This window comes from Stegastes partitus, unplaced genomic scaffold, assembly GCF_000690725.1.
Source record: "Stegastes partitus isolate 25-593 unplaced genomic scaffold, Stegastes_partitus-1.0.2 Scaffold192, whole genome shotgun sequence".
NCBI classification, from domain to species: Eukaryota; Metazoa; Chordata; class Actinopteri; family Pomacentridae; genus Stegastes; species Stegastes partitus.
The window spans coordinates 407,013-517,933 of NW_007577923.1; the positions used below are offsets into that span (position 1 = coordinate 407,013).

At 42.5% G+C, this 110,921-nt stretch overlaps 5 protein-coding genes across 8 annotated transcripts in view; 1 reads left to right on the forward strand and 4 right to left on the reverse strand.

Annotated features, from left to right (window-relative positions):
• The first annotated feature begins 3,140 nt into the window (after positions 1 to 3,140).
• On the forward strand, positions 3,141 to 19,903 carry LOC103356315 (phytanoyl-CoA hydroxylase-interacting protein-like). The gene is made up of 5 exons (XM_008280418.1): positions 3,141 to 3,416; positions 11,091 to 11,287; positions 12,881 to 13,055; positions 15,298 to 15,415; positions 17,679 to 19,903. Exons 1-5 carry the CDS (start codon positions 3,311 to 3,313, stop codon positions 18,220 to 18,222), a joined length of 1,140 nt encoding a protein of 379 aa, XP_008278640.1. The 5' UTR covers positions 3,141 to 3,310; the 3' UTR covers positions 18,223 to 19,903.
• On the reverse strand, positions 19,233 to 42,086 carry LOC103356314 (protein FAM13A-like). Of its 2 annotated transcripts, none has more exons than XM_008280417.1 (21): positions 41,939 to 42,086; positions 41,237 to 41,438; positions 40,869 to 41,078; positions 38,908 to 39,088; positions 36,934 to 37,108; positions 35,818 to 35,939; positions 30,856 to 31,077; positions 30,539 to 30,656; positions 29,102 to 29,193; positions 28,164 to 28,227; positions 27,108 to 27,188; positions 25,493 to 25,700; positions 24,248 to 24,491; positions 23,899 to 24,031; positions 23,440 to 23,521; positions 22,136 to 22,371; positions 21,873 to 21,956; positions 21,595 to 21,696; positions 20,948 to 21,162; positions 20,688 to 20,789; positions 19,233 to 20,222 (listed from the first exon to the last, which is right to left on the reverse strand). In XM_008280417.1, exons 1-21 carry the CDS (start codon positions 41,966 to 41,968, stop codon positions 20,096 to 20,098), a joined length of 3,030 nt encoding a protein of 1,009 aa, XP_008278639.1. In that variant the 5' UTR covers positions 41,969 to 42,086; the 3' UTR covers positions 19,233 to 20,095. The 2 variants fall into 2 exon arrangements, with proteins under 2 accessions (XP_008278639.1, XP_008278638.1); XM_008280416.1 differs by having other exon boundaries at positions 30,539 to 30,662.
• Positions 42,087 to 42,564: 478 nt separating this feature from the next.
• Positions 42,565 to 50,316, reverse strand: LOC103356316 (monocarboxylate transporter 9). Of its 3 annotated transcripts, none has more exons than XM_008280422.1 (6): positions 50,262 to 50,316; positions 48,712 to 48,969; positions 46,874 to 47,017; positions 45,784 to 45,879; positions 44,479 to 45,357; positions 42,565 to 44,232 (listed from the first exon to the last, which is right to left on the reverse strand). In XM_008280422.1, the coding sequence occupies exons 2-6, from the start codon at positions 48,908 to 48,910 to the stop codon at positions 44,048 to 44,050; spliced, it is 1,503 nt and encodes a 500-aa protein (XP_008278644.1). In that variant the 5' UTR covers positions 48,911 to 48,969; positions 50,262 to 50,316; the 3' UTR covers positions 42,565 to 44,047. The 3 variants fall into 3 exon arrangements, with proteins under 3 accessions (XP_008278644.1, XP_008278643.1, XP_008278641.1); XM_008280421.1 differs by lacking the exon at positions 50,262 to 50,316 and adding an exon at positions 49,745 to 49,950; XM_008280419.1 differs by lacking the exon at positions 50,262 to 50,316 and adding an exon at positions 49,107 to 49,193.
• A 4,273-nt stretch (positions 50,317 to 54,589) lies between these two features.
• On the reverse strand, positions 54,590 to 71,515 carry LOC103356317 (coiled-coil domain-containing protein 6). Its single transcript, XM_008280423.1, has 9 exons — positions 71,182 to 71,515; positions 69,881 to 70,030; positions 67,769 to 67,897; positions 67,184 to 67,287; positions 65,952 to 66,112; positions 63,513 to 63,669; positions 61,211 to 61,311; positions 59,776 to 59,897; positions 54,590 to 56,209 (listed from the first exon to the last, which is right to left on the reverse strand). Exons 1-9 carry the CDS (start codon positions 71,434 to 71,436, stop codon positions 55,997 to 55,999), a joined length of 1,392 nt encoding a protein of 463 aa, XP_008278645.1. The 5' UTR covers positions 71,437 to 71,515; the 3' UTR covers positions 54,590 to 55,996.
• Positions 71,516 to 84,479: 12,964 nt separating this feature from the next.
• ank3a (ankyrin 3a) overlaps positions 84,480 to 110,921 on the reverse strand; it is a 118,791-nt gene continuing 92,349 nt past the window's right edge. Inside the window, exons 24-40 of the mRNA XM_008280424.1 lie at positions 108,894 to 109,017; positions 105,213 to 105,315; positions 103,557 to 103,666; positions 102,579 to 102,611; positions 101,453 to 101,677; positions 101,206 to 101,360; positions 100,662 to 100,873; positions 100,206 to 100,413; positions 99,754 to 99,850; positions 97,896 to 98,124; positions 97,631 to 97,756; positions 97,076 to 97,198; positions 96,519 to 96,545; positions 95,065 to 95,146; positions 85,541 to 85,615; positions 85,046 to 85,177; positions 84,480 to 84,634 (exon numbers count right to left, since the gene is read on the reverse strand). Coding sequence (XP_008278646.1) covers positions 84,480 to 84,634; positions 85,046 to 85,177; positions 85,541 to 85,615; positions 95,065 to 95,146; positions 96,519 to 96,545; positions 97,076 to 97,198; positions 97,631 to 97,756; positions 97,896 to 98,124; positions 99,754 to 99,850; positions 100,206 to 100,413; positions 100,662 to 100,873; positions 101,206 to 101,360; positions 101,453 to 101,677; positions 102,579 to 102,611; positions 103,557 to 103,666; positions 105,213 to 105,315; positions 108,894 to 109,017 — 2,216 coding nt within the window. The remainder of the gene's footprint in view (positions 84,635 to 85,045; positions 85,178 to 85,540; positions 85,616 to 95,064; positions 95,147 to 96,518; positions 96,546 to 97,075; positions 97,199 to 97,630; positions 97,757 to 97,895; positions 98,125 to 99,753; positions 99,851 to 100,205; positions 100,414 to 100,661; positions 100,874 to 101,205; positions 101,361 to 101,452; positions 101,678 to 102,578; positions 102,612 to 103,556; positions 103,667 to 105,212; positions 105,316 to 108,893; positions 109,018 to 110,921) is intronic.

A 110,921-nucleotide genomic window follows, 5' to 3' on the forward strand; every position in this document is an offset into this window, starting at 1 on the left:
GACAATTTAGAAGGTGGCGCTGTGGAGCAATTTTTCTATTGAGGTGTGTATTGTTCTTCCAAATTATAAAATTTTCCCCGGGTCTGATGTACATGGCAATTTTGGTGAGTTTTCGAGTATGTTTAGGGCCTCAAAAACGCGTGTCTTTGGCACGAATGATAATAATAATCCGAGCAGTTCCAATAGGGTCTTCGCACCCTTTTGGTGCTCGGACCCTAATAATAATAATAATAATCCGAGCAGTTCCAATAGGGTCTTCGCACCCTTTTGGGTGCTCGGACCCTAATAATAATCACAAGGCTTTCAATAGGGTCCTTGCATCGTTAGTGCTCGGACCTTAATAAGCTTATTTCCAAAAATGTCAAACTGTTCCTTTAAGCTTTTTTTTTTTCCTGCATTGTGTGCCCAATTAAATTCATTTTATTAACAACCTTTTCAGACCTGCTTTTAATTGGTCTCTCCTGATTAAAAATGTGTGGGGAAAAAAAAAATCATTTGACTTGCGTATAAGCTCAGAGACCTAAAAGACACATTTCTGTTATCAATCACGCTGCAGCTATAAAGCCGAGGCTGGACCTGACACTGCAAATCAATGACACGCTTCATTTGCTGCCCTCAAATGCCAGACAAAAGTGTTTGTGGTATGAAGTGACACACACACACATGCACTGACCCCTGGGGACGCGGGATTGTTTCCTGCTAATTCAAAATATTGAGGCCTGTGTTCTATATAACACAACTGACCTCTTGTATGAGAAGTGATGCGCAGCGACAGCCGAGTGTGTGTGTGTGTGCAACGTAGAAAAAGCAAAGGAGTAAATATATAAAGAGATATATGACATTCGGATATGAGTCACTCCTCTTTCTTCATCCTATTATTTTCACACCTATTTGGCCTGTTTTCTTACTACACCTTTCTTCCTCCTGTTCCTCCATCTGTCCCCTGTGCACCCGTGTGGCCTCGAAGCACAGCGGAGCGAGCAAATCGGAGTGGACTGCCAATACGGAGCACACCACGACCTATAGGGTGCACACACAAACACGCCAACGTTGCACGGTGATATGAGATTTAAAGCGAGTAAAAGAGTAGAAGAAGGAGGACGAGGGGATAAGAGGGAGTGGGATGAACTTGGCTGGGTGTCGCTCTCCCTCATCCTTCCTGCAGCTCTACTTGAAACACTGATGCTAACACAGAACGACTCTGGCTGGAGGGGATGCGGGTGGAGAGAGAGGGATGGCAAAGAGGATGGATGGATGGATGAATGAGAAAGGAATCCTCAAGAATCGGTCAGGCTCATCCTCCACCTCCTCCTCCTCCTCCTCCTCTACCGTGATGAGCACAGCAGGGAGAAAAAGGGGAAGGGGGAGGGAGACGAGGCGACAAATGGAAATAGATGGTGACACAGGCCTATGAAGCAATGAGCCTTTTGGAAATTTGCTGTACTTAGTGGCATTAGCTGCGCTCTAGTTCTTTTTTGTTTATGTTCGGGACTCTTGATTTTTGAAACAGATGTGAGGATATTGGTGCAATCTTAGAGACACATAAACATATGAAAAAAACCAAAAAGCTAACTTTCCTGCATGCCCTAAAATAACTTTGGTTGCATATTAGCTATCATTTCATCTGTTGATACTGACACCAGCAGCATCTTCTCCTCAGACACAGATGGCCGTGTGTTCGCAGGGAGCGATCAGCATGCTGACCTTCACTTTTAATGAGTTTCATTTCCCAGGCAGGAAATTTGAGCCAGATGCAGCGATGCCCTCGTGAAGTCTGGAAATATATGCAGGCCTTCGGTGGTGTGCCTAATATGTTTCCCTCTGAATCTGAATGCCACAGTGATTATAAGCTTACCAGGAGTTTAATTCGCCTGCCCGGCATAGCCCCGTTTTTTTTAATCCTGCAATCTGCATGAAAACGCTCACCAGTTTACTGTAACTATCTGACAGAAAATGAGAATGATGAAGGAGGATATGAGCATAGTCAGACTCATCTTCCTTTCTGCCCCCTTTTTTTTATTTTTATTTTTAGAGCTGCTGTGTCAGAGTGCATCACCAGATGAGTTGGGGTGGCTTCCCTCTTACAGTGCAGCCTATGCAGCAGTTCCCACCTCTTGACCAGCATGACTCAGGAGTCCTATAGGCGCAGCTGCAGAATATGTATAGATAAGCACTCTGTGACCTGTCCTCGGGGCCACTTGTGTAACACTGAGACGGACCAAAACAAATAGGAAGTGACATTGCCTTACGCTAAACACAAAGGAATGAAATAACACCATGATCATCAGCACTGACTTACTCAAACGCTCATTAAAGACCCCTGCAGCCTTACTTGGCCGCAATTTTGGCGCACTTGACCTTTTGTGGCTCCCTGGCTGCTCCTGCAGGCCGCTGATAAAGAGGGGTGTGGAATCTCATGGAGATAATTATGAAAACACACCCACACCCTAAGCGTAAAGTATGGCTTCCCTGGCAGTTGTTTTTGCATTTTATTACGTGCCATTATGTCTGGGACGCAAGAATGATGGTGCATGAGATGAAGAGGTGGCAGGGGCTGTTCATTCATTATGCCGTGCAATATGTCAGCCTCTTCCCCCCTTTTTCTCCCCAGCTCATTACCGTGTGGTCCACTTGCACCTGCGCTCCTGCAGGAGAGGGCTACACCTCACCAAATAAGGACATGTGAGAGCCTCGTTGGGATGACGTTGACCGTGAAATGGGGGGAAAAGAATAAAGACGGTTCGGATGGATGGAGAGACCTGAACCGGAGGGGGGGAAACACCGGGCTAATCTGGTTACATAAGAAGCCATTGAATTTGCAGAACGTCTCTGCGCTAATCCGCTGAACTATTCATGTTCAAGTGTCCCGCAGGCGGCACAACGCGCGCACACACAAACATACACACGAGGGCACAACATTGCGCGCAACACTTGTGGCTCCGAAGTGCTACAGACGCGCCGCAGAGGACACCGGAGCGCACGATATGAGATAAAAAAAAAAAAAAAAAAACGCGCGTATCTTTCTACGCTGAAGCTGCAGGAGCTCGCTGTGCCCTCATGTCGCGACTGGCGGCTTGTGCTGTTCGAGCCCGTGACGATTCCGCTGACGCGCCACTCGCCGCACCACCCAGGAGACAGAGAGGAGAGCTGTGAGCGACGGAACGAGCAGTGGACTGACTGGACACCGGGCTTCTCCTTTCTCTTTTTCTTTTTCCTCACTCCTCCCCTGCTGTTGTGCAAGTCCCCTTTTCTTGGACGACATTTAACGCGCAATTTAACCAGTAGCATCACCCAGAGCTGTTCTGCAGAGATGGAGGTACCAGGCTTGGCGCACAACATCACCAGTCCATTAAGTCCCTGCGAGGGGATGATCAAGGACCTGAGCTTGGACGCCATACAGTTATGCGAGCGCGATGGTAAGGGGAGGTTTGTCTTGCTTTTCACTGGCGGGGAAACATTTGCGCATAATACCGGCGCATTAGGCCCTATTGTTAATGCCAGAGTCGCTGCAGCGCATGCTGTCTGTTTGTCATTGGTTTTTTTAGCTGCATGCTCTACCCTTATTGTGCGTTTGAAGGGAAATAGGGGGCCGGTGGCTCCGCTGGTTCCTTGGATGGATGGAGAGGGATGGTGCGCTTGTGCGTGTGTGGAATAGCTGAGTGTCTCTACAGCGGGCATTCACAAGAAAAGGTGTCTGAGTTCAGAATAAATGTCGCTTATATCCATGTAAACTGAACTATTCTGGCAAGGTTAAGTCATGAGTGTCTTTATTTCAGCACCACAGACGTGGACAGAGGCCGGCAGACACCCCGCCTATAGTCTTATCAATGCTTCTTGTCTTTTCTCCCTAAGGTGCTGCCTTGTTCCGTTTATTTGCGTATTATCCAAGTTATCCTAAAGGCTGCAGTTTTATTTTTTCATTTTATCAACAGCTCACAAGAAAAACTCTTTCCCTGCTTGTGCATTTATAATTCATCAAGTCCTTTTCCGTGGCTGACTTCCCCCAAAGTTTTCTGAATATTTACCACAAAATGAGCAGCTGAAATGATTCTGATCATACATAAGGAGGCACCTATGAACCAGGTGTCTGATGTCAAATTCTAGGAGCAGTTTTCACATGAGCAGGCTTCACCCTGATGCGAATTTAATGGTGGGGATGGAGAAGAAAAAGCAAGTCATCATCAGGAGAGAATGAGAGGCTAAAACATGGCTGCACCCACATGTGTGTGTATGTGTGTGTGTGTGTGTGTGCACAGGCGGAGCAGCCCTACACACCCATCAGCACAATTACACACCACTGATTCCACGGAGTCAAGAGGCATGGTCACAGAGATGCTTTTTAATTAAGACTGCAGATTAATCCACATCCATGGATTGCTGTGGCATTTCATAGCATTTCCTTGATCTGGATTTGAATTGGCTGGTTGGAGCAGGCAGGAAAGTCAATGGTGTGTCTTCATGAAGATCCCCCTCAGCATCTGATCACAGTGCAGTCATTGTACCACGCTCCCTCGTTTTCCTCATCTTCCAGCGCCGCTCCTCACAAAGCAATACAACAGGGTGCAGCTTATATCCTCTTAGTGCTTTCCTGGCCTCGTTCTAAAGCTTTAATTTCAATAATGGTGCATACAGGCTGGGGGCTGCACTTCTCTGAAGGTCTCTGTGCCAGGTTTGGGCTTCCAATGCAGCGAGCTTTTTTGATTAGTCTGGTCTTTGCAGCACAACAGCCAGTTGCCTTTCTGTGAAGTAGATTATCCAGTGTAAATACTATCTCTGTGTCCTTGAGACACCCACATACTCACTGTTTATGGAGCAACACAGTCACAATGTCTACCTTTTGTGCAAATGATTCAGTGGTTGGGGCTGTTACTAATGTTCTGTGGATGGCTTACTTTAATAATCCATATTAGCATTTATTTGGAATCAATAACCACAACACAATGCATTCCAATGTCATTCCAATTTGCTCACATGGTTCATTATATATATATACGCACAAATTCATTGAGGTCTGTGGGGAAAACTTGAGCAGTTAATGTATCGCTCGTTGTGCACGTCTGATCTCAGATTTGACAGGTTGAGTTTCAGTGTTTGGATTACATGAGTGTTCCTGTTGTTTTGACCCTGAATCTGTCACTTGAAATGACCTCCAGAGATCCTGTATAGTTTTCCCTCTCCCTGCCACACCCGCCGTAGACGTCTGCACCACCCTCTTTCACCTTCCTTGGAAATGGAGTGTTGTCTTACCTGGTCGATACGTACATTTTTCCAAGGACCGCAATCACTTTGGTTTTACGTAGCTTTCTATATTTATCTCCTAAATCCATTAATATTTAATTGCTGGTATGAGAGGCTTATATTGCAAAGCTGAGCCAGCAAATGGATGCATGCAGCTTCAGTAGGCCTACTGTCTGTGGGAAAGAGTCCTCTCTCTCTCTCTCTCTCTCTCTCTCTCTCACGCACACAGTGAAGAGTGTTTGAGCATTTCAATGCACAAAAGAAACAGTGGGATACAAGTTGTTTCTGTGTGTCCCCCCTGTGTTACGGAGGGTGTTAATGGTTCAGTCTAGTGATGGGGCTGTGACATGAGTTTTGTGGGGTGGGGGAAGTTTTGATGAGGGTGAGGCGTGGTGGGGGGGAAATGACAGGCTCATGTGAATAAGATGTTTCTCTTGTGTGTAGTCTATTGAGACAGAACTGTTTACATGGCATAAATTTGTCAGCAACCCCTGCAAGGCTGACTTGGACCACCATTTTGATTTTATATCCGCGGTTAATGTGCATTTGCAAGGCGTAATGAAATACACACGAGGCGTCTCGCAAGGCCTTTGTGCCGTGCCCGCTGACATAATGAAGTTGCCATGACGGATGAGTGCCATTTATGCAGCCAAGTGGTGTGTCTGCGCTGTTTGAAATCTCTCCGCCTGAAATACCTGTGACACTCTGTCTGGCATAGATGGATAGATAGATAGATAGATAGATAGATAGATAGATAGATAGATAGATAGATAAGAAACCATCTGCTTAAAGTACCTTATCAGTAAGTGTGTCAAGTTGTTGGAAAGCTCCATCCGTGCAGAGCCTGTCAATTACGAGTTGATGAAAGTATTGTTTCCTCAGCTCTTGAACAGCCGTGCTTTTTCATCCCCGGAGATCCTCAGAGGAGCTGAGAAACACAGTGGAAAGTTTTGTGAGATTAAGTTGGCAGTGAGAAAAATGATTGTTTGGTCTGTGATTTTTCTTTTTTTTTCTTTTTTCTGTCCCCAATGTGCTGCATTTCAGACATATTGATTTTCATTCACTACGCCGGCAATATGCAGCTCAACTGATGACAATGTGGGTCTGTCAGTCAGCCCATCAGACGGAAATCTCTCAACAACAAGTTGATGGATCTCAAAGGATATAATGGCGTCTACCACTTTCCTGACTTTTCTTTCCACTTCTACATTAACTCTATTGTCTGGTCTTTTTTTTTTGTCTTGTTCCAACAAAGATGATGAACATAGCCAACACCCGCTACGCATCATCATCATGTTCATGTCCGTTGTGAACATGTTAGCATTTAGCCCAAAGCCCCGCTGTGGCACAACACAGTGTCTCAGATTTTCTATAGACTCCTGTGGTGCTGCTGCCCAGAGCTCATCCAACACGGTACAACAGCAGGCGTGCCTTATGACATACAGCATCATCAGCTGCCATTTTAGTTTGGCCAGTGTTCAGTGCGAGCGGTTATGTCCCATGACTGTGCTGGCAAGAGTTCCAGATACATCTTATGCAGCCACTTACTGGCTGCAGAGCTTATTCACTTGCGACTGTATGAAATACTTGAGAAGATTCTTTGAGCTTGATTGCTGCACAGTCTGACACCGAAAGTCCGCTTTAAACATTCATGCTAATTTTCCTTTTGAATCTTTCCTTCAGTGCTGTTATATAAGATTCTTCTATACCGAAACTCCAGAGCTGAAGTGCAAGAAGAACATAAAAGTCGGTTGTTTTGGGATTCAGATTCTATGCAGATGAGAAATGATGACTCACTGTGGTGTTCGACGATTTTAGATAAACATTTCTGTCCTCCCTAAAGGTCTTACGTATTGAATTAATTTGTCGATTTGAACCTAAGAGTCCTCTTCTCCACTAAAAGCTGTTATTAAAGTGTCTCCACCAGGTCTTTGTTTGCTGTTTGGGGGCTTATTGATGTGTAAAAAGGTGGACCACAGACAGTGTAACCCTGATGAACAGGGCATTGTTTAACTCGCTGAGAGAAACATGTTTTTCTGTTGGCAGTTTCTCTCACTCCCAGCATGGCCTCGGTCTCAGTCTAGCCTGTGCATTGAGAGGAACAAAGGCGTGATTTTTTTTCAAAGGCCTGCGAGCCTCGATGCCTACTGAGTGTGTGTTGCGCTCCACACGTCTGCAGTTCAATTTTAGACCTAACACCGCAACTTAAAATGTAGGTGGTTTGTCTGTCTGAGCTGAGTGCCCACTTGTGCAGTCAGAAACTATCAGCGCTACTATCATCTGCCAGCTCTTTTTTTTTTTCTCTTTTCCACATAATGCACCCGCCACCGGAGCTCAGGAAATTGATTCTCCAGCATTAACCTCCATTGAAAGTTTTGAATTCACAGATCCTGGACCTTCAAACGGAGCGCTATGATCTCACACGGCGGACCGCCGGATAGTGCATTTACATTGTTTAAACGACCTGAATGAAAATCAAATTACTTTCCTCTTGCTGGTAAAGAGAGCTAACAAGTAATTCACGATATGAAGCCAGGTGTGACTGGAACAAATCCGACCACAGAGAGCCATTAGGATGGCCCTGTGTATGCATGTTAACAAGATTTTTATTGATCCTTCTGCATCTATTGCTATCGCACACTGTGGCATTTGACTGCACGCTGAGTAAAAGGGCAATACCCAATAAGGCCCATTTGTTAGGGTTTAGTAGACTAGTTTAATGGCTTTTATCTATAGGGCTGATATTTCTGTATCCTGCATTTTGCCGCTCGGCTCAACCATCTACGGTTCTACGTCACCCTGAACCCCATGTGCTTGTGTGCACGGCATGACTAATCTGTGCTCCTCAGCTTTACGCAAGGACCGAAAAACTGACTCTCATTTTGCTCGATCACGATGAGGCAAAAAAAAATCCCCCGCTTTCCCTTCTCCTGTGCAGCATTGTAACGCAGTGCAGGAGGACAAAGTAACAGAAGCGCATGATAATACAACAGCTTTACGGTGAAAGTGTGACTCAGCAAGAGCCACAAGTGCAAAACCGACACGAGTGCGAGGTACAATACCAGCACATAAATTTAAGTCAGAGTGAGGGTTTAGGCCTCCTGCGAGAGACTGTAAAAGGTTTTAGTCTCTCCCTTACCGCCTGACCTTCATCCTGCTTGGCTTTCGCTCCTTCATCTTTCATCCTGTGCTCTCCGAGTCCCGGAGGATTCGGAGCAGAGCTTAGCACTGGATCTCACGGAGCTGCTACCTGCAGGCAAGGCTAGCCGCTACGCATTATATTCAGATTTGAAATTCATATTCATATTAGAATTCATGTTTTTGTTCATTTTTAGAATGAATTTGTATTTGTATATATTGGGGTTATTAATGAGTTGAGCACTCATAGTTGCAGATGTTTTGTGTTTCCTGAGCATTTTCTTCCATTCTTGCCCACTAAACTCAGCTTGCTTTTCCAACTAGCATCGCTTTAAGCTTGACTGCCTTAAAAGTGTTAAGTAGGCAATATCTGAGTGCATTTGGAAAGCTCCACTGTGTTGGTGTAATGCCTCTATTTGCGGGTTAATTAGGAGAGCATTAGAGTAAACAGGAGGTAAATCAGCAGTGTGGAGTCGCGGGGGAGGTGGGAGGGCAAAGACCTGCATGGGGTCTAGTTTTTAAGGGAAACATCAGTGTTGACATTAACATTTTAAGGAGCAGAGGGCAACGGATTTACTCTGCTCCAGGCACAAAATAGCAAGTGAGTTAGCAGGTTTTTCATCCCCGGTGTTTGTTTTAGGTTGATGCCAGAAACTGCAGGTAGAAAGACTGACTAACTTGAAAGCTTAATGATGAATTTTTAAAAAGTCTTGCAAGAAATCCTTGGCAATGATTCATCTTTCCTTGATGTCAGAGAATGACAACAAGCCCCGTCTTCTTCTAGTTTTTTATTAAAGGTCAGCTGCATAAAGTCTCAAGTGGGACGTCACTGTGCTGACTCGGTGGAGCGTTTTCTGTCGGATCAGCCCCGCCGTGTCTCATGTTGACCCTTTCAGTCTGAGCCAAACTTATCAGCTCAGTGGGGTTTAAGTATATTGAGACGGGCTTTAAATGCAGACAAGCAATAGGATGAGATGTTTTCACAAATCAGAGAAGGGAGGAGTAGGAATGCCCGCATGAGGTCTGAGAGCCAAGCATAGTGCAGCCAGGCCGAGGATTTAACTGCTGGCCTGTGTACATTTTTTACATCCTCAGGAATGCATTCCCCCAGTGCAGCTAGAATCTAGTTCAAACCGGGTCCAGTAGGTACAGTATGTTTAATCACAAAGACTTTCTGTCATGTAATTACTGAAAAGTCATCACAGTACAGTTTCATTTATAACGAGCAGCAGTTTGGTCTGAGCGTGTAACAATAGGAGGTCTTTGTTTTTAAGTTAAAGATGATTATTTTTTATAATCAGCTAGTCGTGATTAGGAAGTAGTGATTAGGACGAAAGCAAGCGGGGGGTCTGGTCTGGTCTGATGGTCAAGAACATACATTTGTCTCCTGTGTATGCTCTTTTAAACATAAGTCATGACTTGACAAACCAACACAGGATGAAACTGCAAGGCTCCTTTTGGGTGTTTCCAACATTATGCATATTGGATCCGGAAATTACCTTCATTCTCTAAATGCTCCACCGTTTGAGCGGAGGTGAGACAGAAGAGTCCACGCACCCAATTATGGTTTACTCCTTTATGTCATCCTCTCTCAGCTGATGAACGGAGATGGATTTTTAATGCTCCGCTGCTTCCGCCATTGTTAACTCTCCAGCCATGTTGAGCGGTACCACCCAAATACGGCATTCTTGCATTTTACTCACTCTTGTGTTTAGACCCCAGAGCGTGCACAGAAAACACATTGTTGCTTTGCCAAGTGGGCGGATCATCGAGTGACGCAAAGTCTATATTCATCCTAATTCGACAAAGCTCTCATTGAAGCTGTGTTTTGACATTTTCATTGGCCTCAGTGTGCCCCTTTGGGTTGTGGGCTTCTCGCTACGTGTTCTACTCTACGGGGACTTATAATGCATGAAATCTGCTCAGCTCAGAGAAATGTAAGATTTACCCACGTCTTTGATGGAAAGCAGTGGAGCAGTGGGCTTTTTGTCTTGACTGGGATTGATGTCGAGGAGGGGGGGCGGACTGTGAAATTGAAATTATCCTAAAGTTTAGCCGGCTTGAATGAACAGCTGAAGTTCTGTGACATTCACTGGCATTTTAAGTGTTGGTGTTGCAGGCTCGTGTGCAGGGTGGTAGCTCAAATCTTTTATTATTACTATTTTTTTCCCCCATAAAACCAATTATAAATGGATCAAACTCCACCAAGAAGAAAGGGTAGTCAAGTATTTGAAATATTTAATGCCGCGTATGTTCCGGAGAGCAGATAGGTGTATGGGAGTCGAGGGACTGATGTGTTTCCATGGCAACATATATGGTAGTCGGCAACGCAGGCAGTTGTGTGTGTGTGTGTGTGTGTGTGTGTGTGTGTGTGTGTTGCATGGTGGCTCTACTACAGTGGATGCTGTTTGTGGAATAATTGCTGCAGTGGCGTGGAAGGTTTATAGCCGATAAGAAAGAAAAGAGGGAAAAGAAGGTTGACTTTAAGTCTAGATAAAGAATTTACTACAGATTTGATTGAGATTTAAGATTGCTGGTCAGTGTCTCATTATCCTGAAATCACTAACTGATATTTACTCGAATATAAATATTGATTTAAATACAAATTTAAATCCCTGTGAAAGCATTGCCACACTAAATATGAACCATGTCATTTCATTTAGATATATAACATTATTCTATGTGAGACTGATGAGATTGCTTTCTGTTTTCAGGTAGTAAATCCCAGGACGGCAGCATCTCTGAGATGGAGGAGCTCCCTGTTCCTCAGAACATCAAGATCAGCAACATCACCTGCGACTCCTTCAAGATCTGCTGGGACATGGAGGCCCGCAGCAAGGAGCGCATCACGCACTACTTCATTGACCTGAACAAGAAGGAGAACAAAAACTCAAACAAGTTCAAACACAAGGTAACGCTGCAGGCAGATAGACGGATAAACACCTTGTTAAAAGGTGACAGCATGGCGAGATGACTCACCAAATGGCCTCTCGTTGTAGAGTCGATGAATGGAGGTTGCAGCATGTGTCAACAATAAGAGGTTTTCCATTGAAAAATGAGAAATCACAATGTGCCTTTTGAAACTAGGCAACGTGCCAGTAATAATTAAAACGCATCTTGAAGCACTCTTCACAAAATTACAAAGCAAAAATTATGAGTAATGCTCTCAAAAGCTTTGAACCATTTCATTATTTAACAAAGTAAAAGTCCTCTTTAGTTTAAAGCCTCTTTTCAAACAGGTGTGCAGCCAAGTGAGCGGGAACAATAAATGACATAATCAAGCTAAAAATAATTGTCACGTGTTGCAAAAGAGATGTTGTTGAGATGCAAGATGCACAAACATGTGAGTTTCCAAGTAAACAAAACATTTAGTATGGTCTTCCATTCACCAAAAGTAGAACAATATGTGAATACAGGCCATATTGGATTGATTTCTATAAATAAACATGCATACAGGTAAACAATTAAACCCTAATAGTTGCTTAAAATGGAACATATGTCCCACTTAGTAGTAAATTACAAATATAAGAAATTCAAAATCTCAGGAGATGAGGTATCTCTCTAAAATAAAATAATCTGATGTTCTTACACTTTTTCCATTTCTGTTATTTCTCTCTTCCTGCAGTGCTCTAGATTGCTTTGTCTGTCTGGCAGTGAGTGAGATTTGTTCCCCTCATGACCACAAGCCTCATCATATTAGCGATATAGACAGATACTGCGATGCTGTGAACATCTGGAGTTATGATAATCCTTGATCTTCGAAAAGTGAAACGACTGTTTTGAAGCTGCGACACCGTGTTTTACCTCAAGACGACCTTTCTTTTCGTGCCTGACGCAAAAAAAAAAAAAAGAAAAAGACTCATTTCAAGGCGGTTGTGTTCAAAGACTCGGCAGCGAGCTGTTGCTTTGAGCTCTGATAAGCTAATACCACTCGCACAGCCCCTTTCTGCCTCCGAGTAATTGCACCGGCAACACAGCGGCTCCTCCAGCGGATAGTCAGTGATCTGGTTTTGGTAATCTTACGGATGTGCTTCATCAGCCCTCCGTCCTCTAGTCTTGCTGTCACTTCCTAGGTGCTGCTGTCGCCGAGTGTTTCTCCTCTCTCTGCTCTGTTGTAGCGGGTAGACCTCATACTAGTATTTTGATTTCGGTGCAGAGACGGTGTTGGTGGATTAATGGACTGACTCTGTTGCTAGGCAGGGGCTCTCGGTCCAATCAATGAGCTGCTAAGGCCCGCTGATGCTTGGGTAGTGGGGGGTTGTTGGTGGGGGGAGAACACAATAGGTTACACGAAAATGAAGCCACAAGTATCACCTGCAGCCAGCAACACGAGTGAAATACATGGATACTGTGGGTACTGCAAATCCCTGCATGCGCCTGAAAGACAGCCATAAATGGAGTATCTCTCCCTGACTCACTCCTTCTCATCACCTCTCACCTCCTCTTTTTTTTTTTTTTTTTTTTCCATCCACCCTCTCCTCCCGCACTCCTTCCCTCCCTGCAGGATGTTCCTACCAAGCTCGTGGCCAAGGCAGTGCCGCTGCCCATGACGGTCCGAGGCCACTGGTTCCTGAGCCCACGCACAGAGTACACCGTGGCCGTCCAAACTGCATCAAAACAGACCGACGGGGACTACGCCGTCTCCGAGTGGAGTGAGATCATCGAGTTCTGCACTGCCGGTGAGTAACGCGCAGCTCACGGTGTAATGAATACATACATGTTCAGCATCACGAGCGCAGCCTTTGATTTCGACAGCGACCGACCGAATTACAGAGGACAATAACGGAAGAGAGAGGAGCACAGCAGAGTGAAGGATGGAGCACAATATTGGGGGATGAATATCAAAGAGAGGCTAATGTAACTGAGTGGAGGGAAAGATGGATGGAAAAATGGAGGAGGGGCTGATGAGGGGAAGAGGAGGATTAGAGGAACGAGGGGAGCTGTGCTGTATATCTTCTGATGCAGAGGTCACAGGGTTCAGCATCACTGGCGAGAGGCTTAGAGCAGGGGGGGGAGGGGAGGCGAGGGGAAGGAGATGATGGCATGGAGACTGGAGGGTAGGATTCATCAGAGAGGGTGGGGAGGATCATTCCTGTGGCCTGGAGATGTAAGACGGCATCCTTGGTTCAATTCCACTGTAGGATCTTTTGTTGCACGTTGCCCTCCGTCTGTCTTCACTTTGAAATGTCAAACAGCACTAAAGTCGACATGCTATGTGAGAAGCTAACTGCTAACGTCAGCATGCTGATAAACCATCCATCTGTCCATTAGCTTATAGCTGCTTTAGCATGTATTGGGTCACAAGGGCTGGAGCCTAAATCGATGCACTGCAGGGCTTACACAAAGAAACCAACAACAATGCAAACTCACAATCACTAATTAAGCTACCATACATGTCTCTGGACTGTGGGAGGAAACCACAGAAAACCCATCCAGGCACAGGGAGAACATGCAAACTCCACACCCACAAAAAAAAAAGATCTAAAACCTTCTTGCTGTAAAGCGACAGCGCCAACTTGAGGCAACTAACATTCACTAACTAGCACCTGAAAAATGTGCAGCTGAGGCTGATAGCAACGTCATTAGTGTAGCATTAATCGAAATATTGAACAAACACAAATTCTGACCTGATAAAGGTGGTAGAACTAGTTTATCAAAGTCCTCACAGTCCATCCAGAAGGGATCATGAATGTTTGCATCAAGCTTAAAGACAAACCATCCAATTATTGTTGAGAAGGTAATTGGATGGTTTGTTGAGACAGGCGGGGGGCGTGGCCAATCTGACAGAACTGACAGATCTGTCAGATTGGCCACGCCCATAAGGAACACCAAATAAATGACGCGTCACGGCGATCAGCTGACGCCTCTGAGGAAGACTGAAGTTCTAGTCGAAACATGTAAAGTAAAGAACCATCTCCTAAATTCTATTGTCTGAAAAGAAGGAACCTATAATTCAGAGTAGACAAAATGAACTTGCTAGACGTACTGTTGAGACATTTGACTCAAAACCGCAAATTTTGTGAACCTGCTACTGTCAGGAAATCGCCAAAGTTAGTCGACTACATCCCCTGGAGAGCGTGGATATTCATGCAAACTTTCCGTCTAGGAGTTGTTGGGAAATTTCAGTCCGGACCAAAGTGGTGGTGAACACAAATCTAAAAAAATCAAGTATCGCAGAGGGGAAGGGCCGGAGAAGCAGTTTAGATGGGAGGAAGGAGAACAGGCCGGGGAGAAGCGCATATGATGAAGACGTAGGAAGAGACAGCGATGAAGGAGAATGCCTAATGCTCCTCTACATCCCGGGTGGGCAAAAAAAACGTCCACCTTCCATTCCTGTAAAAGACCCGTCTTCAAAACAAGCACACCACATATTTTGACAGGTGCAATGTCAAATGCATTTTTCCCTCCTTATAGGCAGCCCTTGCTTCCCCTTCATGTTTGCAGCCTTCTGTATAAAAAAACAACCTGTCTGACATTAAAAATTTAAAGCATCAGAATACTGCATGTCTATTCAGAGTGCTGGGAATTTTACTGAGTCATCTGTGTTGATGTGTTTGGTGGTTGTGGGATGGAGAAAATACCTTCATCAGGATTTAAAAAAAAAACAAACATTCTGGACAAAATCCACACCCATTTGGCAGAGACGCTTCAGAAAATAGAATATATTACAGGCCTTGAAATGTTTTTGGTCTGAATGCTGAGTCACATCAACCTATGAATATGGAGAAATTAAGGAGGAAAGAATCTCAGAGTCCTTGATGCACTGTTCATATTACATCCTTCTTAGTGCATACAGTCACTCCCGCTTTTTACGTTTTAATAATTTAATGCCCACTAATGGCATTCGTACATTAGTTTCTAATCCTCCTCATAACGGCATATTGATTTTATACAGTGCTATGTGTTTGTATCCGTCTCCAGATTACTCCACAGTGCATCTAAACCAGCTGCTGGAAAAGGCAGAGGTCATCGCTGGGCGGATGCTGCGTTTCTCCGTCTTCTACAGAAACCAGAATAAGGAGTACTTTGACCACGCCAGGTAGGCGCACATTCACCCAGAAGAATAAATCATGGGAAGAACTGAGCAGTTAATCACTAAAGCTGCCTGATCTTTTTATATTATCACATATAAATAGCTGCATTCTTCTATTTAGCTATTGTGGGTTGTTTACACTCTTTCTTTCCAGTTTCTTTGCTTATTAAAATGTCACTGGCTGGATGATGTTACAAGTAGAATTTTGGTAATATGACAAGTAGTTTCATTGATTCGCGCGTGTACTCTGCTAATTTTACGACTGAGTCTCTCTTTTGCTTTGGGGATACAGCATCAGTCTCGTTTAGCAATTTAGTTTAGTGCTTTCTCGTTTTTTTTTCTATTTATCCTTGGATCATAACATTTCTTACTTTCTAGGATTGACTTTTTCTTAAATTCGGATTCTGGTTCCAGCTTGCTGGTCATTGGTGTTATTTGTACAGTCGTATTTTAAGACATATTTGACCAAATGACAGTTTGGGCCAGCGTTTCTGTATCTTTACCAGAATAAACAGGCTGGAGCACAGACTCCCAGTGTCTGTCTCACCCGTTTATCATCAGCAGCATTATGATAATATCATGTTTGGCACAATATTTAACATTTAGACTTATTATGTTGTTATTGTCATTCTAAAGAAATGTTTTTTTTTGTTAACGAGGCACCTTCTCAACACTCCACCTCATATATGGTTGTGCTCTTACTGACCTTAGAGCCACGTGATGCTACTTGATACTAACGTGACCTTTAAAGCTAAGACTGAGCCGCTGTTCGTATTAATATACTGCTGTGATAACAATGCAGCGATGCGGGCAGCATATTGATAATGAAAACATTGTGCAGAAACGCATCCACCGCAGCACCTTTCGGGCTACAAACGGCATGCCGGCCACGTAACTTTGGGGTTAATGTCTTTCCCTCCAGCTGCTGGAAGCCGAGCAAGAAAAAGATTCAGCTGGAGGGAGCAGCTGTACAAAGCATGCTGATTAGTTCCATAAATCCACACAAATACAACACACAACCACCACAGCAGCCAGACAATTCTTCCGATAACCACCTCTACACACACACACACATACAGCAGAAAATACTGTCAGTTTTCTTTTCCCTCAGCCTTACGATTTGTTTGAAACAAGCCAGAGCCTGGTGTAACTCTCCCCGACAATCGCTGACAGTTGTTAGGTGATGTGGGCAAAAAAAAAGGAAGAAAACAGGAGGAGAGAGCGATATTCTTGCAGTAGCTTACTACTGTTTACTGAAGCTGTAAACTATTTACTGTGCTGTTATGGTGTATACTGGTTTTTGTCCTGGTTTCGCGCTCGTACAAATTCTCCAGCCTCCTGTCTTCTTCTCCCCTTTTAACGCTGGTGGTGTTTTTGTTGACCTCACATGTCCTCTCCATCCTGTCCCTCAGAGGAAATGCACACCGCTTTACACAAAGCACATTTTCTGAACTCGAGCCACAGCTTGTGAGCACTCTTTTGTTGGCGCTGTATGGCATGACGTCACCTGGATAGTCTTTTTTTTTTCCCTGAGTTGCAGCCGTTACAGAAAGTGCTCCTGTTAAACTGCACCATCATGTGGGGAGCAACAGTACTGACTTTAGCACTTAATGAGGCCTCAGCTCCTGTGACCTGTGGTGGCAGCTGAATAGCTCCACAATGGCCACAACAAAGCACGAATTATGGATATAAAACCAACCCCTGCAGTGATAGCTGTATAATTACAGTTCATAATTAGAGATTTGGAGCTCAGATGCCGTCTGCGGTGAAAATACGCAGCTGCCAGAGTTTCATTCATCGCTTTGAATGTTCATCTCTTAATCTGAAAGCTGCTTTTGTTTCGCAGCAGTTTCTCATAATCTGAAAGAAATATTTTGTTTTTCAGCGGAGCAATTTTCTCTCAAAAGATTTCTGTGAGACAAACTGGTCTCGGCTAATATGATTACTGCAGAGCTCCAGAAATAGTGAAACTAGATACAGCACGTATTCCAGGCAGAGTTCACTTAGCTTATTGTGTTATGAGACTCAGGACTCGGGCTGCATCTTGCACATTTAATCAGCTTGTTTCCCAAGTGTCGCGCTGTCTCAAACACTCTGATGGTATTACACTGAAGCTCAGTGTCACTGCCACCTTGCATTTAGAAAATTACTTTGAATACAAAAAGATAAAATGCTATATTGGCCACAAATCGGCCCAAAAGGAAAACTGATGACACATTTGCTAACAGCCATGTTCATCCCTTTTTTTTTTTCTTTTTCCAAACTCTAGGGAGGTTCAAGAAAACCGGATGCTGCCGTCAGTGAAGGACAACAGCGGCAGCCACGGCTCACCAATCAGCGGCAAGCTGGAGGGAATTTTCTTCAGCTGCAACACAGAGTTCAACACAGGCAAACCCCCGCAGGACTCCCCGTACGGTCGCCATCGCTTCGAGGTCCGCGCCGACACGCTCTTCAACCCCGACACCAACCTGTACTTTGGAGACTTCTACTGCATGTACACGGCCTACCACTACGTCATTCTGGTCCTGGCACCGAAGGGCTCCAGGGGCGATGAGTTCTGCAAGCAGAGGCTTCCCGCACTCGACATCGGCAACAACCGTTTCCTTACCTGCAAGCAGGACGAAGAGGGGGAAGGCGGCCTGGTGTTTCACCACGCCCAGGACGTCATCCTGGAGGTGATCTACACGGAGCCCGTAGACCTGGCGTTGGGCACGGTGGCTGAGATCAGTGGGCACCAACTGATGAGTCTGTCCACGGTAAACGCCAAGAAGGACCCCAGCTGCAAGACCTGCAACATCAGTGTGGGACGCTAAGAAACAGCAGGATGTAAGCGAGGGAGAGAAGGACTAGAGGTGACTGACCTCTGCACACACAAAGGAAGTCCACATGTACTGATGAAGCAGACCAACACATGCATGAAGCAGCAGATTTCGTAGGCTCCCAGACATGCACACCGACATATCTCTGACACTGCTCTGTACTCTCAAGAGACCATCATTCCCAAAGAAGAGTGGAGGAAAAAAAAGAGGGAGGTACACACTCTAACACCTGCACCATTGTCTCCTCATCTGAAAAAGGTTACCCTACTGTTGAAAACATACCGAAAAATATCCCATTTAAGGGGCCACCAACTAAGAAATGTAACCCTGGGACACCAACAACAACAACACAGAGCCATCCATCCATCCATCCATCCGGCAAATCACACTGGCATACTGACCAAACCCTTTAACTGTACTAACAAACACGGGCTGCTTCAATTTCCTGTTTATTTTAATCAGTTGTCCCATAATTTATTAATGACCTTTGCCTTGTTATTATTGATATGCTGTTAACTGAGTGTCCACCGTCTGGCGGACAAGAACTTTGTTGTTCCTGATTACATTGACTATTTGTCTTTTTAGAAATGTTTTGTTCTCATTCCACAGTCGACGAATTCAGACTTCTTTTTACCTCCTACTAGTGGCATGGACTGGTACTACAATTTTCTAGGGCTGCAGCACCGATAGTCATCTTCGTTTATACCAAAGGTATTAAAAAAACCAGACAGTGAACTGCTGTGGAATCCTAACAGTACTAATGCAACAGCCTCTAAAATGTGTATTCACCAAGTCTTTGATGACCAAGCGTGAACTACTTGTTAACTTGTTATCCTTTTAAAAGACAAAAAAAAAAAAAAAAGAAGCATGATGCAGTTCTGTGCAGCATGAGTATGAAAGCTGTCAGTACCTCTACCATAGCAACCTTTTTACAACAGTCACTCTTATTTTATCGTAGTCAGTGGAAAGAAAGAAAGTAGAACCATAAACTGTGTTTAGCAGAATAAATGTGAAAAAATATTTATTTTTATTGATACATTCATATATATATATAGATATATATAGATAGAAAACTATATAAACCAGAAGTGCACAATGTCAAAAGCTCTGATCATTGTCAACAACGGCATTTAGGGGGGATTAACTTCATACAGGCAAAAAGGGGGCGGGGATAAACACAAATTTGACAGCAGATCATCATTTGCACTACGATGCCTAAGTTCACCGACATTCACATATTTTCCAAGGTGAACATGTTAAGGGTCACAATTTAGATCACTTATGAAATTCTTAATGCATATCATAGCACAATGTAGGACTAAAAATATCTGACATGCACAAACACTGCAGGATTGTCTCACTGATTGCATTTAAGCTTACACATTTTTTTTTTTTTGCCAAGATAGCACTTTTTAAAAAAATGCAGTTTCCACATTAACGCTGGACAAAGTTGTCCAAAAACAGTATTTTGGCAAGGGAAAAAAAAAGTGAGTAACAAAGTGCCATATTATACATAAAGTAAATCCTAAAATGACTCAAATGTAACTAACACTAAGTCGTTACAGCGCTTCATCTTTGACATAGATTTGTGCTACATAACGTACACTTGCTACATCAGGTTTATAATATTCAGACGTGTCATGAATGATAAAGGAAGTGTTTTTGGGACTTAAAAAAAAAAAAAAAAAAAAAAAAAACAGCATTTTATTCCAACTGTCACCAATTTCCATCAGTTTTCTTCATGTAAAGTGCATCTCCATATTGAGCATGGCATGAAACGAGACCAGACTCACCGGCTTCATGACCTAATTTTTTTCAAAAACGATCGAGTCCTGTTAAGTTAAAGAAAAGTCCCACTGTGAGCAACTCAACTTGTCTTGGTTGAGTCCTGTTGTTTACTGAGCAGGACCTCCAGTAGCCGGAGCTTCGCTTTGAGGTTCTTGTACTGGCAGTACTCCTCCGCCATTGGTCCACGGTCCTCTTTCTGACAAGCCCTGTTAACAACGCACGGAGGAGAGAAGATGCAAACAAAAAGGCAAAACTTTTCTTTTTGTAGTTACCAAAACAACCTGCAGCAGCTTCCATAACTGGTTGATAGTCCCTATGTTGCCTTACTCAGATAGCTTTGTACAGTGTGTATTGTAATCAAAAACTTACTGTATTTACTTTGGAGGACTAACATGTACAGTGCAAAGGATGTGTACAGTTCAGAGCAAACGTCTATCTCTTCGTCTCTTTCCTGAGCTCTCTGTGCTGGATTAACGTTACATGAGTGTGCATTACACTGTCGTACCATTACGATGGAATTTCTTTTGTGGATGTTTTTTTCTTTGTTTTTCACAAGGCATTGTTGAAAACCAAATGTTCCAAGTTTATTAAAAGACAAAATAAAATGCAAAAGCCAAGTACTTTGGATGCGCTGTGGGTGTGGTTTGTGTGTGTGTGTGTGTGACCAGTACCTGCCAGTCTGTGTGTAGAAATTGTCTTCAAAGTCTCGGAGTGCTTGGTGAAGTCTCCGCTTCTCTGCTCGAGCCATCCTGAGATGATCCAGTAATTCTGATCTGCATGAAGAAGGAATCCAACAATTTGTTAGATCTTTTATACCGTCTGCTAATGTCTGCATTAAGTACATTAATTAAGAAAAGATTAAAGCAAAAGAAACGTCATCTTCCAGCTACAGTTTAGCTCCTCAGTCTGACGGAAAAAATACAGTCTGTACCTTGAAGCTTCGTGCAGGGTTGCCATGGTGATGATCTGCGAATGGAGACCTTTCACCTCTTCCAGTGGAGACACCAGAGGCATTTCAGACGTTTCTAGAGAAGGCCGACACTTGGACTCCTCTGGGGACATACACCGGGAAGAGTTTATCCAAAGCGGCTGGTGCCTGGGGCTTCGTTGTTTGGGACGCTCTTCATCAGAGCCCTCCTCTTCCTCCTGTGTAGACACACAAACAGAGGGATCACTGTAGTAAATAAAAAATATGATGCAAGAGCAGAAGCCACATATCAAGCCACCATTAAAGTGAATATAGCAGTCCTGTTTATCCTGTTAGGAGTCAGCCACGATATGATTTATATTTCAGTTAATCAGCTCCCAATTTCAGTTTAAGCAATGCTTATCTACCTTTTTTCTATTTTTTTTGCTGAATGAACTGATGCATTTTACAACAGTTTGATTTTACATTCAGCCACTAGAGGGCAGAGAGACACTTGGTCACAGAGGCCATGTGCAGTTTTATCAGTGTTAATGAGTGAAATACACTGTGGTGTTTGCAGTTGTGGAGAATTTCCGCTAAAAGACTACCCACTCATCTTGACATTTAGAATCTAGGAAATGTTGCTCTTCCTAGCCTGAATGTTTACTCACGATGGTCGTAATGACTGCTGTGGCTGCAGACGACAGCAGCTGCTTGAGAAGACGGTACTGATCGTAGAAAGGTTTCATCAGGGTTCGCTCCTGCCTCGTACTCTGAAGACACACAGACACAAAGACGGGAACTGATTGGTTATTTATAGGAAAAAAAATTAATTCAGCAGACTAGAAATGAATGTTAAAGGAGAGGGAGAAGGAGAGGAGTACGAAATCGCTTCTGGCAATCAGGAAACAAATCAGAGAAAAAGAGTAATCATCCAATCCCAGCTTACTGGTCGTCCATGCAGACCCTCAAAGTACAGCAGACACTTCTGCATGATGGTCTTCTCCATGCTCATCTGGAAATGGGACATCTCCTGTACGTACAGGCACAATGAAGATTAATAACAGCTAGTTTCATAGTTGACTGCAACCTATAACATAGTGTACATTACATAAAATTGTTCACTACTTTTTCCCTACACAGATTTTTAGACCCAACAATCTGACCTCTAAACTCACTGCAATGTCTGTGCAGCATTTCTGCAACACCAACCTTGATGCTGTCAGGCAGGCCCAGCTCTCGCCGCCTCTCCTTCAACCTGTTGGTTATAATGTTGACTGTTTCTTCCACATTTGGTTTGGTGTTGCTGTTGTTGTTAAGTTGCTGCAGCTCCGTCCCTGTCGGTACTGCCTCCCTCTGGTCCATATTGGTCCTGCATGTTTCAGCTACGGGGTTGAAACCTCCCTGTCCTCTCAGTCCTGATTCTTCTGACTGTCTCAGCTTCATCTCTACGTAAAAGAACAGAAAATGAAAAATATGGTGACATGTAGAACAGGGATTATATAAATACAAACACTGATTTTGGTTTTGTTTACATTATTTATACTGGAAACATAAAGTGGTGGAAAGAAACTAAGTACATTTACCCATGCACAGTACTTAAGTAAAGTTACTTGTACTTTACTTAAATTGTCCTATTTTGCACTACTTTATACTTCTATTCCATTACATTTATGTGTGTAGCAGATGTTTCTTTTGTTTTTGTTTCCAATTAATAATCTCACAAACCTCAGAAATCTCTTGTTCCTCTTTGGAGGGGACTCAACATAAACAGTATTATGTGCATATAAAGCAGTTCAACTAGCTGGGCCATGAAGTTCTTCTGTTCAACAGTAAAATTAATTAGTAGAGGCAACTTTTTAGTACAGGTACTTTTATTTATGTTGGATCTTTATTGAGAAATTTTACTCATAACAGACTTTTTTTTTAGTGTCCTGATGGCACTTTTACTTTAAGATCCCCACTACTATTACATAAAAAAATATAATTTTCTTTGAACATAATATTTTGTATCTGACATGGTTTCTTCATAAATAAGTTAAATTAGCATTAGAAATTCTTAAAATGACATCTATGCTTTCTCCATTATTGAAATATCTTAAAATTTTAAACACAATTTCATTTCAGCAGCTAAACCATTAAATATAAGAGGCCTTTTATGGCACTGAAAGTTGAAAGTGTCATTTTAGTTTTTATATCACACTTGTATAGAGCTCCTATTGAACCAAGACCGGCTTTCAAATTGTTTGTGATGTTACAAATTCTGCTTGCAGGTACACACCTTCACCTCAGATTTTAATTGAGCTCAGAAAAACTTTTACTTATTGCGGATGAATTTAAACAAATTTTAATTTAGTGTCAAACTGAACCTACATCATTTAGTACAGTGAAGCTCAAATATCCAAGAGATGTCACCCTGACTGGCCGAGGGGAACTTTAAGCAAACGTCTTGATCCTTCTTAGACCACTGCAATCATCAATTCATGGGCGTGTGCGCCTCTGGTTGTATAACTGACCTTTCAGCTGCTTGCGACTCTTGATGAGCTCCTTCATCAGTCTGGCCACTTCTGGATGTGCTGTCTTGTCATTGTGGGCCGGCTGAAAAAAAACACACTCTCATCACCAACAGAACAGGGCCCATCTCTTGTATCGAGTACCTGGAACGGGTCTTTTTATTTTGTCTCTTGTTCCAGGTGTGTGTTGGTTACCAGCATCTTTTCGTGCTGCACCCCGTCAACCAACGGACTGGAAAGCCGTTGTGTAACAAACTGCCATGTCTCCAAAGTACCAGCAGAGGGGGTAACTCATCCTAGTCAGATGTTTCTGGTTCCTTCAGCAGCATTAGTAAACAACTTAAATAACACTAACACATCCAGCCAGCGTGTACTCAGACACACACAGAAGTACTGGCTTTTAAACTTCTGCTAAGTTCAAAAGCATTGGTGGCTCAGGAGACGTCTGACTTCTTCACTTACTTTATAGTGCTTCTCCTGTTCAAAGCGTTCCTCAAACCGCCTGATCTTCTTCCTCAGTGTGTGGATGTGTCTGTTGAGCATTGAGACGGACACAGAGCCCTCGTCTAGCTCCGTATGGACACCGCAGCGGGCCCTGGAATCAAAAAGTAGTCATTTACACACGAGAACTCTTGAAAATTTGTAATTTACTCCATAAAATAAGGACTCAAAATGTACATTACTTTAACCTAATATGGCAGCAGTATGGCAAGAACTTAAAATGTGAGAACATCTCTATTTGTCTATTTGGCTTAGGCTATTTTCAAGCCACTATTCCTGAATAAAGCTGATGACTAAACAGCTGTCTTACATGCGTATGTGCTGTGAGCACGGTGGGGACGGAGCTGTATCGGGGTCCAGGTTGTAGCGTAGGCTGTGGCTGAGGTTGGGGCAACGCGGTGAGGGAACGGGGCAATCGTTCGTCGTAAAACGAGAGAGAAGCGGGCTGGCGTTGGAGCCTGGTGGGCTCGGAAGGGTGTCCTCTCCTGAAAGGCCCTCAGAATAAGTGGCAGTAGAGGGGACAGGACTGGACAAATGTGGGGATGGGATGTGCACTGTAAGAGAGAACAAAGACAAAATAGTAACTGAACTCTATAGTAGTTATGACTATATTATACTTGTCCATTAGTGTTTGTTATATTTACAAAAAGGAGGACAGATGGGAGAAATTCAGCAATAGGAGAGAGAAACAGGGTTGTGGCAGGAAGAGAAAAAGACAAGCTAAGGTGGGAGGGACAAAAAAGAAAAACACAAGAAAAATAAATTGCTCTTTTCAATTACAGCTACGACTAAGTAATACATAACAATTATTTTTTTTATTTTAGCAGTGATGTCTATGGTTCAAAAACCACTATTTTCTTGAAATGTTAAGCCAGAACAAAATAAAGAACAGCAGGATTCTTCCTTAATAAAAAAAAATCTATATTAGTATCTAGAAATATATTTTTTTTAAAGTATCACTTAGACTAGACCAGAATATCTTCATTGTCTTGTGATGTGCAACAAAATTGGTCACTGGTCATCAATATATGTGCCTGTACTAACACCGGTGGCTATGAAGTGATGCAACAGTCGCTGCATTTTACCATGACGTGCTGTTACTCAACTTATCTTATAACGACGCACCCATCTCTGGGAACTGACAAAGCTAGCTCGTTTCCAAGATCTACTGACTGTAACGTGCACAAAAGGAATTACAGCAGCGAGAAAGCAGCTCTAAAAACAGACAGTAAATTAAATGCTAGAGAAAAAGCCACTGATACAGCACACTTTATATGAAGTGTGCCTCTTGTACTGATAAGGTTATGGTCTTGATTCTCAATGACATTCCCCTAAGCTGAAAACACTGTAAGGTGCTCTGAATAATATCTCCTAAATAATAACAATAATGTCCTAAATAATAAAAATGAATTTAAAAGTAATCATTGGGTATATGACTTGCAACCTCTACATCATTTTCCCCGTTGCCCTGCAGAGTAAGTGGAAAACGTTTAATACTGGAACCTAATTATTACCGTGTTATTGTATCGGTATCGTTTCATTGCAACTGTCTTACCAGGCTGCGATGAGTTTACTGTGTGCTGATCCTGAACAGGTGGTGACGGTGGCGAGTGAAGGAGCTGCTTTTGGGTCAAATAAAAGCTCTCTGCTTCAGTAGGAAAGGGTTGCTGCTGAGCGGGTAGGTTATCCTGAGCTTGGGGGTCTCCTGGTGCTGGAGGGGGGCCCGGGTCAGCCTCCAGGGCTTGTAGCTTGAGGGAGGGGCTCTGGAAACAGAAGCAGAACATGGCTTCAGGGATGCAGATGGGAAGGACAAGAGAAGTCAGAAAGAAGCGTCGTGGCTTGGCTGGAGGGAGTCTTTAGCGTTTCACAAGCCGCTCAACAAATCTTCAAGAAGTCCTGTAAAAACATTTCACTCTCTTCTTGTCCGCAGCGTGGTGGAGTAGAGATGAGTAGTTGCCTCGTCTCCCTGAGTAACGTAGGAGTCAAAAGGCAGAAAACAGCTCAATACAGGCTACAGTAGTAGTCCCAGAAAACAGAAAACAAATCTGTGATCTTGAAAAGTTCCTCATCAGTTACAAAAAGAGACGCAAAAGATCCTTCCAAACAGCACATGTGAGCACAAAAACAGACTTTCCTCTGCTGTGGCTCCACTCAGGTCTCTGTGCAACAGCAGCTAGTCAACCGACCGAGCACTCGACCAGCTAGAAATAAATCCTGTTTTCAGTCGTTAAGTCAGACTCCTAATATGCACCAGCATCCAACACGGGATCCCTGTAATTCCAAAACTGTGTCACTGTGATTTCCAGATCACCTGATGCGCGCGTTTACGTGTGTGTGTGCGTGAGTGAGTGTATGAGAATACGGCAAGCCCTCGACGAGAATCCCTACATCCACATGGTTTTCCTTCTGACCGGCATTCCCGACAATTCTGCTGCCGAAGCGCCTCCACATGGATTATTCATCAAGCACGCAAGCAGGGGGGCGGCAGGAATACCTCTCACGTCCTTGCGTGGGGTGGGGGTGTGTGTGCGCACTGGAGGACAGAGGTACTGTATATGACGAGGCGTTTCCACAGCAACGTTGTCAGGCCGAGGCAAGGAGTCTATTTGATGGAGCTGCGGGGAGTCACGTAGCTGTTTGCCTCTGTGAGCGTGTTTCTGTGCAAGTGGGTGTATGTGCAGTAAATTCAGATGCAGTTGGGCAGAGGGAAGGAAAAAAAAATGCCCCTGAGCCGCAGCAAAAAATATTCTAAGATGAGTGAGGAGGTTTGAATATAAAGTAGATGTCGGTTTAATTTAGGTGATCTGACACCACTCTCACCATCATCAACAGCAACAGCAGCAGCAGCTTAGGATTCAGGCTTCGCGTTTTCTTTCTCACCCTTCTTGGCTGTTCATTCACAAAAAAAAAAAAACACTGCCTTGTGCGTCACACAGAGGAGGTGGAAGGATGTAAGGGAGGGGAAGAAGTGAGGCTATTATTACTGAAGCAAAACACCCACAGGCAAAGAGACTAACACCTAGAAAGGCACATACTTGACAGGTGTGCACATAAACACACACACACACATGCTTACACACACTCCTAATTGGAGGTATTGGCCTACCCTGGTGTCATGGATACCCTGTGTTACTTTGTGTGTCTACAGGCTGTGCGGAGGGAGAACTTACGTCAGAGCAGTTGTTCCTGCCTCTGCAATCACAGTGTCTGTCAGGAGAAACACCACATCCTCCTCCTGCTCCTTTCCTTCCCTGGAGGAACAGAAATGATCACTGACGAAGTCTCAAAGCCCACGAACTGACACACAACATGTGGGAACACACACCCGTGCGCACGGATCAGTGTAGTGAAGGTGACAACGACATATGTAGATATAAATGTAAATTTACAATATAGATGTAAATTTAGTCACAGTCAAAGTTACTTTATCATCAGTTCTGCCACACGTGTACACATCCAGAGAACTGAAATTGAATTTCTTTCAAACCCTCATTTAAAAAAAAACACACAGTTAAAAAACATATATACTAAAAAATACTGAAGCTAAACATATAATAGGCCAAAAAAATATACAGTCTAGACCTATAATCAGCTACAAAATATACAATTTAAACATATAATAGGCTAAAAATATAAGTAAACACAAAAGAGAACAGAAGAATTGAAGTCATTGCCTCAGATTGGATAGAAATTACCACCATTGTTATCATCATCCAGCTTTGTAACACTCAACACTGTGAGTCTTTAACAACAGCTAAATAAAGTCTGTACTTTATTGTCTATGATCTGCCAACCTCTGTAGATGCCAGTGCTAATGAATATCTGTTTAGCAACAGCTTCTCTATTTGTATCAGTTCAGTAATTAACTGAAGATTAACATCACTTTGAAACTTTCATTTTTGATAGAAAATCTTACAAACCCTCACTAAACTTTAAGGCTCTCTCTGTCTCAGTCAGTGGTGGATTTTTTTGTGCATTTTTGTGATACACTTTGCTGGCCTGCAGCCTGGGGCTTTCTTTTTTCTTCTGTCTCTGTAAAGCACTTCGTTCAGCATTTGTTGTCCTTAAATGTGCCCTATAAATAAACTCACCTGACACAGATTTACAGATGCACAGACCTGGCTACAACAGAATTTTTATGTGGTGGTATAAGGACAGAATTTAAACAGGAGGCTGTGAAAATGATTTGGAGAGAGGAGCTACATTGTTCAGAAAGACATGTTTACCTTCCACTCAGACACTGTGGATTTGTCCTCCGTCTGGTCCTGCTGCTTCATACAGCACAGCCGGCTGAAAAACAAAATTCAGTCAACAGCGAAACAAATTGAAATAAGAAAATAACTATAAATAAAAGCACCATTAAGTATTAATTAAAAATATCATGATTTCTGTAACAACTCTCTTTCTAGATTAATCAGCTGTGTCTGTGTGACTTTAATAAAGTACACAATGTGCACTGGCTGTCTTAATAATCAGTACTATATCAGATGTGCTCACAGACAGGACTATCCACTGCTCTACGTAGCTCTTGTGGCCAGAGGGTCATCTGGCACTGCCATTAAGGTTATGGCTTAGTCATGTGTGACTTCAATGAGGCATAACTGAGATGGTCTGTCCTGTGGCTCTGTGGAGACAACGCAAACAAAAAGTCACCATGCCAACATGCTAGGTCGATCGAATCGAGCTGGTTGCTCCGCTCGCTCCACGTGAGCCCCTGTGGCAAGTCGATGCTATTTGGACTGGAATCATATCAAAACCATGACTGTGAGCAGCACACTGATCCCATAACCTACTTCTCTGCTAACTGCGGGGCTTAGAGATGAACTGAACTGAGCAGAAGCAGAGGGACACAAAAAAAACAACAGTAGCATTCAAAGGAATCAGATAAAATGAAATCTGATAGACTTTAACTGATGCAAAGCCACTAACACGACCCATTTAACAACAACACTTCTCTCTAATTATTGGCTGTGGTTGAATTTTTAAATTTCAAATAGTTAATACAGAGGAATTAGTCATTTCATTTTTACTTGGATGTTTTGGTATTTGACAAGCCTTGTGAGCAAATAGTTAAAAAGGAGAACAAAGCAGAAACGAAAGAGGAAAAACACAGCTGCAACAAAATGTCATCTTCTGTATCTTCATGGAGAAGCTTTCCTCTCACCTCTCTGTGTGCTGAGTGTCTGTTTGGGTTTTGAGCTGTGATTCATTCACTTTGCAGCAGTCTGAAATAGATGAATTCTGCCCCGTGGAAGCCTGAAAAACAGTTTAGACATGTCATACAACCTTCTAGACACCCACTGAGCTAAATGATTTTCCACTTTAAACATTGAAAGTGAACATATACTACATTACCTTGTTTAGCACCATAGGAGTATACCATGAAGCAAGACTAATAGGTTAGCGAGGTATGGTGAGTCTGAAGTCACAGCTGTCGATATCACAAAGGTTGCTCTATTGTAACCTGCTAGATGGTAACTAATGCTGCAGAGCAAACATGCTACAGCAGGAGCTTATGTTCAGAGTTTGGGATTGTAAGCTGCTGAAGGAAGCTCCAATGTTTCACCAATTCTTTTCCTGACCATCGTCTTTATAAGCAACAGATTTTTAGTTGAGGAAATACATTACATCTGCAAACCTGTTGAGTTGTACAATGCCACTAAAAGAACTGTGCAGTAGGCAACCTGCATGCATTCAGACGGTAATGCAGAAAATGCAAAAATATGTTTTTATGTTTGGTCCTGATTTACTATCAAGTCCATTTCACACTACTGATATTACAGCAAACAGAACAAAAGTCTGAAAACTGTTTAGTCTATTTGTATTTATCACAATAAATGTTCAGTCAGTAACATGAAATTCATTTTGATCTGGCAAAAACCTCAACATGTCCTTTATTATGGGACAGTGCTAGACCTAAATGAACTCCTTGATTGTCACGTTTACCAGTATGAAGTTTAAATTTCAAGAGCTCTGATGTGCATCGTTCACGTTCGAAAAAAGCAACAGCACTGAGAGTACACTGAGTGCTAAAGCAATATTAACTTACACTTTTACATTATTCCTTTCTTGCATAATTTGCAGGAACACCGCAACACTGTGTGGTTCCATAAATATTTATATTCCTAATTGCTCTCTGTTCTAACAGCCTAACTGAAGTAGGCAGCACACAATCGGTCCATTTAGTGTGGAAGAGGAGTTAAATGAGGCATCAAACGCCACCTTTTATCTGAGTTGACAGAGTCTGCTGAAGAAAAGTTAACCAGTAACCTAAAGTTAAGAAAGTTAATTATCACTGCTGTGATGCCCATTATCTCTGTTCAGGGTTCTTGGTTTTTGTCAAGCCAGCTAACACAAAGAAAGCCTGGCTGTGATGAACTTGCTTCATAGTATACACCTCAGCTGTCTGTAGATTTCCAAAAAGAAATCTACAGCACTGCATAAACACTTGCTGATTACTTAATTTTTACAACTAGAGATAGTGAGAAACTGTAGCATATTGGGTGCAAAAAAAGGAGAGAGACAAGAATAAGAAAGAAAAAAAAGCGTGAAAAAAACAAGAAATAAATAGCATGAGAGCTAAAGCATCAGCAATGCACACCGTAGAGCAGTTGTCTTTGATAGATGGATATGCTGTCCTTCTATCCTCTGTTTTGTTCACTTCTTCCTCCTCTTTCTTCTTTGACATGGAGGTGAGTTGTGACATCTGTGAGAAGGTCCTGGTGCTAAAAACAAAAATAATTAAACTGTACATGATTTGAAAGTGTGAATATTGATTGCATATATATAACAAATTCCTGTACTAAATGGGAAAATCCTTCTTATCCTCTTAAAATTACATGATCAGATACAAGAGCGTTTTTAAGAATATCATCTGTGTGAGGTGAAAAAGGGAAGACAAACAGGAAGGACACTCACCCTTGCGTGGTACACTCCATCTTCGGCGGCTCCCCCTGGAAGCTTTGAAATGGGCTGCTCTGTGGATCTTGGTCTGTTCCTGGGTCAGTGGGGCAGGAAAGCACACCGCCTGCCTCCACACTTTCACTGCTCTCCTCCAGAGCCTCCTGGTCTGCAATCAGCTTCTGAATGTCAGCGCTGACGTCAGAGCTGGTTTCACAACCCTGCACCAGTGTGTCAGGTCTGTGAAGAGACACAAAGAGAGAGGATGAGATAAACTGGCAAGTGCACCAACAGTGGGAGGTGAGGAGAAAGGAAAGCCACTATCGAATGAGGCATCCCTCATAAGAACACAGGAAGTCACGAATAGGAACTGCTATTCTGCAGCTACAAATGCTGTTGAGGTCATTCCTGATTCTAAGGACAATTTATCGAGCTGTCACCAACTACTTCCACATGAATGCATTTTGGTTCAAATGCTCAGTGTGCCTTTTATCCAGAAAGGTGGTGGTCAAACAAGCCACTCTAAAAGAACAAGAAAGCTAGCTAAAAAGACAAATCAGTTGGCTGGGAAAACATACCAGGGATTTCAACAAAATGGCAATTCAAAATTATTTTTTACTCATCATTTATTTCTTATGTATAAAGCAAATTTATAAACCATCAAGAAAATGTTCAATTCAACACATTGCAATGAGCAGTTTAGAAAGAAGGTCTCACAATCAAAAAGGTAAAAATGGCAAAAAAAAGACAGAGCGAAGACCACAACAGCAATGAAAAGAAAACGAGTTAAAAAGAAAAAAAGAATAGGTGATATCTCAGATAAAAGAGGACTTTTCTTATGACAGAAAGATACCGATAGATTGACTTGAAGGCAGTAAATAAATATGAACAATTCTAACCAAACCTGTGGGGTGATAAAGAAAGATACTAAAAGTGACACAGTATAAACAACGATAGATCTCTGTCAGGTTAGCAGGAATACAATACATGACAAACATCAGTTTATCCCAGAGAAAGCAGCTAACCACTGCACAAAAACAAACATCCAGGTAGTTATGAATCAGCGGCGTTTGATCTCAAGCTACACTATGACACATCTCATGAAACTCTAATGAGCAGCTCCCAGCAAAAACAAGCAGAACTGATTTGCCAAATTAATTATGATTCAACTTCAATATTCCCTTTTGTCGACATTCGTCATCTAAATTGAGGCTATTCAAAAGTGACAACAACACACATGAATGAACAAATGGACAAAAGCTGCCGACAAGCCCAAGTGTAACTGCTGTTCTCAAACCACAGATTCCCTTGTTGGTAGATACTAGCACACTGAGAACAGCTGTAGGTTTTTGACCCCTGCACATCCATCTCTCCGAGCATAATCATAACTTGCATTAGCTCACTCACATGTGGAGCACTGCAGATCCATGACTGTTGTCACTGACGCTGAAGCAGATCATACACGAAAACATCCTTTGACAGAATTCCTACACTGACAGCAGCCTAGCGTACAGATTACATGTGACAGTAAACAGCTTGTTGCTCTGAAGGGACAGAGAAAGCCAGAGAAGAAAAGAGAGCACAAATGATTAGTACTTAATGGTCAGGAGTGACGGCCGCAGGCAGAGAACTGACCCACCCACTTCAATTACCCGTGCCCACACACACACACACACACACACACGTCTGTACAAGCGCGCAGACAGACTGACACAAATATGAACGCGCAGTCACAGGCACTTAGTCATATTTAAGGTCAACAGCGGCAGTTCTAGCACTGCAATAAAGACAGAAGTAGGACAGGAAGGCCAAGACAAGAGAGCACAAACGTAATCACACTCAAACACATTTAGTTTAAATTATGATTGATGTGTGCAATCACACGGAGTTCAAAACTGAATTTTAAAAGAGTGACCTAAAAGAGAAGATTTTAAGTGAATGTGACATTAAACTCTATTACACAACATGTGTTTCTTGACCTATATATCAAGACTTGACCTGGAAATGGAGAGTTTTCTGAATACAAGAAATGACTGACGTAACAGGGTCATTTATTGAAAATATAATTGAAGCTGACTGAATACATGGTATTCTTTTTCTTGGAAATTTTATCTTAACAGTAAAAGACAGAAAAGAGAGGCTTGTTTTGAAATCATACCCAATGCAGGAATAATTAGACTAGAATCGATATAGACCATGACATCAGAGGGAGGCATAGAGGTCGACACATGGCCAAACAGAAACAGCATGCAAATGCCAGCACGACTGTAAGCACAACAGCCCAGTGACAGGATCCAGGATGACAAGGGCACACGCAAATAACCAAAACCTTCAAATAGACCTAAGTCAAGGGTTTTTATTACAGAAACCACGAGAAATACTCGGTCTGAATTGTGTGCTGCTGCTGCTCCTAACAGGAGGGTAATAAATAAATAGACCAACAAATCACATTGTCACTCCCTGACATTTACTGTAGTTATTTAATCTGGACTCCTTCATGCAGTTGAGGAAACAGGAGCAGTTAAGAAAGACAAAAATCTATGTACTTTTTATTTCCTACATTTTATTGGATCTAGAAAGCGGGCAGTTGGAATGATGCAGCACTTTATGCTTGCAGCACAGATGACAGTGGGAAGCTGTTGATGAAAAATTATTGATATTTGTTTGCTTTGTGAGGACTAAAAAAGACAAACAGAAGCAGTGAGAACACATAAAACCTGCTTGGTATAGCTTCTACTTGAAGCTTGTTACTCTTCCTCAGCGGGCGTGACAGATTTTACAGCTTAGAATCCAATATATGGAGGTGGAGTGTCCCCATGTGTCCTTGTTGTATGAAATGATCATGAGATGATGCATCTACAGAGCGTGCCAAATCCCTGGGTAAGAAGTCCACATTGTAAACAGGTTTTGCTCTGGGTTAAATGAAGACATTGCTTTGGTGCCTGGTGTTAATGAGCTGACGAACAAAAACAGTCATTTGGAAGGTAGGCAGCTAGAGGGAACATCAACATGAGCTGTGGAGAGAAACAGAGGACTGCGTATACGAGTATGCTTCTATTCAAATACCTAGACTGCCACCCACCCTTTCCTGTGTCAGCTAGGAAATACACAAAAAGCACATTTCATGCCACCTATTCCTCTTCAGCTTTATCCACTGATGACTCCTCTCTGAAGTGACACAAGTGGGTCATTTAACAATCGGCTGGGCAGCCATGCTGCTGCCTTTGAATATTTTTCTGACTTTCATTGCATTTTTGGCTTTAGTCCACAAGGACTCTATGAGCAATACCTCATGCTTGTTTTCAAATATAATCCTAATTAACCTGACTTAGACTGAGGACATCCTTTCATCATCATAAAATAAACAGAACCACAACCATAACTGCTTAAAATGACAACAAGAAATAGTTTTTTTTTTCTCTATTAGCTTTAAGCAGAGCTCAACATACAGAGTGAACACAAACACACAACTGTAATCATACATAAACAACAGTCACAACATTCATCAGCCAGTGCATGTGAATGCAATGTTGCTTGCTGAATATGGATGACCAAATACAGAAGAAGGATAAATGTATTTTTTCGGCTGTACTGCGACCTCACAGCAACCCACATTCACAGTTTAAAAATAGAAAATAAGAGTAGCCTCCAAGTTCTGCGGTGGAAAAGTTACCCGCAAGCAGACAACTGTCAGCACATATAGATTCTGTCTGGAAGACTGATTTGCCATTATTCCACCTCTCCGCTGCTTCTAGCAGCTCTATTTTACTGGTCATTAGACTGAAAGGCCACTTAGCTGCACAAGCAACAGCTGGTTTTCTGGTTGACTGCAGAAACTGGGTGACAGAGTTTCAGTACTGAAGAGTTGCGCTGTACCCGACAGTGTGCTGCTACTTGCCCTAAAAGTAACTGAACTGAATGATTCTTTTTTTTCCAGCAAATGTTGTCTACTGCCACTTCTGGCTTCATCATCAGTGAAAAGAAACTAGTCGGATATTGAATGAAAAAATAATTTAACTATAGTCTGATAGAATTTAGTATTGTCATGAGATTTTTCTTTAGTAACATATACGTGTGTGTGTCGCACTAAACAGACGATTCAAAAACAGCAGTGGTGTTATTTGAATCCATTTCATAATTAAATGTGTAACACACTAATGAAAAGCTCTATTTTCCAGAAAAGAAGCAGGACTGCTTGACAACGACAAAACTAGGGGACACAATTTGACCCCTTTTAAACTTCCATGAGAACACAATGGAAAGGCCCCCAGAGATTGGCCTTAATTCCCTATGAAAGATGTCTCAGCCTTCACTTCACCAATGGTACAACCATCAACCCGACAAATGGCTAAACAATGCCGCATATAGGGTGAAAATGCCACAGGCCAAAAGGTCGGGTTCTAATTATTCCCTCGGGGACAAGATATTTAGTGAGGGTTTGTGACAGTCCAGGCAGAAAAAAGCATGTTTACACAGCTACAGGACATAATTATAATTAATAACGGATCTTTGCAGTCGGTCAGTCAGGGGCAGAGTCAGTTATAGTCACAGGCACCTATGTTTGTAATTGTTCATGACTTAACTCTGTCCCATCCATTTACTGCACCTGAGGCAGCGTTCACTTAATCTGTTGCTCTGTGTTCGTCACATAGCTCCCAGATTGACCTACTGTGGATCTGCATCTTATCTTCCCCACCTCCTGAGCCTGCTTCTGCATCAGCAAAAGACAGTTTTCTTTGTTCATATTGTGTTCACTCATTCCAATGTTGTTAATGTCATGCTCCGCCGGGAGGGTTGTGATCTGAGGAATTCTCTGTGTCACGCTTGCTCAGATTGTTTCACAGCTTCACTCGAGCAGAGTCACAGTCAAACACAAATGTGCATCATTCTGAACTAAATGGTTATATCTGATGCACCCCACATATCTATCTATCTTTATTGTGTGCTACAAACATACTAATGCTACGGTGATGGCAGTACCTGTTGAGATGAGACAGCTTCCCTATGGTTTGGTTAAAAGCTCTGGTTGTTGAGAATGAGGCAGCCTCTCCCTCCGACCTCCCCACACTGCTCAGCTCTGAGTGACAGCTGCTGGGTCGGACCTACCAAGGACAACAGAAGTGAACGCGCATTACTAGAGGGAGATAAGAAAGACACATTTTTTGTACAATCCTACTTTTAGTTTAAATGTATTTAATATACCGAACAATAGGAGACCAGGGTACCCAGGTATTTCTGTACATCTGGGTTACCCAGTCCCTTGAAAACACACCGCAGACGTTGGACAAAAATGTAGGAAATGTAATGTTTTTGTACTCTTGCCATCGTCAAACCTAAAAGCTGTGAATAACATGGGAAATGTAGGAAATGATTTCTTTTTACAAGTTTTTACAAGTGGAACACCTCGTTTTGTGTGGAAAACATTTTGTGACAGGTATGGTGCTGTTTTTTTTTTCCAAGCCTACCATAAAGCTTTACAAGTTGTCCTCAGATCTAACTTCATTTTACCTATATATGCATATCGTGTTGTCAGTCACTGTGCCACATTCTATCATAGTCTATGCAGGTCGACTGAGTCATGTTTGCAATAGACCTTGGACTTAACAGTGTGCTATCTATAACATTTTAAACAACAATATTTTGCGTTTGGACTTGTCAAATGGCAATTCAATAGTCACTAAACATTTAAATTGATTGTATGTGCAGTTACAAGCAGACCAGGTTGGACAGATTAACAGCCTGTTCATGTGGTTTGTTTGTGTGTTATCTGTAACTTTTGAACCACTTTTTGCTTCAAGCCTTGTCAAATGGCAATTTGATTTAAATTGGTTTTAAATATAGTATAAGCAGACCAAGTTCAAAGAATGAACAGAGGACAGTTTGACAGCTACCACAGACCACAGACATGTGGTTTTGTTTTCACCTAGATGGCTCAGATGACATTGTCTACCGGACCCTAATGTCTTACAAACATTTGTAAATAATGTTGCTGCCTATGTTCTGTGATTATATCATTTATTGCAAAGTTAACATAATACATATACTTAAATATGAAATTTCAACAATAATGTAACTATTTCTGTGAAAGGGATTCACCTCAAAGTGTGAAAGAGCAGAGAGGGTAGGAGGAGGAGGTGAGGAGGAGGCCATAGAAGAAACTACTGAGTCTTCAGTTGTTGCTTGAAAGAGAACCTTGTGATGCCTGAGAAGTTGTAGCAACAGGGCATTACACACGCTCTGCTCCTCCAGCATCCTGGGTCCTGCTGGAACACTGCATGGTGAGGAGATAAGGAAACAACAATACAATGTCATACATAATATGTACTGGGTACTCAAAATGGTCTCTTTTTAAGAGTGGTTAGAAATATAAGAGAAAATGTTGCCATCTAGTGGAAGGAGGCATATACAGCAGTAAACTGAAATGAACACCTACGAAGATAAAATTCCCAGTTACAAAAATAAACTGCCATGCAGTAAAAGACAGTTTCTGTATGGCTTCTATAAGGCTTCGCTTTCATATTGGCATGCTACTTTAAACTTCAGACATATGTAGGGAGGTAATCACCCCCTCAGACCAAAATAGAAGGTCTTCACGTGTTCACGTGGAAGCTGCGATTTGTTTTCGATATGCCATGCTGTCGTTGGCATCACCCATTCTGTCTTTAATTAGGCCTTATCCAGTCTATATATGGAAAGCAACGGTTAACATATCATACACACAGTGAAGAGAATAAGAAAAATTATTAATATTATTAATAGATGTGATGCTTATATGGCAGGCAGGTCAGTTGGAATGACAGGACAGAAGAAGTCTGTCACATGGATTACATAACAGACACATATGAGGGGAACAGGCTGTTTATAAAGAGGCTTGGATGACAAATATGCATGAGTTATGGGGAGCAGACGCTGGCAAAGAAGCTGTCATACTTGCTGCATAGCAAGAACATGTGTTACAATGTCTGTCATTGCCTATAAATAACCTCGAAATGGTAGCAATATTATTGAAATACTGGGGCAAGCATGTGAGTATATATATATATATATATGTATATATATATATGTATATGCTTAAATGTAGTTTGAAAACTAAAAGCTATTATTCTGGACTGATTTTTTGTTTTGCGGTATGTACCTCTCTTTCATTTTCAAAACATCTTTCATTTAAACCATTACACCATTCCTAAAATCCCCTGTTGCTTTTCTAATTCCTGTGGCACAAGAAACAAAAAGCACAGAATATTTTCCAGCTCTCTAAAGCTACCACAACTGAAACCACCCCCATTTCTTCCCAAACTTATGTTACCACACCCCCTAACCAACTCCTAATTCTCTGGTTATAATCATCTGACATTTCCCCCTCAAATGCATAATTTTATGCCGTGACTAACACCACATTCCACTGACATGCCGTTAACTCTCAGAGAAAACAGGGGTGACACAGGCGAGACCGGGAGATCAAGGGCTGGCGGAGCGATTTAAAGGGTGTCGACTGCATATAATAATTCCTTTCGAGAGTGACAGAAACTCAAAGTCGAACTCCACGCAAGCCTCCCCAGAGAATGTGTTTGTTTATAGTGATGGCTGAGTTCTGTAAACAGGAAGGGAGAAGCAACCAGCAAAATCCTGATGACCTCTGTTATATCTGTCTGCCTTTCTGTGTGCCATGCTTTGCGTTATTAGCCACAATCCACACCCATTTCCTGGAAGGGACTAACCCAACTCCACACAACAGACACAATGCGGACTATGATCTAGGCTAGACACTTGGTGGGTTAACCTTCTGACAAACAAAGTGTCTTTTGTTCTACATTTGGATCTGACAAATAAAGATTGTAGAGAAACCATAACGACCTCTTTCTCTTCAGAACTAAGTGTGAAACCAGCATTTCAAAATGTACATAGAGGAACAATCTGTCCTAAAGTTATATCAAGACAAATCCCAAATCAACTGTCTGCTCAAGGGTCATTTCAGGACATACCCAACTGTGCTGATTTGATTTGAGGAAACCCGTGTCCTCCTGCAGCTCTGGAGAGAATGTGAATGTGGCATTAACAACAGCAACTTACTGGAATATACAAGGTCCAAAGATGGTTGCCAGATTTTCCACGGGCATGTGGTTTGATTGGCTGTGAGCCGCTACTCTGGACAGAAAGTGGATGAGGTAAGACAAAATAATGAGGTTGTCATCTGGGAGGCAGCAAAGGTTTTCCCTCAGACTTTGGTTCACCTCCGTCTCATCTGTATATCCTAAAAATAAGCAAACACATCAAAACAGAATTTCTTAACATGCTCCTTAATCGCTAGTCTGTGATATCAAAGGATTATACAATATATGACCTATTGCATTCATGTAGTTGATGTGCAAACAAAATTTGCTAATATGAGACATCCAATAAAAGATAACCAGCCCACTGTTAAACTATATATAATTATTATGCACATATTATATAAAATTGTAAAGGAAGTCACGCTGAATTATGTATTTTCTCTTATAGATGGTTTTACTTTGAGATGTATCTTGGCAGTAGCATGTTACTGAGTAAATAATCAATCAGCTAATCAGAGCATAATCATTAGGTTAAGCCAGGGGTGTCGAACTCTGGTCCTCGAGGGCCACAATCCTGCATGTTTTAGATGTTTCCAACACACCTGATTCAAATGATCAGCTCATCATCAAGCAGAAGCCTGATAACGATCCTGATCATTTGAATCAGGTGTGTTGGAAGAGGGAAACGTCTAAAACTTGCAGGAACCGGAGTTCGACACTCCTGGGTTAAGCAATACCTGATGAAGCTGTTTCTATTGTTACTGTATATAACAGGAACACTTGAAGCACAGAAACCAACTAAGACTAATTCATATGTATCTATAAGCCACTGTACACTCAGTTTTGTTTCCACTTCTCCTTCCTTGTTCTCTAAGCACAGACTTGTTCCCCATTGTAGTGGCAGACACGTTGAAGAGATGGAAACATGTTAAAAAATGACAGGCACTGCCAACACAACTGTAAACAATTGCATGAGCTCTCGTACTGGCTTCATTCACTTGAAACATAATCCATAGATTACTTTAATACTTTAATCGCCTAAGTTTATACGACCTTGGCACATGAAGCGGATGACAATATGGCATGTTTTTAAGAGCAGCAAATGAAAACACTTGTATTACTAATAAATACTTAAATCTGTGTAAAAGTCAAATAATTTGCATCTAGCAGTTAATCTAACACAGTCAAGTAAAAAAAAATAATTAAATCAATATTTGATGTAACCAGGTTTTGCCATCCAACCAGCATAAATTATCCCATGTCCACCTGCACACAGTTTTTAAAGGTACTTGGCACTTAGGTTATTTTAAGCATATTTGAAAACTTGCCACATTTCTTCTGTGGATTTAGAGCTGTCTCAGCTGCTTCTGTGTCTTTATGTAATCCCAGACTGACAGTGGGGGGCCATACCATCTGTTGCAGGACTTGGTGTTCTCCGTCTGGTAACTGATAAGGGCTCTTTACGACTCTGACTGTATGTTTGCAGTTGTTGTCGTGCTGGACAACTGGCTGGGATCAATCAGATGCCTCTCTGATGGTGATATGTAATGGGTAAACATTTACCATTTGCATTATATGGTATACTCAACATTATAATGATCTGTTTAATCTCCTGAGGAGTCCGTAGGCTTCTGAACCACAAAGGCAGATACTGTCCAAAAAATCTGCAGTTTTAACAATAAAAATTACCTGATGACTCACTTTTAGCTTGTACGACATTCTCACTTCCCTCAACTGTCTCACACACATGCAGAATGCTAGACTGGCAAAACAAATATTGTTAAATATAAAAAAAATACAGTTTCTGTCAGGAATTAGGCCACTTCATATTATTAAATACTTGAATCAGGCCTACACTGACTGTTTCTCTGCACTACCACTGTCCTGTCTTTGGGGTTTAAACATTTGTACAGTAGTTTTCATGTGGGACCTCTGACTCTAAACAAGTAAATGAAATTCATCCAGGTAATTCCAAACTACCTGTTAGGCTCAAAATCAGCTGTTTGCGCTGAGGTTCGGGAACTACGGGGACAGGCAGCTCCCGAAGGAAGAGTTTGAGGAGGGAGGCCACAGTGGGGACGTCACCGTCATGCTCCAGGTCCAATCTCTCTCCACAGTCCCACCGCTGCCTCAGCTGCCTGGTCCGAACCACAGACCCACACAGGCGAAACAGACCTCTGTGGTGCATTCCTGTCAAAAAGGAACAAATTCAATCAGTATGCATGAAGGTGATGTTTTGTTGCATCGAAAAAAACAAGAAAAAGGAAAACAAGGAAGCTGGGAAGAGAGATTTGCGGAATGGAAAGTGGTAAAATAATGGCAGAGGGGTGAGAAAACAGAGTAATTACCATTATTATGGAGGAACACCACCATGTCTCTTAACACGAGGGGTATCCCACAGACCATCTGTCCATTCTCTCTTAGGGTTTCCAAGGCAACACCAAACACACATCTGGGCGCCAGTTCAGGCTCTGAAGCCGAGGTGGGAGCGATGGGCTCTGGGCTGACCTTAGCGACGGGCCTCAGGATTCTCACTGAAGAAGGGTCGCTCTGCATGGAAACAGAGCATGATGCAGCTGATTAAGAAATCAATCTAGTTTGTTACAGTCACATTCCTGAATGGCCACAGGTGGTTTAAAAACAAGTTAGTGTTTGCTGTCATCCTGAACTCTGCACCATTTAGATTACTGCTGACCAAAAAGTGTCCACTTCATTACTTCAGGATGCTTCACTTAAACCCCAGTGACCCCTGTTATCATGTGAAAATGCTGCAGCTGCAATAAAATCACATACCTGTTAGGATAAAACGGCACATTCTCTCAGGTATCTGTACACATTTGACAACCTAAACTGAAATGGCTATTAAGTTATGCACCCCACAAACTGCACATTTCCTTCTTTTAACAACCGTTACCTGTCGCTTTTGTGTGAAGTCTCTTGAAATTAAAAGTGCGAGAGAGGTTTTCACCCCCTCATGCCTAATGTTAGTAAAACCGTCTTACACAATCACTTGGAGTAGGATGCTAATTGCTACCAGCTGCTAAACTTACACAGAGCGACATTGACGCGCTTGCTCCCATGTTTTCGGCTCAGCGGACCGGGACAGCTCTCCGTTTTTGAACTGCAGACGGATTTTTCCCTCCTCGACATGATGCTCCGCTCTCTGAAACTAACGGAAAGTCCGACGCACGACGAGTAATTACTGCCATCGCCCACGCATCCCAGCAACAGGCTAAAAACAAGCGGAAAAAAAAGTCGGTTTTTAAAATGGAGTAGTTAGCTTACTTCACGGCGCAACATTAGCTCCCCGGAAAATTGTTTATGTTGCCAGTCACGTGACGCGAGTGTAGCCATGGCGACCTGTGGTTGGTTGCCAGGGGAAGGAGAAGCAGAGCAGCTCAGGATGCTAAAGAGGCTGAGCTCAGGAAATGTTGGTAGAAGGTATCGAAATTATTCATTTTATATATATATATATATATTAGCTGAAATAAATTACATTAAAGAATATATATTTACTAGTTTTTTTTTCCTTTTTAATTTAGACTTTATATTCACTGGAGCTTTACCAACACTGTGCCTGGTTACTATTGATAAATATGAGTCAAGTCTACACTCATCTTTACTTTGGATTCAAGATGTTCAAGGTGCATAATAAATGACAAACTTAGATACTTGATGCCATTAAATCCAAACATCTTTTATTGGCACTTTTTAAATAAAATAATAAAACAGAAACTCAGACATAAATATTATAGTACTTGAATATAAAATGCGAGTGCCTAAAACATACATCTCTACAAACTGCACCTCATCTGCACCCTGTAAATACCCTCTACAAATATAAAAAGCAAACACTAATGTCCCAGATTTTTGTCTCTTACGCCTGAAACTGGAACAGTCAAAGACATTGGCTGTGGCCTATTCAACAACATTCAAGTGATTCTAAATGCCTATTGCAATGTATTCATTACAATTATGATCACGATAATCAAATGAAACAAACAAAAACAAAACAGTTTTTTACAGCTCTATGGCCGGTTTTGTGCATATAAAAGTCACTAGCACATAGGACTTTACGAACTAGTGCCGATACAAAAGTTTATCAAATAATCCACACACACACACACACACACACACACACAAGTCTTGTGCACGTATGCCAACATGCGTGTGCAGATACATACACGCACAACATACACATAAACATATACACACACAACATGATGGAAAAGGACCAGCCTGCTCAAACTGAATGCCAGCAGAGGTCATGAGAATCATGCCACAAAGAGAATCAACATGCTGTTTTAGGTTGGGAATACAGTCGGATCTCATAAGTGTTTTTACATGTTTTTGAATCAGCATAACTCACTTCTGACTGATTCAGAAACAGGAGGTATGTGGAGCTCAAGTCATTCTAAAAAAAGTATAAATTGACTCAATGCACTTGAAAGTAAAAACTATCTTAAAAGCAAGGCTTTTGTATTGTTCCAACAGGCATTGTGTGTTGACAGGCATTGACTACCATGAATGCTTTGGTAAGATACATAGTGGTGTGATTAAAGTATATAATAAAACCACAATACAAAATAATAAAACAAAAAAAAGTAATGCTTAAGTTATGATTATCAAAAAAAGGCTCCCTCCTTCACTCCAATCTTGTGTTCTGTCAGAGTAAAATTCAAGGGTAATCATTTGTGCAGAGTGATTTCATATGTTGTTATTGTGTTACATTGACACCCAACAATTTTACAGATGTTTGTCTCCCAGTGTTGTGGACGGCACCATGTCTTTTTTCAGAGCTACAATGAAGTGAGAACCAGTGTTTACATGAACACAAAGTAGAATTTGGGATTTGAACAACATTGTTCAGTCGACCTCGTAAAATGAGGCAATAATAAAGAAATCAACACAGGCGTCAGAGTCAAACCTTGACACATATCTGTAGTAGTAGGGTTTGAACCTGAGAAATGCAGACAAAGTACAGAGGAAAGGCCTGTATTTCAAAATTTTGGTATATTAAAACCTGGCAGCAGAAATAAAGGGGAAACCCCTGTATAGTCATAAAAGAAAATTCCTCCTAGAGGTGGTTCAGGTACAGTTCAGGGACGGTTGCTGGGCAGTAGGTGTGAGATTTGAGTTCTTATGAAAGGTGCTCATATTTAGGCTACTGAGGCAACTTTGTCACAGTTGCTGGTATAATGGACGTCTGGTCTGTCCTTCTCGGAGTTCTTCCTGTTCCAGCAGGGAAGGGTCAGCAGAAAGAGAATGAATGCTCCCAGCTCAACACAGGTCCCACTAAAGTAGAACGCCAAGTCATATGACTGTGTCCAGTCGAAGAACCACCCTGGAAAGTGATGAGAAGAACAGACATTGTGAGCAGTCAGCAGGGATTCCTGGCAGATGCAGCAGTCAGCTAAATCATGACAAGCAGGCTCCTTTGCCTTGGCCAGTCTGCCTGCTTGATTTAACATGAGGATTTCTGAAATGTTTCTGATAACATGACCTGACAACAAGGTTTATCTCTACTCAAATGAAAACAATTGCCATTGTTGCAGTGCTTACAAACTCAGATAAAGACAGGTTCTCTTACCCACAACCGGGGGTCCAAGCATGATCCCAAATCCCCCAAAGAACATGAGGATGCCGTGGGCTTGTGTCAGTCTGTCCAAGCCAACGATCTTAGTGGTGATGTAGGAGGTGAGAGACCAGTTTCCAGAAAAGAAACCCAGAATGGCAGACAGGATCTGCAGTCCCAAATAACTCTTAGTGATTGGGATAAGAAGCAGCGACACGCCTCCTGCAAACATGGTGAAGCCGTACAGATAGATGCCGTTGATCCACCTGATGTCCACCAGCATGCCCAGCACTAGTTTACCCACACAAGTGGCAATGGCCCCTATCGAGACCAGCGGAATGACGCTAACTTCTTCAATGAGTCCTTCACTCTGTGCTACATCCTCTATAAAGAGGACAGGAGGGAACGCTCCCAGACTGAACAGGAAGACAGCAATGCAGAAGGCCACCATGGCTTGGTCCTGCAGGATCTCATACATGGAGTGCATGTACTTGGAGTAAGCCTGCTGCTTTTTCTTGATGACTTTCATGATAGCTAACCCAGCCATGGAGCTGCCTTTCTTCTTCTCTGTCTGAAATGCTAAGTCCTTGCCATCAATGGTGATGAGCAGCTCTTTCACCATCAGAGTTTTCTCTGGAGTAGTTGCGCTGGAACCTGTTGTGATCTTTAGGTCATCCAGCTGGGGCTTCTCAAAAAGCTGCTCTTCCGTGTTGCGTTCCAGGGCGGCCTTCTGTTTGAGGTAGTACCCCGGCATGTTTAGGGGCCTCATGAAGCCGGCGCAGGCCATGAGATTTAGTGCTACAGCTCCGATGATGAGCAAACAGCCATCTAAGCCAAACAGCACGATCAGTTCATTCTGAGCTGTGGCATAGATGAACGCTCCAACACTTGTGCCTGCGGGAACAGAGAAAACAGATCAGTCACTACAGATTAAAGCCACGATGCGCCATATCATTTACATAACTTTAAAGAATAACTTCACACCCGATAGAACAATTTAGACAGTAAGATGGCTCAGTAGTTCTAAATTAATAATAGACTGACAATAACTTTAAAAATAAACTTTAGGTGCTACCAATAATGCTTCTAATGAAAGGCAGCTCTGTCTAATATAGTTCCCAAACCATAACCATCGAAGTCTTAATTCTCAGCCAAACCAGATCTGGCCACTGGTCACAAGTCCCTACCTAAGAGACCACCCTGCCTTTGCTACACACCAGATGTTTACCTCGACTTCCTAAGGCTCCCAGCAGCTCATACATGAAAGATGTGAGCATGGAGAACACCCAGAGATCTCAGGGCAGAAGGAGGCGGCAGTACCTGTGGTGACAATGCCGAGGGCGAGGCCGCGTCTCTTGTCAAAATACTGACAGGTGATTGTCAACGTGGCTGCGTAGACCAGACCGCAACCCAGGCCTGAGGTAGGAGAAAGCAGAGAGGACACGGACAGACAAGGAAAGAATTTCCATTAACTCAGGTGAAATAGGTAAAAGCTTTTCACTTGTAAAAACACACAAAAACAAGAATGCAATTGCACAGGAATGCATTTAATGCGTAGAGGTCACCTACAGTCCTTCCAAAATCTACACTTGGTTTTTGGTCTTGCAACATTGCGGGAAAACATGTGCTTGGGTTATTTCAGTGTATGAAATCAGTATAAATCTATAAGTTCAGAGGGCGCATCAGGTGTCTTGTGCAATGCACTCAGCGATACACAAAGTAGGATGAGCTGTAAACAAGCTACACGTGCTTGTACAGTCACAGCCAGCACTCATAGGGCACCTCTAAAAATAAATGACTGTCTTCAAATATGCATGGCCTCCCCTCTCTAATGTTCCCTGTGCAAAAGGCAGGACCGGTGGTGAGGGGTTCACCAGGATTAAGCATGCCTGAGCTGTCACTTGATGGGCAGTAACAGGTGCTGGTGGATCCACACAGACACACTGCTGAGAGCACAAAGGCAACAAGAGGTCACATGAGAATCAGGATAAGCCTTAATGTTATTTTTCAGTCAACAGCCAAAACAGCAGTGTCAGCCAAATGGCGCAATGCTGAAGTGTATGTCTCGTCTTGTTTCTGTACTTTCGGTGGCCGTGGTATTCATTAACTGGCAATTGAGGATATAGTCAGCGTCTTGTGTTGCATAATAGTTGGACTTGACAAGCGCCCCTGCTTGTTTCAAATGATTATACAATACGTTTTGAGGTTCTCATATGTTGGAGCGATAAGAAGCTTAGTCAACTCTCATGACCGAGGCAACATCAAACGCATTTTTTTCAGACAAGACCCAAGTCTTTGTCTATTCTTTTGACGGTCAGGCATTTGGTCTCTGGGCTGTTTTCAGCATTTATCTTTGTAGACGTGTCTCTCACACAATGCCACCCAGTGTTATCATGAAGTGTTTCCTCACCAACAACGATCCCATAGGAAAAGATGAGGAACTGGACGTTCGGAGCAAAGGCACTGAGCATCAGGCCGCCCGCCACCATTACGCCACTAAAGATGGTCACGGGACGAGCCCCAAAGTTGTCCACGCAGGCACTGCAGACAGGACCTGAGTGACAAGAGGGAGAAAGAAAGAAGGGGGCAGAATAAAGAGAAAGAGAAGGAAGGAAAAGTGAGTGACAGGGGGACAAAAACTGAGTTTTATTACGCTGCTTTTTATGCTCCCTTTTAGCTGTGTCCTTTTGAGAAGTCCTGAGAGAGTTTCTGAGGAAATTAAGTCTCATCTAACAAAACACTGCTGTGTCCCACCATGACACTGCTAAATCACATTATGCTCAAACTGGCAACCTGTCAGAGGTGTTGTCACATCCCTCAAGAGAATCTCTAGCGCTAACGTTTTTCTTTAACATGTTTTTAACTCCAGTTTCCTTGTATTTCCATTTTAACTGGCTTTAAGTGAGGAAAAACAACCTTTTCCTCACTGTCTGGCAGTATCTCATATCTATCATATATATCAGCTGATTCCAGCTCTTCATTAGAGCTGCCTGATGTTTATACAGTACTGAGTGCAATTTTGAAACTACAGACAAGATGGTGTTTTTTTAATCATTTGAATACTCCCATATCCTGAGGCTGCCTGACTCATGCATCATGCGACATTTACTGTTTCCTTCCCCTCTAACCAGGGGGAAGACCCTGCTGTTGTGCAGTAATAACTGCAGTGCTGCAGCAGGCTGACAGCTGGGACACGTGTCCGAACTTGGCCAGGCCTGAGGCCAGATCTGTCCAGTCATGATTTTCAAGTCACCCCTTAAAGAGAGACAGCAAGAAACCAGGCCAACAGGAGGGCTCTGCCTTAGACGGAAATGTCAGCCAAGGCTATTATCTATCACTGATCCTGTTTGCTCAACAGACATGGAACATGCTTACATAACAATACTGAAATTACTGTTTCTGTGAACAAGCAATTTTTACGTTGACACTCCATGAGTCATGCAGACACTTCTCTTTTTCTCTTAGGTAGGTTCAAGTGAGTTCATACACAAAACTCTGCCCCATTCTTAACATTATATTCTGGTCTCTTTGTTTCTCTCCCTATTTGCTGCTCAATCTGTCTTTCTTTTCCTCCCTCTGTGGTCAGATTAAGGGATAAGTGATCCTCCTACATTCATAGCATGGATGACTTGCACTTGCTTTGCTCCCTTCGAAAATCAATAACAGCAACTCTGCTCAGGGAGCCACAAAGTGCCCATCTTTGTGATGTCTCTCTTCTGCGTCCTGATAAAATATTGCAGTAAGAAAGCTCTTTAACACCTGTAGCTATACGGGCAATAGTTTAATTGCCCCAATATGTGGCAGTCATTACTTAGACTTTGAACAAGTATTGTGTCTCCTTTGTTATCAGTGACATTATGTGCTGTAATGATTGAGCAGCAAAAGGTAGGAGGACAGGTGTAAAGGTGAGTGGTTTAGTGCTCCACTTTTAGCACCAATAAGATACAGTATGGATTGCAATCATAAAGGCCAGCAAATGTAACACCCACAATGAGATGGAATGCCAGTAAGATTTTATTGCGTAGCATGGAAGTATTTAAATACAAAAATAAAGAAACGTGACTTCGTGTTGAAAGTTTACACAAATTTTGCTCCATCTGCATCTCTCTCTCTCTCTCTCTCTCTCTCTCTAACATGACTCCAAAATACCAACAGTATCAGGACCTTCCCACCTCCGATTTTAGCTCCTGAACCCTCATGTGAGTACATGTCGGGGTCTATTACATTATCACGGTTTATTTTACTCACTGGCTATTAGTCCCACTCCAGCCACGAGGGAGCCCACCCAGGCTGTCATGCCCTTGCCCTCCTGGAAGGCGTGCAGCCACTCGGGGTACAGAACGCCCACAGACTGGGGCGATCCGTAAGCCAGGAGCTGGGCCATGAAGGACGCCACAACAATCGCCCATCCCCAGCCTCCATCCAGCACTTTAGTCGACTGAGCCATGGTGCTGATGTTACTGCTGCCCCCTGGGATCTGTTACAGCGTTGACAGAGGAGGGGCTCCTGACAAAGACATAACAACAAACAACAGTTTTCAGTCAGACAGCAAAAATAAATCTAAAGACAATCAGTGAATCACATACGCTGTTGGTGCTGGAAATATTTTTAAGCCTACAAAAGCTTTCTAATTGTGTACTTACTCCAAGCCTTGATGTAGAAAAGGCTGCTGCAGCACCTGGCCTGAGCTAACAGGCAGATCACCTGTGTGAAGTCCGAAACCCAACCTGACTGCAAGTTCCCCATTGCCAGCTGCCCCTTTTGTTGCTTTCTTTATAACCACACCTTGGAGGAGGAGAAAGTCAAGAAGACTGCACTGCTTGGTGCCCCCTGCACCTTTAACCTGCCTCTTCCCACAATCAGCTGATAGAGGCATAGCAGAGGCTTGCCTGTTGTGCTGACCTAAGTTTTTTCAGACATCTTTCATTAATAATTTGTAGCCCTATGCAACTTTATACACCACTGCAGCAGCATTAATCACCTCTCATCACACTTTGTTTACAACGAGGCTTCGTGGTGGGGGAAAGTTGGTGCAAAGCTCCTCATATTTCAGATTTGATTACAAAGCAGGTATGCCGCATGTTGACGGTAAATAATGAGGATTTGAACCATACGTACATGTTGCACGAAAATCTACCGCAATAACATCCTGGAGGAAATATTATGGTGTGACGGCTCCATCTTTAAAGACGACATAACGGTATTTCCTTGTTGTTACTTCAGGACCAAAACAAGACACATCGCGCGTTGGTAATTCGTTAAAATCACATGCGGCACTCACCTCAGCATCTACAAAAACAGCAGCAGGCGCCTGCAGAGCTGCGCGCTCTGCGGGAACTTTCCATGCAGGATGTTTCCTATTAAAATCCCTCCGTAACAGAATCCGCTACAAATGACATAAACCAGAAAACATCGCACACGGCTGGCGGACTGTCTGAGCTGCCGTCTACGGTGTCTGAGTGTGAGGAAAGCACTCTGCATCAACAATGTTCATTGTGCATCCGTTTCATACTGCTTTGTAGCCGGCGACGAAACCGGTTCAAAGCTGTTCTTGCTGGTCCAGCAGCAGCCTGAACGCAGCTATGGGAGGAAAAAGCGCCGCTTCTTGTTGCGCGCCTGGAGCGCAGCGCGCAGCACAGAAACAGACTCTGTGCTCAGAGATGTGACGGCTGGGCTTTGTGGGGCATACATGTACCTTTTATTTCCTGTAAGCTACACTTGAAATTATGAAGTCATCGAAAGCTCAAGAGGAGCGTGCACACGCAAACACACGCACATGCAAACAGAAAACTGTTTACCTGATAAGCTCTCCGGACTGTGAGACACAAAAGAAGTTCTTTTTCATAAAGGGCCCTTTGAGGCAAGTGATAAAGCTAAAGAAATAATATGTAGAATAATTAGTATTAGCAGTAACTGTGTAAAAATATAAAAAGGAACCCACTCTCTCAACTTGTCTAACTGCTGTCATGAAAGTTGAGGGTTTGTGTTCTAACGATGGGGGCTGGGAGTCTGGGCTGCTTCTCTCCAGGAACATTGTTAATATTGCCATCAGTCCAGTCTGAACCGGTTGATGGATGGTAATAACAACACCACACTGCACCAGTAGGGCGCACTGCCTGGAGTCATCTCCCCGGTGAGCGCTGATTAAAGGAATACATGCACAAAACTCTGCTCTCAAACCGTAATCAGCGTCTCCATCACTGTCAAGGACCGTGATGAATGTAAGAGCGACACGCGAGCAGGCAGCAACATGCAGCAGACAGCAGATCACGCGCCTAGAAATAGCCTGAAAATGGGGTGAAAGACTGCAGATTGTTCTGTGTTTTGGAAGGAGAAACAGTTGGACGTTAAAGGAAATCAATACCATGAATATCAGCAGCAGATTTCAGCGATATGTAGAGAGTGAGCAGAGTGATCAAATCAAATGGATGTAACCAAGGGAACAGATGGACTTTATTTTAAAAAATATATTGCTACACTTTCTAACTTAACTCATAAAGATTTTAATGTTTAATTTTATGACACTGACTTAACTTGCTAGACTTGTATTGGCTTCCATCTTCCAACCCCTCTTCAGAACATTTTACATTATACTTGAGGGAGCTTCGACCCACAGTGAGCTTTCTATTCAAGAGACAAGAGTGGCCCTTAGTCACTCTGCAGCAGCATCATAAAACTATACCACCAATGTGACTGCCCTTGTTCTCATAACCTCAGGTCAGAAACTCTATGGAACCACACCAGCAGTATAAAGCCAAGAAAGAGCGGTATAGAAAGCCATCAGAAAGAGGAACTCAAAGACAAGTGGGCAGGAAAGGTGACAGGATGTTGAGCAGAATGGGGGAAGGGTTGAAGAGAGAGAGAGAGGGAGAAAACAACAGAGGTACGAGTGTCTTCGCACTGAATGAACCTAAAATTCTTCAGTATCTTTGATGCTTTTTCACATAGCTGAGAGCTCCGCTTCCAGGAAGGGCCTTGCAGAAAAGATTTAGGCTCCATAATCCTCTTCTGCCGGAAAAAAAAGAAGAGAAAAAAAGAACAAGGGAGACAGAGTTAATTGTGCTTTACACAGGCATTACACTGACATGCTGCCCCAGACCAGTTTCAACTAGATATAGTGCATGTAGGGGACAGCGTGTGCAGGAATCTGAGGGAGTTCAGGGCGTGGGTTACAGAGTGGCTATGATACACTTTGAACACTATTGACTGATGCCAGAATCAATGTCGGCACAGAACTTCACTCACTTGCATAAGTTATTCAATAGATTTATTGACACATTCCTAGTTTCTATACATCAACCATTAAGTCTGTTTGATTAGAAATGTAGAATAGACTTCAGTTTTCAGTTTAAGGCTTCGTATTCTTTCCAAGCTGCTGTATGACACCACAGCCTGGATTTTTACTAAAAGCTGCTATGCTACTACAGAAAGAAAAAGTGTTACGTTGAAAGCTTTGCATAGTCTAATTGCTTTATCTCGTTGTGTGATCTCTTTGATGTACAGTATCAAAGCTGACGCCTCAACAAGACTGAGCCGTCGCAGGGCGCATGAGGGCATGAAAACATGCTGCAGGAGATAATCAGTTCGTCCTGTGTCCTCTTTATGACTGTGATCCTTCAGTTACAACATCAGGTGTTTGGTATTTTCATGCATTCGGCGCCTTAAGGTGGGAACACTGCTGACCTGAATAATTAATGGTCTACATCTAAGCTGTCTGAAGGCGAAGTTTTTAACACTGCTGATCTCAGCGTTGGGTCACACAAGTTCCAAGTGTGGTATTAATGTATAACTTGCTGGTAGAGCTTAAAACTGTGCCTGCAAGCGTTGCTAAATAAAGCCCAATAAATGCTAATGGTCTCCCACAAGGTACTATTAAGGGGCCCCTAACATTTACCATACATAGGAGTGTGTGTGTCAGTGTCTCTGATGTGCCATAAACAAACAAGTTATATGTGTAATAACTTTAAATGCAAGAGTTTTTGTGACACACTATTTACAATTATTATACAGTTCAGTTACAGTTAGTAAGATCAAAATATTAACATTGAGATATAAGATTCAAACATGGCGAGTAGGAATCATTTTCTACTTTATGCACTAAATCCAAACTTATTGTCAGATCTCAGTGGACAAATGTTTTTAAAAAATATATAGATATTTTGAACCTGGTAACACCATGACGTATAATATTGTTGACTTCTGTCCTAGAAGCAGAGCTCACATTACCCATCCACAACACACTGATATACGCACGCACATTCCCAGCACTTGTGCATGAGCTGACCTGATATTCCGACATTTTAAACATATTTTCTTTTTCTCTCGTACTTTTGTGACACCCGAGAAGCGGCAGCCCGCTGTTCTTTTCCGTAAGAGGCTTGGCAGGTGTAAGCACACAGAGCTACCCTGCAGTCTGGATAAATCTCTCTGGGTACGGCCACCTAGCACCATAAAGCTGCAGAGGTCAAAGGCCACTTTAGCACCCAGCATGGCCACCCTGAGCCTCCAGTCCAGATTCCTGCTTGGATTAGTTCAGGTTGCTGGCTTCAGCAGCAAGAGGGATCACTACAACACAGTAGAAAAACACAGAATACACTTCAGTTGTGTCAGACCTCTCAGCAAGTCTTCGGACAAAGATATACTTATGTCATTCTTACGATGAGGCGCATGTTTTGATTATGGTGAGTTTAAGCCGGCCGTATGTGTGAATGGGCTACAGTTACCTGCGCAGGCTTAATGGAGGCCTAATGTGTTTCACAGGTCGTCATTCTTGTCCTGCTCTCTGCGCACCACAGGTTATTACACCCACATTACAAAGGTTTACCATGTTAAATGATCCTGGAATGATTGATTTATGGAAAACACTCCTCCGCACCAGAGCCAGTTAAAACCGGTTAAAACCATGTCGGCTAGGAAATGAAAATCAGAGACTGGCACAGAATCAAGAGTCAATGGACCTGTTGTGTCAAAGATAACATCACGAGGTAGTTATATTACAACAGATTAGCATTAGAGGACAGCAAATTTTCTGTGCTTCAGTTTCTGGCTAGAGGCGCTGCCGGCAGTGCCACTCGGCTGCTCGCTCTATCCAGAACTAGGTTCAGACTGAAATAACTATAAGATTTTAATTAATATTTTTTTGATACATCAAGACTGCATTACATACAACCATGAGTGACAGGTTTTTGTTCAGTATACAAGTGATTTATAATTAATTTTTTTGTCATGTTTGTAGTGTTTCGCCACCCTGAAATTCTCTATATAAGAATCACATCGCTGTTGTGATCAGCACTGATGATTGCATGTATTTACTGATGGTAATACCTCGAATGAAAACAATAAAAGGAATTGTTTACTACGTTCACTATCTTATTTTAGACACTTACCATGACAACAGTACAAACTGAGGCTGATCGGAATGTTATCGGGTCATAAACAAAAGTACTGGAATAAAAACCTTTGACTTGATGACGGTGCAACAAATTAAAGGTCAGGGAGGCAAAGTTAATGTATTCATCCCCTGGGGACCATGATTGTGCCACATCTTTTCACAATCCAACCAGTAGTTGGAGACACATTCCATACAAAAATGAGAATTTAGCAGCCCTAAAAGAAAAATCTGAAGCTCGTAAAATTAATTAGGGTTAAACATCTGAGAAATACGAATTGTAAATTGCATTGGGAGTCGTGTTTACTCTTCTGGACATTTCCCTGTGAATTAAAAATGACATGTCACGGTGTCGCAAAGTGGAAAAGTCTGAGAATCACTAGTCATTTGGAACTGAGAATATCTGTACAGCCAATCCAACAAAGCAGATTTTACTGAATAAAGAAAAAACTGAACTGCTGGTGTCTCTAGAAAAAACAAAAACAAATAAATCGGGGGATAACTTAATTAGAATTGATCCACAGGGGAGCCTTGAAAACCTTTAGCAAATTTCACAGCAATCTGTTCAACAGTTGGTGAGATATTTCCATCAGATGTTAAAACATGAAGTCTTACCTGTATTGAAGAGTCCTGTTGCCATGACGCTGATGGTTAAAACTCCTCAGTCGTGCTAAATCGAATGAAAGGATATTCCTTCACTTTAAGAAACATTAAAATTGTTTCTACCATCTCAGGTTGTGAGCTTTGATGGTGCAAATTTATTTAAGGCACAAACATATTCCATCAAACTACTGTAATGGTTCGGTAAGATGTCAGAACTTCCACAATGAAACATTCCAGTGAAGCTAAATACACAAAAAAAGATCAATTCGATTGCGAACCTGTGCAAATGTAAGGATCTGTTAAATTAAGCGTGTGCATCAAACCGCAGGTTTTTGTCAGGGAAAAAAAAGATAATAAAGAACAAAGTGATTGTCTTCCAGCCTCGATTTTCAGCCTTTTAACCCTCATATTACAGACGAGTAGCAAATCCTATCCATAAAACTGACAATTAAAAACAAAAGTTGTCATCTCAACAGCTTTAATCATACATAGAAATTTAGTTCAACAGTACCATTCATTTAGAATGTTTTAGCAGTATGTATATTTAGTGTAAAGAGCATTATGATTTTTTTTCCTTTTTCTGATGAGGAATATCCATTAGGATGATAGAAGCTTTCAGAAATACACCAGAGAGAGAGAGAGAGAGAGAGAGAAGATCAGAGAAGAGACTGAGTACATGACTAAGTTGTAACACCTCAGACTATATTTTTAAACACCTTAAAAGGCGACATTTATCTGTGGTTTATGTACCAGTGTCCATCCTCGTTGATGCTTTTTTTTCCTTTTCATTATAACTGAAGAGCAGCAGAGACTCGAATGCTTTCAGAAACTAAAATAACTGTGCCGCAAGCTCTGTTTGATCAATGCCCTATGATGGAGAAACTCCAAGCAGTCTTCTAACGACACCTTTTGCTGACCTAATCGAAGCCACGTTAAACTTGGGGTCGGGGTGAATTGTTGACACTGCTTCAAAGACAAAGGGTGAGCTGGAGTGGAGGACATTACTGCAATCGAGTGTCATATTATAGGCATGAAAAGAATTGAACACATCCATCTATTGATCCATCCATTTCTCTAGCCATACATCCATCCATTGATCCAAACATCCAACCTATCATAAAACACCACCATAAAACATACTTTATGTGCTGTTTGTGCTATCTTAGAAGCGCCACAACAACAATTCCAACCAGCTAAAGTCCCAAGCAAAGAAAAAAACAAAAACATAACATGTACAAGACAGAAGGTGGAACAGTAATTATCCTACAAATCCCAGAAGCGATTATTTTTCAGTCCATCCATTCCTTTTAAGAGTAGTTAAGTAACGCCACATGTGGATTTGGCAGGCGGCTAGCTTCACCGAGGGTGAGTTGCCAACTTGTTTCTTTTCCCTCTGAAACTTTTGAAGCTGCGTCTTTTGTGGAGTTGGTAAAGAGTAAGAAACTTCACTTCCAGAGCTGGTAATGATGGAAGCTGCTGCGGTAGCATCGTGGCATTCAGTGGGCGCACTCACGCGCAAAGACAGAGACTGTGTGTGTGGCGTTAAGGCTGGGAGGGAGGCTGCTGTGCTGCTGCTGCTGCTGCTGCTGCGTGCTGTGACATGGCTGCCGGGGAGGACATGGACTGGACCATGGGCTGAGCTGGTGGGGGTAGTGGAGGCTGAGCCTGTTGGGCCCCTGAGTGCGTGTTGGGGGAGGGAGGGGGCGTTGGACGTTTGAATTTGTCGGGGCTGGTGCTTCTTCTTGGAGAGGGCCTCTGTTTGACAGTGAGACAGAGAGAGAGAGCATAAATAAATAAACATCCGTCATCTTGTGTGGCAGCATTGTAAACATTTAATGCAGAAAATGTGACAAACTGAAATGTTTAGAGAAAATTTGGACGTGTGTTCATATTGCATTTTTCTCTGGCAGGAAATCACTGGCAGAGCACTGAAGAGCGCTTCATCCCAAAAGTGTCCCGGCGCTGTGCATGGGTTTTTGTTTCCAAGACAACAATATCTTGACAACAGATCACCATTTTATATGCCATTGTACGATAGACAGGCACAGATGGGCACAGCCAGAACAAGCTTCTCCTCCATTTTCTGGAACACCAAGGTGGACAGTCACATCCATATGATTGGTTGCATGAAAAGCAACAACAGTACCTTTCTGAAAAGTTCAGAGATTTTCAATTAGAAGCGTTTGAAAAGGCAGTACATCTGCAGGTGGAGGTGCCTATTCTCATTGGATGCAACTGGGGGGAAAAAGCTGATATATAGTCACTAAGACTAAGTTAAACCAGTATCACATGAGGATTTTCTCAAATATCTATTAGATTTAGGCAAATAAAGCTAGACAGTACATATTAATACACAAGTGAGCACAATGAGAGGTAACTGTAGCAATACTTTCTGCAGGAGAGTGGTTTCAGAGCTGCAAACCACTGAAGGAAAACAAGCTCGTCAGAGGTAAGGTTACTCGTCTTAGTCGTGTTTCCCTCACTGAGCCATTGGTCACGACCTGACAACTGCAATTCTGGTCAGACGAATGGAAAGGGTACAGGGGAAAAAAAGGGAAGGGGTTTAGAGAAAAATTAATCTGTCTGAGGTTCTGATCTCCCAGACAGAGTTATTTCCCTGTTTTACTCCAGGGTGGGCTGAACGGTGATGGAGGAGATGTGGTCTGTACAATGCACATGCAATTAGAGAAAATGAACAGATTCAGGGTATAAAAGAGGGAAAAACTAAAGAGACAGGCGTTGGCATAAACATTAGCACCAAACAGTGAGAAAAAAGGTTTAAGCACAGACAGAACAACTTACATTGAAAGTTGGGCTGTACAAAGATCGCCAAAATGATTATCAGGATTGTTTTGATCAATAGTGAGATTATTTATGATTATAATTCATTTATTTTAGGGACAAATACTTCTAGTACACGTTCATAAATAAATCATACTGCTTTCATTTCTATGTTGTTACATTTGCGCTAATGCTGTTCTTCACCTAAAATCAGTGCATCCACTGGAGGCAAAATGTAAACAAAACTGTAACCAGAACACCTAAGTTGTTAAACATCTGCTTATCGATAGAGGCTACAGTTTACCGATGTTGCATAGATACCGCACGTGCAGGCTACAACGCTGTCCACAGAAAAACTTTGCTTAGTTACTGCAGCACATGAAAGTAAAAATAGCCGTGTCACCATTTATAACTCTAAAAGAATGAAATAAGGTGTTCTAATGCAAGATTTACTTAAGTTGAAACCAGTTATCGCCCACACACTGTCTCCTATGTGCAGAGTAATCAGTATCACATGCTCATTTAAGCGTAGGAAGCAAAACTCCTGATTAATATTCAATTTATTGTGCAGCCCTAACTGAAAGCAAATTAAATATTTACAGATCAGTTATTCTTTTAGTAAATAAATTATTTCAGCCTCCTGCAAAACAAATACTCCACTATGTTTTGAACTAGATAAACGTCGCTTTATACGAGGGACTCTGGTTAAAAGTTTCAGAATACTACACTGTAAAGTTATAACAACAACGGTAATGACACTGAAATAAGTCAGCTGAAACTTGTGCTACCCTAAACCTGGTCTCCCAACTGGGCCAAGCGCAAAACAGTGAGAGAGTTCAGAATACTTAAGTCCTGATGCAATACAAGGCAAGCACGCAGAGTTCTGAATGTGATTTTCTGAAAGAAAAAAAAAAGCACAACCCAAAACAGAAGTCCACAAGGTCATGCTTGTAGCACATTGCAAAATCTTAGCAAATGGTGGAGGATTCGTCAAAGTTATCTCAAGATTCAAGTCAAGACTTGGATCACGGTGACCTGAACCAAAGCGTGGCAGTGTTCCCGTGAGAATGATAAAGTGAGAAGACAGACATTTCATAACCTGGGAGTGTGAGTGGGTAGAGAACAGCCAGGTCAAATAGGAATTCTCATCTTGTATTTATTTGGGTTTAAACTGGCTTAAAACCAACAAACCGCCCTCGAACCGTACAAATACTATGTATACAAAACAAGCACGAGACTATCCAGTACAATAACTGATACGCTAATTGTACATTGCAGTGCAGGCGATGATGTCGTCAAGCTGATGCTGGGGGTAGTTTTCTGGAAGTCAAATGTCACTTTAGGACCAACAGAGTGGCTCGACATAATTTCAGCATTCTTGCGTTACAGGATGTACAAACCGCACCGACAAACGAACCCTAATCATCAACCTAATAAAGCGTCTGCACATTTCTGCACACTAGCCTATTTCCCACCGTAGCTGGTGACAACAACAGTATATCACTTTGTCCTCCAGGTACATTGTTATCAGTTACATAATATGGTGGTGTATATGCCCTGTTTGTACTCAGAAGAACGTGGTTGACAATCACCCCTTAAAATCTACAACTAAACCCACAATTGTATTTACTTTCATCTTCACAACTTGCCATTACGCTGCCTTAAATTACACTGTCAGAGGACTCAGGGTAATTAGATAATAAAGATTGAATGCTGAAATTCATTTATTGACATAATTAGAAATATTACTGATAAAACAAAGCAAAACGTGATATTGGTATATTTTATGACTTTAGGACACACTGCTGGTTAGGTGTCAAAATCGTAACACAATGGCTGTTTAGGAGAAAGACTTCAACGGACCATGAACCCAGTATAAAACACTAATACGAATACAAAGCATATCATTATTAGTAAGTGTGTGTGACGTCAATAAGGTGTGTTGACTCAGTTATCAGAGTGTTAGTGAAAAGATAAACCAACAGCCGATTGGACCTTGAGACGTTGGCGTGCTATTGTAGGTTGTCCTACTATCAATCCCAGACAACAGCCGTATATCTGCAGGAAGTTCAGGCCTGTTTTCTTTGTCAGGTTTATGGTTGCAAAATGTTCACTCCTGTTTTGAGTGTAGGACTCCTAGCACCTTATCTTCCCTGTTCTCTTTTCCTTTAAGTTCACCCCAACCAGTCGAGGCAAACACACACCCTCCCTGAGCCTGGTTCTGCCAGAGTGTCCCTTTTTTTTCTTCCCACTGTCACCAAGTGCTCGTTTAAAGGAAATCCAACAAATCTTTGGAATTGTTGGGTTTCTCTCTATAATTTTGTAAGATAATGTTAACTTAACGTTACTATGTTCAGTGCCCTGAGATAACATGTTGTGATTTAAGTGCTGTATAAATAAAAATGGAATTGAATTACACCAAAGATAAATCCTGGTTAAAAAAAAAAGAAAAAGAAAGAAAAATAAAAAAAACGGGGACATCCTGAAAACACAATTTGCCAGATGTCCAGTTAAGAAGGTGTGGGTGGGATGGCACTTACTGCTACGGCATGAGAGGAGCTTCCATGGACGTGCAGGGCGGGGGTGTTGTAGTGGGAAATGGCAGCTCTGGACAGTGTAGCTGGAGGGGTGAAGCCAACTGTGTGGGAGCCATATGAGAGACCTGTAACAGAACGTGACAAACAGGAAGATAAAGGCAAGAAGTCTATTTTATCATTGAGCAAATATTTAGGCTGTAATCTGATGTTTTGCTGAATCAAACCAGGCACGATACTTCAATAGGACTCTGGGATCCAAAGACATCCAGGACTTAGCTTTGATGATAGCATTGTGTGGAGAATTGAGGGATATTTTATTCTCCACAATTACCTTCTTTTGTGATGTTTTTGTGAAGTTTCTTTTTATTTTTTGGACAATTGTCATACTCTCTCACACATGTTCAGTTACTCAATATTACCCTGCTTTAATTGCCAACATAAAACAACTTGCTACCTCTGAAAAATCTCTTCTGTATGTGTCTTAGTTACGGGGTTACAGATAAATACATTTTTCATAGTCTGACACACAGGTTGTAGGATGAAGGCTGGACCCAAACATCCAAAAATTCAGTCAGTGGGGTGGTATCTCGATATCAATTTTGCGATCTGAATCTTCAGATATTCGTCATTAATTGGGCCCCGAATATCCGGAGCCCAGACATTGTTACTTGGACCAGCCCTAGTAGGATGCAGTGAAAAAGCCACCGATCATCTCAATCGGCTTAGTCCTTCCTTCCGCCATCTGTGTGACAGCGCTTTCTTTACGACAGGAAACAATGACAACCTTCGAGCAGCAATCTACTACAATAAAAAAAGATAAATCTCATTTTGCCAAGGGTTTGGTTTTTGCAGTGAGTGCAGCTCTGCTTGGTTTTTGTGGTGCATTATCTTTTCTAATCACAATGTTTGCCTCCCTGCATGCAAATGCTCCACCACAACGATTCTACCCGACACTATTTTGAGGGAACTCCGAAGCCGCTTAGCTCTGTCCATGATAACTGTGATTTTTTTTAGGAAATACAAACAACCCAGGGCGTTATTTGTGTAAAGCAGATTGATAGTGTGGTGCAGCCAGACCATTAGGTTCTACAGAATGGGCTACAGACTACAGAAATGATAAAATTAACAACTTTATTGAAACTGTCACAAGAAAGAAATGACCAAAAGTTTCAAACTTAATTTGCTGTTATCTCCACATTATTGCTAGTTGACTGAACTGTACAGTGTGAGCAGAAACATTTCAGACAGTAAAGCAGATTACAATGTGTTAACACAACTTTAATAGAAAACTTGTAAACTACTGTCTGCTGCAGATTTGACACAGGACATAGTGGTAAACTTGTGTAGCGAAGAGAAAGCTTTTTGTCTGGCTTGCTGCCTGGCAACAAGTCATATCAACTGATATCAAAGGTGGGTTTTATTGTCGTGTTGTACCTACCGGGCGATATGGGTCGGCTGGAGCTGGGGGAGGGGGTGTAGGGGATGGGGCTGGACACAGTCCTTGCTCGCAAACCCTGTGCAGACATCTCGTTGAAGTACCTGAGAGGAGGAGGAAGAGGAGGTGACCATTTAATGAAAGTTCAGCACTTTCCGATCCAAAAAAGCACTAAATGTATACTTTCACTGAGTTTTATAGGCAAAAAGGGTCATTGATGGACCCTTAACATGAAATGTGAAAAGCTTTTTCATGGCTACTTCACGCCCAAGTGGTATGCGAGGCAAACCTGGAAACACATTTCTAAATCTCTGAAGAAGACATATTTTAGCTGGCACGTGAGCAAGATCAAAGAAGAATCTGTCGACCAGAAAACCATAATATGCCAACGCAAGCATTTCTCCATATGACACAAGCCTTTCCTGTGTTACAACAGCCAGCTGTACAAATGGTAGCATATAAAACTTAGAACACATTGTTCTACTTTCACTCAGTATTGGATTGTTAAGTTAGTTTGTCCTGAAGTCTGTGACCTAAATGTACACTTTGTATGCTTATAGTTGGATTGTTAAGTTAGTTTGTCCTGAATCTGTGACCGGAAGGCACCCGATACTTTAAACCCTTGAACTACATTAGAGAGAAGAAAACACAACACACACACTTGAACCTGGCACAAGTTTAAATAGATGTCTTTTGTTAGACATAGGCTTTTTGAAATTCAGTGACCATAGTGGTGATTTTGCATGTTTTATGCTTTCTTGCCATTGCTGATGGTGACAACACCCAGAAAGATGCAGATTTTACCTTTAATGGAATAAAGTTTGAAACTAGTATGACCCTCATATATGTCCGTTTAAATTCAATGTCTTCAAGTTCTGCTATCATGATAAAATAAAGCAACTGTAAAAGTTTATGTCTGTTATCTAAATAAATATGGGCATTTATATAGTATACCACATTTTAAAAGCTACAAATTGACAAAGAGCTTTAAAAAGGAGGGGTGCAACCTACATTAAAGCATTGAAAAAGTATAACACTGATATGACAGGTAATAATGTCAAGCCATATGAAAAGATAACGGCCGCATGTTTACATAACTGAACCTCGCTGGATTACATCAGACCCTGATATATGGGACAGTGTTTGTGTGCTTTTGTGCTTGTATGTCATGCCTATGGATACATTGAACGTCTAACATGTGTGGAGTGGATGATGCAACGCTACAAGTTCAATATCATCAATGAGAGTGGCTACACCAGGCTTATGAACAGTGATGATAAAAATACATCAGTCTTTTATTTGCATTTTTTATGGAAGGTGTGTGCGGTCCTATTAAACAGGAAGGTGTCCATAATATCATAAAATTAAACTACTGGTATACCTGAAATTACAACTTTGCATTTAACACCACTTCCAACTCAAAGTCTTGATCATCCTGTTTGCATTCATGGTACCAGCTGACCGTTGATTACTAACTTCCTTCCCTAGAAAGTCGGCTGCAGTCTGCTGACGTCAACTTACCCATATTGCACAAACTCTGTGAGAAACTAGCCTACTTCTGATTTCCCTACAAAGAAGGGTGACGTCTAGGCACATCTTGTGTGCCTGAGCCATTAGTGTCATGCAGTTCAAACACACTGTTCACTCACACACAGAAGCCTGCCTTTGGCTTAAATGGTCCCAGCAATTTGGCCGCTTTTCAGTTTCATCAAGAGAACATAGATCTGGCAAAGCTAGACTAAGCTACTGCTAAATATTTTGATGTTTGCAAATGTTTCTGAAGCAATCTTGGCAGCTACGGCCTGATTCGAATCTGCAGGGCAGTTCTAAACATTGAAAACATTTATTTAATGATTAGAAAAAAAAGACACTGCTGAGTGGTGTGGAGCTGATACAACCAGGTGGGCTGTGTGTCTGACATGCAGCCAACAGTCGTGCTTAACGGACACCACACTGTTACCTTGCTAATCACAAAGAAAGCATACAAAACACTAACTGGCTATTGGAAGTGCAACTATTGTGTGCTGAGGTGGCACACATGTCTGTTTGTCTTTTGCATCTCTCTCGCTTTTGTTTTCCTTCATCTTTTCATCGTCACAGGTTCAAGCCCTCTTTATCCAAACCGGCACTGTCAGCAGTATACTGGCCAATACAACCAAATGACTCTCCAGCCTCTCCGCAACATCAGGCCCCAGTACATGAGTACCCCGAAGCCATTTATCAAGATGAAGTCTCGCTCATCCCTTTCCCTTAAGTTGTTGTGACCTCAGTGGTAATCTGTCCCATTGTGCGTTACATCCTTTACCTCTCATCGTCCATCTCCAGACTGGATTCACTCTCTGACAGTTGTCTGCACAGGGCCTCCCTGCGCTCCATTTCTCTCTGGAGCTTTCTCTGCAGCCGGATGTTCTCCTCCCTCATGTGTCGCTCCTCCTCTATGTACTGGGCACGCTTCTCTGTGTCTAGGAGGAAACACACAGCGACATTTTTGTTAACTTCACATTCTGTCTACTACACATCAAAGTGAATAACAAGTACCTTACTGCATAGCATGTCGAAATTGCTGTACTTGGGGGGAAAAAAAACTAAATAAAAGGCCATTACCTAAAAAAAATGTGCAGATCTAACATAATCTCCTCTAAACACCTTTGAGGGCAACCCAGTTTGTTTGCGTAGTACAAGGTTTTCTTTTCAAAAATAAAATGAAAGTGGGTCAAAGCCGATCTTTATTAACGCAGTAGATTATAAGGCAAGGTCTGAGGTTCAATAGCTTCAGTGTATTGCTGTGTGACCTAGCCTCTCAGGGCATGCGTTCAAGGTTGGACTGACAACGCCCTCTAGTGGCAAAAACAAAGAATAGACACGATAATGTTAAACGACAATCCTCAGCCAAGTGCTAAGATATATGTCCATGAATATATTTCTCTAAGATACACCATGTTGATAAAACACTTGAACAACTACAAAATGTTATCAACTCCCTGTTTTTAATGCCCTGGAACTTACAGTGCATAATAATAATAATATGGTTTACAGATCCATGTACCACATGCCCCCCCAATCTAAGCTCTGTCTATAAATCACACTAAATAATATAATAATGTTTTTGGGAAGTTAAGTAACACAAAGTGTGACTTCATTAAAGGGAACTCATTGGTGACTTGTTTTGAGGAAACAGTTTAATGTTTTTTGTGTGTGTGAAATCAAGTGTTCATCCAAAAGGAAAACCAGATGCCTGTGTAAATAATTGTCTAAAGCTGCCTGTAATGTTCAGTCAACACAATGTCTTTAATATCTATTCATTGCAAAGCTACAAGCAGCTACGTAAAAACAAACAACAACGTTTCTGAGTACAACCGGTTTCACTGACGCTCCCTAAAATTAGACACCAATTAATGATGCCACCAGAGGGCAAGAATTTTAAGCAGACTTGCATCCTGTTGTTCTTCCTTTCCAATAATTTGACCAGCGTAACTTGAATTCCCACAGGGTCATTGTCACCTCAGTAAACAACACACCTTACACCTGAAATGAGACTGATTGCATAGCATGGTAGTAGATTTATTCAGAGGTGTCGACTTTCAGGGTCTTTATGAGGTTAGCCGTAAATCACAGTGAACAACTGGTCACCTTTATGGCCTGAGTATCTACATTCTTTCCTAGTGTAATGGTTTTAAAAACATTATAGTACTTCAAATTTGTGAGTATTAATTTTGTGGAATGTGGACCTATTCAGTTTGCTCTTAAAAACTCTCAGATGTTCCGCTCTTGAATGCGCCAACAAGATTTCCCAGCATTCTCCAGAAGCATCCTTGAATGCACAAGGGACAAATTGTAAAATGGTTTATGCATGTAATTTAATTTACACGTAACATTATTGCATGTAACATAATATGCACTAGAGCTGGGAATTGTGTTAAACCGTTGAGCATCTTTGGCACAAGGAGATATCACATATATAGTCACTTAATGCTTCATAGCTGAGCATGATACATAGTAGTTGGTGACATAATCATGCTGCATTACTTATCAGTCTATCTGGTTTGCAGAGCATAACTTTCTACAGATAGACTGGAGGTATAGCATGCTAAGTAACCCATTCAGCCATGATCAGAAACAGCATATCCTTTAGTGGGTTGCAGCAGGATTGAGCCTATCCCAAATACCACTAGGGAAGAGACTAGGCACAATAGACAAGTCGCCTGTCAATCTAAGGGATAGTAAATATAATTAGTAATAGTTGTTATTGTTTTTTGTTTGTTTTGAGAGTGCAGGGAAGTCAAATGCAACACAGAGGATACTGATAGCAGAAAACAAATGTCTTCTGTGGGTAAAGACTTCAGAGAATCAACAATATTAGGCTGAGACAGAGCGACGGCTGCCCATGTCAAAAGGAAGACAGGGTATAAATTGTAATTTAAGACCAACGTGGTCTTTCTTAGAGGCCAGTGTAGAGACCCTGTTGACCAGTGGGAAGTTCCACTTGCCTCCGGCCTATCTTCAGGTGTAATGCGACCAGTGAAAAACAAGGCTGTAAACTGTGTCATCACAAGGCCTGAAAAGTATCCTGTTCTTTCTGCTCTATGTAAAACAAGACAAGCATTGGTGTAGAATGAATTTGCCCCCCGCTGCTCGTCTGAGGATCAGTTCGAACAATCACATCCTTAATCAACACTTGAGGGCATCTGCCCCTTCAGAGCCCACACCCCCTTTGGATCATGTGACAGGTTGAGTGGCCACTTACGCTGCAGTTCGGTGGTGCGCAGGCTTTTCTTAAGCCTCTCCACCTCATTCTTCAGGAAGCGGATATGCCGCATCATGTTCTCTGGTGAGTCTATCTCCATGGAAACATCTCTTGGGGAGGGAGGAGCTGATACGGGCTGGTCCAACTTCTCCTGAAGGATTCTACATTAGGAGAACAACAAAACACAGCGTTACTGTAATTCATCAACAGAAATGATGTCAAGCTTCATAACAAAAAATGTTTGTTTGAGATTACCAAGCTTTCACGATAGCCAAGACAACACCCTTTCAGCTGAATATAAAACAATTTAGTTCAGATAAAAGGAAAATCCTCCTCGTTTTTGCTGCGTTGTGAGATTAAATAAGACTGATAAGCAGGCCAATTAGGGGGAATTATTCAGTCTATTGTAATTTACTCTGCTAAAAGCATTACCCTGAAAATGTCCTAAAACAAAGACCTGCTGTTTTAATCTGCCAATAAAATCAAAACATTGAAATTCCTTGATTTTAGTGATAGGCAGGTGTTTTGTGTGCTTGTGAATATGTGTTCATTTCTTAGGCACACAGAAATGACAAGAAATACAGGATCTACTTAAACATAGGCATTGTTACTCTGATCATAACACACTGAAACATCACAATCATTCTCTCAAGTTTACTAAAATATACTGTATGGACTTCTAGGAAGACTCAGTAGAGCAATGCAGCTTTAAATAGATTTATTTCTTCTTGAGGCAGAAAGATTAAACCGAATGTAAGTAGAGTATATTTATATGTACGCATAAAAGCCAGCCCATCAAATTGCACACATGTAACTGGTGCTGAAGCTATTAGCCACTTAATGGATTGGTCGATAAACAAATGAAAGCTCCAGCATGTGGTTAAAAACCGTAGAAAATGTTGCTAGGACAAAATCAGCAACTGGAAGATAACGCTCTGATGGGAATTTGTATTTTTTCCCTCAATTTGCATAGATTAAAAAAAGAAATAATCACTAATGAAAATGATCATTAGTTTCAGCGATATTAACATCATAACATAATTTCAATAGCAGCAATCAGTAACAGCCTTTGTCCCTTTCGTCAGTACTGACATTCTGGCTTTGAAATGTTCACAAGTATGCATTCAGGCATGAACAAGATTTGAATCCTGCCCCCGACAAGCAGCTAATTTTACACGTTGCATCAATGTTGGATACAGAAATGGTTAACACACAATACGATCAATCCACACCTTTTTTCAGCCTCCAGTTTGTCCATCCGTTTCCACAGCCTGTTGACCAGGGCTTCTTGTTCCTGCTCTAATGTGTTCTCAAGGTCGATCTTCTCCCGCCTCAACTGCAGAATAAAAGGAGTGACGTTCAGAGGTACAAAAACCTTGACGTTGACAAAAGTGCACACAAACACACTGTGCTGCAAACCCAAGGTCTCTGTCCAGATAAGCTTCTCTTCTATAGAGCCACACACTCACTGCTGGCTGGTGAGTTTCACAGTGAAGAAAAACAACAATACAGGATAGTTTCAGATTCGTTTTGTTACCAACTGCATGCATTAATGAGTGACCAGCAACAACAAACGCATGCAAATCTACAGAAAAATGCTGTCATCAGAGCACGGAAACTGTATGGAGTGGCTCCAGCAGGCACAGGTTTGACCTCGCCGCAAACCAAAATGTTCTTTCCAGTTCACATTCAGTGGGAAGAATTAAGGATGGTGCAATTTTGTCATCTCACACCACTTCAGTAACTGGACATAGAAGCTGAGGGATAGGTTGGAGGGCACTGGACGTTGAAATCTTGCTCTGCCACAATAACCGTACCTGTTCCAAGGTTAGCTGCTTTGAGATGGTTTCATTCTCCATTTTCTTGATCTTTTTCATGAGCTTGTTAACCTGGAACTCCTGCTCCTGCTCCAAATGCTGTTCCAACTCTGCCTTCTCATGCTGGAGCTGGAATGGAAAAGAGGGAGGATAGCGCAAGAACAGAGGAAAAAGAAGAAGACATGAATGAAACAAGAGCGATAACAAGAAAGAAAAACAGCAAAAGCACAAGAAGAGACAGTAAGCCACATATTAACTATCTGATGATTTCAGTGAACAAACACACTGATGTCACATCCTCAAATGTAGCTTACACATTGACAGTACTGTAAAATGAGGAGGGAGCAGACAATTCTACTGGATTCAGGGTTAAACTTCCCAGATAAACAGACAGTATAAAATAATGATTTGGCAACCAACGTAACCACCTTTGGCAGCTCACCAGTACAAAAAAGGGTGCGGCTCAGTACTGATTCAAAATAGGACAGCTCCGTGATGGATTATATAAGTGATTACTCATTATAGGGAAAGGGATGCAAATTCATTTATAGGAAAAAATGGAGAGGGGAAAGTAACCATTTCCGTTACGCTACTAAGAGAAACTGCTAGAAAACCTCAAAACACTGCAGTTTGTTTTAATTTCACTTGCAATGACTACATTCATACAGAGTTCGGCGCTCCGCAGTATCCTGGCCGAAGGATCGGCCTACCAAGATGTGCCACACCCAGAGCAGCCATTTTTCTTTCAATTAAAATACTAACAACTTTACTTTGTTTAATAACTCCCTTTAATAAGTCAACACTACCAGGTATTATTATACGACAGCCCTTCACTCCACTACATCGTGTGCTGAGTGGCATCTATGCTTGAGTCTGTGTGATTTTATGCTTGTTCATTTTCAGGCTATGGAGACCTTGCAGAGACATTATATCTGACTTCAGCTTCTGCCCTTGAAGCAGAGGCTGTCTGTAAGCGACACCAGAACAATGGCAATGTGGGCATGAGTTCATAGTTGTTCCCTTCATTATCTTCTACACTAATAACGACATTTACAACAAAATAGTTGAAGACGTTCCTTCCTTCCTCTTTAAAACGGAAAACCTATATTGATGCATTAAAAGAAGTCAGAAAGGGGACACAAACTAAATTGTACATCAAATTGATAATGCATAGGTTGTTACATGTACTGAAAAGAGGGCATTGGTTCCAGTAAATACTGAGACACTTGCATTATTTGAGTACTCATGTTCCAACGCAGCAAGTAAAAAGTCCATCATCAAAAGAGATGGACACAAAATTCACAAAAAAGTTCACAAAATTGGTTCTGCAGAGGAGCTTTTACACACCCAGAAAATAAATCACGTCACACAATACACAATATCTCAAAAGTTCAACGCATGCCCATGTATACATACTATATACATACTGGGCCGTTTGTCAGCACCAGGTCTAAGTGCAGAGGCAGGCACAGGTCTGTTTAATGTTCAGTGAGAAGGCAAGATAACAACAAAGACCCAAACAAGTCCATCTGTATGACCTTAAGCAGGGTCTACTGAGACATTTGCATGTGTCCCTTCCACATTCCAACTTCTTTAGATATCAACAAACCATTAGTCAGCCCACAGCTATCCACTGAAAGTGTGAGAGCAGTCATGCTGGTGCTGTGTGCTCTGAAGTTGAGGCAATAAGATGTGGAAAACAGACTGAACCAAATAACCGACAGACGGGAGGAGAGTAATTTGAGAGTCATTTAGAGTTGCTAGCAGCTGCAATGAAGTCATCTTGAGCCTTTCCAGGCTTCAGGCAAGTACCAATGCAGTTGATGATAATGCACTAGCTGCTGCATAGTCACTGATGGGGCTGTGTGCACAGACACGCACCCAGGAAGCTCAACATGCTGGACATGTTTGACAATACTGCGCCTAAAACTCTGCATAACTGAGCACGAATAAAACATGTACCACTGTGACAATAGTTACCAATATTACAAGTCAGCAAACACTACTAAAGTTTCATATCAATCGTAGGGTGTTCTCTGTTGTACCTGCTAACAACTCCAACAAGTAAGGGTGAAAAAATGGGTATTTTCCTATTTGGTTTCCATCACTTACTTGCATGAGTTTCCTTGACAGTTCATTGGTAAGGAATTCCTCTTCCTTCTCATAGTTGACAGCCAAGGTTTCCTTCTCCTTCTGAAGGGCCTGGATCTTCTTGAATAAGGTGTTGCTGATAAATTCCTCCTCCTGCTCTGCTCTTGCTTGCTGTGGGACAGAGACACACGGGAGGATGCGGGAGAGGAAACATCAGTGAAATACACTCTGGGGTCTGGCACACTGAACTGTTTTGACCTTTATCCTGATTAAATTCTAACGACTAACAGTGGAGCGTAGGTACACATGCATCAATCAACCAAAGCCTGCTGCAGTGAAGTGTGCCAGCCAAAGAGGAAGCATAATTTTCCCAACAGACTAAAAAAAGATATTGCAGTGATGGGTGACTTACAGTGAGGCGAAGAGTGAAACATGGGGGCATTAAATAAATGTGTAGGGACAGCTTCAACAGCTAGCATTACAGTGTGATGATACGTCTGTCCTTGGCAGTCTCAAATTCTCCATCCCTCATTCTTCACTGACCTCAAAGCTAAATACTGTTTCGCAAACTGTGACAATCTGCCAGTTGTTCAAGAACAATATGAGGGACAATAGAAAACCAAAGAGCTAGTTAAGCTTTACAAATTTACAGAGAGGGTGGACAGGGTGTAGGGTGGTTGACTTGCCAACGTTAAGATCCTGGCATTTAGCTAGCTCGCTAAGTTTGGCCTGCATACTTCCCATCTATCCAACAGATCGGTTACACATTTTTATGAAGCTGGGACTGATTAACGGACCATGAAGACATATGACGCATCAGTCCATGCCAGTGCTGCTGCTGCTGCTGCTGCTAGGCTATTTATTTTCACTCAGTTACCGTATCCTTGTTGGTCATAACGTGGTGACAACGTCTAGCAGTGAGTAATCAGCTGACCAAAGAGCTAAACACCAGTGCGCTAACTTGAATCGTGAGGTGCCCACCTAATTTATGACGCCTCTCAACTTAGCCGTTTAGCTAACCAAGATTAGCAGCGCAAAACAAAACAAAGCAAACTAGCTGGCTATCGCTGCCCAAGCACCTAGCAAACGTTACCCCGCTGGCTAAATTAGCAACAACTAGCTAATGTTGGCAGAGCTAGCAAAACACCAAAGAGTTGTGTTGGAATACAGGTAACATAACCATGTAATACTGCAAATGTGCAAACATTGGCTATTAAGCACTAAACAAACACCACCAGCCAGAGCTAACTAAGTGACAAACGCATTATAGTAAGTAGCGTGGGGGATAGCATCTAGCTAGTTAGCTGGCTAACGTTACTCACAATGGTGACGCTAGCTTTGCGGAGGTCCCGATTCTCCTCCTGCAGGGCTTTGCACTTGAGTTTGAACGTCTCCAGCTCAATTTTGAGAACTTTATTCTCCTGCTGTAACGAGGCAAGGCGATTCGTCAGCTCCTCCAAGCGAAACTGTGAAATGACTATGCTCGGTTTGCCCGAATTTGAAGCGGAGGACGACATCGGGGTGGCTGAGCTGCTCCCCGCTCCGTCGGTGTCGCTCTCGCTTGCGCTGTCCGCCATGGTTGTGCGACAGTGTGTGGAGCAGGGGAAGACGACGGCAGCTGCAGCGTTTGAGAAGCGCAGACAGCAGAATGGTACACCGTGTGACCTTGCGCCCGCGTGTCTGCATAGCGCCACCACCAGGATGTCTCCAGTACTGCCCAATGCACCCAAGACAAACGAAACTGGAAGCTTGAACGCGTCTTCATTAAATCCATTCATTTGTCAAATGAGCAAAATGGGCAACTGATGGTGATGTCAGGTCACCATGTCATACTGGTGCATATGTAAATCCATCACACCTCACCTGTACTTGTGAAAGGTGTGCATTGGTCTGTGTTATATCTTTATTATAGCCTTATTGTACTTTTGTTATTCTTGCCCTGCTTCTACCTCATCTGTATCTAGCTGGTGCACCATGTATATTTCCCCAGGGAAGGCTCAATAAAGTTTATTTTTATCTTTAATCTGGACTCCAAGACCCTAAAGATCCGTAAAGTGTCCTGTATTATTACCTGTCTGGCCACCTTGTCTTCTAGAGGGACTGAAAATATGACATGCTGGATAATCCTGATTACATTTCTGTTTAATTAAAGTACCATTAATTGGTGCCGCACTGCGTTTTGTGAGATTTTGCACAAACAAATTGCAAATTCCTGCACGATCTGTACTGCTGTCTCACTTAAATAACACTGCAAATATGCTCGAGTGCTTAAGTAGAAAGGAGCTAGACTATACTTTTAACTTCTTGAAAACTTCTTATCACTCTTGGATGAGAGGTGAAACTCCTCCAAGAACTTAAAAGAATAGTCTGGTTGCTTTCTACCAAAGCTCCTAGGATTACCATGACCTGGATGACTGATAATCTACACAGACGTATTGGTTTGCACTTTGGAATGAACACCCTACGATCGGTGCAGGAGTGTGAGAAAATACCCTGATAGCACCTTTAATTTCCTACACTTGCTTCTTATTTGTCAGCTAAGTTGACTTGCAACACATGATATTTTAAACCTTTTATAAATCTCTAAAGTCTCCTGCTTCACTATTATGCACCAAAACCAGTCAAATTCCTCAGAAGTAAAAACATATATGGCAATAAAATGGACTTTGATCCTGATTTTAAAATCAGCACTTCATATGGCTGCAATCATAAATCATATTTTCCCTGAAGCCGTGAACAAAGATGGTTTTGCCATTACTACTTGGCCACATTATGGTAATGTAGGAAGAACTGGATTATATAAGTTCTCAGTGGGTGGCAAGAAATTTCTCTGTTGTGTTCCACATTTATTAGGACAACATCACCAGAATTTAAATCATGTGCTTCGTCTATAGATGAGTCTTTCCATCATCTGCACACAAATGGCTGCTTGAGAAATACAATAATAGTCAACAGTAAAAGTGTTCTTGGAGTTTCTGAAGATGTACATAAGAATAAGGCTTAAAGCAAATAGGAAACAACAAGATAGGAAGTGGGCAGGAGTTCATAAGTTAATCTTCATCCAGCTTGCTTTCAGACATTATTATAATGTTTCAGGTTTCCATTTCATTTAGTTTAATACCTTTTTTCTTTTGCCTTTACTGCATTGTGTCTGAAATAAAACAAGAAATCATATGAAAACAAAACTGCTCACCTGCATTGTTTATTTGCTGTGAGCTTTGTAACGTTAATAAAACCCACAAATAATTACGAGATGGGGAGACGTACTGCATTTTATGTTTAACTACGTCATCAAAAATCTGCAATATCCTCCCAGGGAACTCTCACTGCCTGGCCTCGCAATGCGGTCCAAGGACACTTTTGTTGGAATGGAAGTGCATAACTTTGAAGTCCCACTCCCATCTGATTAGTTACATAATAAGAGAAAAGAAAAAAAAATTCAAGGACACAAAGACAAGAACAGAAACAACTGTACTGCGAAATCATTGCATTTTTTATTTTTTTTTTATTTTTAGGTTGATTTTTTTCTTAAAGACGTCTGAAACATTTGTGGTGGCATCATTGCTGCTATAGCCTCTAAAAGACCTTGAATAACCAAAGTGCTAGAATAGTTACAGTTCAATGGCTTCACTCTGTTAGTAAGAATTGTACATCAAAAAATTCTGCTCAGGTGAAAACACATATCAAACGAAATTGACAAAAAATTGATAGTTCAACCATATCAAAGGATCCTCTACCCCCTGATTGACATAGTAAGTATAAGGGGATGTGGTACAGCACCCTACCTGGCTTCCTTTAAACCCTCCTTCCCCCCCCAAAAAAAAAGAAAAAGAAAAAAGTTACATAGTTTTCATGTCCACAGCATTAGACATCAGCATACTGAGCCGTCGCACCAGTAGAACACCACACTTGAACTACATGGGCATCTAATGAAAACCAATACAAAGATAATTCCTAATGTAATGTCAAAGTAAAATTTTCCGTCAGTGAGCTAGTGAAAACAATTCTATTTCGACACTGCATATACAGACTCTCAAAGCCTAAAGAGATCACACGGTTTCAGAGTAAAACACAATTTATTTAATGCTTAAATAATTGTTTTTTGACCATCCAGTGTTTTTGTCATACAATATGCTATTTAGAGCTACAATCAAATAATGTCTTTATGTGTCCTTAATGTGAGTAGGTTTTTAAATTAAGGAAATACTTCACCAAAATATCCAAAGTGAAATGCCCCAGTTTTTCCTTTAATACCACAGCAGCCGTTAGAAAAACCAAATTGGAACACTGCTAAAATGATTACAAACAGTCTAACAGTGTACAGAGACTCCTACACCTTATAGCCAATACGCACAATACAAGTATAATTTTACAGCGAGCCAGCCTACTAGCATGTACATTCAGATTAACTCGTTCTCGTAGCAGAAGCTGCCCTCCAGTTTTACACAGACAGACAAGACATCACATCCTCAAGAAGCTATAGAACTTTTTTCATCCTCACCCCCGCCCCCCCCTCAACATGATAAATGCTTTAATGGTATCCTTTTTCAATTTAAAATATAAAATTGGTGACAAATGTTAGGGCTATATGTGTACAGAGATAAAGGGTTTTTTTTTTTTATTTGTCATTTGAATACAGTGTTTGCAAACTTGTAAAAATTGTACTTAAAATAATGTGAACAGCATGCATGAAAATATGAGTACTCTGAAAGGCTGCTTTTTTGCAGGATTAGATCCATTCCCACTTTGGGAATTACTGAAATTTGATTTTTCTGGAAATTTCCTCTGTTAAAATCAAACCAGCTTTTTTTCATGTACAAACATTATACCTGCTCTAATAGTTAATTATACAAGAACCTGTGAAGTTACACTCAAATCTTTTAAATTCGGTAAATTTCGAAAGCACTTGAAAAGGTCACTCTCCTCCTCAGTGCGTTCTCAACCAGTAACTTACCCCCCCAGCCCCTTGTTTTTTGTTTTTTTTTAAGAATTATACACATTGTAATTTTATATACAGAAAAAAGCTTTTGTGTTAGTTTAAGTTTTAAAAAGGAAGGAAAAAAAATCCCAAACAATTTACATCCTGACAACAATGGGTTCAAGAAAAAACTATAAGGCGAGTGTTGAAGTTGGATCAGAAGTGTTCCATTAGATTTTTTTTGTTGTTGTTGTTGTGTGTTTTTATTGTGTTGACTTCATTCTTTCCACCCACCGTGGTGATTTGAGCTCTTGTGCCATCTTTGGTCACAGTTGCATCTGTGTGGTTTGTCAGTAAAACGGAGTCTTTGTCGTTTCTCACAACAAAACGATGCTCCTTCAGAAAGCTCTCACGACACCAGTGGACCGATGGCACGTATCGTTTCACACAAAACAGGAAGCAGAATCACTGTCCACTGGTCCACCACAGTCAGAAAGTGAGAACCTCCCGGTCCTTCGATTGACAGGGAGTGAGTTTTTCATGCTCATGCGTAAGTCAGAAGGGTTGACTCCTCTCACGTGAAAACCATTTGTTTGAAGCAGATTGTTGCAGACTGGACCTTTGCCTTAAGTCTTCACACTAGCCCTCTGAACACTTGTTCCCAGGAAACAGCTAACCCGGTTCCTCTACATCTGCAAGACACAAAACAGCACATCACATATTGCAGCAAATTCTCTGTAATTCTTTTGCAAGATTATAACTAGCAGGACATTTCCAAATGAATGAGACAATTCAATCAGGGGAAATATTACATTCATTTACAATGGACTGCACATGTAAACATGATTGTTGAGCTGCAAACTGAGTGCAGTCTTAAGCCCATCAATGCTGGTGATAATATTGACGTTTTACAGGTTGAAAAAGGCTCAACATTCTACCAACTGTTCAAAATCAACCTGAACATTGCAAATCTAGTGCTGACACAGAGTCAACCAATTGGGACTGATCTACATCAATAAATTAAATAAATAAAAATAAATAAAACAGCAAATGAACAGGCTCTAATCAGAGGTAGGCGTCCTGCTTCCTTCAGCCCCTGCCCTTGTGTGGGAGCCTGTTAAACTATTCAAGTCTATGCTGGTTTCAGACGCATCATTCACAGGAGTTTAACACAGCTTTTTCTTTTTTTTTTGTTGCTAACTATCTACTTAGTTTTTCCAATTCTGACACAATGGTGTCAGACTGGTGTTTTTGACAGCTGTAGAAGCACAGCTGGACTGCATTCTTTACACACTCATGCCTCTGCAATGGTTGCAGACTGCAGAACAGTCCCTTTATGGCAACACCAGAGCTCCAGCTTTGGGTATTACTGGGGCAACGCCCAGTGGTCAAAATGATACAGCTGGGGACCACCATGTTCCACCACCGCACTAATGCCCACTTCAGGGGATTCTGAAGGAAAGAATCCTCCTCTCAAAACAACCCACTGTGCCTTAGGTGCCTTGCAATTCTAAAGTAACTCTCCCTTTATACGCAAGAGTTTTGACGTGCTTATACAGCATGTTCAGTTCGATGCAAAATTATGTCCTCCTACTGCCAGCCTTCTGCCGGTGTTTTTGTATTTTTTAAGATGCTGCCGTGGTTAGCACTGCCACTATGAGAAGATTCTGGATTCCAAGCTGCTGGCCACCTAGGGCCTTTCTGTGTGCAGTTTGCATGTGATTGGTGATTCTAAGTTGGCCATCGGTGTGAATGTGACGGATGACATGCTCAGTGTGTACCCCGCCTCTCGTCTAATGTCATCCAGGATGAGCTCCAGCCTCCTGCCACCCTCTTTAGAAACAAGGGTGGGATTGCTAATGGATGGATGAAAAAGTATGCAGTGGGTGGAGTCAGGCTCACAGCTGGGGCTGAACTTTAAATGTAATTCAAATCATGTAACCTTTCTTTCATTAAAGCCTTATTTTCCACACACGAGGACACTTTTTAAAGGTTAAAAAACCATCACAATCTTCCATTCCCTAGTGTGACAAAATGACTACATGTTAATAAGACACGGTGGTCCGTGGGTTGTTATGGTGACCTCCGTTACCATAGAAACTCTTTGCCAGACTTCACAGCAGTGCCATCTCATTTCTAAGTCAGTTTTGTACAGATGGAATGATTCACTGCAAACATAACATAAGGGTGAGCAGCAGTAGGGATTAACAGTCTGGCCAGTGGGATAACAAAGTCTTTTTGGATGCTACAATGCTGTTGTGAGTTGGGGATTTAGTGGACAAAAACAGGCATAGAGGGTATCAGCGGGGCAATATAATGCTGAGGTGTGTACCGCCCACCAGCCCTGTTCCCTTTGTCACCATTCACTATTCACACACACTCAGGGAACACAGGAGCAGAAATGTTGCCAGAGGATAACCAGACTCAGACCAGTCAGCCTTTTGCACCGAGTCTGTGTGACAGTGAGCGAATATCTGATTAAAGGAATAGTTTGACATTTTTTTGGTCTTTTGAAGGTAAAATGAGAAGATCAATAGCCCTCTTATGTACTGTGTGATGCACACGTTTTAGACATTTAGAGGTTTGGATTCTTATCCAAGACAAAGTCCCAAGAGGGAGGTGCTTCTTTGGTTTTGCAAACAATGGTGCAGCCCCCGATCTTAGAGTTAATCAGGGATTACATGACGAGACAGAAGCAACTGAGGCAGCCTACACCTACAGAAGGACTGTTGCAAGTTCTCCAAGATACTTGAACAACCTACCCACCAGGTGCCTTAGTTTTCATGTGCACAAGGAGGATTTGTGCTGGTTTGACAACAAATGGTGATGATACCAACTGTTGATTTGATTAAGTGTTTTTCTGGTTACTGGACTTGCTAAATAAACAATATTACTTTAAATATTCTTTAAAGCTCCAAAAGTGTCTTTGCATGTGTATTGTGTGTGTGTGTGTATTAGACTGGGTTGGCTTGTCCAGAGTTATAATCTAAAAAACCCAGCAATCACCACCGTGCATCTTCATTACTGAATGCATGCACAAATACAAACATGAAAACAAGATTTTTTTTAGTTTTAGGTGGAGTTTCATGTGCTTTGACACCTGCTTATTCAACTGCACAGCGCTTCTTTGCAGCATATCTGCTGGTCGCCTAGCAACCACACTGTGATGTCACGACTCTGGGAAGTCACTGCGCACTAATATTATTTGTCAAGAAACTGGTACGTTACATAACTCCCACTAAAGCACCAGAATGTAATTGTGACATGATTGTTTATATATGAGACACAACATGCAGCACGACAGGCTGAAGAGGACAATAATGCACATTTATATCTACACAAGGACAACAAAAACAGGGAAGCTATACTAACTGTGTTGCAGTGAAGACAGTAAGTTACTGTACCTGGTAGAGCACAACCATCCCTATGAGTGGTGCTTTTTATCCCCTGATCTTCTGTCATCCTTTCGCCTGCTATTTCTTGGCCCGTCTCCTTTCTGGAAAACACAAACACACAATAGAGTTGGGATTCTAATCTTCTAATAAGGATGAATCGCAACCCACTGCAAATCTGAAACAGCAAACTAAAATTAAAAGAAAATCAGAAAGCACAACTCCACACACGAGCAACAATGTGCACCTAAACGGCTGCAATTTTATGGCATTTTTAACCAAGAATTAATTCACATTCTGAAAGCAGTAGAAGTTAGTAGCGTCATTGTAAAATAAATAAATAAATAAATAAATTGTTATGCCCCAAAACCACAAACCAACAGGACACCTAGAAGAAGAAAAATGATGCTGTTACAGACTGAGTTAGAAACAAAAGAGGCAGATTGTATTTTCACAGCAGACTCACAGCACGCATTAGTCATAATGTTGACTAACTGGTTAAATGCTTGAAAAGATCATTACAACCACACAGTCAGGAGCAGCGCAGTCAGCATCCCCTTTGTTATGAAAATACAATAGACACCACACATTGTCACAAACACAACATGCAAGGTTGCACTTCATATGGCTGCATGTTATTGCATTTTTTCCCCCCCCACAAGTCAGATACTGAGGACAGTTATCCTGAACCAGTTAACCCAGTGTTAGACAAAAATTCACCTGCAGAGTCGGAGGAAAAAACATGATCACTTCGAACTGATATCCCATTTGACTTAAAGCTGCAGTCGAACAGAAGTGAGGTGTAGCTTTAAAGTCGATCAATAGCAATTCCAAACCTTTTTTTAAACTCTTATTTCTTTTCTAACCTTTTCCTTTAGGAAGAGCATTTCATTCATTCCAGTGGGCAGCTTGTGGCTTAACACTTCACATTTATATGAGCTATAATGCTGTTTTTCAGCACCACCATGTGACTTACACTAATAAGATCAATGTTTTTTGTTTTTTTTTCACACATATTTCAAAGTCTTGTGCAGCTTTAAGCCTAACATTCATACCAGCTGTTGCAACGATTGTAAAAACCGATGTTTTCTGACAAGGACAACCAAGGGATCACATCTAAATCACACTTTGCAGGAACACAGTCTAAGTGCATCTTCATGCCAACCTCGGACCCATCCTCATGGAGAATGGGGCTGCATTGAAGGTCTCTGTGCCACCTGTCACCCCTTTGGTTGTCTGGTGTGGGAGTGGACACCCGCCGAATAACCTTCCTGATCACCTGGCCAAGGCAAAGGGATGTCGACAAAAGGACAAAAGAGCTGACGGTGTTTGAAAATCATGGAAATTTTAAGCCGCTGTCCGCTTGACAGGTTTTACTTCACAACTGAATGGAAAAAGGGATAAAGTTATACTTTACTTTTCTACTGATGAGGTTACCATCATGGTCCATATAGTGTTCCTCTGTCATTGTCTCGCCTGGGATATTCTTCGCTTCTTCTCCCTGCAAGTGTTTGTGGTTAGCGCATGAATATTTGACTTGCTGATGGCTTCAAACATGATGAAAAAAAAACATTCCTTCACCATCACCACACTGAAACAAAACCCTGAGAGAAGAACATTCACGTCAGACAAAGGCTTGGTTAGTCTTCAACCAAGAATTGTGACAAGCTGAGTAGTCCACGTACACAAACATATTTCCACACACACAAAGAGAGCAGGGCTACCAGTACACCCAGCTAGACTACTAAGATGCACACCAGGCCGACCAGCCTAAACTAAACCAAACCACACCACAAGACCCAGCCCGGCGTCGGCTCCAGGCTTTCAGGGTACCTTCAAAATGAGACGGCGTCTGAAGATTCTGGTGGTTACAGTCTGTTCTTCCTCTGAGCCAGATTCTACACTAACACACTGTTGAGGAAGGTATTATAAGATGATTAGTTAGTTAAAAATAATCAGTTAGTTGGTGCATTTGTTGTTGATGTCCTTTTCTGCGCTTCAAGTCCATGTTTGGCTGTATCACAAAAGAAAAAACCTGGAATAACATTGAAGTTTATGTTTCTTTAGCTCAACCTAAACCGTAGATTTTCACGAGTGTGTGAATAACAGGTGAATGCAGCACATTACTGTAGTACAGAAACAAAGAGGTTTCAATGCCACACTCAACAATAGGATCTTTCAGTGTAGTTTTGTTCATTATTGTTATTATTTCATGTAACATTACCTGGACTTTTTTCTCCGACACTAGTGCTCCCTCCTCCTTTCTGCCGTTTGATGATTCCGATGAGCCGTCCTGAGGTGAGTGCTTTGAGTTGTCGCCGTTCTGTCGGGACCTCCCTGATTCTCCCCTTGACGAGGAAGTGATGGAGTCACTAGAGTTCTCTTGGCTGTTGGGTCAGAAATACAGAATTTCATTTTTTATTAGCAGGATAACATAAACAATAAATAATCAGAGGACATTTCTGAAAAAGATCCACTGTAAGAGCAGTAGATTTGAAATTCATGTTGAAAAAAATGTCCTGGGAGACTTAATATATACTTAAAATTGTGTAACACGTTTACCTTTCCCGCCTGTCGAGCAGGTCTGAGCTGACACTGCGGCCCGGCGTCGGTGGCTCCACATTGACGCTGGATGAATCACTGTGCCAACCTGAAATTGAACACACGTCTTTTTCTGCCTGTTCATCCTGATCAAGAACCTCCTGAACCCTGGACTCGGTCATCTCTTCGTCCTCCTCCTTCTCCTCTGAGCCTCCTCCTTCTTCTTCTTCTTCGTCCTTCACCTCCCCCAACAAAGATCCTACTGCTTCTTCTGGGATTTCTTTCTCTCCCTCCTCATCCTCCTCATTGGATCCAGACTCACTGGGCTGAAGTTCCCCAAGTGCATCCACCCAGGCCTGAGGGGAGAGGTCAGGGACAGTCTGGTCCTCAGCTGACAGGTCCCCTTCTGATGTCCCGCAATTATTTCTTTCACCGCCACATAACCCTTCATCCTTTAACGGCAGCCCTGCATCTGTGTCATCCTGGTGGAGCTTTTTCTCATTGTCCCCAGCTTTTTGAACCTCAGGTGTTTCGTCAGTTCCCTCTTTGACAGTCTCTGCTTCTATTACATTACAACCTTTTTCCACTTCACACCCAATTTCTGTCAGGCTACGCTGTTCTTCTGACAGATTCTGCACATCTTTCACCTCTTGTGCCTCACATTCTGCCCCTTTATTTCCGCCTTGAATACAGTCATCCTGCTCAATTACCACGTCTTTCTCTTCCTCTGTGGACCCCGTCTTCTGTTCCACCAAAATGATGCTATCTTCCCCTGGCAGCTTAAAACTATCTTGTATTAACATCTCACACTTTCTTTCCACATCTTTAATCAAATCCTGCTCTACCCACTTTCCCACTAATCCATTTCCCTCCGCTAACTCTGCTGCAACCATCTCAACAACCTTCTCTATTTTTTCTGTCACTTCCTTTTCACGTCCTGCCAAACCTGCATCCTCTTGTACCCCATTGAAGGCACCCATCTGCACTCCTCCATCTCCCATTTGTGCTCTGTCAGGCGATGAAGGGGTTATTGATGACACTGACGACAGTGAAGGGGAAGACGTGGAGTATGCCATGTCGACGTCTAATTCGCACAACGCGGGGAAGGAGGGCGACTTGGGCTTGTGTGCCGGCTCCATCTCTTGAAAAGACCTGTCTTCCTCCTCACTCAAAAGCAGCTGGTCGTTCAGAGCGATGTGGGGCTTTCTGACCTTAGAAGGAACAGGATCGGGGAGTTCAAAAGCTGGGACGGACAGAGCAAGCTCACAGGGTCTGGGGGGGCTCCTAGGGGGGCTGTCTGGCTCTCTGCTACCGGGCTCTATCTCCGGACTCCAGGGCAGGGGCTGGGGCTGGGTGTCGGCCAGCAAAGGGGTGTCTGGTTCTGGGTAGTGGTGCTGCTGGTGGTGGGCAAGGGAAGGGTTGGGAGTGACGGGGAGTTCGGGCTCCAGGAAGTGGGGGTCGGAGTGCAGTGCGGCGGGGGACTGCAGCTCCGCTAGAATGCTCTGATAATCTGTAGGTGACAGGATGACAAATGTAGAGACATACACGCAGCGAAAGCATGCCCCAAAAGAATAAAACACACCGAAAAACACACAAACCCGAACACATACACCATGTGACACGGACAATGGCACAGAGGCGGAAATGTAAAGCATGTAGCCAGCCAACCACTAGCTTGAGAAGACTGTGTAATAGCACTACAATGTAATAAAAGCATATATTTTACATAATGGGCTTGAAAATGCCATCTTAAAAACAAAGTATTTAACATATTATATTAAGCATATATAAGGAAGTAGAATCAATCATAAAAACAATGTTTGTCATGTTTATCATAAGTTGTTCTGATTATCAGAAAGTGTTAATTTAGTGGTTTTCAATGAGGTAAGACATTAAGATTGGGACATGTTAGTGACATAAGGCCAGATTAATCATAGTGTGGGATGTTATGACATTTTAAGATTTGCCAGGGTGCTCTGTTACATGCTCACATGAGATAGATGATATATGAGAGGTATGAGAAGGAAGATCAAGGATAGAGCACATTAAATGTATACTTCCATTTTAGAAGGGTCGGGGCGAGTTCGAGCGGGAGGTGGATTAACTACGGGTGCACACGTGCACTGGCAAACAGGACAGGGAGAAAGGGAGCGCAGAGGAGGGGAAGACGGACTGGGGCTAGGACAACGAGATCCAGAGGGAGAGACGGGAGGGAGAGTGGACAAGGAGAGAGGGGAGACGGGACGGGAGGAAGAGGAGGCCAGGTGGGCCAATAAAGACTCTTTGCTTGGAGAGGCAGTGAGAGAAGGGGAGGTGGTGCCTGGGGTCGAGGAGGGGATGGGTTCAGACAGGTTGGGGGCAACAGAGGAGGGTTTGAGGTCATTAGATGTGGTTTCAGGATTGAGGGGGGCATCAGTCTGACAGGACAAGTCGGAGGTAGATCCAGATAATGTTACAGAAGAGGTGACTGGTTCTGCTTGGTCTGGTGTGGGTGTAGGGGAGGCTGGGGCAGATGTGGGAGAAGCTGGGACAGAATTAGCCGGAGAAGGAATGGGTGACGGAACGGGTGAGGAAGGTAAAGGTGAGGTGATGAGGGGGATTGGGGAGGACAGGTGGGGTGAGAAAGGGAAGGTGGGGGATTGACGAGGGTCAGCAGAGGGGCACTGAGCGTTGGGGCACGGGGAGAGAGGGGAGAGGAAGTTGAACGGCGACGGTTCAAACGTGGCTAAAGGTGCCAAGTCTTTGAGCATGATGGAGGACTCATAACTCGGAGAGCGGCGCGGGGGAAAGGGACGGCAGTGAAGCGCTGAAGTGGGAGTGAGGGGAGAGGGTGGAGGTGTTGGGGTTGGCGTTAGAAAGAAGGGACTGGGTGTCTTCAGGATGAAAGCTGCCTCAGTGCTTTTGGGAGTTAAGGGGATAATTACGCAGACTATGGGACAGGAATAAGGCAAGAAACATGCAGAGGAGACAAAAAGAAACAAAAAGTGATTTGGAGAAAGAGGAAAAAAGAGAATACATAAAAAAGTGTATAATGTGAAACATGCTCCCAAAACAAGACAATGAATGGATATTACGGATGGACAAGGAGTGGGTAAATATTACCAACACATGACTCTTAATTTGTTAAGAGCTGTTATGTGCTGTTATCAGCAGTGGATTCTGCTGTGGGGAGGTGATGGGAGGCAGGAGGAACAGGAGGAGGAGGAGGAGGAGGAGGAATCAGTCTGGTTTCACAGAGGAAGAAATTTCTCTCATCTATCCAAGGAAGGCTCAGAGGAACTGGAGGAGAACTAGGAGAACTAAACTAAATCAGCAGAGGAAAGCAGACTCTACAGGGTTATCTCATTTCTAGTTAAGTCACACATAATTGAAAAAAAACATTTAAAGCAGTATGTAGTATGCAGCATGCACTTAGAATGGGATTTTAACAGTGAATATTGCTCATTTGTGACAACTGGATACTTGATTGGACTTGATTAAGATTAACATTATGGTTAATTCCACTGAAGCCAATTCATTCATTCATTCAGGGTTTTAACTTAAAGTGAAAAGCAAAAAGGATAGCAATGTATTTTTTTTTTTTAGTTTTAACAATACTGTTGAAGCATATAAATCAGAAATGGGGAACAGTGGATACCAGTTGTCCAAACAAAGTCCAAATCTGACTGTAAATCAACTACGATTTGTACTGGGGGTGATACATATGTGATCCATGCATTTTCACAAGAAAAGAGGTAGCAGGAAGAGGTAAGAGGTCAGCTAGAATGAGCTAAACTTTACCATCAGCCTGATCCCGGAAAACAGCGTTATCATCGGCAAAACATCTTGTGCCTGAAATGTTACCATAGTCAAATATCGGGCCCTCCAGCAAAGTCACAATATCCATCCGATTGACTTTGGTCAGCACTGCAGTTAAGGCATCCGCTGTGGAAGAGATGTGAAAAGTGAGGAACCTTAAGAGCTACAAAACAAGATTTGTTAATATAAGCAAAAGTGTTTTACTAATTATAACAAGTACAGTTCCTAAACTGAAGCATGTTGCCTGGATTGGTGCTTGAGGATTTCTGAACAGATGAGAAACAAGAGTGTTGAAAAGACAGACAGAACGAGAGAGAAGAAAACTGGAAGATGACCAAGAAAGGTACTCCAACGGATGATAGATGCTTGTGAAAAAGCTTGGTGAGCTGGCATGAGAAAATCTGTCCTCTCAAGGTGATGAACTTTAAGCCTTAAATAAACAGCAGGACTAAGAAACAATTGAGAGAGAAAAAAGAAGGAGGAGAAAAGCAAAGAGAGAGAGAAAAGTAAGATCTTAAGATATAAAAATAGCCTTACTTGTGGCGTTCTTCCCTTCCCGACTGACCCATTTCTTAAGGAGCATGAAGCTCTGTGCTGTCAGAGAGTTGGGGTTCTCTAGTCTGATGTGGTTGATCTCGTCCACTGTGAAGTTCATCTCCCGAGCCAGCTCTGTGATGGGACGAAAATAGCAACTCAAACGTTAACATATTTCAAAGTCCTTAATTTTATTTATACAGCAAACACACAAATTACAGAGTACATTAAAAAATAACAAATTTCAAAAATAAAGCAGCTTACAACTTCTTTTGCCTCATTACTACATTTAATTTCAATGCTCTCCTCTCTTTTTGTTCTTTTTAAATAGTCTTTAGCGCCTCCTTTCACTGCCACATGATGACATCATATAGCAGAGAATTTGTAGGACATTCAGCGAGCCTGAAGATGGCAGTAAATAATAAGGGTCTGAGACTGACAGGGCTTTAGGGGGAAAGTAGGAGAGAAAGAAAAAGAACAATATGGTATGATTCTCACCTGTCCAACTGAGTCCCAGGTGATCTGCAACGATAGCCATGCGCAAATCGGTTCTCTCACAAGGACTCTGGGGACCTGGGAAAATAGAGGACAATGAACCATTAACACAATTCCTATTCTTCTTCCTCTATAAACTAATGTAATAGAAAAATAAATATGTATAATTTTCCTTTTCTGGCCACTTATTCATCAGACTTCACAACATTAATCATAGCTGTGTTAAAAATATTCATATAACAATGCTTACCAGATTACTGTAATCTAGCTAATTTGTGCAATTATTTCCCAACAATGGCAAGAAAAGGACATTTCATACTAGAGACATTATGGGCAACTTAAATATGTCCATAGAGTAAGTGGTGCTCTGTGGTTGTTTGTGGTATGTATCCTCTAGGCAGGCAGTAACTGTCATGAGAACCACACAAAACAAAGCATAACATGACTCTCAACGACAGACTCATAGTTCTACAAATCTAGGGTGGAAAGGTCTATGTTAGAATCTACAATGTCAACATGCGAAGACGCTTTGTGTGTTCTTTGCCAACACTAGTTAGTTAAAATGACAATTGCATGAGGAGTTCAGTAAGAACAAACTACCACAATAACTCAGTAACCAGCCTGCACAGACAGACAGACAGACCAGGGAGTTGTCAAACAAGAGACTGGTTGTGCCAGTGACCAGTCATTACTACTGGCATGCTCACTCTATTATACAGAAGTTAAACAGGGTTGGAAGAGGGGAACAGAGGAAAGAGAATCTTGCAACACGGACAATACAGTACACAGTACATCAATGACAAAAAAAGAAATTTAAATGACAGCTACTGTTCTGAAGAGAATATGTAAACACGCCACAGGCATTCCAGTCAATCCATTAAACGATCACAACGATGTCATGCAACTAAAAGTGAAATATATAAATATATAGATGTATTTTAAACATAGTGTGAAAGTTTTACAAACTAGGCTTGATCTCCGCGATGGGAGGCGTTCGAGACCCTGTGAGTCCCTGACTGCCCTCCTTCCCACCAGTCCGCCTACTCCTCCTGCTCCTCTCACTGCCGGAGGCCCTGTCCGTCGTCGCCACCTTTGCCCTTACGGACGCGGCCCCGGCCTCAGCCCTCGAACCTCTACCAGACCTGGATGAGCGGGAGGGCTGGGAGGGCTGGGAAGGCTGGGAGGCGTCCGACAGAGAGGTGCTCCGGGAGGTGCTGTCTTCCTCCGACTGCTCTGTCTGCGCCTTTTTCTCCTCGTCTGAAAGGCGGTCCACCAACTTTAGCGTCTCCCCGCTAATGCCTTTAAAGTATTCGATGGTGCGCTTACAAAGTTCACTAGCGTTCTCCTGTCTCTCCTGTCTATTTACTCCCTCGCTTGTCACATTGCTGACCTGATGTCTGTCCTTCAGTGGTAGTCTTGAGGGCAACTGTATGGCTGCTCTCTCTGAGTCCAAAGTCCTCATTGGCTGTGAGGTAACCCGAACCGAAACAAGTGAGCTAGCTGTGGCAGGAGGGCTGCTCTTTTTAACATCCTTGATTGGTATTCTAGACCTGGGCTCTACTTTGGCTATGGCTGGCTCTCCTCTTTTCCTCACCTCGACCTTCACCGCTTGTTTGGGCTTCTGTTTGCCTATGGCTGTTCCCTGCGTGTGAAATGACCACCCTGATGCTTTAACTGGAAGTCTTGACTTGGGCTGCTTCACTTCATTTTCTTTAGGAGTTTCATTTTTCTGCTCCTGTGCTTGGCTGCTGTTGTGCACTTCCGCTCGCTCCTCTAAATCTCGACAGCACAGTGTTTCTATCCTGCTAGCTTTTTGAAGGGTGGGCTCAGAGGAGGACTGCAAATTAAATACCACACTACCACACTGAATGTAGTTGGCCTGAACACTGGAGGACTCAAGGTTATTGTTGTTGTTGCAGTTTTCAGAAGGATAATCTCTTCTTTCTAACCTGGACTCAGTGTGACTGCTAGACTGGCTTTCTGTACATTGGCCCTCTATACTAATGTATTCTGGCACCATCTGACCCTCCGACATCTCAGCTTTACAATCGGTGAGATCCCCTGAGTCTTTTTTCACAGTTATAGAGGCAGCGATGCCCATCTTAATTGGAGTGCGTAATTTGGAATCAACCTTAGAGGCTGTGATTGTGCACGAGGAGGCGGTCTCAGCTATGGCTTCACAGGCGGGGGCATCGGTACCAGCATAGCAAGTGTCACTGCCAGACTGTGCAGGGCTGCATTTTGCTGTTGCTGCTGGTGTTGTTGGTGTAGTGCTGCTGTCTATGGTAGTATCTATAACCTTCACCTTCCCATCTACTGTGGCCCTCTCCCCTGTTTTTGACTGAGAGGAAAGTACCCCCAGGACCTTGCCCCCTCTCCCCTTTTCCCCTGTTTTAGGGTCAGAGGAATGCTCACCAATCTGGAAAAACTGAAGCCTCTCTTCAACAAAGTCCCGCTTGCTCATGTCAATAGCACCACTGCGGGTCATCTCAAACATCTTCCCTTCGTGGAAAGGGAAGGGGTTAGGCTCACTAGTCGGTGTGCTCTCATCAGTTGGTGTTCGAGCAGGGGTTGTGTCAGGTGTTGTAGCCTGTGATTTGTCCTCCACCGATAAACCAAACGGCTTGGGGTCGTCCTCTTTTGATTTGGACTCATACACCCCTTCATTATCAACCCCTTTTGTGGACCAGGGGTCAAAGTCCAGACCTTTGGTGGCAACAGTTTTAAAGGTTGAATTCAGCTCCTCTTCAAGTTGGTAGCCAAAGTAGTTATCTCCGAAGCCCTGCCTATCTGGATGTCTTCCTTCGAGGGTATAATCTTTTTCATCTCCACTACTTTTCGCTGAAGATGTGCTGGTCTTAGTTTTTCCATTATCCCCCCCCTCCTCACATTTCTCTTCCTCTATCACCTCAAGCTTGGACTGACTAAATGAGCGGTCAGTTGTTTTTCCATCATTAGACAGACTAGATGTTTTAGGGTCCTCGCTTAGTCCATCATCCTCATCCTGAAGGTCATACCCGTCTAAAGAGTCTATTTCAGTTGCATCTGTGTCATGGGAGAACTCAGCTGTGGTTGCTATGGAGCAGTCAGTGATAGACTGGTCGTTGCCGTTTTGTTCAAAGTCTGCATCCTCAGTCTTTACAACACCATTGACTCCAGACTCTTTATTGTTTCCATTTTTCTCAGATTTTTTTTGTTTTGGTCGTTTCTCTCCTTCTTCTTTCATTTTGAAGGTGTACTTTTTGATAGGGATGGGATGGAAGACAGACTCATCATCACTCGAGTCGCTGTTATCAGCTCCAGGGGGAATGGGGGATGGAGGCTGGACCCTGATGATTGGCTCAGCTAAGAGGTGCCTATCATGCTCCTCTTGGAGGTTCACCTCCATCATTTCTGTCTCTGCCTCAGACGAAGCACACGAACCCCTTTTCTCAGGGTCGGAATGCTCAGCCTCTAAAGGAGGAGGAGGTGGAAACTCTATATAAGCCACTCTTTTGTCCCTTGACTTCGGTCTCTCTCCATCCTGTTTTTTACTGTGAGTCTCTGGGGAAGCTGGCTTAGCTTTTTCTTTTGAGGGCTCTTTGTAGATAAAGGTCTTCCCTTCTTCCTCCTCTGACTCCTCTGGGATAGGACTTGGCATGCCAGGCATGAAGCCTATCACAGAGTCTGGTGTTCTGGAGGTCAGGCTCACTTCCTCTGAGCTGGGGGTCTCAGGAGTAACAGGACTTTTCCCAGAGCTATCCATGAATGTCACTTGTTCTAGAGTGTCATCTTCTGGACTTCCTTGAGGAGACGGAGACTGCTTTTGCTTGACAGTGTAAAACGCACCCCTAGTCTCATGCACTGTCCTACTCTCATGGCTTACTATCTTTTTGTATGTTCCCAGCTGCCCCGAGGCTGTTTCTTTCTCATACTGCTTCCCTACTTGGATGCTTACATACACGGGTAAGGGTTTAATATCTTTGAAACCCTCAGTGACAACTACAGGAGTTACTTGGTCCAAATACTCTACTTGGTCACTATCAATACCGTTACACACTACATTTGACAGGCTACCCTCTGATGAGTCTGTGGATTTTCCTCCTGATGATCCACGAACAGACTTGTTGGAATCAGAGCTACTGTGTAAGCGATTTCTAGCTAAAGTAGGTATATGAGACCCTGCCCTGTCATGTGGTTCAACAGAGGAATCTAATTTTAAAGAGCTGGATTTGTGATTTTCTGAGAAATCAGACGACTTTCTTACAGGAATTTGCGATTCCGAGTTTTTTTTTAGACTGTCGTTGCTATTTGGACTTTCTCGAACAACAAATTCCGTGTAGATTATTTTCTTAGTTGTTTCTTGTCTTTGGGAATCACTATTACTGCAATCTTTCATAGAATCGTGGATTAAAGAATGAGATAGTTTGGGCGACTGAGGTTTATAGCTGCCGTACCCTTGGCTCTCCCATGTTTTAAATAACTTCTTCTCTTCCTGATCTTTTCCACTGCTCTCATGCTTGGGTGAAAACCTGTTTGATTCACTCCTCTGGTTTCCCAAATTCTCTGGTGTTTTTGGATTACTTGAGCCAGCAAAGACCTGATACACAGGTAGTTTACTTTCCTGGAGTTTCCTGATAGGAGGGTTAGAATTTTGGCCACCCTGAGAACTCCTATCTTGCCTTTGAGCCTCTTGTTCAAACTTTAGCCTCACTGCACTGACTTTGGAGGAAGACATCTGAAATGGTTTAGAGCTTTCACCTGTGCTTCCCTGTGATTTACCATCTCCTTGTTTTCTTGGGTCAGAATCACTGTACTGCAGCAGTACCCTCCTTTCTGGACTGCTGGGTAAACTTGCACACTTCCTGTCACTGGAACTAAACCTGTCTCTAAGCCTTTCTCTGCTCCACTCTTCCCCACTACTCCCACTTCTATAAGTCGACCTCTCTGGACTGCTGTGCGTCGAACTTGGCCCTGACCGTGATTCTCTAAAGTCTGGTCTGCGAGACTTCTTTTCTGGAGATGAGAGCTCATCATTGAGCTGTTCTGTTTTATCACGAAAGAACTGGGACACCTCACTTAGTTTTTCTTCTGCCTCTTTTACAGTCCTGTCCACTCTGTCCTCATACACAAGCTGCCCTCTGTCTTTACTCTGTGTGTCATCTGACACACGCATCCAAACAGACTGCTTTGGGCTACCAGGCTCTGAAGAATACTGCAAAAGTGTGAGTTTGTCAAAGTTATCGTCAACATTGGCCATTCGTCCAGATTTGTCAAAGACATTTCTCGATGACCTAAAGACGTACTCAGTTCTTGGCCCAACTGATCTACCCTCACTGTGACTGCTTCTGTCTGGTGAGTGGAAGCGAGACCTGTCTCTCAGATATTCCTCCGTGTCAGAATGAGATTGGTCAAATTTCTCAGAAAGTAACATTTTCTCTGCAAAATTGTAAGATTCTCCTCTAAGCTCTGATGATTCATCCTCATTGTACTCTACAGACTGCTGGCTAAGTAGCTTTAGAGTTTTGTAGGAGTCATCTGCCATGAGCTGGGCTGAACTAGGACGACTGTCTTCCTCCTGTGATAGAGGTGTGTTCACTCTGGGGGAGTCAAGGTACACTGGAAGTGACTCCTCCGGCTCTTCCTCTTCTTGTCTGTTCCCTGGATAGTAGTACATTTCCTTCTCTGCATGGTTTTTTGTCTCTCTGATGATGACTTCTGTTGGTTCCGCTTTATTTCCTTTTTCAATGTGAACCTCAATTATTCTTTCAACTTTGGGCTTGGAGTTGATGTCCTCGAGGACTCTTTGTGATGTTTCCTCGTTGCCAGACTTGTGTTCAAATAGTCCAGCCAGCTCTCTAGAGGGGTCCTTGCCTGATTGAAAAGCCTTCATTATATCATGCACAGACATCGTTTCCTCACACCTCTCAGATGCTGCTTCTTTGCCAGGTGGTTTGTGGTATACCATCCTGGTGGTGGTAGTGATGTGAGTTTCCTCCTTCACCCTCATCCCTTTTCCCATTGGATCCTCATCTGGGCTGACTTTTATTGAATAGCATTTATTCTGGTCTGGAGTTGATGGAGCTTGACTCTGATGCCCTTTAGGATCTGAATCAATATATCTGACAGGATGTGCATCCTCCATTGCTGGTTGTTTGTTGTCTTCTGGGGGTTCATAACTCCTGATGACATGGACAACCTCAGTCCTAGTCTCAGTGATCACTGGTGGAACTGGGATATCCTGAAAAAGGGCTTTGGGACCCATGCCCTCTGCACTTTGAGGAGCAGAGGGTGTCCTTTCACTTCTAGTCTCAAAGCCACTGTCAGAGAGGGGACTTTTATCTTGTTCATGTGAGATATCATCAGGGGATTCTAGCACAGTGTCTGCTCCAAAAAGTGCATCTGCTACTTTACTGATCTCTTTGTCTGAAGATGAGGATCGCATGTTTGTTGGAGGCATTTTGAGCTTATGCTCCTGAACTGCTATGGTGGGTTTTAGGACACGTTTCTGCTTCTCCTTGCCCTCTCCTTCTCTTTTGCCCTCATCAGCTTTATGCTTTGTGTCATGCATTTTGGAGAAAGAGTTGCTGCCCACATCATTAGCCAGGTAGTCAACCACTTTGGAGAGATTAAAATCTCTATCAGGTATTGTTTTTGCTTTGACCTGAGGAACCACAGTCTCATATCTTGGTGGATAACTCCAGTTGCTTGGTGGTTGTTCAACTTGTACTTTTGAGAAGTGGATATCATCCAGTGAACCTCTCGCCAGGGAAACCCTACCATCCTTCACAGCATCTTTAGTAAGAATTTCGCTCACTTTTACCAAGTCTTGTTTTACTTTCTCCACAATCCGATACGGCTCCTCATCCTCCATCTTAGCCTCTTTAGGAGAATCTGACTGAAATCCTTTATTGGCTGTGGAATTTGGGTCTGTCTGCAAAATGGCTGACATTCGTATCAAGTCCTCTTTCATTTCAGCAACATCCTTCAGAATCTCTTGACTGGATGACAGTGGTGATGTGGTGTTTGATTTCAGACCAGCAGAAAACAGAGGGGCTTTGATAGGAGAAAGAGTTCTGGCAAAGGAAGACTGTAACTGAGCATTCACCTCAGGAGGCACAGTCTTCCTTGGGGACAGAAGAGCAGCAGCTGACTTTGACACCTCGGGTAACTTTTTGAACTGGTGCTCTGGCAGCACATTAATAACAGAGTACACTGGAACAGTCATTGTGCTAGACGTTACAGCGGTGGTGGCATTAGGAGGGGATCTTAGAGAGGCGTAAATTGAATTTGAAGCTGAAGATCTAATGGACTGATATGAGGAGGATGCAGAAGAGGACATGGACTTCAAAGTGCCATAGCCTGCAGAGCAAGAATTGAATGTTTTTTCAACTTCATCAAAGGCTGCATTGACACTTGTCGTTGCAGCATTGGTGGTTGCTTGTATTCTCTCTTGCAGGCTGCTGGTGAGAAGAGATGTCGGGGATGATGAGCGGTACTGTGTAGGTGACACGGTTCCATTGATCAGAGCTGCAGCACTTGGAGAGGGGTTGGATTTAAGCGGGGATGCAAGAGAGGAGAACAGGTTTCTTGCAGGGCCAGCAACATCTGAGGCAAAGGAACGCACAGAGGAGAGACCAGGGACTGTTTTTATAGGTGAGGAGGAAGATGCTGTGCCACTAGAGCCTCCCATCATGGTCTTGTACGGCAGGGGTGAACTGAACATACTCAGAGAGGATTTGGGAGAGGTTGGTGGGGTCATTCCCATTGATGCTCTCTCAAGAAGAGGACTTCCTCCTCCAGAGACAGTTATAGGGGAGGTCCTAGCGGACAATGCCGCCAATCCTTTCATAGATAAGGGGTCTGGGGCACTTTTCCCTGGTGAAGCCAGGGGACTGGGGGCAACCTGGACAGGGTACTGGGCTTGCTGGACCACAGTTTTTATAGGAGAAGAGATGGTTCTGTAAGATCGGATAGGAGAGGCCATGTCACTAACTGACTTTACAGAAGAGGCAGGTGATCCAGGGATGTTGGTCTTGATGGGGGAGGCAGAGTTGATGGACCAGACAGACTTTAATGGAGAGGCAGAGGGCGTGTTGGATGACGAACTGGAGAGGGAGCCAAACCCAGACTTGGCTTGGCCAGGGACGGCGACAGGAACAGGCGACCACGCCTGATAAGATCTCGTTGAAAAGACAGGTTTGTGAGGGTAGCTAGAAGGCTGTGTTCTCGGCGAGCTTCGATCAGTTGTTTCTTCAACAATAATTTAAATTAAAAGCAATAAGGAAGCCAACATAAAATGTAACGTAAAATAATGTGAAATAAAACATAAAAACCAGAAAGAGAAATTTGAGTCAGTCAGAAAGGGCATTATTCACAGCAGAAAGGCAAAATTATAGACATGAAATCTAAGTAAGGCCCATATGACAAGTGAGGATGACTAATGACAAAATACACTTGATACAAAATGGAGCTTGGATAAGAACAAAAATGTTTGACATGTGGTAGAGGTGATAAAAAAAAAAAAACGACATGATAACCAAAAAAGAACAAATCCATTGACTTTTGATGTGCAGAATCAATTTGCCTCCTTGCAACAGTGCCTTTTACTGTACATGTTTGATTAAATTGTGTTTATCCTTTCATTTGGTACATTTTGAATGCCAGATGACCCCACAAGTGTATATAATTTACAAAGAAAAAAAAAATCACCTTGTTTGGTCATGACTTAAAATATAATATGAGGTTGCACTTTACAGAGAAGTAACAGTAAATCCGTCAATCATGGCTGTCCAGGAAGCTAAACCGAGACATATTTAAACTGGTCTCAGTTTAGAGTTGTATCAACACTTCTCAAGACATTAAATCTTGTCAAATTAAACATTGGAATAATAAAACAAAGTGAAGACAGAACTTTAGATTTTTTTTCTCTGTCCTGACAATTCACAGTATGAAAACTGCCCCTAAAATATAGAACTGTTTGCATGGCAAGGTATGCCAGTATTTTGCAAACGGCTGTAAATATAAAAGCGCTACTGTAAGGGGACATCAAGTTAATGTAAAGTGCAACCTGTTACACATTATTATACACAGCCACACACAATCATAAAGCCAATAAAAGAGTGAAATGGCCACTATAAGAATGAGAACAATTCAAAAGAATATTTTTATTCAACATGAATCAAAACATTTTTTGTTCAAATGATAAATGATCAGACAGACATTGATTCCCAGTGTTTCCACAAATGTAAAATAACATAACAGTTGAAACAGGGAGACATTTTTTTCTTCGACATGGGGTGGGTAAGCAAAGCGTAACATAGTAAACCATGCAAATGTTTGATGAATGACAGATGACATAAGAGTATGTGTCAGGTGATAAGAATAAATGACTGATGAGCATGTTTGGTCAGGTAGATCTCTTTTTTGTAATATATGTATATGGAAGACATATGTGCACTATATAATGGGACCTTCAGACACTAAAACTACATAAATATCTAAAATCAATTAAAAAAATTTCATGTAAGTGAAAATGGGGAACTCACTCGCTGCTGGGTCGGTCAAATAGCTGTAGCGCTTACGCAAAGCTAAGGAGGCAAAGGTATGACGTCGTTCTGGCTTTTCAGTCTGAAACAAACAAAAAAGAACAAAAGATGTTTTAACATAAAAATATGGAGAAAAGTGGTGCTAACCTACCAGGGTTAGGTCTGAATATTAATGTTAGATTAGATACTGCAGTGCATGGATCTGGCCTGTTTTAGTGGATCAGTACATGCTGTTAGTGCTGCCACAAGGAGGCACTGCAGGTGTGCATTAGTTTCTCCTCTGGCCCTGTTTCTCTTCACTTGCTGCATGTCTCAACTGCATTATAATAAAAGAACTGCAGACAGTATGCGCTTTGTCTGTACAGTCCTCTACAGTTGAGGGGTAAGCATGACCAGAATTTAAGCTCTCATTTAAGTACGTTAAAGAAATGTTCTCTTGTCTTGAAGATGTGCTCCTCAGTTCATCATCAAATGTTGTTATTACTATTAATAAGCTACGGGAATGTTCATATTCTGCATTTTATGATTTACAGGAGAGGTCAACATTCAATGTGAATGCAGTTAATATTGTTCCCTTTATTTACAAAGTGAACTAGTGGAGGTTGGCTTGATAATTGTGAGCATCGTGTTTATCTTCTAAAACTGTGACATTACTTCCAGCCTCTCTCAGACAATGTAGATTTTTTAAAACTATGACTATAATCTTTTGCAACCCTGAACCAAGATATTTGCTTGTTTTTTGACTTTATTGTCATACTGGATTGCAATGTACGGTTATTGTTGGAAAACTTTTTCCTTTAAAATGTCATCATTGAAATATAGTCTGGCTGCTGAATTATTATTATTTTTAAAAAATATTATTATTTGTTTATCTATTTCTTATAATGTATATTCTCAAACATAAAACAGCCCTAACTTCTTTTTTTATGAAAGTCTCCTATAAATGTTTTGGCATGCAGCTGAGATTGTTAGTAGTCTTGTTACAGCCAAAGACAAGGGTGGAAAACAAGGGAAACCCCAAATACAACAAAAACAATGACTAACTGGACAAACGATAAAAGTTAGGGTTACATCTTTAGCCGACAAAAGATACCATAGTCCCTACGAGTTAACAGTAGTGATGGGATCCTGTTGGACATGTATGGAAAGGAAGATAGAGATGAAAAACAAGCCGAGATGTGGCACAGCAATTGGCTCCACTGGACTTGGGATGGAGACAACAATAAACAAATCCCTTTGCTGTTCAAAAAAACTGCCATTTCCACTCATGCACTACATGGGGTCACTTCAGCAATGACGTGTAAGAACACATGCGGTCAGAAGCGTCTTCCACACACATCTTCCAGACAAAAAAAAACAACGCGGCGCGGGTTTACTACAGCGTCTGCGGTAAAGCCAACGAAAAGGACGACAAAGAAGAAGCAGTTCCATGTGATGATGAAGAATCTGTTTACCTCATCATCAGGATCAGACTCCATATCCTGTGGTATTCCAAGATGCATTGCAGGAGAGGAGAGAGATGACACAATGGAGAGCAGGGGAGTTATAGTGAGCGGGGAGGTGGAAAGAAAACTCAGGGAATGAAAATGGAGCAGCAAAAACAACAAAAGGCATCAGAAAAAATCTATGGGATTAATCGGAAAATAAACAGCAAAATAACAAAAAGCAAAAGCAAATTACAGTTTCTTGTGATCAATCAACACCACAACAAACAAACAAATGACAATATAGATAATTTTTTTTGCATAATTCTTTTGTACCCACAGTGAGCCAGGCAATAGAACGAAGCACGATGTGCATGTGTGGCTGCATGTGTACGTTGTGGGGTCTTATGACTGGCACAGGCTTTCACATTAATAAAAGACACAAGCAGCAGGCAGTCATTTCTGGACCAAATGAGCTTCAATGGCTTCTCTGGATGTCGGGACAACATTGCTCTCCGTCTTTGTTTACATGGAGATGATATGATATGGCCTAAAAAGGACGAACAGGTCAAACATGGCCCTCCTACCTTCTTGTGAGTTGGCAGTGTAATATTCAAATTGCATATGGCAGTCTGTGGAAGGCCTTTTGTGGTTTTTGGCTCTCTCAGGAAGGAGAGGCGGCCACATGGCTCCTGTCCCATATCTCTGATCTGCGGGAGACAGCGAAAAGATTACATCACCAATGTCCGTGCACAGTATATATATAAAAAAAGCTTTTATTCCCAATTCCAGGATGAGAAATGTCTCTATTTTTTCTATCTAAACCTATTGCACAATCCTAAAATTCAAAGTTGTCAGTGCTTATATAAATGTAAAAATGTAACTGCATTCAATTTGTTAGCATGCTTGTGAAAAACCCAACAGCTGCAGTGCATTTGAGTGAATCCTAACAGCAACTTTCACTTAATGAGATTAAATACAATGCATCAGATACTGCAAAGGACCACTTCCATTTCTGTGAATACAACCTAAAAAGGGAAGGACAAATCTTTCTGGCGCCTTTAGAAAGGAGACATCACTGAAGAACATACCAAGTAAATGCTAGCAGACAGAAAGAGTGATATGAGGAATATATTTTATACCTTCACATTGAAAGGAAGTCTGTTTTCCTTGAAGGAGTAGAAGTTAAAAACCAACTGCTGCCCACTTTTGGCGAGAGGGGACAGGTTGCCATAGCAGTCCACATGGATAGGCTTGCCCTCGAGAACCTACATTGACCAAAAACGTAGTCATTGTGGTGATGAGGTTGTTGAAACTGATATCACATTGCATAGATACATATTGGATTTATCGGTTCGTTCTTTATTAGACTCTCGTACAGCGTTCGCACGTCCAACACAACCCCACCTCGATGTCTTTGCTCCGGGCCACTTCCTCAAAGTTCTCCTGCTGCTCGAGCGTCTTGTCCACCTTGTCGTCCGTCATGCAGAAGCAGCGCAGCCGAGCCTCGATGGCGTCGTTCATCTTGGCGAACACCACAAACTTGGCCAGGTACGGCACGCAGATCAGCTCCCGGTATAACTGAGACGCTAGACTCACCGTCTCAGGAATCTGGTGACAGTCTGCGAGCCAGAACCTGAGGAGGTAAGAAGAGACGAGAGGAAGGGTAAAAACGCATGAAAAGAAACTGAAGCTGTTTTTGCATCACACAACTTCGTAGGGATGCAACACTGTAGTGTAGGAAGCCTTTGTAAGTGACTGTGTTGGGGTATTTCTTTCCAAAGGTGCACACAGACACATGACAGCTGTGTAGTAATCTAATTACATTGTACCAAAGGGTGCTCTGTTAATATCAGGCTGCACATTCACCACATGATTCAAATGTAGTTAGGAGGAGAGTTTATGACCTTGTGTACTGTAGGAAGCTCGCTCAACATTCAGCGATGTATGGCTGATGTGACTTTGTGTGACTTGATTAAATGTGCAAGTAAGTGTAGGGGCACGGAAAAATGAAAAAAACACTGTGAAGTATCTAGATTGAGTCAATAAACTGGAGAAAATTGAGATAAGACAGAATTGTGTCCTAGTTTGAGAAATTATTGGAAAAAATGAACCAGTACAATTTTGATGATTCAGGAGGCAACTTAATAGGATTTGATTTGAATATTCTCATTGCTTTTCACCATTTTAAGGTGATGTTTTGTTCCAGTGTTTTAAAACTCCTTGAATTTATGTGTTGTATCTTTCAGAGCTAATTATTAGTGTCACTATCAATTAATCAGTCAATTCCAGTCTTAACTTCATATTTCTTAAATAAAAATGTCAGAAACAGCAAATAAAAACGGTCAAAGATCACATATCTGGCATGTTTCCCCTTTTAACTCGACCACATATACTATGGTGGTTTTTAGTTTCCAATGACACCTTTAATTCCTATTTTTCTGTGATGAAATGATTGAAACACACATTTCCAGAAGACCTATTTATGAAAAAAAAACAAAATACATGATTGTTTTGTTGTGACAAAGCTGTATGTGTTTCAATGATTCCATCACAGAAAATTAAGAGCTACAGGAGTCATTGGCAACTCAAGAATGCAATGATATACATGGTCTTTGCGAGAGTACATAAACTTTAGTTTACAGCTGTATAGCGCGGATCGTCAGGTACTTCTTTTGCATTCAAAGCTATTAGAAGCTGCTTTTCCATCAAGGAAAATAAGAGAACTAAGACTTCACCATGGTGAGACAATGGAGAACCCAGCAGGGCAAGAAACTGTCAAATTAAACCAAAAAAAATCACATAAATTGAAATTCCATATAGGTTTTTCTTATAATATATTTCATTTTCCTACATAGGAAAATGAATAAGTTACTCAATTTATATAGAAAACAAACAAACACTGCAGTGCTTTTACAGTGTTCCACTACATAATCAACAACCCAACTACACAATAAACAATTACTTTCCTTATCAATTAATCAGCCAAATGTTGAACTTGAGGTCAAGTGGAAAATGTCTATGAGCAAGATGGCATCTACAAATGTAAACTTCAAAAGATTAAAATATTCTGATAAAAGATGAAAATATCCATGTTTTAAAAACTGGAGGCAGAAACTATCTTTAATATTTTAGAAATGTTGAAAATTAAATATTGACCGTCATAGTGCTACTAACATTGCATTCAAAACACTCTAGTTTGTATTTATTACATCCAGCTCCGGTCTACTGTCCATAAAGTTTTGTGTGTGTGTGTGTGTCTCACCTGGCCGACACATTTGTGGTGAAGGAGACACAGTCGGTCACGAAGGACAGAGGTGTGGTTCCTGTGATGTCCTCCCACTGCGCAGGGGACGTCCCTCCTGTAGGAGACAGGGGCCAAAGAATGAGCTCACTGCCTTTCCAGCCTGCCTGGTTTATTTAGCTTTTATAAACCCCCATCCTTTTATCTTCTTAGTTCTTCATCTTCTCTCTGTCGACCGGTGGATTCTGACATCAAAGTCGACCTGATGTAGCTCGAGCTTTTCGATTCAGAGTGACTCATGTATCATAAATAGATTAAAAAGTAAATCTGGTGCCACAAATCTAACAAATGCAATACAATGCCATGACTGTCAGGCTATCTTTATTACATAATTTGGACTTTGGTTGGACCCGCAGGGGCGAATTGAAGAGCTACAGTGCTGTCATGCTCTAGTAATCTACCGGTCCACTTGCCTGTGATGCTGCAGAGCAGACGCAGGCATGGTGCAGCGTCGCCTCGGTGGCCGCTGGGATGGCCTTCTGCTGATCTAGGTGGGACGGGGATCGTCATGGTGATCGGCTTGTGGAACTTCCGCCTCCTTGGCTCCACGGTGACAATGGGGCTGAAGGTGGCTCTGTTGCCAAGGACGGCCCTCGCCATGTCATCTGGCACAGGCTGGGCCTACACAGGGCAGACAGACACCAACTTAGTCTGTAGATTCAACTTCCAGAAATGCTCAGTCAGACATTTCCTGAATTTTCTATCAAACCGAAGGATCCAGGCATGTCAGACAGAATCCAAAACTCAACCAAAAATAGGTCAGGTATAAATAAATCATAAGCCAGTGGGCTGTGTTTGCAAAGGAAAAAAAAAAAAGCAGAGTCATGGAACAGATTGAATTCGAGCTGATCGCAGGAGTCCGACTGTACCTGCAGGCCAACACGGATCCTCTTGGTGAGCGCCCCCTGTGGGAACGAGGCCTGAACCATGGGCACGGTGCTGCTGGACAGGACGCCTCCGTCAGGACCCATGTGGTTTGACTCCTGTTTGATCCGTGACACCACAGCGAAATACTGCGGGAAATCTCTGGTGACGATGCGACAAATGCGCTTCTTCTCTAACTCAGCAGGACTGTCCAGCTCTGTGACAGAATGTATTAGAAATGTGATTTTAAGCTACATTTAATGATTGTAAATACAAATTCAGACTAAATAAATGCTTTCAAATATACTGAGGTATCACATGCCATGACGAAAAACAACACTAAACTGGCTTCACACCTTGAATAAAAAAGAAAAACATGCTTCTGTTTGAAAACCTGTTTTCTAGGTCACCAGCTGACATACAGCCCTGGGTTGTGTCGTGTAGGTTTTCCTAAGTGGTTCAGTTCACCTTCAACCACTGACTCGTTGCAGACATAAAACTGTGTCTTGTTGGTAAATGTTGGACCACCTTAAATAACCTTCACTTTACCTTCATCCATTCCACCCAGCAGCTCAGTGAGGTCTTCTGGCCTGGCGTCGGACTGGTGCTCCTTCCACGTGTCGCCATTGTCGCTCCTCAACACAATCAGCTCCCTCTCTTTGCCCCGCATCGAACCGAAATGAGGGATCTCCACAATCACGGGGCTGAAAGGGAAAACAGAGAATGATTGTAATTAGCTCTGTCAAACAGACGATTAGAAATCCTCCCCTTTGATTCGACTCTGCTAAAATCCTACCCGAGGAACTGAGCCCCGGCTGGTCCGACCTCCACCAGCCGGCTGACCAGCCCCTCTCCCTCCACCATGGGCGGGGGGTAGGCCAGCTTGTGCCTTTTGGCCAGGCGGCAGGTGATGCGCGTGGGAGCTGTGCACTTCCTGGGAGGGATGATGATGCGCATGCCGTTGTGGCGGCTGCCTCTCATGGAACCCCCACGGGCGTCCACCATGAAGCTGACCAAGAACCTGCAAGATGTAAAAATTCAATTTCAGAAAAGGAAAAAAAAAAAGGAAACAAGAGAAAGATAGACTGAAGCCACGGACACAAGTGAGGAGGACGATTCCCATGCTGTGATCACCGTACACCCAAATAAAGAAAGGAAAAGACAGAAGTTTGAAAGGAAAAAAAAAAAAAGAGACAGAGGAAGAGACAGGACGATAGAAAGAGGAAATAAAGACGCTTTGAGTACTGAAACTTGGCAATTCTCACCTTCACTTGCCTCAATTTGGAACATTAAGCACTGTGTGAAACTAAACAGGGTGCTAATGAAGTTGCAGAAAGTTTAGTTTCCAGTTCTGAGGCTGAAGGTGAGATTGTTGGCAAAGATTCAGTCCCTCAAAAAGCAGCGTTCAGTGATCAAATATTAAACACCTGCACAGATGTTTCACCTACATACGGTGTCCTATTCTTCAAATTAAAAGCACGTTTTAGCATCTCGTTAATATAATCAATGACACAAACGTGAGTAAGGATAAAGTTGAATGCAGGCATAGGTAAAGTCTGAATATTAATAGAACAAACTACAAGTAATTAGTCCTACGCTTTCTTTTTCTTAGCTGTATGTTGCAAATAGCAGAATCCCTGTAAGGCTGTTTTATTTTTCTTTACAAAAGATTTAGTTTGAATGTGCACTGTGAGAGAGTGAGAGAGAGAGATGGCACATCAATGAAAAGACTCCCAAACACGTCGACTACACACACTTCTACTATCTAAGCAGTGCAAATGAAACACCACCAGACCACACAGATGAGACGAGCACAGACTGGAGAGAGAAGAGACAGTGACGAGATGAGAGGGAGACAGAGGTGGAGGAGTGAGTGACATCACTGCGGCATCATGGGTGAAAGCAGCGAACTCAGTCATCACCTGGAGTCATACTGAGGGAGCGGGGAGGAGAAGCTGCAAAATAAACACATGGAGACAATGCAGGAGGCAAACCCCCAGAACCTAGTTTTAGTATCAAAGTTTCACAATCACTGTTAGGGATCTGTAATGACTACTGAAGATGAAAGAAGATCAAAAAGCTACCGGGGTTGGGAAAAAAAATCAAAAAATCAAGGGGAAACAGAATAAATAACCGAGGACAGGAGGATGGTGACGAAAATAATATAAATAGATGGACAGAACTCACAGGGGGATAACAATGAGTTAAAAATAGAAGTAAAGAACCAAAAAAACTGCACATGACAGATCCCAGTATTTCATTTCTAAGTAACACCAAAGAAGTTTTCAATTAAGCTCTGTGCGAAGACAGCACTGTTTATTTAAAGCAGGCCTTAACACTTTATGATGTCATATATTCAAAGTGCGCGAATGACATGAAAGCGAAATCTTATCGGCTTATGCAAATGAAACACCGCTGTATCGTGAGCCCAACACAGAGTCTGTAGTTTGTCTCTGCAATGGTGGAAATAGCAGGATGTCAGGGAACATGGGGGGTAAGGGGGGGGAGGAGGCAGACCTCTGGACCATGTCTCTAGACTTATGGTATGACATGAGGGCTTTAGAGGATGAAGTGTGTGCTGTAATGTAATGTGTAAAGTAGCAGCACTGCAGAAATCCCACAGCCCTGCACCTTGTCTGCATCAGTGCTGCAGGGTTTGCTGAATATTGACTCTTTGGAAAAGGGTGGAGGGGTGGAGGGGAGAACAAAAAACAATACAGTTTTGTCCAGTAAGCATATAAAAATGTGTGATTTCTGCAATAGTTATACGGATGTACATGCAGTATGTGTCTGTATATACACGCGCGCCCGATAACTTTTGCATTTACTACAAAGCGTGTGCATGCTGGTGAATATATATATCTTGGCAGATCGGATGAGACGGAACAGCTGTTTCTTACCCAGAGTGGATGGGGCTGGACACGGTGTTGTGGCTGTGGTCCATGGTGTCAGGGGTCCAGCTGTAGCGCCGCATACACTCCGAACTGTAGTCTCGGGTCACAGCGAGGTGCTGGGAGAACAGGATGAAGACAAGAGGAGGTGAGGAGAAAAGAAAGAAGTGATTTAAGAGCAGGGGGGAAGGTAAAGAAAGGAGCAGAAGAAGAAGGATGAAAAGGAGAAAAGTCAAGATGGAGGAGATGAGAAAGATCAACAACCCTCCCATCTTTTTTCTCGACTCTTTTGTCATGCATGGTATGAGACAATGAGCTTTCACAGCTTCTGTTTCAACAGCATTTGTCACCACAGTGTCACCACAGTCAGGACAAAATGACACAATAAATAACATCCAGTAATTCTCTCACTACGACTTTGCAGTGGTCATACACTGAAATGGGAAACAAGAACATGCGACAAACACTAACAAACTGAAAATCTGCTTTAATAAATGATGTGAACGGTGAATCATGGAGCTCACGTAGACTGCAAAGGAGCATGGGAACGACCATTCACTAAACACAGCACGAATGAAAGACATGGCACTGACCCAAAACAAACAAATATTCAAAAAAAAACTGAAGAGGAATGGGAGCCGGACCAACGTGACGGTGACTGAGAAACAACAACACTGACGAATGAGTCAGACGTCCATCAGCAGTTATACCTTATTGAGTGGGTCAACCAAGTAGGAAATGTCTTTACAGACACTTTGAAGCTTAGGGAAGAAGAAAAACAGTTCAGAAGTCGCTCTGAGGGCACTACGCGGTGAATTTATGGTGATTTGTGCCACTGAAGGAGTTCGTTTACAGCTAAAGAAAACATGATGATTAGATAATATGTAGGCTTCTATGTGCAAACTGTCAAAACTTTGCCCACTAATGTAGCAGATTACGGTACGATGGCAGTGAAATTGAAATGCAAAACAAATTCGAGCCCATGTACAAGTTCAGATTTATTCCATCCATCCATTATCTATACAATGCTTAATCCTCACTGGGGTCGCGGGGGGGGGCTGGAGTCTATCCCAGCCGACCCTGATTCATTAAACCAGTATAAATCAGTATCCTCTTTGAAGGAAAACATTTGCTTGTTTTCTAAAACAGTTAAGTGCATATGGTGGTTATCGATAATTTGAGATCCTCGGTGATGTTGAGCCTAAGAGTATACCGTTAATATTTCTTGTGATGTAAGTGGTTACAGTTTCTGTTTTTCTTCTGACCACCAAAACAAGTGCTAGACAGGCAGGATGAAGTCTGCAGAGCTCTGCGGTTTTCCATGAGAAAGCAAAGGGGGCCTCTCAAAGCCCTTAGGTTTGAATAAACTCTTCGTGAAGGTGCTATACACTCACTCTCAGCACTTTGGCAAAAGCAGGCCTGGCGTTAACACTACTTCTGTTATGACCTTTGTGCAAGACAAGTAAAGCTACCCCTGCTCCCTGCTTTAATCTACCCAGCCTGTGTTTTTATCAGGCCATTGACAGAAAGTTTGAAAAGCACACAGTCAAAGGTACCGAAGAGGGAGCTAAACCGAGAGAGAGAGAGGGGAAAAAAGTGCAGAGGGTGACAAACAGTGGAGAAAAGAAACAAAAGATGAAGAGGGTGGTAAGAAATGGATCTTACCGTGTCCTTTGTGGGGGCCAGAATCTCTTCAATCATCATGCTGTCCCGCGCGAAGGAGCTCCGGTTGAGTGTGTTGGACCTATCCGAACTGAAGGAGCGGAGGCTATATGTTACCACGCAACCCAGCGCCGCGGGTAACAACAAGTGACGGGCAGGGGAACACGGCATAAAACAAAAAAGGAATCCATTACTATATGCAACCTCCAGGGAAACGTGTTTTGACTTTTGTGGACAGAGGAGTCCAAAAGTAGGAAGGCGGAAGAGCCCGCAGTTAAATAAGGATCAGATACTGCAGCAGGTTATTCAGAGATGGAAATGAGAGTCACAGTTTGTTTGCATTAAGAGATAGCAGGAAAGAGGAGAGGATGGCAGTCTAGAGGAAAACAAAGACTACTGTTGTGACTATTTCTACATGACTGTGGTTGTGTCACGAACACGGATGTAACTAAGCGTCTAAATGATGAACCGTGTCAGCTCAGTGCACCTGGCAGGCAGGTGAGAGAGTAAAGTTGACAAATCAGCGTAGATCTTGTGTTAATGACAAGCAAAAGATTCCCTCAGAGGTATTTCAACCGTTAATCCGACTTGAGCTCAAAGACTGACATGTCTTTATTCTAAGATTAGCTGACCTCGACCTGTTTCAGAGCAGCAAAACACAAAAAGGGAAGCTGGTCCTTTCTATCCGTCTTGCTGCAGCAGTCTGCTTTATGGCCGTGTGTGGTGAAGTGTGCCTATTTTTGCAGCCTCTCGGGCTCAATGCGGTGCTGTAGACTCCTTTCAGGTTTTTTTTTTCTTTTTTTCCTTGTGCTGTTTTTTCACTACAGGGATTTGATCAGTGCAGAAGAGCAAAAAATGACTATAGAGTCACTTCAAATATATGTTCTTGTGTGCATTGGCACTAGGCAGTGTGTTCTTGCATGTTTGTGCACGATTAGAGGCTTGGAAAAAGCATATAATACCCAGCCAACAAAGCTGACAACTCTTTGCCTGATTCCCTCTGAGTGTATACTGTATGTGTGTATTGATGCGCCATGTGTGTGTGAGCGCAAAAGGATGGGGGGAGGACGGGTGAGCGAGGGAGGGAAGGGGGGGAAAATGCAGAGCTCAGCGTGTTTGAGTGGGCACACTATTCAGCACAGAGAGAAGCCCTTTATTCAGCAGAGCCTGCCTACCCCACCATCGAAGTTACCAAGCAACTCTGTACAGACTGAATGGACTCGCTGGCATGGCAGCTAACTCCCCTCCCTCTCTCCCCCCTTCCTCCCTCTCCTCTGTTCTCACCCAGACCCTGTTTGTTCTTCACAGCTTCCTCCCTCTTTCTCATTCTGTCCATCCTCCTCTTCTGCCCCAAACATTCCCCTCTGTAGTTCTTTCCGTCCCTCTTGCTCTCCCCCTCGGTCGTCCTCTTTACTGTCTATTTCTGCTTCGCGATGTCCCATCATCTCCTCCGCTCGCTCCCATTTTAGAGACGTGTTGCTGCAGCTGTACTGTGCAGTTTACCCTGCAATCCACTCGAAGGAAGACTTTTTCCTCTGTCTTGCTACATCCCTCCTCTGCCACCTTCCTTCCTCTTTCCACACCTCTCTTTTCATACTCAAACTGCACTGCCCCCTTTTTTCTTTCTAGCATCTGCAGGGATACATCAGTGGGTTTTAAGAAGGCATCTGCGCGGACTCAAAGAGACAACTGAGTCATCCATGTGAGCGTTGCGTAAACGCATCCGAGCAATGTGTCGTGCTAGCGTCAGTCGGGGGGATTTCTAAAAGTTTCCATCTCTGCAAACCATATTTTAACAGCAACAATCGTCCCGAGTAATTCTGGGACATGTCCAATTACAATCGTGTAAACAAAGTGCCAAAAAAGAGATGGTTTATCGATTAAAATGATGTGTTTGATCCCTGGAAGTTACACTTGTCGCGACACTCCAAAAACACAAAGTGCCGCTTAAGAACAAGCCACATCAAAAATGTCAGGGGATTAGTCCACAAGGCTACACGGAGCACGTCTGCTTGCTTTTACTTTCTCATGTCCGGCAAGACTGCCTCTTTTCCACACCTGCTTCGAGAAAAATAAACACATTTTCCATTTTGCAGACATGATGGTTTTGTTAGACTGATGAGAAAATAAGGTGAGCGGTGGATCGGCTAAGATGGGAGTGATGGTTTCAGAATACAACAACAACAACTGGACAAAACTGCTATCACGAACACTGGATGACACCGATGTACGATGGATGAATTAGAGGTTTTATGGATGGAGGGGTTAAACACTATTTTAGGGAATCACAAGGGGGAAGAGTGACACCAATCACAGCTGATGTTGGTTTCTACTGCTACTACAACTGCTGCTGCTTTTCTTACCTGATTCTAGGGCTAGAATGAGGGACAGGGTGCAGGAAAAAAAACAAGGAAAAGAACAAAACAGAAGAGTGAAAAGCAAAGCATTTGGAAGACATTCGAGCATGATGCAGCTTCCTTTTTTTTTTTACCGCGTGACATCGATGCTGTGCTTTTGCATGGTTGCGGCTACAGGCGGGAAAATTTGCCTCATTTTTTTTTTTTTAAACATGAGTTCGTGTTTGTGTGTATGCAGCCCAGTCAAAAAGCAAACCATGCAATGTCGATGTCATAAACGGAAAGGTAAGGAAAAGGAAAGAACTTGCTCAGCATCATACATTCCACTGATCAATAAATTAGTTTATACATTTCACAGCGTCACAGTCACACTCCTGCAAAGAGACACAATTTTAAGCACTGTTTCAGCTGACAAACTCTTCCATTAGCAATTACAGAAGAGCGGCTGTAAAGTTTCTGAGCGGGTTTTGGCATCTGGGCCTGCATTATAAACACTTTGGATGATTTTCTTATCATTTCAGCATTTCAACCTGCGAACAACGACAGTTCAGTTCGTCAACTCCGCCAGAACTCTTTCCAAAACCAACCCCGTCAAACAAACATGTTTACGAGGGACCTCTCTATTTAATTCAGTGTTTCCCTTGTTTGCTGCGCCCTGCTGATGTTAGCAGCTTCCTGTCACAGTCAGTTGTTTTTTTTTTCTATCAAACCAGCCATCACAGTGGATCTGCCATCTGTCAGCGTGGCCACAATACACTCTGGGGGCTGTACAGAACTTGTCCTGTTTGCTGCTGATGTGTTTTCACTGGAGCCTGCCAGTTTTCCACTCCATACTTTGTCCACTATTTGAAACTGTAGTCGCCCCCCCTTCCCGAAGTGCAGCTGTTCACTCGAGAGCATCGAAAGGTATCAGCTTATGTTATCTCTTTGTGTTGTGTGCCACGTACTGCTGGCCGTTTGTAATTTTTTATTTTTTTTTGCCCGCGTTTGAATGAGGTCACATAAAAAAAAAACGCTGAATCACTTTGTCAGGTTGAATCATTGGATGGCAACTTTCCAGCTGCTTTCTCTGGCGAATTCCATTATTGTGTTTGTGTGTTTGAAAAGAGAAGGCTTTACATCATACATATATATAATCTGCTCCAGGGCAACACTACACAGCTTCATAAATCTGTGTGCTGCCAGTGGTAAACACGATGTACACACATTTCAGACACACATTATCTTGCAACAATCTAAGGACAAGTTGGGTCAAGTGGCTGACAGCAGTGCAGCAGAGGGCATCAGCAATTTTAATGTGCATCTAATATGAATGACAGGTGCCTACCTGGCTGAGCGGGCTCCTATGCTGAAGCCCATGTACCCCTCCTGAGGGAGGGAGTCATCCCCCAGCTCTTTGAGGTCCTGAGGCCGCAGGTATTTGTCCGTGTCCCCGGTCATCGCATCCTCACCTGGTGGAGGGGATGAAATCATAAGAAATCCTCCTGTTAACTTCTAAAAAAACAACCAATCCAGCCAAGAGAGGCGATGCGGCACCCCAGCAAAGACAAACAAGCCCTCAGTGCCTCCACCAGTCTCCCTCTTATTTGATTAGACTACTCAGAGAGGGCCTTGGAGATCCATCAGCACCAAGCATAGCCCAACATAGGCTGCCTCACTGCAACTACATAGCCCACTGCAACTTTTCCTCCAGTCCATTCTATTTGACAACATCAAGCCTCAGCACTGGCACTGTTTTCACAGGTTAGACAACAATCACATGAGAGGAATGCCATCAGACTCAGCAGCAGAGCCACTTTGCGGTATATCTGGAGCTCTCCGGTAAAACCAAACGCAGCTCCTTTCACAAACACTCGCAGCCCCCCAGCGCAGCAGCAGCAGCAGCAGCAGAGGGTTTTAATAGCAATCAGAGGCAGACAAACGACAGGCAGAATGAGAATAAGCACAGACAAAAGTAGAGAACCGCACCGCACCTCGATCGGCGGACCGGTGGACGATGACACGCCGGTCAATGAAGCCGCCGGAGCGGCTACAGTGTTTCCCCTTCTCCCTCATGTCCGGCTCTGTCCTGCCTGCAACACTCTGCTCCTTCACCGCAGCCCCTCCCTCCCCCTACCTCCAGCACTGCCGCACTCCGATCACACACAACACCAGCGTCAAGCCACAGGACACCCGGCCTCAGCCGCTTCCTGTGGTGCTTTTCAAAATAAAGCTAGTGGTGGATCTATGAGCAACATGAAAAACACCGACTTTTCAGGTACTAATCAGCAACAGACAAGTTCCCTATGAGCAATAAAGTGAAAACAGACTATAAATAAGCAACTCAACTCTTCATTAGGCCTGCTTGATCACTATATTTACTCTTTTATAACTGTAATGGCGCCAATAGTCCCAAGACTAATCTCAACTGAGAAGAGATTGCTGTAAACGTTTAGTAAATATCTGTTTGAATGAAGCGAATGAGGACAAATGTAAACATAACTTTGCATCACAAATCTGCTGCCTATGCTTCGTTTTTTCTGTTAACCCTCCATCAAACCAGTTTTTTCTATTAATGATAGAATCATTGTTTTCCAATACATAGACATGTGCAATGTCGTTATTTTCCACACATGCAGATGCAATATCTGAATTTCCACATATGGAAGAATCTGTACAGCATCAATAATACTTATGCATATTTCTTGTTTATTTTTACATTCTAGTTCAGTTCCCTACACGCAACACTGCAAATTTCCCCGCTGTGGGTGTAATAAAAGCTTATCTTATTACTCTTGGATATTCATATATTTTGCATACTTAGATGCACTCATCATGCTGTATAAATCTAAGCACATTTATACGGTCTTTAAAACTATTCCGCTTAGACATTTCCCATTAAACTACACTGTCACTGCTTCTTTTGCACTTCTGATTGGATGCTAATCTGCATTTTATTGTTTTCATAGTAGTACTTTGTGCACAATAAAGTTGAATCTAATCTAAACTCTAAAGAAGCTACAATATCTTATAGAGTCTGTTGCACCTTTATTCTACAACACTAGCACAGAATAATACACAGTGTTACCTCTATGGCATCCTTTCCCAAAACTACAATCAATCAATCAATAAATAAATAAATAAATGAATAAGAAAGAAAACTAACATGCACAATATCACCTTTCAAGATAAACTGCACCGCTATAGCTTGTCTTATTTTGATGGTAAACTTGATGATCTAACTTCCGGTAATTTTCTAGCTATTTCTGTCTGACTTGACACAACTGGAGAACAATCGGCTGCTATAATAATGTATCATCGTCCCATTCAAGCTCAGATACCACACACACACACACACACACACACACACACACAC

What these genes read in the sequence shown, in the direction of transcription:
- LOC103356317 (XM_008280423.1), bottom strand. Translation starts at nt 71,436, where the DNA reads ATGGCGGACAGCGCAAGCGAGAGCGACACCGACGGAGCGGGGAGCAGC. An exon ending in AGCAGCTAACCTTGGAACAG is followed by an intron (nt 67,288 to 67,768) that starts GTACGGTTATTG and finishes TTTATTCTGCAG; the next exon opens with TTGAGGCGGGAGAAGATCGA. An exon ending in AAACTGGAGGCTGAAAAAAG is followed by an intron (nt 66,113 to 67,183) that starts GTGTGGATTGAT and finishes CTCCTAATGTAG; the next exon opens with AATCCTTCAGGAGAAGTTGG.
- LOC103356316 (XM_008280422.1), bottom strand. Translation starts at nt 48,910, where the DNA reads ATGGCTCAGTCGACTAAAGTGCTGGATGGAGGCTGGGGATGGGCGATT. An exon ending in CCTCGGCATTGTCACCACAG is followed by an intron (nt 45,358 to 45,783) that starts GTACTGCCGCCT and finishes CTGTTCCCGCAG; the next exon opens with GCACAAGTGTTGGAGCGTTC. An exon ending in GCTTGGACCCCCGGTTGTGG is followed by an intron (nt 44,233 to 44,478) that starts GTAAGAGAACCT and finishes ATCACTTTCCAG; the next exon opens with GGTGGTTCTTCGACTGGACA.
- LOC103356314 (XM_008280416.1), bottom strand. Translation starts at nt 41,968, where the DNA reads ATGGGAGCAAGCGCGTCAATGTCGCTCTGT. An exon ending in CTGCTCTTTCACACTTTGAG is followed by an intron (nt 35,940 to 36,933) that starts GTGAATCCCTTT and finishes TGTCCTTGGTAG; the next exon opens with GTCCGACCCAGCAGCTGTCA. An exon ending in TCAAAGACAACTGCTCTACG is followed by an intron (nt 29,194 to 30,538) that starts GTGTGCATTGCT and finishes ACTGTTTTTCAG; the next exon opens with GCTTCCACGGGGCAGAATTC.
- LOC103356315 (XM_008280418.1), top strand. Translation starts at nt 3,311, where the DNA reads ATGGAGGTACCAGGCTTGGCGCACAACATCACCAGTCCATTAAGTCCC. An exon ending in ACAGTTATGCGAGCGCGATG is followed by an intron (nt 3,417 to 11,090) that starts GTAAGGGGAGGT and finishes TTCTGTTTTCAG; the next exon opens with GTAGTAAATCCCAGGACGGC. An exon ending in CAAACAAGTTCAAACACAAG is followed by an intron (nt 11,288 to 12,880) that starts GTAACGCTGCAG and finishes CCCTCCCTGCAG; the next exon opens with GATGTTCCTACCAAGCTCGT.